Source organism: Corvus hawaiiensis, chromosome 28 (assembly GCF_020740725.1).
Source record: "Corvus hawaiiensis isolate bCorHaw1 chromosome 28, bCorHaw1.pri.cur, whole genome shotgun sequence".
Lineage (NCBI taxonomy): Eukaryota > Metazoa > Chordata > Aves > Passeriformes > Corvidae > Corvus > Corvus hawaiiensis.
Window position 1 is genome coordinate 7,474,758 of NC_063240.1, and position 124,510 is coordinate 7,599,267.

The 124,510-nt window shown below is 45.5% G+C and overlaps 6 protein-coding genes and 2 long non-coding RNA genes across 18 annotated transcripts; 5 read left to right on the plus strand and 3 right to left on the minus strand.

Annotated features, from left to right (window-relative positions):
* Positions 1-12,429: 12,429 nt before the first annotated feature.
* Positions 12,430-37,405, plus strand: LOC125318018. Of its 4 annotated transcripts, XR_007200249.1 has the most exons (8): positions 12,430-12,617; positions 14,685-14,809; positions 19,134-19,263; positions 28,644-28,879; positions 31,203-31,533; positions 31,617-31,815; positions 34,590-34,942; positions 35,287-37,405. It is a non-coding gene; the product is annotated as an uncharacterized LOC125318018 (long non-coding RNA). The 4 variants fall into 4 exon arrangements; XR_007200248.1 differs by having other exon boundaries at positions 34,590-37,405; XR_007200250.1 differs by having other exon boundaries at positions 19,134-19,246; positions 34,590-37,405.
* Positions 37,406-39,164: 1,759 nt separating this feature from the next.
* Positions 39,165-61,437, minus strand: TINCR (TINCR ubiquitin domain containing). 4 transcript variants are annotated; one of them, XM_048287983.1, is made up of 4 exons: positions 60,865-61,430; positions 54,308-55,749; positions 45,184-45,321; positions 39,165-44,133 (listed from the first exon to the last, which is right to left on the minus strand). In XM_048287983.1, the coding sequence occupies exons 2-4, from the start codon at positions 54,565-54,567 to the stop codon at positions 43,839-43,841; spliced, it is 693 nt and encodes a 230-aa protein (XP_048143940.1). In that variant the 5' UTR covers positions 54,568-55,749; positions 60,865-61,430; the 3' UTR covers positions 39,165-43,838. The 4 variants fall into 4 exon arrangements, 3 of the variants coding, with proteins under 3 accessions (XP_048143940.1, XP_048143941.1, XP_048143942.1); XM_048287984.1 differs by lacking the exon at positions 39,165-44,133 and adding an exon at positions 47,475-47,588 and having other exon boundaries at positions 45,235-45,321; positions 60,865-61,433; XR_007200205.1 differs by lacking the exons at positions 39,165-44,133; positions 54,308-55,749; positions 60,865-61,430 and adding an exon at positions 47,475-47,582 and having other exon boundaries at positions 45,233-45,316.
* Positions 61,438-65,156: 3,719 nt separating this feature from the next.
* On the plus strand, positions 65,157-74,103 carry TPM4 (tropomyosin 4). 4 transcript variants are annotated; one of them, XM_048288003.1, is made up of 9 exons: positions 65,157-65,479; positions 67,457-67,582; positions 70,694-70,827; positions 71,099-71,216; positions 71,635-71,705; positions 71,891-71,966; positions 72,261-72,323; positions 72,405-72,474; positions 73,696-74,103. In XM_048288003.1, the coding sequence occupies exons 1-9, from the start codon at positions 65,366-65,368 to the stop codon at positions 73,776-73,778; spliced, it is 855 nt and encodes a 284-aa protein (XP_048143960.1). In that variant the 5' UTR covers positions 65,157-65,365; the 3' UTR covers positions 73,779-74,103. The 4 variants fall into 4 exon arrangements, with proteins under 4 accessions (XP_048143960.1, XP_048143961.1, XP_048143962.1 ...); XM_048288004.1 differs by lacking the exon at positions 73,696-74,103 and adding an exon at positions 72,982-73,213 and having other exon boundaries at positions 65,158-65,479; XM_048288005.1 differs by lacking the exons at positions 65,157-65,479; positions 67,457-67,582 and adding an exon at positions 68,515-68,694.
* On the minus strand, positions 69,853-72,411 carry LOC125317872. The gene is made up of 2 exons (XR_007200216.1): positions 72,068-72,411; positions 69,853-70,847 (listed from the first exon to the last, which is right to left on the minus strand). It is a non-coding gene; the product is annotated as an uncharacterized LOC125317872 (long non-coding RNA).
* Positions 74,104-74,295: 192 nt separating the features above from the next.
* Positions 74,296-82,136, plus strand: RAB8A (RAB8A, member RAS oncogene family). 2 transcript variants are annotated; one of them, XM_048288009.1, is made up of 8 exons: positions 74,296-74,487; positions 74,842-74,902; positions 75,135-75,195; positions 75,555-75,632; positions 76,044-76,133; positions 76,768-76,833; positions 77,189-77,239; positions 81,362-82,136. In XM_048288009.1, exons 1-8 carry the CDS (start codon positions 74,328-74,330, stop codon positions 81,464-81,466), a joined length of 672 nt encoding a protein of 223 aa, XP_048143966.1. In that variant the 5' UTR covers positions 74,296-74,327; the 3' UTR covers positions 81,467-82,136. The 2 variants fall into 2 exon arrangements, with proteins under 2 accessions (XP_048143966.1, XP_048143965.1); XM_048288008.1 differs by having other exon boundaries at positions 74,318-74,487; positions 78,156-82,136.
* On the minus strand, positions 82,029-88,193 carry CIB3 (calcium and integrin binding family member 3). Its single transcript, XM_048288010.1, has 6 exons — positions 86,029-88,193; positions 85,678-85,712; positions 84,710-84,821; positions 84,204-84,351; positions 83,271-83,466; positions 82,029-82,777 (listed from the first exon to the last, which is right to left on the minus strand). Exons 1-6 carry the CDS (start codon positions 86,077-86,079, stop codon positions 82,756-82,758), a joined length of 564 nt encoding a protein of 187 aa, XP_048143967.1. The 5' UTR covers positions 86,080-88,193; the 3' UTR covers positions 82,029-82,755.
* A 28-nt stretch (positions 88,194-88,221) lies between these two features.
* On the plus strand, positions 88,222-89,633 carry FAM32A (family with sequence similarity 32 member A). The gene is made up of 4 exons (XM_048288011.1): positions 88,222-88,345; positions 88,468-88,606; positions 88,700-88,753; positions 88,913-89,633. Exons 1-4 carry the CDS (start codon positions 88,269-88,271, stop codon positions 88,979-88,981), a joined length of 339 nt encoding a protein of 112 aa, XP_048143968.1. The 5' UTR covers positions 88,222-88,268; the 3' UTR covers positions 88,982-89,633.
* Positions 89,634-90,161: 528 nt separating this feature from the next.
* AP1M1 (adaptor related protein complex 1 subunit mu 1) lies at positions 90,162-98,982 on the plus strand. Its single transcript, XM_048288002.1, has 12 exons — positions 90,162-90,265; positions 90,795-90,951; positions 91,329-91,396; positions 91,937-92,067; positions 92,218-92,365; positions 92,700-92,826; positions 93,542-93,684; positions 94,381-94,452; positions 94,733-94,891; positions 95,506-95,631; positions 95,838-95,913; positions 96,871-98,982. Exons 1-12 carry the CDS (start codon positions 90,224-90,226, stop codon positions 96,891-96,893), a joined length of 1,272 nt encoding a protein of 423 aa, XP_048143959.1. The 5' UTR covers positions 90,162-90,223; the 3' UTR covers positions 96,894-98,982.
* Positions 98,983-124,510: the final 25,528 nt, after the last annotated feature.

A 124,510-nucleotide genomic window follows, 5' to 3' on the forward strand; every position in this document is an offset into this window, starting at 1 on the left:
GAGGAACATGCTGTCTGCCTCAATTAATTCAAGCAGTTCTCTGCTGTGCTCAGGCAGGATTGATCTTTATAGGGGGTACCATGGGAAGCAGAAATAGATGCTGGAGTCTCTTGCCATTTGAACCTGAGGAAAGCACAAGCCACACTCAGAAATCAGCGGTGCTACATCAAGCTGACATTGCCATGGCCAGGAACTGCCTCTGTTAAAGACACTTCTGAAGGAGACGCTGCAGTCTTTCAGCAGAGAGAGGAGAGGTTGCAGGGGACTATTCTGTGCAAGGGGGAAAGGGGAAAAGGTCCCCCTAATTACTTACTGGATGCAGGGACAGAAATCTTCATCGTGCCTGAAGAGCTCCTGGAGGAGCAATCCTGTGAATCAAAAACGGTCTTTGTTACCCTTTTTCTAAACTACAGCAGATCTGGATCCCTTCAGCTCTACTATCACTTGCCACTTTCTGCCAGGCTTCAGAAGTGGAAGACAAAAGAGAGTTTATTTTCCCTCCCTCAGTCTTTGGGTGAGAGCCATCAGAAAGCAAACGAGGCAGAGCTGGTGACACAAAAGTTGTCAACATTTGCTTGGTGAGCGCGTGTAAGCTTGGTCAGGTGTGAAGCAGGATTTGGTGGTGAAGGTGTTGCATTCTTAGTCCCTAAAGAGCACCTGAGGTCACAAGCGAGGGAGAGATTGTCCCGCCCTGCTCTGCACTGGGGCGGCCTCACCTCCAGTGCTGGGGGCACTCTGGGCACCACAAGATCAGAAGGGTCCAAAGCTGTTGGAGAGTGTCCAAAGGAGGGACACGGAGCTGGGGAAGGGTCTGAGGAGCGGCTGAGGGCACTTGGCTCGTTCAGCTGCAGCAGAGGAGACTGAGGGGAGGCTCCTGGGGGCTGCAGCTCCTCCCGAGGGGAGGCGGAGGGGCAGGGGCTGAGCTCTGCTCTGGGACAGGGACAGGAGCCCAGGGAACGGCTGGAGCTGGGTCAGGGCTGGGCATGGAGCTCAGGGAAAGGTTCTTCCCCCCGAGGCTGCTGGGCACTGCCCAGGCTCCCCAGGGAATGGGCCCGGCCCCGAGGCTGCCAGAGCTGCAGGAGCGTTTGGACAGCGCTGCCAGGGATGCCCAGGGTGGGGTTGTTGGGGTGTCTGTGCAGGGCTGGGAGCTGGACTCAATGACCCCTGTGTGTCCCTCCCAGCTCAGGACATTCTATGATTCTGTGACCCACACACAGCCCCAAAAATCAGAAGCTGCTTTTAGGAATGTTCATGTGTGAATCAGGGCCTCTGACTGTATGTTGCTTTTGCATCAGCTGGGAAACCATAAGGAGGTTTTCATAACCATCATTAGGAATTTGCTTTAGGAAAAATATACTGAGAGTCAGTGTGGCTTGTTAGATAGCCAGACTGTGAGACAGCTGGGCTGAGGGCAGCATGGAAATTGCTCTTCTGGCTAAGGACCGCAGCTGAGTGAGAAATCTCTAATTTGTTTCATGGCTTTGACTGGAGGAAACTGGAGAGTGATGGGTATGGGGGGAGACCACCTGAAACAAAGTTTTTTTCCATTATCCCTTGCCCAAGTAAAAATAATTGGCCTCCAAAAGTTGTGCTTGTTCCCCATCAAAACAAAAGATTCTGTTGCTTTCTTGGATGCATTTACCCTGTTATTGCAGTTCCACACAAAATGCCCTTTTTTTCAAAGCAAAGTATTGAGAAGATTTTGCTGCTTCAAAAGAGGAATTTTCCCACATTGCCATTTTGACCTAAGTGCATGAGCAGTTCTTGCTGACCTGCAACCCAAAGTACACTTTTTTTTAAGTAAGTGGGGAAAAAACCCTAGCCGGTCTCTGAGGGATTAAAGGTTTGGCCAAGACTGAGCAATTGTTCCATCAAAACAGCGGGTGGGAGATGCTGTCAGAGAACTTCCCATTTCTTTGGCTGAGGGTCTTCCCTTTTGTATTTTGTTTGCTTGTTTGTACCTGGGTGTGGAAGCAGTGTCAGACACAGCAATGTCAGGGCGTTTCATACAGTTAAGGAGCAAACTAACCATGTCCCCACCATCCCTCCCCCTGCCCTGGATGTGATGCTCCCTGGGGCTCCCTGGAGTTCCTGTAAATCCCAGGAGGTTGGATGCCCTTGTCTGAGGCTGGAGGGCTGCCATCAAAGAGATGCTTTTGGGCTGTTTCAGTGAATTTGTCACTTCTGGGGCAGACTTTCCTTGCCATGGCAGGGGGAAATCCATCAGTGCTCATTGCTGTTGATGTCAAAAGCCACTGCGTGACCCCAGGGGTGTCTCCTAGGTGTTGGTGACAGCAGGTCTGGCAGCAGAAGGGTTGGAGCACACGTTGTTTCTGCTTGAGCTGGCAGAGTGGTAGTGAGAGACGAGCCTTTGAAAAGCATAACAGCCTTCCAGGGAAACAGGCAACAGGGATCCCTGCTGTTGCTTGAGGTGCTGCATTCTCCATTGCACACTAGCAGGGAACATGTGGGCAAGCCCAGGGGCCCAGTGGCTGCAATCACCAAGGAGAGCTCGAAGTCAAGGATCATCATCTAATTAGTCCATGAAATACTTAGCAAGGTTATTTTTATCTCAAGCCCTTCAGAACATACATAATCATTCCACCTTAAGTCTTTCAAAACTTGGTCTCTATGGAAACCCTGATATAAACGACTGCTCATTTCATTTCAGAACGTCTGAGCTGTGTTGCAGCCTCCCTATGTGTGTGGCCACACTTACATGTGTACGCACCCACCCCACACTGATCTGCATTCTTTCCTGCTGGTCTTCCTCTCCACCCTTCAGATAACAGCACTTGGGGTTTATTTCTTCCAAGCACTGCATATTTAGATCTGCAAACCTCTAAGGAATTTTTGTTTCCAAACTGGAGGGAGGTGGGAGTGAGAGAGAAGGTAGAAATCTTTGTGACGCTTGAGTTGATGTTCAGCTCGCTCTTGTGGGATTTGGGCAGAAACCTGTAGGATGCTGCTTGTGGCTCCATGAGCCATCTAAACAGAGTTTAATGTGTGAGAAAGCCACTTTCCTGATAATCCTCTCATATTCATGAGAGTGTTACTGATTTCTCTGTATTTCACTTGTGAACACAAGAGGGCCACGTTTGGTGGGAAATAAAAGGCTGCCAGCAGCTTTGGGAAGGGAAGAGAGGGAAACCGACTGGAAGAAACATTGAGCTTAAGTGCATGTGGCTCCGAGATGGTCGGGCTGGGGTAGGATGCAGTGCCTGACTGATGATCAGCTGCATCCCAGGCACAACAGCATCAGCCCCTGCTTCCCTTCTGCTGTTCTGCCCCTCTGTCAGTCCCACCACTGAGGCAGATGAATACATTTTCGATTTAACAAACCTGTCCTCCCTGCACTCAGGGCTGTCATTCCCTTTTTCTACAGTGGGAAACTGAAGCATAGGCAAGTTGCAGTTTCAATCCACCACAGAACAAAAAATTAGCCTTAGCACGCTGCTTTTAAGCAGCTTGTGGATAGCGACCTACAACAGGACTGAGTTGCCTTGGGTCTCATGGGTGTGCCATGGGGAGATTTTCCTCTCTGTTCCAGGAAGATCTCTGCTTTATGTAGGTGCCTGCATTTTCTTCATGCTGGGGACAGCCGTGAGGGATCAGGGATATGGCTGGTACATCCAGGGGTGTTGAGCAGGTTGGGAAGGTGGCAGATGGGCTCTGCAAGCAGGGCCAGCTGCAGCCACAGGCAGCTGGGCAGCCACTGCTCTACCCCGTGAGTAACTCCGCAGCAGTGACACCAGAGAGCACCAGCCCCGGGTGGCCCAGTCGCCCTCTCCTCTCCCCTTGTTAAATCTCTGTCTGCTGCTCCCAGGGGAGGAGGCCACTGCATACAACTGTGACTTCTGTGAACTGTTGGGTTTGTTAAATCTGATTCCATGTGCCTTCTGGAGAGCTCCCTGCTTGCTGTACATGCTAGTAGGAAAGGATATCACAGGAGGTAGTAGAGCTTTACCCTATACCTACTCAACACTTGTGTTAATGTAAGATGTCTCTGCACCATGTGGTGCTGCTGAGAAGGAGTGAGGCTGAGAGCTGGAGAAAACCCTCTGACAATAAACCAGAACAGAATCCCTTTGAGCAATGGCATAGGTCTCCAAGGACAGCTGTCTTTTTCCTAAAAACGCCTCTTCTAAGCCCTCAGCTAATTCCCTGCTTCTCCCCTGTCCTTCCACCCCTCCAGGCCAGCTGAATGGCTGCAGGACATCCAGGGGGATGCTAGCTCCCTCACCACCCTCCCTGTTGCAGTCTCCTCTTTGGGAATGTTTCAGAGCTTCTCCAGCAATTTTAGCTCTGCCCTCATTTCAGTGTCCCATTTGCTGACAAGTCCATAAGGACCTGACTGCCACCACCCCCAGAAGGCTGCCAGGGAGGAGTATGGCCCACTCCTGCAGGCAGAGGAGGTTTGTTCGCATGCTCAGTATAAAAGGCAATTTCATTAGTTTGCAGCCCTGGTTGGGAACCAGAGCTGGCACCAGAGATTGTTTTCATGAATAACACCCTGGCAAAATACAACTGGTAGCAGCTTGGGTGGGATATATATTTAATCTGTCCCCTCTCATTTTTGGATTGGCAAACTGGCAGGTGCAGAGTGGTTGCCTGTCACTCACTGTGGGTGCCATGGGTCACACCAGGGTGCCTGGCACACCACCGGGCTGTGGTCCCATGCTCTGCATGTCCATTGAATCAACAGCTGGCACAGAGACAGGGCTCAGGGTCTTTGTATCACATTTCATGTGGACTGCTGGCAGGACAGACACTCAGAATCATAGAATCATTAAGGTTGGAAAAGACCTCCAAGACCGTCAAGTCCAAGCTTTGACCTTATCTCACTATGCCCAGTAACGGTATCAGAAAGTGCTACAGCAACTCGTTTTTTGAACAAACGTGCCCTGCTGATTAAGGTGTAGTGAGAAAACCTAGAAAATGAGAGGTTTTTAAGAAAGAGGTAAAACTGGATCACCTTCAAATTGCCTTCACTTCATGCACTGGGCTGATATCTGTTTGTTCTCTGCAGAGTCCTACAGAGCTTGTAGCCTTTTGAGAGAAGGCAGTGTTTCGTCTTCTACACAATTAAGAAGAAACTGGAATAGCAATACCAAGGACTTCATAGAGACATTCAACATCTCAGCATAAACTCTCAGCCTGTGAAGAAATCCTGTTTTCTGCCTATCTCAGGAGTATCTAGGCAGCATCCAGAAATCACTGCTTACAGTTTTCTGTTGTGAGCACAAATGCCACTCATCGGTGCTGCACGGAAGCATGGCAGAGGTTACACTTTAGAGCTTGAGCATGAAGTCCCTTCCTTGGCTTCTGCTGCTGCAGCAGGCTCAGTTTCTCAGGCTGCATGAGCTTTTCCAAGCTGCCAGAGTTATTTAGGAGCTCACAGGGAAGTTCATGGAGTGCAGCAAGTTGTGCACCATCTCCTTTGCACAGCTGTGCTGCAAGGCAAGGGGAGTTCGCTGAGGTTTAAACCGGGGGCAGCTTCCAAGCTGCCAGATCAGGGCTAAGACACTCTTCGGGCCTAGGAAAGAGGGGACCCAGCATGACCCTTTGCTCTGGCTACATAAACATGCCCTAATCCCACAAAAGCTCTCACAACACCAGCAGGATTTTCCATACTGGTCTCCAGTGGGATGAATGCTCTCACTGAATCTGGCTGGAAGGTTTTTCTTCCAAGAACCTTATTCTCAGTGAGAAGAATGCCATGTGCTGTTCTCTAAGGCAAGATTTCTTGATTTGATCTTTATTTAGAAGAGGGAGAAATTATGGCAAGAAATGGGGGAAACTCTGGCAAATCAGAAGAGAAATTTCAGTGATAGGCAGCGGGACTAAGCCCCACAACCTTGGGGGTGCTGCTCAGCCCTAGCTGAGAGGCTGTTCTCTCCTGTGGGTTTATGGAGCAGAGCCTTTTACAGAGCTCTGTTTACAGAGACAAAGCACTTTCCAAGGTGACTCATTCACCTTGGATTGGAGGCAGCTCTCCTCATTGCTGTGCTGGAGAAACGTGTAAAGACCAGTGGCCTTCCCTTAACCGTTGAGATGATATCACTCGCCAGAAACAGCATCCAATTTCCTGATCCTGTGTTTGAACAACAAACAAATAAGATATGAGCACTGGAGCTACAGGCACATCTTCTTCATAAATATCAAGAGGCATGAGGCTCTGGCATTAAACACCCAACTCTAAATAATGCCTCGAGCCAGAATTGTTACCCGCTACCTTGAATACAGCCCCACTCCATCAGCAGGTTACAATAATAACAAATAAAACACGGAATTATAGCTGTGCAATACTTGAAAATGAGTCTGTCACTTTGCGTCTGGGCTGGAAATCAATCACCAAGTCTTCGAATCAGGTTCTACTATTAAGGGCTGAAAGCAGGAAAGATTAAAGACACGTCCATGAAAGTCTCTTTCCTCAGGTATGCTGATCTTCCACAATTCTGAATGGATCTTTTTTCTTTCCTTTCCTGTGATTTCTGTCATTGTCGTCTGAGTGGTATCCTTTGGGGCTGTTATTATTAACTAGTACGTGTTAAAAGGATCTGTTTCATAGATGGGCAGGGAAGGGGGAGATTAAATTCATTTGTCTCTATAGGTAGGGTAACAGGCACATGCAAGACTCCAGTTCTCCTTCACAGCAACAAAATGGAGGAGTAGATGGAGCCCCAAAGTTTGCAACACCCTTTCTACTGACTGCAATCCCATTGCCTGCATCTCATCCTGTGGAATCCTCTTGGGCCTCAGAGCCAGTTCTACCAAAAGATTTCTGGAGAGGAGGGAGCATAGCCAGAGCAGTGTTGTGTCGAGGGTACGGCAGTACATCGGCACACTGAAATCCATGCTCCAAACTTTGGCTTTCTGCAGCAATGTCAGTGCATCCCTGTAAACAGCATTTTGCTTCCTGTCATGGGAAACAAGGCCCTGGGAAGGAGTGAAGTATCTTTGTGCAGGAACTAAATTTGCAGGGATCCAACACCTCTTGGCAACTGTTCCTCAAGGTTCCAGTTGGCACTGCCTCCTCTTGCTTTCTTCTGGTTATTTAAAAGAGGTTTCTTCCCTCCACTCCCATCATCCCGTGGTGACTACAGCAGAGGAAGGGGGTGTTCTGAAGTGGGCAGGAGCCCAATGAACTCTAGGGGAAGGGGCTCCCATCTCCTTGAGTGACAGTAATTGCTACTTGCTGTGTCAAGCAGTGCGTGCTGGAAGCACAGGCAGGGCTCTGCATGACTCAACAGGTTTCTCTGTTTAAATATCTTTTAAACTTACAAAACGAAGTGCTTTTTGCCTTTACTCTTCCCTCCCTCTGCTTCCCCATTGAGTGCTTTGAAAGAGCTTTGTTTTAACTAAACAGCATTTTACATTTCATGCAGAACCATCGTGTTCCGCACGTTTGTTTTCCCTCCGCCGTGACAGGCTCTGACATTATTTTGATGAGAAGATTCCTCAGCATTTTGAAACGATGTTCAGTCTTCCCTTGCTTGGGGTTGTTTTTTAACTCTCTGAGCTTCAGCAGCCCCGTAGCAGCTCCTGAGGGAATCTGATTAAATCTGGGGAGCTCCAGTGACCAATTCCCTTTTCTTCTTCACTTCACAGTCTGCAAAGGGCCTACACTATTTTGTCCACCCAGGGAAATTCCCTCATGTGGTTGTACCGGATGGATTATTCTGCTGTAGATATGCTGGATTAGTGGCCTGTAGGGCTGAATTTCGATTGGAATAGTAAATCCTTGACATACAGGCAAATCCTCATGGAGAGACATTTCCTTTACCACAGAAGATAGGAAGAAAGGTGCTTTGCCAAATACAAGGAAAACCTTCATTATCTTGGCAAAAGGACCTAATATAAATGATTCCTTCATTGCAGGGGCAAAGGTGTGTGGAGGCAGACAGGGTGCTGGGGAAGCTGGGGGGGGGGGGGGGGCGTGCAGGGAGGGAAAGACGGTCGTGTTTTCTCAGGTCTGATCAACATGAGGATCCCAGCAAAGCTGACTTGAGAGTGTCTGTTCAGGGACTGGCTTTGGAGCAAGTTTCAGCCTGATTGTAGCCTGATTTCACAGACAGATGCCTGATTCTGTAGCGTTTCCTCTGCAGCAGTTTCCCCCAGTAGCTGAGGTTGTCTGGCCGAAAGGGGGAATGGGGACGACTCCAGGACATATCTTTGAACTACTGCCACCTGAGGCTCGGTGCTTCTGCTCCCTTCTGCCAACACCTGACTTGTGTCACTTGTCCAATACACAAAGATGCCGTTGCCCATCAGGGTCTTGAAACCTATCCCCGTGGACCTCATAATCTATTCAAACACCAGTCATGGGTTTTTCAGCTTCATCAAACTGTTGGCTGTCCTAAAGACCTGTTTGGGAATGCAGGCAGTGTGTCCTGCAACCAGTTGCCCGGCCCTGAGCTTTGGGATGGTGAGTGTCCTCCCATCATTGCCCTGTTGCCATGAATTCCATTCCCTTTGCTTTGATTGAGATCAGGAATTTAATTCTGTCTTCCTGTGGGGTGGGCAAAAAACAAAGGAGGAATAAAGGGAAGACAAGGAAGGTGTTTAAAGACCAGCTGTAGTTTGTGCTTGAAATTGGAAGCTTTTCAAAGCCTTCCAAAGGAGCTTAGAGGAGTCCGCAGGTAGGACATGCTTTCAAATTTCCTGGCATCTCTTAATCATTAGCTGCATCCAAGGGGAATTAAAGAATGTCAATCAACATAAGTTATTCTTCCTGGGAGCATCAGCAGGGTGGGCAGTTTTTATTGTAACTTAAGCAGGAAATTGAAATATCAGCATCAGAGTGTGAAATACGCCATTGCAGAGAACTCTTCTTCGTAATGCAGGAGTAGGAATGGAAAGAAGATTACACACTATTAGTCCCACTAGAGTTTTGCTCTTAATCTGCCTTAAATTGAAAAATTGTTTGGAAGTGTTAACAGTTGTCTTGTGCCATAAAATGGGGGGGTATCACAGGCATGTGGCACCCAAAGTGTTGAGACCAGAGGGGTCTTGGCACAGAACAGCTGAGGTTCACGTTTCCCAGGGGTTCACCTGCTCACCTTCACTGTTGTAGCAGAGCAAGGTGGTCTTCACTGTGTCACTGTGGCCCTTTGTGGAGCAGAAAAGCAAACTCAGCAGCACGGGACAGTGTGCCAGGAGGGCACATGGCAGGAGGCTGCAGGGCTGAGCATCCTCATGTCTCACCTCATCACTTAGTCCCTTTCTGGGACAGACCCTTTCTTCTCAGGCCTCAGAGCTGCATTGTATCTCATAACAAGAAGGTAAATCTTGAGCCACGTTAGGGGTGTTTGATTCAATTTGAGGCACTTGAATACGCAATTTAATTGAATCCCTAATATTTTGAAAGCAGGGAGGGCTGTCCTTCCATCAGAACAAAAGAAAGGCATTTGGTTAACACTCAGGAAAAAAAAACTCCAAGTAAACATTTTCCTGGCGCTAGTGGATTGTTTTGTTTCACTTGTGCATAATCATTTCGCCCAATAACATTGAAAGATTTCATTTGGGCTTTTATTGTATTAAAATATTAACTGTGGAATATAAAATTATAATAAAACATTAGCATTAATATTTTAATACAATCCAAAGGTTGAAACAAAACATTAAAACTGCAGAGGAAGCGTAGGGTGGGGAAGGCAGCATACAGACAAGGGAGGTTTATGCACATCATCAGCTGGGTCTGTCTTCTCTGCATCCCAATTATCCTGACGTGCCCACTGTACCCAGGCGGGCCTGCTGCTTCCTCAGCATCTGGGAAGCTCCTTCTTTCTTTAGATTTAGGAAGAGACTTGGGCAAGAAGAAAAAAGTGTCCTCGCTATTTTTGTAAATGAATGACTCCTGATCTTTAAGTTCACACCAAGGAGACAGATGCACACAGAGGCCCAGTGCTCTGGGGCACTGTGAAGAATGTCACTGAGCTTGGAATGCATGGAAGAAGAAATTTCCTTGCAGGGAGAGAGTTTCTATCTACAGTATGTCAAGAGGAAAAGGAAAGAGGAAGAAAAGTCTCTGAGGGGTAATTTTTATAGCATGCATTGAGAGAAGAAACAAAGTTTGAAGGCTCCCAACAGCTGACGATCTGCACAGTCCTGCTACCTTCCTGCTTGGAAGAATATGAATGGTTCAGAGCAAATGAAGGCATAATGTTATTTACCAGCCCTGGCTTTATTAGGGACATTCATTCTCTTGCTCATAACCTGCCCTTTTATTTTGAAAGGAGCAAGGACATGGACAGATGTGTGGTGAGATTATTTACTCTGCCTCAGGTGTTCTCAGCCCACTCGGGATTTGGGGATCTGCTCTTGGTGCACAGGGCTGGTGGCTGCACACACAGCCAGAATAGCTGTGTGTGACCCCACAGCCAGTGGGAAATCAAAGCTGTGTTTCAGATACTGACAGTCCCCCAGAGAAGTATTGATTTCAGTGGGAACTTTGGCTGCCAGGGAGCCAGGGCAAGGAAGGGCTCATACATGGGGTTCATTTTCTTTAGGTGTGTCCTAAAGACACAGTGAGTAACTGGCCCCATTGGGCAGTAATGAAATATCCACTGAGGTTGGAAACTAGTTGGACTGTTTGAACCAAGAAGCCCTGAATTTCCCCATTAAGGTGTTCACTGCTAACAGAATTAAGCCTTATATTACTGGGCAGAAGACTAATGGGTTGGAGAAGCCTCCAGAAAACTGCCTTGCCTCTTTCTCTCAGACATGAAATTTGTGGTCATGGATTTTCTGATCTTTGTTTTCTGCTGTGCTTAGCCCAGGTTTCCTGGTGTGGGGCAGAACCTGGTACTTTTTCTTAAACCTTCAGTCAAAGCTTGGGGGTTTTGGCCTCTGGTTTGCTCAGAGGTGAGCTCCGGCCATGGAAACAGAGCTTTGGAGAGGCATCATCTTTCCAGTGGAGTTTGATGCTGTATTTAACTCCTGCTGAGGAGAAGACTTTGAACAGAGAACTTCTTCTGACCTTTGGTTGTGCCTCTGAAGCTTTGTTCTCCAGTGACTGATGGGTGAACAAAAGCCCTGGAAAGTGCCCAAAGCCTCAAAGAAAGCAAGGAACTTTAAAGCAGAGCTACAAACTCACAGCGGGCTTTCGGGAAAGTGCTGAGGAGAGCCGGGAGGGAGGGAGGGAGGGAGGGACACCTGAGACGCTGCCTGGAAGCAGGCACCTCTCTGTCTGCCACATCCACTCTGGCCACACTGCTCAGTCCAGACTGGTGCAGTGCCTCTGCTTCTCAGTCAGGCCAGAGTGACTGGGCACTGCATCACCCATCCCTGCAGCCCTCTTCTTCTTCACCCTCACACCTCAGGACTGGTCCAGCGCAGGGTTTGCAGGAGAGCCGTGGTTTGTGGGGGCTTTGGCAGAGGCTTGGAATGTGCCTCAGAGACTTCCCAAACAGCAGTGGATTAGCCAGGGCTGGGTCAGGGCCTCTCAAACCCTCCAAGCTCATCCACTGCCGGTCTGAAAAATCCACTTTTCACTGCTTTCCGTTAGAGACTCTTCACCACCAGCTGCCAGGGCTGTGTTGGAATCAGCTGAGGAAGAGGGAGGAGACACATTATTTCTTCTATTGGAAATGATAAAAGGGAAAGGCACAAGGGATGAAGGAAGTAGTGCTGATTAGAAGAGGCTCTGCCTTTGAACCATTATCACCATTTTGTGCCTTTCCTTGGACATCATCTGTGTCTCACAGCTGGACATATGGCAGTAGATTCCTGGAGCAGCAGCACAGCCGTTTCACACAGCAATTACCCTCACCAAATCCTTAGAGACTGGAATGGCAGTTTGAAGCACACAACCTTTGTGCTTAGGGGGTCACTTTTGGAGTCATGCTGGACCTCACAGAGCTTCCAAGGAGAGGAGCTGAGTCCCCACCTAACTCATCGCATATGGAGTGAGTCAGTTTGGACCCATTTGTCCCTCTCCTCTGGTGCCTCAGGAACTTGGGAGGAGCAGATCACTCACAGATAACTGGGATCTCCAGCACATTTGTGCCAGAAATCTGCCAGCTTATAATTAGCCTCTATGAATAATTCATGGCAGGCACTGCGTCCATCAGACCTGACAGCCGAAATCGTTTTGCCAGCAAAATATGGGGTTTGTCTTATTTGTGAAAATGATTCAAGCAGCTTTTTGGGGTTTTCTGAATAGAAAAGGGAATGGTACATGTGTCCATGCCTGTACATAAATATATATACTATATACAAATATATAAAACCAGATATATCTGCCAGACACACACATGTATATGCTCTGCATGATCACTCTGTAATAGAATCTCTGTTTGGATATCATGAATCAAACCTCTCAGTGATGTAATTGATTAAGCCAATGGCATTGCAGCAGGAATGAAGACATATTTATATCTGCTCTCTTTTACAGTCTAAAAATACACTGCAATTCTGAATGGATGCGTTTTTAGGCAGATGGATGAGTTTTTAGGGAGCTGCATTTAGAAATACCTCCAGTCCCGTATTTTGTTGTTGTTTTTGGAAAGCAGGGAAGGAGATCAGTCTTGGGGTCCTGTCAGGAGCCTTCAGATGTCCTCTCTCTTTAATGCTCCATCACACTCTCTCTCTCTGTGCTTTCATCCTTAAATACGGTATGTGTCCAGGCTTTATTAATTTATAAAATAGCTGATGGTGCTGGGGAATGAATAGGGCTAGGAAATATCTGACATGGCAATTAGGACTGCTATCACAGTGAGGCCTGATTTTTGCTGGAAGGCAATTTGCTGTAAACCACCAAGGTTAATTGATTGCAGGGGGGGCATGGGGGAGGGGGGAAAGGAAAGAAAAGAAAACCCCCTCACAAATTATTTGGGCAAAAATTCTCTTCTTGCCATGGTGTAAATCTGGAGCAGATCCTCTGATGTTTGCATGGTTATCTGTTGTATATGACAAGGCCCTTCCAAGCACGCTGAGGATGGTATTGCAGGCAAAGGTGTGTGTTGCAGACCAGCAGTTTCCTCAAAATACAGCCTCTCTTTATTGCTGCACACTCTAATTCCAGAGGCGCATCACAGGATCAGTGGTGTTTCTCTCCATTGGAAGGGAGATGGCACAGCCCAAGAGGCCCTGGGCTGCCTGAAGGTGCCACATGGTTTTCAGTCCAGTTGTGTCAGGATGATGAAAAATCATCTCCATGTTTTTTCCTCTTGTTTTTTGGCATTTTGCTTTTCTCCCTGCTCCTCTGAGTTGTGCTATTCAGTCCTTTGATGTCGCTGCACTTAAGTGAAGGGTTGGGCCAATGCAAACAGGGCTGAAAAAGCTGAGAGTGATCTCAAGGGTGGAAAGAGGTTTAGTCTGGGGGAGCAAGGACTCTCTTCCTGGGCTGGTAAGGGATAAACTGCTGGTCGGCAGAATCGAGCAGGAGACGTGATGCCCAGGCTCTCTCTCTGCTGTCACATGTGACCGCACACCCTTGGGAAAACCCACCTGCTCTCAAAGAGCACAGACCTCCCACAGACACATTTTGCAGCAATATCAAAGGCATTTGACCATGGACCTCAGAAAGTGCTGGGAAAATGGGCAAGGTCACAGTCCTGGTACAGTATCCCCAGGCTGCTGGACCCCAGGAAGGCAGCAGACACACTGGCCCCAGAGCAGGGTGGTGGATGTTACTCCATCCCATCTCGCCTTTGCCTGCCAGCAGCTTTAAAACATGGCAGTGGAGAGTGACTTCTATAATGCTCCACAGTGACAAACAGCAGCGGGAGAGGCACCGGCAGAGGGTCACAAGTGTTTCCAGCTCCTTTCCCCATCTCTACTCAGTGATCCCAGGCAGAGGTGTGACACCACCTGCTAACACACTGCTCAAGATGACTGATCCAAGTAGAAGTGACAGCTCTTGGCAACAACACATCACAAGCCTTAAAATTCAACCCAGGTCCTCCAAAATGTTCAGCTGAGTGTTAGAAAGGGGAATTCTCGCTGCTGCCCCTCTCTTCTCATCCTCAACGCAATGATGGAGGAGGATGGACCACAAAACCCTCTGAATTCTCTTGCTCTAGTAGGGAACATGGCCATGGCTGTGGAGTTGGGAAGAAGGTCTGTCTAACACAGCAGGCTCCGGAGGCAGCTTTGGGCTGTTCCTCCGAAAGAGCCTATGTCATAGCCTAGATGTGGTGCGTAAACCCATCTCTTCCTCCCCATCTCCAGAGCAATGAGAGACACCCAGGTAATCACAGGCATTGGGTTCATGCTGTGTGCCAGGAGGGACACAGGTACATTTTAGGACCAGGTGTATTTATCTTCCTCCCAGCCCAGCAGCACGAGCTCTGAGTGAGGTTATGGGGATGTGGAGAAGGATGGGATGTGCAAGTGAGGGTGGAAGCATGTCCCTGACCATGCATGAGGAGCCAGAACACGTGTGGGAGGTGGAATGTGGAGAGGAAGCAGGTGAGTGGAGGGCCGGGTGAGTGTGTGAGTGTTGTGTCTGCATAAGGGCTTCCAATGGCCCCATTAGAAAGAACACAGAGCACTGGAACCCCAGTTGCTTTCTTCCTCTCAGACAGCATTTAAATGCCAACACACTAACAAATATGATGCATTATTTAAAAGCCACTGTACTTGACCCTACAAAGAGCTTTTCTACCACCTGAATGTCAAGGAGAAAGAAGTTGCTGTTTCACTGATGACTAATGCATCAACCTCCTTCTCATTTACAGTGTGACCAAGGTGAGAGGCAAAGAGCTGCTGAGAGTGGGTGGGGGTGCATGAGGGGACAGGTACGAGACCATCACAGTCACCCCACTGCAGCAACCCAGGGAGCTGACGCTCAGGACTGGGGAAGGTAGGTGAGGGGAAGATCAGTCCCCAGGAAAGGAGTACAAGTTTAGGAGCAGTAGCTCTTAGAGGAAGATGTTCAGAGCTGTTGAGGCAAGTCTGTTGTTTGGGCTTGGTGGTTCTTAGTGCTGGCACTGACTCACCAGTTAGGCCAATGTGTCTGCCCATCCCTCAGAGCAAGCAGGCCACAATCCGTGGTTGCAGTGCCCAGTGAGGCTGGACACATGCTGGGGCTGGGGCTGGAGCTGGCGTGGGAAGAGGTGTTGGGCCATTTGGTCCTCACTGTCTGGAGCTGCTCCTCAGCAATATTTCACCTGCTGCCTCTCTTCCTTTTCTTGGGGCAAAGCAGGTTTGGCCTTGAGTTTTATACTGCTTGTTTACCAAGCCGCAAACCCTTCTTTCTTGCTGATCGATGCTAGAAAATAAAACGTTTCCAACCTCCTGTCCTGTTCTCTGGCTTCAGAAGAGACTTGTCCATGCTCAGAAACTTTCAGTGAAACTCCTTACAAGGCTGTGAGTCATTATCTGCAAGTCACTGTTGGAACAAGGTTGTGAGCAGTAGCAAAAGTCAGAAACTCAGATCTCTCTGTAAGCAAAAATCCTCGATCACTTTATAAGCAACCAGTGGTATATGTCTGTATCTAGTAAATGTTGTTTCGAAGATGAGAAAAGGTCACCAGTTAAAGCGGTGGCATTTCACCCCTTATGACCTCACTAGAGGTTTTTCCCAAGTTAATCACCAGTTTTATTTATTTGACAATGAGACTGACTTTTTTCCCCCATGGCTGCACAAAACATGAACCAAAGCACTCTTTGCAGGATGAGATGTGTCACATAAAGAGGAGAAGTGTTTAGTGCTGAGATGCTTTTCATATTCAAAACACATGAAAGGTGGCACGTAGTAAAAGTGAGAATTAAGCTGCTGGGTGTGTTGGTGATGTGAGAGCATCGGTAACTGATTGACCCAGACCACATTCTGCTTCAAGACTACTTAAACTCTTTCTTGGGCCCAATTTGTTCTGCTAATTCTGTCTTGCCGTCTTTAATGCTGCCAGATCAAAGGGTCAGTGCAAACAGGGTAGAGAGGAACAGGATCAAGCAGGTCAACTGGGAGATCCAGAATCACTGTGAAAAATAGAGTTTTACTGGGCAGGGCCATTAAGTCAGGTACTGGGAGGTTATGATCACAGCCAGTTTTGGATAGCAGCTATAAAGCTGCATTAAGGAGACCGGCTGTGGTTTGGGAAGCTGTGCTTCCAGCCCTGCTGAAAGCCATGGAGTCCTCTGAGATGGTCAGTGGGTGCTCCTGCCATTCTGGGTGGGACATGAGTCTGGCACTGAGCAGATGGCTTGGGCATCCCCACACCTGTCACACAGCTGGGGGAGACCCCACATCACGTCCAGGCATCTTGGGGCGCTCACAGGAGCAGAACATCACCAGCTCGCTGTCCTGGGTAATGTGAGTGGAATTTTTCAAGACTTGGTTGTTAGAAAGAATCATAGAATCACAGGCTGGTTTGTGTTTGAAGGGATCTTAAAGCTTATCTTTTTCCGAGCCCCCTGCCATAGGCAGGGACACCTTCCACTAGACCAGGTAGCTTACTGCCCCAAATAATTGGAGCTGTCTTGGGTACAGGCTGTGTGTCTTTTTCTTATCCTTCACTCCACGGTGACTCTTGAAAGCCCTGGGTGAGGCACCGACAATAGTCAGCAGCACATGATGAGGAGAAGACTGCGGGTTGTTCTCTTCCACTCGTGGGCAGTTTGGAAATACCTCTTGGGCAGGGTCATGCTTTTAGCACCTGCAAAGAGAGACATATTTGGGCTTCCCTCTTTTATTTATACTGTGGAAGGATGAAAAAGTCACAACTATAGTATTTGCAAGTGCCATAAATACTGTATTTCATCTCTCCTACACTGGTAATGATGCTGTGTCCTGGTTCCCTGCTGCTGCCACTCCAGGCAAGGCTATCAGGTGACACGTGGACGAAAAGTTACCTAAACCTAGCAAGAATGGACTCAGGTTTGGAGTGCAGTAATCAAAAAGTGAAATTTCCCAAGCACTTTTGGAGTAGCTGCAATGTTTTTGGCTTGTATTTAGGCACCTAACCCAGACTGAAACTTATAGCAAAGCTTAGTCTCCTTGCAAGAGTCTTTAAAACTTGTTCTCAGAATCCAACATGGATTATAAATCATTAGAACAGATGAGGAGAGATCCAGAATGGATGAGGCATCAGTAAAATAGATTAGTTAGAATATAGAACGGATCTAAAGGCATGAACAGCTAGGGAGATTATTAGTTGAAAAAGATGAGATTAGATAGAACAGCTCTTCTGCTACTCTGGCTTTCCTGTTCAGTCTCACAGCCAAAAGCAGCTTGTGCAACAATGCCAAAAATCAAAACATGCTTCCTCCAGGATTCAAAATCCACCAGCATTTGAATTTGTCCAGAACCCTGTCTTCACCCCAGCCTGCCTGTCTGTTCTGAGATGGATAAAGAACACAGAGGAAGGAAAGGTGAGTGTAGCAGTCAGCAAGGGGTTTTCTAGAGTTGGGGTGCAATGAGCAACCACCTGTGAGTTCAACTTTAGTTTTCTGGAGCTAAAAAAGAGGGAACGAGTCCAGAGAGACAAGATCACTCAGTGCTTGGGGTTTTATGTATCTTCTACACACCAGCAGTTGTTGGAGTTGACCCTTTGGGTATCTTGCTTACTGTGGCTGGAGATTTTTAACGTTTGTTTTTCTAGAAGCAATAATTCCAGTGGATGGAAATGCACTTAAATCTTCTTAGGCAATTAACTCACTTGCTTTGGTTCCTGCTATTACTGGAAAACACTATCCTTTTCTTTATATTAAAGAGAGATTTGCAGAGAGGAGGTGGCAATGAGACCCTTCAAGTGGGCCAGGAACTGTTCATCTGGCAGGAGTGAGCTGAGCGCTTGCTTGCAGACGCCACACATAAACCATGGAATCACCTTGTTAACACACTTTCCAGCAGTCACTTCCCAGACTCCTGCCTGCTCTGGAATATTCATGTGTTCATGGATCATTTTAATGAACTTACCAACATATTCACAAGCTATCAATTGAACACTTACTAATAATTTTTAATAATTATGCTTTGGGATCATCTCAAATGTGATTTCTCGTAAATGTGTTGTAAACATGACACCTCCCCTCTGTGTTTGACCAGCTCAGTTCACAGGGTAAGATGCCTCTGCAAGGTAGGAGGCTCCTTCCGTCCCATCCCACCTAGCCCTCAGCCATATCTTGCTCAGCTCTTACCAGGCAGCATATTCTTCTTCCCTGCGTACTGGGAAAGGAGCTAGTAGGAGAAAAGTGCAGAATTTACTGGGTGATGGCTCACATTACCAAGGCAAATGAGTGCTGCGGGGCAGCAGCATGAACAGCCATGGCAGATCCTCGCTGCAAATGTTACAGGGATTTCCAGATGAGAATTAATGGACTTTCCTTGGCTAGCGTAGGAGAAAATGTTCTACGTGTGGTTGTTTATTATTTCTGTTACAGTCACTGTTCTTGCTTATTGCTTCCATCTGTTGGCATCAAACTATTGGCTCTTGTCTTATCACTGGGATGTAAACCCTTCACGGGCAGAGAGCATGGTTTGGTGAGAGGCAGAACAAAAGCGACGGAGAAATTTAGGTGTTTAAAGACTGGGGTGCCTTAGAATCAGTTCCAGAGAGGAACTCAGATATTTAATACCCAGAGGTTTCATTTGGGAGGAAATATGTTTGATGGCCTGAAATATTAAATGCATAAATTGTTACCTCTTAAGTCTTGTGAAGTCATCTGCTGCAGACCATCGTCTCTTCAGCTGGTGCCTTGGGACATCATTGCCTTTGCTGCTCGGGGTTCTCGGGGAACCGATCAACCCAGACCAACTCCTGCTTAAAGACCACATAAACTCCTACTTGGGCATAAGTTGTTCTGCTAATTCTGCCTTGCTGTCCTTAATGTTGCTAGATTAGACAGGACAGGATCAAGCAGGTCAACTGGGAGATCCAGGATCACTGTGAAAAATAAAGCCACTCTCCAGGCCGTGTCTGCATCCAGTGAAAGAAAGAGCGGCTGATTTTGAGGGAGCCATGAGACCCACTGGTGGCTATAAGACTCCACAAACAAAACTCTCTACCCATGCAGACAAGCACTGTCCCTCCACTGCCCCAAGGAATCCTCCAGATTATCCCATGCAGGTGGCACGAGCACTGCCATTTATCCACAGTGGTTTGGAAAACTTGGCAGGAATGGGAGATGCTGCACTAGGTTGTGTGCTGTTTTACAAATTTTAATCCTCACTTTGAATTTTCCAGCAGAATGGGTTTGTTCTGCCTCTGGGCTGGAGGGAAACTTCTTTTCGTTACCCTGGAAACATGAAGACGACAGATCCATCGTTCGTTGGCAAGAGGGAGAGGATGAGAGAGAAGTACGTGACAAAAAAGCGTGAGTAAGAAGGCCTTTCAGAGGTGCCATCTTGATCTGCTGCTTCAAGGCTGAGAGCAGGGGGAGTGCTGAAGGTACCACCAGTGCTCAGGATTCCCCAGCACTTGCTTGGCTCTCCTGTAGCAGCCAACTCACTGGAGTAATTTTGCTCAACTTTGACAATAAAGCAACGGGTGATGGATTAACGTTAATAACTGCTTGCTCCCTTCCCAGCTCGGGCAGCCTGGAGTCAGCTCACACTTTACATCCTCAGGCTCTTACCTCATTTAAACCTAGGGTGTTATGTATGCAGAGTACACCCAAAGGTCAAAGAGCTGCTCTGTGAGGAAATGGCTGAGCTGCTGGACAACAGCTCGTGTCCTGATACTGTAGATGGGAACAGGAGGAATCCAGGCATGCCCACTTGGAAGCCACTTCCCCTCCACAGGGAGCCCATGAGGACATCGAGGCAATCCACCTGATTAAAGTCAGGCAGAGTTTACATCTCCTGGTTAACTGGCTTTGTGAGGAAGGCAGTAGGTTGTTCTTGTCCAAGCAGTCACAAAAGAAGCTGTAACATGCAGTGTGGGAAAACTGACCACGGGCACAAGACATGGGATAGGGAAGGGATTGGGCTCTGTATATCTCTGCTGCTCTTGCAGAGAGCCAGCAGTGAAATGTGCCCTTGGCTCCAGGTGAGGCTGGAGCATTTCTGGGTGTTGTGTCCTTGGTGGCAGCTTCATAACAAACTGGAGAAGCTTTCTATTCTGGATTCTGGAGTCCAGCACAAGCAGCTGGGGGAGAGCTGCAGCTTGCTGTGAGCTATATCCCTTGGTATACACATCCCTACACACCTTGAACTTGCTTATTGCTTCCATCTGTTGGCATCAAACTATTGGCTCTTGTCTTATCACTGGGATGTAAACCCTTCATGGGCAGAGAGCATGGTTTGGTGAGAGGCAGAACAAAAGCAACGGAGAAATTTAGGTGTTTAAAGACTGGGGTGCCTTAGAATCAGTTCCAGAGAGGAACTCAGATATTTAATACCCAGAGGTTTCATTTGGGAGGAAATATGTTTGATGGCTTGAACTTAGGGCAGGGATCTGCACTCAGCTCTTGAATTACTTGGTGTCACCACTTGTCCTGGAGGGTATAGGGCAAGGAAACCCACGGTGCCACAGAATCCCTTTTCTTTTGCTGTGAACTAAGAGCTCTGGAGAGGATAAACCACTTCTCAGTGTCTTGGTGAGCTCATAATTAAATTATTCAAATAAAAGAATGTATTTCTGCTCCTCCCACTGAACGTGCAGGAGTTAGATTCAGGAATATTCTTTTTTCGTGATGGAAAGAGCAGGTGGGAAGGATATTGCAATGCAACATTCAGCTGCTTAACACCAGGATATGTAGTTCCTGCCCCACTAAGTTCCCTGTGCTCACCTCCTGGTTCCACACCTTGATGATATAAGTCCCCCTCCTGCACTTTGTCTCCTTTCTGCCCTCCAAAGCACCAGCTCATATTAATCTTCTCTCTCCTTGCTGAGTTGCAAAGTGCTTAAAGGCAAGGTCTCCATTTTCTTGCTCTTATGAAGTCCCCTGTGCTCTCATGGCACTATGCAAATAAATACATGGTAATGAGCAAACACCTCTCATCCACACTGCTCCCGGGGACAGGGAACCTGGGGTTCACCCCAGAGCTTGCAGGAGTGCCAAGGAAAAGGTGTAGAATCACAGAATAGTTTGGCTTGGTGGGATCTTAAAGTGGCCCAAACTTCTGCCACGGCAGGGACACCTTCCACTAAACCAGGGTGCTCCAAGCCCCATTCAACCTGGCCCTGGACACTTCCAGAGATGGAGCAACCACAGCTTCTCTGAGAAACCTGTGCAGCTTCGTTATCCATCTTCCCCCCTCTCTACCTCACACTGCTCCTCCCTGCTGCCACAGTTTTGCCTTTGTGTCTCCAGTTTTCCACTTGTCACTGTCCTGTGTCCCCATCTTCCGTCACCACCCTGCTTCTCCCAGCACTATTCTGAGAACGGCCTCAGCTCCTCTACAGTCCAGGGAGGAAGAGAAAACTGAAAGGAAGCCTTTCCCTTGAAGAAGGATGATAACCAGCATGGGCCAGGTAAAAGTTGTTGGTTTGGTGGGTATGGGAAGAGCTGCATGTGCTGAGATCTGCAGGCTGCAGTCGCAGCGCAGCTCTGAGCTGAGCTGGATTTTAACCTGCCACTGCCATCTGCGGGGCTGTTGGTGCCAGCAGCAGAGCCCGGCAGTCTCGGGAGGATGCTGAGCTGCGTTACGGTTTTTATCCTCTTCCCCAAGGAAGTTTGCAGTCCCTTTTCTCTCCCTTGCCCTGTTGCTGGAGCAGTGTCAGTGGAGCTGCCAGGCAGAGTAGCAGCAGCAAGAGACAAGTGCAGCAAATGCTGTTTGACAGTGTGCTTTGGATGCATTTCAGGTGAAAACACAAAAAACCCCCGAGCGTGTTTGATCCTGGGTGTACCTGCCTTCCATATTCATGTTCGTGCGCCTCCATGTCATTAGGGGATTAAAGCATCGTTAGCACACAACGAAAGCCTTTGATAACACCCTGCCCTGTGCTCCTCCTTGTCTTTCCTTTTTGCATTTCTCCTGCCCCATCCTCTTTCCTTTTTTGCCCTCTTCTCTCTCTCTCTCTTTTTTTTTTTTTTTTTTTTTAATTAATCTACTCTTTTTCAACCTTCCGTATTTTTCTTCCCAGTAATTTAGTGGATGCTGGGGAGTAACACCTCACCAAGATACAATACAGTGGAAAGGACTGATTCTGACTGTTCTTACACCAGTGGGGATATTGCTTTTAGTGTGACAAACTAGAGGCAGCATCACCCAGTGCAAATCCGTGCAGCTGTATCCAAGTCCACAGCAGCTCTGGGAGAGCAGAGGACACTGCAGCTGAGTTGGTGCAAAGAGGGTGGGAAACACAAGCAGGTCCCCGGCGCAGGGTTCTGGTGTAAATCCAGGAGTTATTCCACTGACGTCGGGAAAGCTGCTTCAGATTTACACCAGGAAAGCAGCGATCAGTACGCGGTGTTCAACATCCACTTCGCAACTCGTTACTGAAAGCTGCAGCATTTGGAGCAGCTGCTGTAGAGTGCCAGTAGTATTTTTAATAAGGGTGCTGAGACCAATCTACTCCTGTATGGAAAACGTGACAGCAATTTAGATTGAAAGCCTCTGTTTTCCAGACAGACACTCAGCCAGTTAGTGCAAACAAAAAGGCACTTGTAACTCCAGTCCTTTAATCTTACTCTTTGCTTGGTGATAGATAAGGTGTCTTGACATCAAATTGCACTAATATGGTCCTCTGAAGATTAGCACTGTGGACAATGCTCGTCGTCTGGCTTTCTCTGATATGGTTTCTGAGTGTAGCAAGGTCTAGTGGTCAAAGCAGGGATGCTGGTACAGAAAATGGGCTGTTCTCACACTCCTCCTGCCTCTAACTTCCAGTCTGCCAGTGGCTGACCTTGCCTCTTGGTTTTTGCAGTTGTAAAATGGGCATAAAAGATACTAATTACCAGGGTAGGGAACTCGTTAGGGGATGGCTAATGATTATTGGCTTGAAAATTACAGAGAAGAGTGGAAAAGAAACAGAAGGAAGGTTTTGCAATGAGTGTGGGATGCAGGAACTGCTTCTCTAGAGATCCCAGAGCTCTTTCCTACATATGGTCTCATTCCTCTCGTTTGAACTAAGGGGCAAAAAATATAAGGTCAAGCAATTTGCTCAAGGTCATGTGAGAAGTCTGGAATGAACCCAAGTGTTGCAGGTGCTGCCTGCAGCCCTGGGCTGTGCTGCCTGTTCACAGACAGGCTGTAAAGGCTGTCATCACATGCAAACCCTCCCCATCTGGGATGCATTGGACAGAGCTGGAATCACATCAGCACATCCAGAGCAGCACTGGGAAGGGGAGAAATCACTGCGCAGTTGCTCTGTTTCTGGACATCCCATGTAAGGCCAAGGCATGGAGAGCCTGGGCTAAATTCTGCTCTCAGTTTCCTTCCATGTAAACCCAAAGCAGCCTTGGGAGAAAGGTGCAGACTTGCTGGGGTGGGTGTGGGAAAATGACAGGAGCTTGGAGCTACTGTGTAACTTCTCAGGCTCAGCAGTGTGCTCCCTCCACCTTCCTAAGGACTCTCTCAAAAAACGCAGGCATAAAAATCAGCCTGAAGCCCATCTGGATCTGCCATGAGTGTGCCAAGCCCAAAGCCCGAGCTTTGCTGTTGTTGGTTACTCAGACCACCAGAATGGGGTTGCTGGACTCAGTCCTCGCCCGGAATGAGGCTGCACAGGTCACTCTCAGCTGGGTTCTCCATTCCATGGCACACGTCACCTTTAGAGAAGTTTCCCTGCTTCCATGACTGTGGGCCTGTCCTAGCACCTCACTTTTCATCTCTATGCTTGGCTTTGGGTGGACTAAAAATGAAGGGGACTCACCTGAATTGGTCCCACAACTCGCAGAACTCCCACGCTGCTCAAGGTGCCCTGGAGTCTCCTTTGTGTTCTCTGCCGAGGAGCCATTTCCTGGCCATGCCGCTGAGCCAAAAGGCAGCATCAGGGCAGGGAGGCACAAACACCTCTCTGACACCACACTGTGATTGTCCATGACTCCACTGGCACTGGAGGAGATGGGAGCTGTGGGAGCAGTGTCAGCCCAGCAGGGAAATCACAGCAGCCTCTCCAAGATCAAACTGCAGAAGACTGGGTAAAATGGACAGGGCAAGAGAAAAAAGGAGGAAGACACCTCAAGTCAATTACACTGAGAAAACCCTGCATGAGGTGAAGGAACTTCCCACAGAGCCACGGCAAAAGAAGCAGCTGGAGTGGAGAAGCAGGTGGGCAGCACAAAGGCACGGACCCAGCAAGGGATGCCGAGGAGGGCAGTGGGTTAAACAGGCTTGGGAGAGGATGTGCTGTGGCGTGTTGGATCCTGCGTGCTCCTGATGGAGCTCCCTCTGGAGAGGCCTCGTTCAGCATGGGAACAGCCATGGATACATACTGAGTGGGAGGACAGGTAGAAGAGACAGTGTAAAATGAATGAGTAAAAGAGGTTGTCCATCTGTCTTCCCAGTACTGGGACTGGCAACGTTAGGGAAATGTTAGGGAATGGCTGGAGCTGTGCCAGGGGTGTTTAGATTGGATGTTGGGGAAAGGTTCTTCCCCCAGAGGGTGCTGGGCACTGCCCAGGTTCCCCGGGGAATGGGCACAGCTCCAAGGCTGCCAGAGATCCAGGAGCCTTTGGACAATGCTCTCAGGGATGCACAGGCTGGGATTGTTGGGGTGTCTGTGCAGGGCAGGAGCTGGACTCAATGATCTCTGTGGGTCCTTTCCAACTCAGAAAATTCCATGATTCCATGATTCTGAGACTTACGGTCCTTCCCTTTCAAATACTTCCATGCGAATATAAACAGAGCTCTGCAGCTCCTGGTGCTGCTGTGTGCAGGACCCTCGCGTCAGGCTGCAGAGCAGACAGGCCAGTGACACCAAGCTGTCCCTGAGAAAGCGGGGTTTGCAGCACTTTCCCCTGGCTATGCCAGAGCTCTGTCCCACACCTGGACTGGCCACACCTGACAGAGCCATCCAGAGGATCACGGGGCAGGTAGAGGTGGGAGTCAGAAGGAGCTGAGAGGTGAAGGACCAGGAGTGACTCAACATGTGAAGCCTGACAGCTCTGTGTCGAGCTCTGGCCACAGCATGGGGCCACAGAGGGGAACGAGCCTCATCAAATTGAAACTGGGAAGGTTTCCAAAACCTTGTCTTCATGAAGCAATAGCATGCAGGTTTGCATAAATATCTCTAAAATTCATCAAACAGCTCAAATGAAATACACTAAGGAAGGAACCACTTCTGCATTTAAATTTGTACACAGTTGCTCCAGTGTCTTTGAAATCCAGCGATGCCCGCCCCTCCATCAGCCCAGGAACAAGGTATATTCCAGATGGTTCCCCCATCCTAAAAAACTGCACTGCACAGCCGATTAAATTCTGCTTGTTGTAATTAAGCCCGACACAATTAGCTGTCAAGCAGGGCACTCATCTGTTTTATGTTGCAATCTCTTCAACAGGCAAGGCTGCTAGACAAGATTGTCACTTTTCGAAAAGATTTTCATTAGTTACCCTGGGCTCTGTGTCAGACACTGAAATACAAAAATGTGTTCTGTAGCCAAGTCAGGGAAATTCTCATTTAATGTTCCACACAGTATTATGAAAGTAATGTACTCTGAAAATGAATGCATTTTGGAACATTTTGGAAGAAATGCAATTTGTCTCCTAAGTAATAACTGCATGTTCATGAATTTACTGATTTTTTTTCAATATGCCTTTCATAAAGTTGGGAAGACTTTTTCTGACCTAAAATGAGAGGAAGAGAAATTGTTGATTTTAATGTTAGTCCCCTTCCCTCCCTCTCTCCCTCCCTCTTTCTTTCATTCCTTCTTTATTTTCCATCACTTCTGTGCACTCTCAGTGTAAGGACCAGGCATTGTCCGATGGATGTGGGAGCTTGGCATGGAAGAAATATGTAGCTCAGAAATGGAAAAGACAGGAAATAATTGTGGTTGGTGAGGAACAAGGGAGTTCCATCTTTCCATTACTTTAAGAACAGAGAGCAAGAAATCCCCTATTGCTCCTCACAGTTCCCCAACCAGAAGACGCAATTACAATTTTCCCAAGTTTGGTGGGATGGTGAATTTTCTGCATTGCTAATGGCAGAGGGTGAGTGGGGGTGAAACACCCAGAGTCGTGGGTGCATCTCACCACCCAAATTCAGATTTTCAGTCAGAGAAAGTAAGTAAATATTCCAAGCTTGTGGAGTCTTCTCCTTTCCTTATAAATAGATGCTCGATTCTAGGACAAACTCTTCAGCTCTCTCCAGTTAGTGCATTGCCTCCCTCTGCTCCAGTTTGTGTAAAATTGTACCTTCAGTTCCAGTGCTGAAGCATCCATGACTGCATTCGGATCCAAAGGCCTAAACTGGGGATCTTGCACAGCCAGGATGATGAGAAGCAGAGCTGAACAGCCACTGAAGTAGTGGCTGAGCTTCCGTCAGAAGAGAAATAGATGAGTCAGAGTTACTGGGTTCAATTGGGCAGGAATTTGGTAGAAGGGAAAATGAAAAACCAGATTAATGGCAACAAGTTGGAAAATAAAAAGAAAGTGGATGGGCAATTACAGTAATAATTGAGACAGCAGTCATTAACTGGCATGAGTGAGCTCAGCAAACTTCTGCATGGACTTTAATAGTTGCAGTATGACGTGGTTCAGGGTTGGGTGAGCAGCAGGGCTGAGGCGATGGTGTCGCTGCATCCCTCCAAGGGTAGAAATTAATCTCCTCTGATCTGTGATTGCCCCACACTTGTGTACTCCTGTATGCCCTTGAACGGGAGCAAGTAGAATGGCATATAGTACTGTCTTGATATGCCTGTACAAATTGGGGTTGTCAGTTTATATGTTGAGATGAAATATAGTTCTCAGGTCATAAGAAGTTATGTGCTGAAGTTGGAACCCTGCTGTGACAAGCACTACCCGGCTTTGTTTGCTGCCTGTTACTGGCCATTAACTCCCCAGGCAGACTCTCTGATTCAGAATTCAAGTGGCTTTAATCAGGCTGCACTTACTCTCCTCGGGAAGGAATAAAGTTCATTCAAATTAACACCACTTTATATCCAAATAGGAGCACCCCCACGTGAAGTTCAGTGTGTGTTTTAAAGCCTTGCCTTTCATGGCACCCCTTTTCCTCACTCGATTTCCTTTACAGTGAGGCCTTTCCTTGAAAAAAACCTCACATTTTCCCAGGAGCAGTTCTGGAAGTTGTCTCATTCCTGCCCTGGGTGTCTGCACAGGGCCGGGAGCTCAGGGCTGGAGTGGAGCCCAGTCCACCAAGCAGAAGGAAGAGCAGGAAAAACTCCACAGGAGCATGAGACGTAGCAAATAACAGCAGAGGGGCGAGCAGGAAAACACTCTCTTAATTGAGCTGGGGAGAAGAAGGAGCACTGGTGATTACAGGGCTTGCAGATCTTTGTTTAGGAGAGCTGTGATCCTGCGATCTGTCCTGTCGCACAGAAGCAGCCACGGAGCCCTTGGGCAAGCGCCATGCCGGGAGGAGCTGAGGCAGAGGCGGCTGTTTGCAGAGCATGTGGGCTGCAAGGCTGTCTAGCTGCTGCTCCAGAGCTGCTCTCAAATGCTCCAAGCACTCCTGGTCTAAAGAGCAGAGCGCCAGGGCTTTTCCTCTCTGGCAGGTTCCCCCACTGCTGCAGCCAGGGGCAGGATGACCGTGGGATAGCACAGATCAAAGCAAGGCTCTCTCTTGTGTCCAAAATGCTGGTCAGACAATGGTCCTATACACTGTGCTGTGCAGGGATGGGGCAGAACACTGCAGAGTCACAGCCCGTTTGCCACAATGACAATGAGTAAATCTGAGACGCGGGAGAGCCCAAGGGTCTGTGCTCAGCTGCACGGGCACGGGTGCCATTTGACCAGGTCTCTGGACATCTGCTCTCCACTCTGAGCTACTGCTCCAGCCCAGCTGCTGAAGCTTTAACATTCCAGGCAAATGGCTCATGTCTTTTTTTACATTGGGATGGAGTGCCCGGGCACAAAGAGAGGATCTGTGAGGAGCCACAGATGTATGGCAGCTCTGCTCCAAGTCCTCTGGCCGCCTCCTGTGCAGGCAGGGATGAATCTGGCAGATCCTGCCCTCAACACCCGGCTTCTCCCGCAAGCTGCTCACTCCAGGTGGGCCTGGGACCCCCATGGGTCCCTTCGGCTGGCGCTGGCACCAGAGGGATGCTGGCTTGGCTGCTGCATGTCAGCACATAGTAGGGATGTGGTCAGGCACTCTTGGCTGGCTGTGACTCACTGATTTATTGCAAATAGCTTTGGGCAGAGCTGCTGTGATAACAGCAAAAACCAAATCCCCAAAAATGCCTTCCCACTCCATCCTTTAGCTGGATGTGCTACTGGCAGGGGCTTTGCCAGCACCAAGTGCAAGGAGCTGCTCACGGGGTGCAATGAAACCCAGCTTTGATTTTTTGTGTCTGTTTCACCCTTTACTCCCTCTATTCATATTTGTCAGCAGGATTTCCTCCCTTCCCAGGTAATCAAACTGAGGGGGATTTTCCTTTTTTGTGTTTTAATGATGGGAGACAAGTCAGGAAGAGATCACTGAAGGAAAAAGGCTTCCAGGTACTGGTATAAAGCTGCAGGTGCCTCCCTTCTCCCCACGCTGATGCTGCTTGCTGCAGGGCTGGCAGCTTCCTTTGGCTTCTTGACTGGCTTTGGTTTGGGATGGCACATAAGCAAAGCTGCAGCACTTAGCCCTGTGAGTTCCAGCCTGTGCCTGAGGAGACTCACAGCCCTTTTTCTTCCTCCTCAGCATCTCCCTGATGAGGGCCAGAGAGTCCTGGTTTGGCACAGCAGACCGTCAACCAGAACACACTGCACAACTCCCTGACACATTCAGAGCCATCATTAGGTCTCACTGAAACTCCACACTGGTGAAGGTTTTATCACAGTGACCTCCTACAACATCACAAACCCCAAACTATCATCACCCCCGTTCTCCAAAAAGAACGTGAAGAGATGGATGAGCAGCTCTCTGCTGTCTTTCAGGTGAGCAAATTTAAATATGTAAGTCTGCCTGACAGTTTCAATTATTATTTTTTTAAGTGTGCTACAAGAGAGAAAAAAAAAGATATTTATCACAAAAGATTACTTTGGGGAAGGGAGAGGGAAGGACAGGGGAACACTAGAATGTTTTATTTATGGGAAAACTGCAAATTACCTTAATAAATTCCTTTACTAAGCTGTGTCAGCTACTAAAACATTGTTCTTTGTGGGTGAATAACTTTTAATTTGAGTGTTCTAGTATTCAGCAGAGTGAGGTAATGGATTAGCAATTGCCTGTATTGTAAATGTCATCTTGGCATAATTAGGGTGATTATTGTTAACCAGTGGAGTTTAGTATTTATCTGTCACTGGGTGAGGGAATATAACAAAGCCCCAATTAGTTATAAATGGTGGTGGGTGGTGGGGATGGAACAGCCTTGGAAATGCTATTTTTGTTTTAAATTTATTTCAGTGTTTATTTGGTTTTAACATTGGCATTAATGTGATCTCCCCCGACTAGAGGGGTGGAGAACCATGTGCACATATAGATGTCATGTGTGTCAGGGCAGGAATTACGGCAGAGAAGGTGGCAAAAGTGGGATCAGCTCTTCAATTCACTGCACAGGGCAGAGGTTGCTTGCTTGTGTAAACTGTCCTCCACTGTGCCCAGCTGGGAACACACGTAATCCCTGAATCCATCCGGTATTGCAGGCTCAAGAAAGCATCAAAAGGTGTAAGGAAAGCTTTTTTAACTGACCCCATCTTGATGTCTCCTTTCCTGATCCACTCACCTTTGTCCCTTTGTCCTAATGGCTTTAAACTGCCAGAGAACAGGGTTAGATTAGATATTAGGAAGAAATTCTTGGCTGTGAGGGTGGTGAGGGCCTAGCACAGGTTGCCCAGAGAAGCTGTGGCTGCCCCATCCCTGGAAGCATCCAAGGCTGGGTTGGATGGGGCTTGGAGCAACCTGGTCCAGTGGAAGGTGTCTGCCCATGGCAGGAGGTGGAAAGGGATGAGTTTTAAGGTCCCTTCCAACTCCAACCATTCTGTGATTCTTTGCCTTCGAAGCCATATTTGCTCTTCAAATGGCCAAATGAGCATTTGATCTGTGTAACAATCACTCCCTGGGAAATGGGAACAGAGAAGCAGCAGAAGTTTCCATCCGTAGAAAGGGGTGTTAAGCTACTGGAAGATATCAAACATTGCCCCAGTTTACAGCCATCTGTGGTGCCTCTGCTCCCTCCCGTTCCCAAACACCTGCACCCGCAGGCTGCAGTGCAGTTCAGGTAGCCTTTCCAAACCCAGCCCTCAAAGCTGCCTGTCGGGGCTGCATTGCTGCCTCATCACCTCTGATGGACACCAGCACACCCAGGCTCAGTGCCAGCACCAACTTGAAAGTCTTAATTCCCATTTAGGCTCCTCACTGCCCATTCACTTCTCCCAGGGCCCTGTATCTGATAGTCAAATGGATACTTCGAGAGGAACTGATCTGAGTTCAGCTCTGCAAGGGAAGGGATGCAAAACCTTATTACAGCAGCTGTGAAGCAGTTTTCCCCTTTGGAAACCTCATCTCCTTTCGCCCCAGGGCAGTCAGCAGCTGGCTCAAGGCTCCAGGGTTAATGTCCTTTGCGAATACTTATCTGGCCTAATAGAACTGGGGATATTGCTATCACTCACAGATATTTCAAATCCTTCCTCTTAATCCTGACAAGCTCTTGCCCTTAATAACTTCAGTGGGACTTTTGCCAGAGCAAAGACTGTCAAGTCAGATTCTCAAACTAAATGAAAAGAAAAGCAGGAAGGGAAGTTCAAGGTGAGGGTTTGGTGGTTTTTTTTTTTTTTCCTTTGTGCTTTTTGTGGATGTTCATAGCTGGAAACTGGGGTTTTTTTCCTTGTGATTATCTAAATGATGGATGAGTCAAACATCCTGAGAAATGTTTCCAGATCCAGGCACAAATGACAGAGGATGAACTGAGCAAAGCCATCAGAGGCTGAGAAAAGAGAGAGAAAGAAGACTTACAGAGCTGATAGGGAAATAAAAGACTCAGTGGGAAGAAGGAGGTTTCAGAGGAAAGCAGGGATCATGTGCTTTGTGAAGCTTACACACAGAAAGAGCTGATACATTTTTAATTAATGGTTATTTAAGTACATCGTAATAATCTGTGGGTTTAGGCTATGTCAGACAACAGGTTGCTTGTGGCCACAGTATCTTGGGTGGGAGCTCTTTAAATTCTTTGGAAATCTTTAGCAGTGCTCTGTCTCCTGTGCACAGATTATCTCAGTTTTCTTCAAAAATGACAGGGATATTTCTGTACTCTGTCCACAGCACAAAACCTGGAAAATATGAAGATGAGAGCCAAAAAGCAAATAAAGACTTGGTTCTTGTTTTAAGATGTTCTGTGATTGCTGGAGATGCTCCTGCGCTAGAGAGGGAAGAGGTTTGATCGATGGCCACGGGGTTCGGAGGAAGCACTGCTGATAAGTTCTTGTCAGGATATGAGCCACAGGAGACAAGGAGCAGCAAGAACAGGAGATCTGAGCCACTCTTAGGAAGAATTACCATTTTTCTGCACCTTTTCATAAGTGCATAAGAGGCCATGGGATCCCTCTGGGTACCAGAAACAGGACGGCTCTTTCTCTGCCCAGCCCAGGACCAGGTGAAGTTTGGCCAATGAATATCCCCTGGGGGCTCATACTCCTCTAAATCCAATCTAACCCTGAACTATTTGTTGTCTCCCAGTGTGCAGAAACTCACCTTTTCACCCAAGGAAGGAACTGATGTCACCACAGGAAAATCTGTGACATCTCTGGGAGGATCTGTGAGCCTGTGGCCACAGCAGGGCACAACTGCAGCAACCAGAGTCTTGCCAAGAAAAACAGGAGTTGAGCTGGTTTTGGAGTGGGTGTGACTTGGATTTACTCCCCAAAAGATTGCAAAGGTACTGCTTCCATTGGAAACCACATAAAATCTGTAAATACTCAGTAAGCCTAATTTATATCCCAGTTATACCTGAAGCAAGCCCGTAAGTCCAAAGTTTGGGGGCTTTTTGCAAATGCAGCCAGAGTTCTGCTATTATTTATTTAGATGCATCTGGGAGTTCACCAATTTGCAGTGATTTGCCAGTACAAATATTTTTCAAAGAAAAAGGTTTCCCCCCTTCTCTGTAAATATTCTGCATCTGGCCTTTGTGAAAAAAAGAAAGATGTTTCAGTCAAAGTAGGAAAAATATAAAAATCTATAAGCATTTTATAGAACTCATCAAATACAATTTTAGTTTAGTTTTACAGAGAATCAGGACTTTCTATCCTCTTCAGCATCTATGGGAAGGTCAATATTACTCCTGTAAAATCTTCAGCAAGGTTTTTTACTTGGCCATGTCCACTTTCCATGGAAAGTCAATAGATACACTCAGAGCAATTCCTGAACAGAATAGGAGAGATGGAAAGGGAATTTTTGAGAGGTTGAGCTGTGAACTGAAACAGAATCTAATTCCTTGAAGGCTTGATTCAGCCCTACTGAGAGATGGGAAATTGCTTCACTAGAAGCAGGAGCTGACCTTCACTGAGAGACAAGCCAGGATCTGGAGGAGCCTCAACTGCTTCACACAGGCCCAGACACAGCAGCTGCCACCTCCTCACCCTGCTCCATTTGGATCACGGCGGTCCCCGTGAGAAAACAGAAATTCCTCATAATGAATGGAGTGGGAGGTTTGGCTCAGCAGCACCACTTAACGCTTGATAATCCCTCATCCCAATTTGCTCCAGTTTATTAGGCATCCCTGGAAGCAGGCGTGATGCCATGGAAACATGATGGCAAGTCGAGCTGTCAGCTCGGGGCCTCTCTGTCAAGGGGTTCTCCAGGGACAGCAGAGCTGGCACCACACAGGCACTTCCCTCTCCTCTTCCCGGCTCCATGTCAAGTGTGTGAAAACATCCCCACGTTGCAGCCAAGAGGGACACTTTTTCATCAAGTCTGGAGGGAAAAACAAGCCAGCCATGTCTGCAACTGTCAATGCCAACAATCCTCCTGTAATAACGGCAAAAATCCAATATGGGCAGAAAGGGGCAGACAAAAGTGGCTGAATTAAGCTGCTCACATCTAGAGGGACCAGAGGGAAGTGTTGCTTCCCTCCCCCCAGCCCTTCCTTTTCAGTGTTGCCACTTGGCTCAGATAATTCACTTTTAATAGTCTGGTTACAAATGAGATTGTGAAGGAAGCATGTGGCTGAGAACAGGGATTTCTGAGTCACATTCTCATTTCCCCCTCATGCCTCCTAGGCCTTTAATAAACCTCAAAGAGACATTAAGAAAACACTAAGAACTCTTTATCTGCTGAGATTTGGGAACTGGTACAGCAAGCAGGCAATAATGGATTCCATGTATTTGCAATACATCCCTGAGGCAGTGGCCGAACAAGGGGGACAGGACGTTCAAGTGCTCAGGACAGAGACTGCCCAGATCAGGAGGCTGGAGAAGGATGGAAAGCAATGTCTGAAGTTGGGTGAACATGGTTTCTCAGTCTCTTGGGAAGCTTTCAGTTGTGCTCACGCCTCATTCCCTGGGAAACCCAAGGGGAATTAAGTAGCTGCCATTTGTGCTTTGAGACATCTTCCACATCACCCCCAACACGTGCCTGTGTCACTGGGGCCAGGTTAAGTCACAGCAGGAAAAGGGAAGAGAAAAGGGGCCACATCCTACCTCTGCCTGTAACACCAGTTCAGCAGATAACTGCAGGTAGCAGGAAAATCAGATGCAAGGAATGAAGAGGTAAATGTCCCCCCAAGGCAAAGAAATCAATGCAAAAATCAAGTAGAAGTTAAAAACACGTACACAGAACTAATTACAGAAAAAGAGCTAAGCCTGGAGTGGATAAAAGTCCTTGCTGAAGGAAATGGCTCAACCAGGTAAATGGAACTGTTGGCCTCAATGGCTTGGGTTATTTATTTTTTCTCTTTCTTCATGTAGGTCAGATGTCTTCCTGAGGGGGTTTCTCTTAACCTCCCTCTTAGGTTCTCAATTACACACTCAACACAAATTAACAACAACAACAGATAATAGAACAGTTAGAGCAAAAGAACCTCAGAGGAAAACACAGTGCACTTAGACCAGAGCAAATAGGAAAGGGTTCAGGGGAAGGAAAATCAATGTGGCTGATATTTATTACACTCTTTATGGAGGGAGATGGGACTCAACCAGAGCCCATTTAGAGTTCTGTTCCACTTGGATTTTGCCATAAACAAAAGTAATGAGTCCAGCCCTTCATTGCACTTTTCTGCCCAGCACATTTTAATTAGGGTTAAGAAAATACACAGGGAGTGGGGGAAAAAAGAAAAGAAAAAGTAAAGAGAAAGAAAAGAAGTGATAAAAATCCTCACCTAATTCATAATTTCCTGTCAGTTCTGCTCAGGCTTCAGCTGGATCTTCCAAAAGCAATATTCCCTTTCATTTGGATTGGGTAGTTTCTCTTCAAACAGCCTTTTGATGCCACACATGAAGAGAAAACAACCAACCATGAGCAGGGAGGAGAAAGGGAGATAAAGAAGGCAAACAATGCAGTATGTATGGAATCTAACCCAACATAGCATCCCACACTGGGAGGCAGGGACTGGTCATGATGACTGTAATTCAGCACGAGTGGGAACAGCACAGAAAAAGAAAGGGCAGAGAAAAAGCACATTGTGAGTAATCAAATCCTCTTTGCTTTCACCCACAGGTGTGCCCAGACACACTCCAAGCCATGCAGCAGGACTGCACGAGACCCTCTGTGTGTGCACACACACTTCAGGGGTGTCTCCATGATCCCCACGAGGGATTCGTGTCCTGGGGCGCGGGGCACAGCAGAGGGTGTTGTGCTGGCTGCTGTGGAGCGGGTTCTCACTTACTCTTCCCCATGCTGACTAGCATGTCAAAGTCAAATGTGTTTGCATGCAAGTGTCCGCAGTCACCCACCAAATGTGTTCTCCCTGCTTGATCCATCCAATTACATGACTGACTGTGCCCAGACTCAGTGGAGATTGATAGCGTTGGGATCGGACTGCGGTCAAGGAATTGGAAATCTGCTTTGAGGTGAGTCCTGCTTCAAGTATAGCTCAAATTCAAATTATTTCAGTTGTAACAGAGAGGGGGAAGAGAAACAGAGTAGGTGAAATAATAGCTACTGTCTAGCTAAGATAAGCCAGGCAAGACAAAATATTAATTCTGATTCTGTTAGCACACCAAACAGAGAGACATGTAATTCCATCCACCTGTCCACATCAGAGAACATTACTGTCACTGATGGTGCATAATTCAGGGGTGATAAATCAGTAAAACCAGGTAGAAATGGTAACATTCCACTATTTGATGCATTGATAATAAGCCTGTCTGAGAAATCGAGGTTCTCAGAGTTAGTGGCTCACATTTCTTTGCAGGTGGAGGTGTGGGTTGGCTCTGAAGCTCTCAAGGTTCACAAGCCTCACTGATAGCGGAGAACATTTCCAACCCCCTGAACAAGCCCAGCACCAGGCTGAATGTGACCCATCTCCTCAAGCTCGTGCCCATGTCCATGTCCATCACTTGCTCCAAATGGTGGATGAGATGGCTTCAGACCTGGAGATGGAACCCTGCCCTGCCAGCTCTGCCAGTGACTTGCTGTGTCATCTTGAGCAATCACCATGGCTAGATACAGCCCCTTCCTATCAGATGGCTCATACAGGTGCTCTCATTAACCTCACTAGCTAATGAGCCAAAGCCATCACGCAAATCTGTTGATGAGGCTCACTTGGAGTCTTAGAACACAAGTATTGCTCCACCAGCCCTCAGTATTCCATCCAACACGATCAAAAGTCTCTTCCCTAAGGCTTGCCAGCACAGCAGGGGTAAAAGGAAATTGGACTGGGCTCACTGCTTGCTCGGAAACAGAGGTTTTGCAGGTATAACATGAGGAGTTCAAATCAGCATTGAGACGAAACTGTTCCCTACTCTATGAAATTAGAGCATTTCAGAAGAAGGGCACAACCATTTTATGGAGCATCCTCAGTTTGTCATTTTCCCTGCTGCTCCAATCACTTTGGTCTACCCTGGAGAAGTATAATCACCACCAAACACAAAACAAAGCCAGGAAAAAAAATCTCATGGTTCAGGGAAGTAGGGAAACCTGCGACTCAAGCTGTGTCTCTGCAGGAACTGGAGAAAGCTGCAGCTTTCTGCAGCTACCTGGAGCTTAACTGCCACTTAAAGGAATTATCTTCTGCCTTTATCCCTAAGAAAAACAACTATTTGTAGGGAGCAGACAGACAGACGGGGAAGCACATTGGAAATTGCTTTGTAGACCTGCTTCCTCTCCTTTCCCCTTGATCAAAGTGACAGAAAATAGAAACAATAATTCAGTCAAGAGCAACAGGAAAGAGAAGAATTGCTGGGAAGGGCATGAGCTTCCAGAAGCTGGAATAGGAAAGGCCACTTCCCAGCATCTCCTGATCTCGTGTTCCTTCCTCAAGCACCTGCAGCTGTTTGATGGCCTGGCCCTACATCTTGCCAAGGACACCCTTCCTACGTCACCTCTCAGTGTACCTTGTGTTGCTTTTGGCATTATCACAACTAATGTTTTTAGGGAATTTTCCCAGCATTTGATAGTCCAGTGCCTTCGCTGGGATTCTGCCAGGAAGAGTACTTCTTCTCTCCTTTTAAGAGAAAAAGCAGCTCTGTCCTCTTTCAGATACACCAGGAATAACTCCTTGCTGAAATGAGCTCCTGGCTGTGGGAGAAAGGCACTGCACTGACAGGCCTGAAAACTGACAACCCACTATTAAACTACAAAAGAGTCACCTCCCCAGTGGTGGTGGTGGCTTGGCAGCAGGAGACTCCTCTCTTCCAGCATCCTTTTACTGTACTAAAAGCTTCAGAGGAAGTTGTAAGCAGCCAGAACTGAGCAGATCTAGCCAAATGTATCAGGAGCTTAAACCCTGGCTTAACCCCGAGTTGTGCTTTCTCTGCCCTCTTCATTGTCATACAGCCTCACCTCATGACTTTATGTCCGGAGTCCGAACACCTCTCTGAGCACTTGGTAATGAGCTCACGGCTAGACCAAGGCTTCAGTTAACTCATTTTTGCTTTTTTTCTCCTTTTATTCTCCATGTTAGTGCCTCATTAGTCTATGGGTGGTTCTCCTCACTCCCACATCTACCTTGTGTCCCTGTCTCTTCTTCATCCGAGCACATCTGTACACATCAACCCACAAACACTATCTGTTTCATTCTCAGCATTTGGCTTTTGAGCATTTGCTTTCAGAAGCACTAAAATCATCTAAAATAATCCAGACTCTTCCATGGCACCACATTCTCCACTTCACTATCAGCAAAGACTTTAATTTTTTTTCCTTTTTTCACTGTGGAATATTTTAATTCAAACCACCCAGCATTTCCTGCGCATGCCCTGGGAGGCAGAGCAGGAGTGGGAAAGGCCTCAAATTAACAGCATAAAAAGGGAGTGATGGAAGAACGGCACTGGGCCAGGAAGACTTGATCTAGACATTCATATCCCAAAGAATAAGCTTGTGATTTTAGAAAAGTCAATTTATTTTTTTTTTTTTTTTTTTTTTTTTTTTTTTTTAGGAAATAACGTACTTCCTGCAGTAACTACTCCCCTGGTCAAAAAGCTTCATTCCTCGCAGTTTCTTGCTTTCATTTTCTTGTCTTTGATCCTCAGCTCAGGTATATCAGAATCTTTTTACAGAAGTCAATAGAGATGCATCTGCTTATGCGAGCTAAAGATCTGGCCCAAACCTCAGTCTATATTACAAACAACTTTCAAAGAGATTCTTGGCAAATGAAGAAGGGAAAATAAAAGTCTTTTTGTACTGTGAAATTTCCCAGGAACAAAACAAATGCACAGTCAAAACTATTCAAATGACATTTCAGGAGATCAGTCACAGAATCCGTTAATGCATTTCTTTCTAACAAACGGAGTGTAAGTTTACTCTGGGCTTACAGGCTAACCTGTTCTATTGCCATCACAGGCAAACCTGATTTCTGCCATAAGACCCAGCTCAGTGTTCACAGAGTCTCTGTGAGGAAATGGACAGGATTCTGCCCAATGTAATAGGGTTTAATTAGAAGAATAAATAAGAATCCTATCAAAGTTGTATCAGCTCTTGAAAGCACGTTACATACATACGTAAGTAAGTCAGGCATATACCCACCAAAAATCACTCGATTTTTCAGAATATAAGATCAGAATCAAGTGTAGGGTCTCACATCCATACTGGAATAAAACAGTGCCATTCCCTGGGGTAAGCAGTTCTGAAACCAATGTGACTCAGTAAAACTCTGCACAGCACAGTCAGTCCACAGCATTTATAGCTAAAGCTTGTAGCTACAAGCTTGGGCCTGATCCCCCACTGCATGGTGCCGACAGTAAATTATAATTATTCCCACTTTTAAGGTCCTTGCCTAAAGAGTTTTACTCCTATAAACGCAAATAGCTGCCCCCCATCTTCTTGTATTGCTGGAGCAGAAAATGTCTCTGCAATTGTGATTCTCTCTTGACTCTATTTGGTGGCCCCATTACATCCACTTCAATACCAGCTTTATTCCCATGTGCACGTGGATCATTTACAGGCAGTGAGTAAAGACTAGTGATGCAGCTGAGACTCTTCAAGGAGGCTGGAAAATTGACTTTAGCTGGTTCCCTAGGATTACGGATATTTGCAAGTGTGTGCAAGCCCTCTGGAGCAGAGAAGACTGAAGGGAGACTCCTTGGGGGGCTGCACCTTCCTTCCAGGTGGAGACAGAGGGGCAGATGCTGAGCTCTGCTCTGGGACCAGGAACAGGACTGAGGGAAAGGCTGGAGCTGTGTCAGGGGGTTGGGATGGACCTCCGGGAAAGGCTCTTTCCCCAGAGGGTGCTGGGCACTGCCCAGGCTCCCCAGGGAATGGTCCCGGCCCCGAGGCTGCCAGAGCTGCAGGAGCGTTTGGACAGCGCTGCCAGGGATGCCCAGGGTGGAGTTGTTGGGGTGTCTGTGCAGGGCCAGGGGCTGGACTCAGTGACCCCTGTGTGTCCCTCCCAGCTCAGGACATTCCATGATTCTGTGATTCTATGACTGCATTTGGTGCAGTCCTTCAGAGAGCTGGGACTGGGCTGAGACTCAGCTCCTTCTCATTAATGCTCTCTCTTTGCTTCCAAGTTCGCACATGCCAACTTCACTGGCATGGATGGAATAAGCCTGGGGTACATGGCAAACAGAGTTAGAGAGGCTGTGATAATGAGTAAGCTGGAGCTTCTGTTTGTGTATCAACAACACCACAGTCAGGTGCATCCTAGCTGTGGGCATTTATTTCATTCAGGTGATACTGTGAAGGACAGAAACAAGATAGCAAAAACATTGCATTCAACACAGGGTCTGCAGTAGTGAGAAAGCTCTCACAAATTAGGCAGAGCTCACCTGCAGGAATCATAGAATCACTGAATGGTTTGGGTTTGAAGAGACGTTAAAGATCATTCAGTTCCAACCACCTGCCATGGGCAGGAATGTCACTCACTAGACCAGGCTGCTCAGGGCCCCATCCAGCCTGGCCTTGAGCACAGGCTTAGAAATAAGCCCAAGCAAAAGTAAGCCATAGTAATCACAGGTCTTTCAAAGCCTCTGTTTCATTTAATAGCTTTAATAGCTTTATAAAATCAGGAAAGTATTTATTATATCAATTTACAGATGGGAACATAAGGACTCTGAGAGGTAGTGCCTGGCACATTCAGATCCTGTGGCTGAGATCCACATGTGCTCTGTTGCTAATGGTGCAGCAAAGGGTGATCAGGTACATCTCAGGTTGAACATCTACACATTATAGCAACCACAGACAGGGGCCACTTGTAAAAATCTTGCCCAGTTAATTTTGTGAGGATCACATGGAAAATCAGTGACAGAGAAATAGAAAAACAAAGACTGCTGACCACACAGCTCCCCCAGCTCTTTTCCCCAGGAGACTGATTTCAGGTCAGGCTCTGTGGTACTCAGACATCAGGCTCTAGCCAGTCCCTTTTTTTCCGAAGGGTGTACCGGCAAACAGTTATCCAACTTTCAGAAAAGTCTTTACCTTTGATAACTCCATAACTGTTACTATCATGTTTGCCTCAAGATTTGTATTTGAATACTGGATTTGCCCCTCCCTGAATCCCATTGACTTAGGGCTTTCATTTGTTTATGTGTCTTCTTCTCCTCCTCTTGTTTTAATTAAGATGCATTTTACTAATTATCTGAAGAGAAACATGAGCACAGATTAAAAACTGAATTAAGTAAGAAGCTGGGGTATACAAGATTCAAGGGAAGGGCTGATGTGGCTATGCTCCTGCTCAGACATTGTGTTTTTCCAGTGACTTTCACTCAGAGAGTCAAATTTGTTGCTCAGGCATTAATTAACCCTCTTGCTTTCCCATGAAAAGCACCTACCGGTTCCCATGCTCCCCTGCACAGGAACTTGCCTGTGGAAACAGAGCATGACATGATTCCCTATTAAATGCATCAGATTCCCTATTAGATCCATTAGGGAGGGTTTGGGCTCCATTCTGACCATCTGCCTGAAGACAGCAAGAGTGAAAGAACGACAGTATTTTGCTGATATACTGAAGGGTAAATCCTGTGCATCCTAGGAAACTGCTGGCCCTTCCCAGTGCTGGTGGGCAGGCGATGAATTTGCCTTTGGGATTTCCCTCCTTTGGGGAAATCAGAGTGATTTTGTCAAGATCTGTCCCCTCGTGAGCTCAATCCTGCTGTTCTAAAGTGGGAACACAGAAGAGCAGGGGCAAGTTTAAGTGACTCTAAACCCAAGCTCAGTGCTTCATATTCATCATCAAGATTCTGCAAATGGTAGTGAGAGCAAGGCTTATTTGTTGATGCCTGTTTGTAGGGGTTTATTTGTTTGAAAAGGCTAATCAGCCATCGGAATGCAGAGGCAACTGCTTAAATATAAAGGAAAAGGGAGAAATGTTCAAAGCTATTCAGATGAGGTGGCATGGTTTGAGTTTTGATGTCGGTGTGCAGCCAACTGACAAATGCTGAGCCACAGTCTGGTGTAAATCCAGATGAATTCCACTAGCATCAACAGACTTCCTTCCAATTTATTCTGATGTAACAGAGAGCATGATATTTCCATTCAGATTTACATTAGATTTGTTTCCTGTTTTCCGTAATTCAGTCAGTTCCCGTTGTGTACAAAAGCAGCCTGGGCCAGATCTTGATCTTATTTGCATTGGATGAAAACAGTTGTTTCAAATGAAGCTACACTGAATTTATAATTGCATAAATAAGAGGAGAATCTGATCTATTCCAAGAGAGAATTTCCCAGGGCGTTGCTGTGTGAGAACACTCCTGCTGTGGTGATCAGGTACTTTGCCATTGGTTTCAATGGAGAAATTTCATCTAAATCCTGGACTGAAGCCCTGAGCTTGAGCCACTTTGCACATCGAAGGTCTAGAAGCCCCTCTTTCCTCCAGAAGATTAGCCAGCAAGCCAACACCTCCATGACCTGACACACAAACACCATGGCTGGCCTTAGGAAAGCATCAGGATGGAAAGAGCTCAGCCTTGCCTGGCAGAAATCCTCCTCCAAAGATAGATTGTCCCCGATACATTTGATTTATCACACATTGTTTATAACCAAAGTGCTCCATGTTGACTTTGCTTCCTACTGAGTTTCCTTCCTTGAGGCCCTTCTGACTCCCCTTGTTCCATTGTAATTGGAAATTTAGGAGCAGTACAGTTATCCCCTGGCAGATAAGGCTGCCTGTTTCAGCAGCCGCGCTACCAGTAATAAATTGGGTTATTAGTAATAACCAATAAGAGTGTTACTCCCAGCAACATGTGTAATCAAGTGGATTTACTCCTCCCCATTGAAGCTGCTTATTTCACTGCTAGCAGGAAAATAAGGCCATTTAAAGTCATTTATGGTAGTTGCAAAGGCTTTTCTGAGTAGATATACAAGTTACGTTGCCATAGCTTCTAGGAGGACTTTGAACTGAGCTCATCCATCTGGCTTCACCACCTCTCACACTTGTTCCTTGCTGTCCTCTGGAAGCCACGATTTCCATGAGATATGGATAGGCATTGTTCTCACTCTGGATCTCACAAGTAGTACACAAGTTCAGGTATCCCTTACAACACTGACCTCCTGATTGCCAGCTCTAACACTTTATGAACACGGATATTCCTAACACTCAGTCCTCAAAGATGAGAAGACATTCAGTCTCATTCTTTGTTACCCATGGCCTGGGGAAATGCAAAGCAGATCTGCAGTAAAAGCAGCTGTATCAACAAAATATAGCTTTACATCACTATGACTTGCCATTTGAAATGAAGACATACCTCTTCCATTTGACTTTTCAGGCTCCTGTGTGTTTAATTCCACAGTAAATTTAGATTCCTTTACAAATTTAAATATTTCTCTTCATTTACAACATTTAGCACTAAACATGGGAAAACAGTGACAAGAACAACCGCAATGACACCAGTGACAGCATCACAATTACGAGGCCATCAGGATTAGGGGCACATTATGTGGTAGATTGAAATTTCAGCATCTCTATGCTTCTCTCTCACCACGTGATCTCAGCCCTGCGCAGAGACGGCAATTACCCCATGGGTTTGGCCTGTGGTATATAAAACAGAGCCTTGAAAAAACAAGACAATCATCAAATTTCCAGCGTAGGCGGAATCTGTCTGTTAGGTTTGCACACACACATTATCAGGGCCGCCAGTGCCTAAAGGCAGCCTTACATCGAGCTTGTGCCTATAAAACACAAAGGCACAACAGGCTCTCTCCTCCTGATCCTTCACAGAGCAGGAGCAGAGTTGAAGCTATCATGCCATAACAAAGGCTGACATACCTATTTGGGATTTTGTTCCCCACTGTTTTTATTCCACCGTGTGATTTGCATTACAACTGGATCCTAATTGTCCATTTTAGCAGGCAAAGAGCAATCTGGTACAGATCATAATAAGTGAGGTAAAGCAGCAGTGTCACAAAATAGGTACTACCAGGCAAAGGCAGCCTTCCTGTCTCCCAGGGCTTTGACACCGGCTGATTAAGCAACAGAGCAGCACTGCCTGGAATTAACAGGAGTCCAAAAAAACCCAGGACAGTGGAATTCTGCTTAAACAAAGCAAAAGTGCCAGAAACCCTTTCACTGGTGCTTCCTGACAGCCCTGAATGTCTGAGGCAGTGCCTGACAGCACCATTGAGCTGAGATGGTGCTACTGTCCTTGAAGAAGGGACACTTGGAAGTGACACGCTCAGGGCCCTGTGAGGGAGAAAGGAGCCCCTGCCAGGCTCTGCTGGTCCCACTGGAAGCCCCGGGAGGTGACAAGACCCAAATGGCCCCAGCAGCGTGTCTGACATAGCATGGCAGATGGGCACAGAGCCCCAGAAAGAAGCGTGTGGCCCTGAAAAGCAAGGCCTGGAGCTGAAAATCTTCAAGGAGAGCACTTCCAGGAGGAAATGCCACATAGGCTAAGAGGGGATAATATGACACAGCTGCCCTGTGCCAGCAGGCCCTGCAAGGAAATGAGGTGCAGCTGCCATGGGCTGGAGAGTGTTTGCAAGTGCTTCTGGAGGAGGGAAATCCATAATGAAACAGCCTCAAAGGAGATGTGACATGGCCTGCTTGAGACCTCAGGAGCTCAGCCACTGTGTTGAATTCTCCCGGATATGGAAAAACCTTGGTATTCCCAGAGCTGCTAGTGCAGACTCATTGATTAGTAGGCAGGGCAGGAAATTAAACGAGGCAGGTGAATTAAAGCCAGACTTCACAAGCTGCATCTGTTCCTCCATTCCCTCTGGATACAACACTGGTGTAACTTTAAAAAGTAAATTTAGTGCTGAGGAAAGCTGCCAGGCTGATGACCCTGTAAACTGAAACATTTGATGCATGTGTGTCTCAGGTACAGGAGAAGCACAGAAGAGCCACTGGAACGTACCCCAGCCTGAGCTGCCTGACTAGAACACAGCAGCTGGTGGAGATGACCTGCCCAGGCTTGTCTTCTGCTCGTGAAGCTCAAGAGAAGGAGCTACTGGAAAGGCCTGGCTGCAGCTCCAAGGTGGAGGTAAACAGCAGTGCTTTGGATAATCCCGTCTGCGATGCTCCGTCAATAGCAGGATCCCAAAGGTAACAGTCCCAACAAGAAGCAGCCCCATCCACAGAGCAGCATTGTGGAGTTGCAAACTTCTCCATCTTGCAATACACTCAGGACCTAATACACCTTCCAATGCTGGTCCTTGCTCTTGTCCACACCTGTGTTTACAGAGAACAAGGGAAACATCCATTTCACAGTAGTTCTTACTGTCAGCATCTTTTCTGGCATCCAGGCAACTCCCCACACCACCATAGTTAATTTAGTCTTTCCAGATATCCCCCTGGGCCACAAAAAGCCTGCCAGAGCTGACCAGAGCTGCCAGCTACAGGCAGGAGGTGTTAGAGTAGATACTGGACCTAATCCAGCTCAGGTCAGTTTGCCTTTTGCAGAAAGGCAAAACCCTGAAGAGCCTGGATGGTTTTGAAGGACCTAGAAAAGCAAGGAGAGACAGGACATCTCAAATAAGACTTATTTTTCCACCAAGGCATGTCCAGAAGGGGATTCGGAGCATCCCTCTGCCCATTTGGTGATCTGACCTTCTTGGCCAGACTCAGGTAAACCCCAAATGTCTAAATTACACTATAAAAAGTGGCTTCCACCTGTTCTGAGAGCAGCTGAGTGGTGTGATCCCACCATTTAGCAAGCACTAAGGATACCTGTAACTAGGAGTAATAGGCAGCGCGGGGAGGACGAGTAGAAGAGGCAGTGTAAAACAAGTGAGTAAAAGAGGTTATCCCTCTTCTGGACTGGAAATGGTAGGGAACAGCTGGAGCTGTGTCAGGGGGGTTTAGATTGGATGTTGGGGAAAGGTTCTTCCCCCAGAGGATGGCGGGGCACTGAACAGGCTCTCCGGGGAATGGTCATGGCCCCAAGGCTGCCAGAGATCCGGGAGCATTTGGACAATGCTCTCAGGGATGCACAGGCTGGGATTGTTGGGGTGTCTGTGCAGGGCCAGGAGCTGAACTGAAGGAGTCCCTTCCAACTCAGGGTATTCCATGATTCTCTCATCACTAGAGAGTTGCACAGTTCTATTAGCAAAGCATTAAACAAATCTCTTGCAGGAAACAACAATATAATAAGCAAACAAAGAAAAAAACCAGACAGCTCTTGTTCCTCAGAGCACAGCCCCTGTTCTCAAGTGTCTTGCATTGGATTGTGGCATAGAGGAAAAAAGCAGAAATATCTCAAATAGATCCAGTTAGTTTTACCTCTTTAATGCTGGTCCTGTGGCTCTTTCTAGGTGGTTTGTGGGTTTTATCCTACTTTTTCCCATGTGATAAGATGCATCATTTGAAGGACAGCAACCAAACCAGCTCTTCCTGCTCTGAAGAGAGGCAGCAACTGCGCTTAGAATAAAAGATTGTCAGCCAGATTTGACATGTCAATCAAAGCCTATCTCTGAAAAAAACATTAGTCCAGGCAGCTCCCCGCACCATCACGGTTAATTTAGTCTTTCCAGATATCCCCCTGAGCCACAAAAAGCCTTCCAGAGTTGACCAGAGCTCCAAGCTACAGGCAGGAGGTGTTAGAGTAGATACTGGACCTAATTCAGCTCAGGTCAGTTTGCCTTTTGCAGAGCAAAAGACTGTGATTATCAAGTCCAGGGAAGCAAATCCTGTCTCCCAGGCTCTGTGAAGCAAACCGTACCTTTTACTAGACAAGGGCCATAGATTTAGGACTCTGTTGCTCAGTGTGTCCCATCTCCAGTGGCACACATCCACTTTAATATTATTATTATCATTTTAATTATTATTTATGACTACACCCAAGGCTGTGTGAGGCACTTTCCAAGCACTCAGGAAAGTACTGGCTCTGGTCCAAGATATTCATTATTTCAGGATAGACAGACACGCAGAGGCGCCGCACGGTCAAGTGGCAGAACTGCTGACCCAACAGCACCAGCTCTCCACAAGCACCTGCCTTGTTGGTTGACCTTGGAAAAGTCACATTCCTTCTTCCCACACTTAGTCCCATCCCACTCTTTGTCCATCCCAGTTGCTTGGACTGAAAGATGTTCAGCTGTGACTATGTTCACATTTTTGTCTTGGAATCTCTTTCTGTGCAAAGTCCAAGTATGTACTTGGGGGAATATTTTTGTTCTTTGGGAAAAAGAAAATGAAAAATTCTATTTTCCATGACATTTTGTCAAATGCTTCTGTTGGAAAAAAAGAATCAACTGTTTTCTCATGGCCAAAAAACCAGAAAATGCAGACTTGGGGTGTTTGGTAAGACAGTTGCCAGTCATTGGAATTTTCTGGGGAAAGTACCGTAGAGATTAGTGAAACATCCATTTTTTCTCTTGAAAAGAAGTTTGAACCTAAAAATCAAGTTGTTCTGTGAGTAAGGAACTGGTGAAACCCGTTCCTTCTCTGATTTGTGTATTACAACTGCTTTTTATTTCTTCCTTTCTTGGTGCTCCCAGCTTACTGCAATATCCTCAGGGCACCTGATGCCCTCCAGACCTTCCCAGCAAAATCCTTGGCTGTTACAGCAGCTTCTTGCGTCACAGGGAAGGGGTAGCAAGTGCAGGGCCTGGCTTGAAGCTGGGCAGGAACTGATTGACCAGTCATATCTAAATGCCAGCTGGTCACCTGGCTGCTGCATTCCAAAAGAGACAGGGACAAAGAGGTGTAATTACCTTTCCTTCAGTAGGATATTAACTTAAACGTCTCTCTTCTATCGAGCTGCTGTTTGTTCATGAAACTTGCAGGGATATTGGGTCTGTGACACCTCTCTCTTTCCATCAAATTGGGTTGAATCAGGTCAGCTGGTTCAGAAGTTATTGGAGCAGGGCAAAGTGGGGGACCAGCCCAGATGGAAGAAGAACACAAGGAGGCTCATTGCCTTATAAACCCTGGCTCAAAAATGAGGCAGTTTTGGTGTAACTATGGGTCCCTGAGATCAGGTGAGGTGGTTGCTGTCACAGAGACCAACCAGTCCCTGTCTTTCGGATATACAGAAGCTGCCAAGCTCCAGGACTGTCTCTAGTGCACTTATCACTTATTTGCTGTACAGAGCCTGTAACCTGGAAATGGGGCTCCACTGTATAGAAAGTGTTCTGGAGCCCAGACAGTCCCTAACCTGAGTCATTTACAGCTGGATGGACAGGGTGAAAGGGAAAAATAACTGTCTTGCACTTATGTGTAGGAAAACAAAAGCCAAGACCAGCAACATACTGCAGAATCCTGAAAACGAGTCAGAAGGAGGCTCAGATGTCCCATGTCCCCATCTAGGGCCCTAAGCAAAGTCCACCTCAGCTCCTTCTCGCTCTATCGCCCAGGCAGAAATCCCCTGTCCTGGTGTTTCACTGGTTCATTACTCCCAGGAGCTGAGTCAGTCTTACCACGCTCCTCCATTGGCAGCTGGGACCACATGGCATGCTGAAGAGGAAACACTATTCGTTGTTTTGTTTGGCTTAATTATTCATGGGCACCATGCTGAAAACACTTGGAGTTGCTTTCTGAACAGTCCTTGAGCTGGCGTGCAGGGAGGGACTTACCAACACCGGTGGCCAGGCTGCCTTTCCATGGGCAAGCTCTCTTCCATCTGCTTCCCTTCAGCCCTTGTCACACTCCACATCTCTCATGGCTTTGGCTGTGCTCTTTGACATTATCTGAATAAGAAAGAGGCAAATACTTGGAGCACTATAGAGATGCAATCAAAAATGGCATTTGACCAAGCAGGCACTGACCCTGACATGTGGAGAATGCAAACCTCATCCTCTGACTGGTTTTGTTCTTTGGTCACACTACACAACTCAGGATAAGCCACTTGCAGGGTTTCAAACCTGTTTATCCTTCCACAGAAGATGCCTTCATCCTCCTTCAGATAATCCACAACTGTCTGGAAGCCTTTTTCTCATAAGCAAGGCTCTTCCTCTTTAGTGCCTGCTCCTGGAAATCCATTTTTCATCTTAGAACAAGGGCAGTCTGTAGCTTTAGGAGCACTTTGAGACTGTTTGCAGTAAGACAGAGCTTGAATTGCTCTCAACACATTCACCCACGGGCATCAGCACTACATGGTGGCTTTCTGGGGTTGTGGGTCCATCAACATTTTCTGACAGGGGTACAGACCCTCCATAGAAGGCCTAAACTTAGCAAAAGTAGAATTATTTTCTAAGTTACTCTTCTGAAAACCCTTAGGAATCACCCAGGGCTACCCCCTGGGGTCTCCAGAACAGTGCCTAAAGCTCTGCCAAGTTTGTAGGGGTACCTCTTCAGGGCTGGAATTTGCTTGGAGAGCTCATCATCCCACCTTGGACTGCAACTAAGGTTCTCATGGCCCACAGCAGCTCTACCAGGCAGCCACCCTATCCAGGTGAGCCAGTAAGAGCAGGGCTGAGTCTTTTGAGTCCTGTGAATTGCTGTTTGCAATTATGTTTGCAATTTATGACAAGAAACTGAGCTTGTGCTGCAAATATTTCACCGGGTCTTAGAGAATTTCAAAGTCTGTGGGGTGGGAGGTTTTGTTGTGTTCTACAAAAGGATCAGTCTAGTGAGGCTGATATCAGTCACGGATTGGGTTTTCTGTAAAACCCAGGACAGGATTCATATTTCAGCACTTCCGTCTTCACTTGAAATTTCAGTGGACTTTGATAGCCAAGGGTTTGCTGTGAGCCCCCCCTGCAGCACATCTGTCCCACAAAACACCATGACACAGGAGAGGGGATTTATCCCTCTCTGGGATAACTGGGCAAAATCTTCACCTGATATAAATCAGCACAACTACAGAGAAGTCCAAGAAGCTGGGCCATATCACACCAGAAAGAAACCTAGTTTAGGATGTACTTCCCATTCATTAATTCTTGCCTAGAGCCAAGACAGACCCCCGGGAGACATATTAGCTCCATTTCATCTACTGCAATCCCATGCAACTGCACAGGGAGGAATTCAGATCATATGGACCACGTTCTCTATTGATGCAACCCTGTGTTTTTGTTAAATGAGCTTCTTGGGCTGAGCAGTAAGTAAATGAGCTAAATACAGGTGTCACTGTTTGGCCTGTACGCTGTGAGGTGTCAGCAGAGGTAACTGCACCAGTGCTTTCGGAACTTAAAAATCACTTAACTGAGTACACCAGCAGAGAGCTTGGCCCATGAGTAATACACATAAATACTACCTTCAGCCACTGAGATGTAGTCAGCCCCCCACCTGGCTGTTGCCTCAGTAACACATCTCTAGGAGGATATTTTTAAGCCAGTATTATTTATCCGGTAGGTGGAAGCGGGCCTGTTAAGGCCATACCAGGTCAGCATATGTCTAAGCATGTACTGAAGAACTTAATTAGTTCTCCCTGAGAAGAGAGACTCCCAGTGCTATTTAAAGGATCGTTATTCTACTGCGAGATGCCTTGGAGCCTGCTGCTAGGCCTCAGCTTAACAGGGCAAGGCTGTAGAAATTGGATGGGGGTGAAAAGTCTCCCCTCCATGCTGAGGAGTAATTGCTGAGCAACCCCAGGAGCAGGAGGGTCAGTGCAAAGAGCAGGCCTCACAAAACCACACTGAAACTCAGAGTAAAGAACTTATTTCAGGTCTGAGCTTTCAGGGTCAAAATGTGTAGATCCCATTACTTTTTTCTGGTTTCTAGAGGTCCAACATCACCTTCTGTGCTTCCCAGGCAGCTCTGGGGACAGTGAGCAGGGGTGATAGAATAGTGATGTAAGTGTAGAGAGAGCCACTGCTGAGTGTCTGTCATTGGTCCTTATGCCATCATGGAGTCAAACGTAGGCAGGAGTTTAGCATCAGCTAAACTGGACCTTGTGCAAGTGGCTCAGTCATAGTTTTCATTTACGATTCCAAAAAATCAGACTGTAAACTGAATGTCAGTAAGGGAATGCAACAGGCTCCCTGAGGATGGATGGGTTTGTTATTATGGCAGGAGGTAAAATAACCATTCTTGAGTGGATGGACCTTTGGAAAACTACGCTGAACAGCCTCTGAAGAATAAAACAGGTTCCCAAGAAAGTCAAAGCTTCTATAAGGACTGGCACTCACAAGGGACATTGAGGCTGCATTGCAGGAGAGGGAGAAACCTGGACATGCTTATTTTGACCTAAGAGTGGCTACGATACCACGTGGGACCTTGGTCTGCTCCTGGAGTTGTTCCTAGATGAGTTGTTATGGTAACTGAGCTAATGTCCTGAGATAGATGCTTTCAGGTGGCTCCAGGCCAGAAAATCAACACCAATAGATTCCAGATAATAGACTTCTGCTGAACTCAATGCTGGCATCTACTTTATTTAACCTATTCACCAATGACTTCCTGAACTCCATTCTCCAGGCAAGGCATATATGATGGCAAAAGCTGCCTGGCCTCAATGAACCTCAGCTTCCAAAAGGCTGAGGGGACCCATGCCCTGTGGCCAAGTCTGTGCCAGTAAATCAAATGTGCCTGGGACTTTCTCCTACATGTAGAGGACAGGTGGCACAGAATGGCCAACGTTTTCCTATTAAATCCTTACTCTCCAAACCTGCGTGGGCACATCCAGGCATCCCATAAGGAGCAGTCCCTGGCCCATGCTGGCTCCTGAAATGTGCCTGGACTGAGACAAAAATTACAGGGCAATACTCCAGCACTGTAACACAGAGAAGTCCAGGCACTGCTTGATTTATTAGCACAGACCTTGCCTGGGTGACTGCTGGAGGAGACTGTGCAGGAGAGGAACCAAGAGCAAAGGCTCTGTCAATGTGCTTGTACTTTTACCACACACAGATCCAGCTGGAACTGCACATCCCTAGGAACGGGCAGTGACAGGCAAACTGGGCATGTCTGGGTATCGCTCTGGATCACCCAGTGACATCCTCTGTTTGAAATAGCCCATGGGTTAAGTAGTGGATTCACCAGTTCAAGGCAATATTCCTCCATCTCCCACTGAACATCAAAACGCAGCCAAGAAACGTCAGCGAGGAGCAGCTAACTCCATATGCCCACGATCCAGCACTGCTGCTCACTGCCCCACGGGTGGCCTTGTTGATCAGTGCTCCACAGCACGCAGCCAGCAAAGAGCTTCCGGGCAGCTCGCTGTGGCAGTCAAAATACGGCAAGAGTGGTGCCAGTTTCAGGAACTCCCATATCCCCGCCAGACCAGCTGAGCAGCTCCCTGGCTCTGGGGCCCTGCGCCGCCTCCAGAGCGAGCCAAACGGGTTCTGCCGTGGCGTGGCCCACAGTGCCAGGACTGATCACGCCTTGGGCGTTTGGGACAGCCTATTGCATGCCCGTGGATGCTTTTGCATCTGTGCTGGGTGGCTGTTCTGCTCATGCCAAGACCCACTGGTGGGTGGTCTCCTGCTGGGCAGTAGTGGCCTGAACACCACATGCTGGCCCACGGCCGCTGAGCTGGGGCATTTCTCTGTTTCATTTCCATTTCAACTCTTGCTTTGCTTGTTTTACCCACTGGTAAACAATGTTATTGTAATATGTCACTCTCTAGGGCAGAAACTGTTTTTCAGCGAGTTCTTTGCTCAGCCTCTACTGCAACAGGATTGCAATTTCAGTCAGCACAGCACTAATGTGATTAACAGGCTCTGCACAAAGGGGAATTGCATCCTAGGTGGGTGTGATATTCACAGTTCTGGCCAGCCCATGTGCTTTCCCAGGGAGAGAGGTCATGTTGACTGATTTCCAAAATGGCTTGCTCGAACTTTTAAACATTAACATCTAAATAAATTTTCAGCATTAGCTGGTATGCTGATCCCTTTCCTGCCAAGCTGCCGCCTTAAGTGAATTTTTATGACTAAGTTACAAACCCCAGAAAATACCAGCAAGAAGTGGAAATGCTGACTTGGCCTTTGCTAAATGCCAATTATCTACAAAGGCATTAAGCAGGGAGGGGAGGATGAAAAATAGGGTCATTTTCATGTTTTCTCTGGTTCAAAGCAAACCGTACCGTGAGCCCATTGTAGGAACACACAGCATGCAGAGTAACCATTAATATTTATAGGCACGACACCGAGCTGCAGACCTTGGCAATCACAGCAACTCCACTTCTGGAGCTAATATTGCTCTCTTTGGCTGGTACCTCAGTACAAAAGAGTAAGTAGGAGACACCAAGATTTTCAGGGAGAACTGAAGAAGTAGATGCTTGCCTTTGATCGGGAGGGTCCATACTTCACTGAGTTGGTGAAACATTAAAACCAACTCTTAAATCCTCAGGACTGCTGTCCAAATGCAGCACTGTTTTCTCTACCCCCTCTGCTCCTGTGGCCCCTAGACAGTCCCAACACTGCATGGGCTACTATTGTTATAGTCCCCGTGGTTATTCACTGTTGCCCAGCTGATACAAACCAGTGTATTTCCAAAGACACTGTTGGTGCAATATGGATTTGTAATACCTAAAGATCTACTTGAGTAATCTCAATACTCAAATTGGTACTGTAATCTCAGTTACAATACAGCCTTCTCCCACTCTGTATTTCCCAAGTCCCAGTGGCAGTGAGAGACAGGCATCTAAAATCCTCTAAAACCTCTCTGTGCTGAAGACCAGGCAAGGTGCTGAGTCACAACCTGCCCTCAGCCCAGGACTGTCCCACGCAGGGCGGTGACTGCCTAGCCACACACGAGCACATCTCAGAAATATCTAAGGGAACTCTCCTACCATAGCTCAGTCACCCCATGAGCCGTTAGAGAAATGTGTTGCCAATATCTGGGCATTTACATGCCACAGAAAACCCTCTGGGAGTGGCTGAGGTTGGCACAATAATCCTTTCTGTCAAAAAAATCAAGGAGATGTGACTTCAGGTAGAGACAGGACACTCCCCACACTGCACCCAGCCCTGGCAAAAGCAATAGGAGATTGGCCAAAGATGCTTGTTTAGGAACCAGAAAGGTTTCCAGGAAATCCAAGGAAAAATGTATTAGAAATCCCATTCCCTTTTGGATGTACTCACAAAAATTGAACTGTGACTTTGAGCAAGAGGCTCTAGATTTTCAAAAATGGCCAGTGACTTCAGCTGGGCCCTCTGAACTCACCCGCCCACCAGGGCAGGATCTCCTGGTGAGTTTTGCATTGCTGCAGTTACACCTTGCTTTTGCAGCATGTGGGAAGGTGCACAGCACACTATGGAAACCAGGCATCTACCAAACAAGCATCAGTATGTGCACTCCATCAACTCAGACCCTCCAAATCCTTTTTTACTCTCAAAAACTCAGACTGTAAAAATTAGGAAAATAAACACTGGAAACAACAACAAATAGAAGTGCTTCTGCCATTAAAAACAAGGTGAAAAGGAGGAGCTGAGCCAAGTTAATCAGAGAACTGAAATGAGATGTTGGAGAAAGGGGACGTGGGTGACTTGGGGTTTGCAGTTAGTTGAGTGATGTGAAATCTCTTGTGTCTGGCTGAGCTCTGAAAGGAAATGCCTTATTAAATCTTCTTTGTGTGAGATTTCAAGCTGCCTCTGGACTGGAAAATAGGACCATTCCAGTATGTGGGATATAATCAGGAACTGAAGTCTTTAGTGCAGGTTTTTCTGCAGAGGAAACGCTGATCAGCATAGCCACAAACTCAGAGGGCTCAGGATTTAGGAAGATGAATTAGACACAACGTACCCGCGACATACCTCCTCTACCCAGTATCCCCAAAATGCTTCACAGAATGAATCATGCTGGCAGTAACAACCAGGCATTAGGAAAGACAGTGCAGGTGGGCATAAATTCACCACACTGAATCGAAACTGTTCTGTGGGCCAGTGAGTCCCAGGTCCATTATCTCAGTTTTCATCCCCACTGGAACATAGTGCTTGCCGTGATTGATCTCCCATGCACTGGCTGTCCCGGGAGTCTCTAGTGTCACTGCACTTTCTGCTGTGATTCAGACACATTTTGGGCAGCTGCAACCTCTTGCCATCCCTGTCCAGCACTCCTCGTGCTTTGCAGTAAGCTGGCGGCTCACAGCTCTTCTTTGTCACAGTAAGACTGTGCCACCCCCAAAAACCTGCAGGAAGTATTTCCTACAAAGGAGTGGGGAGACACAGGCATGACAGAATAGGACAAGTGAGAGGTTCCCAGAACACTCTCCTATGTCGCACAATCTTCCCTGCCCTTTTTCTTGTCATGTCCTGCCTCTGTGTGTGGCCACATATCCAGGAAAACGAGACCTGACCAGAGACAGGACAGGCAGCAGCAACCAGATTTCCTCCTCTGACCTGCTTATTTCACAGCACAGCATGTCTGGATATGAAGAGCCTGGAATCTCAATCCTGCTGGAAATGGCAGGATTTGAGTTCCCGGTCTGCATTCTTCAAACCCCAACAAGAAAGTGTCCCAAGGGGCTGAGACACACAGAGCGCTCCCCTTCCTTTGCACTGCCTCCATGGCAGATGAGCTCCTTGCCTACCTTTTATTGCTGACAAGAAGGAGGACAGAACCGTTCTGGATATTGGCTTCTTTGAGAGTCTCGTGCTCCTCGAGCTGCCTGGAGTTGTAATAAAATGTCTTCTTCCAGGAAGTGATGCCCTCCCGTACCAAGAGAGCCCGTAGGTCCATCACTGTGTCCCTGGGCCTGACCGTCAGGGGCATCATCAGGTCCTCGTCAGCCAGGTGCACCTTAATGTGGTACCTCTTCCATCGAGAAAGGCTCCTGCGCAGCGTGTCCATCCTCTCCAGCTCAGCAGGGCCAGTGTGGCAGAGCGGAGCATCCAGCTGGGAGATCAGCAAAGCAGGGATGTGGCTCTGAAGAGGCTGTCTGCTGCGAACAACTTAAAATGTCCGGCCAAACCTGTTTCTCCCAGTTGCCACGCTGCATGCTTCACATTCCAGGGAAGAGCTCACCTGGCTCCATGAGCCTGCTGGCTGGGAAACATCTCTATGAGTCATTTCCACACACCCCTGAATCCCATAATAATTACAATGTCTTCATGAAGTGCTCTTCATTCCAATAGCTCGCAGAGGACTTTTAAAGCCGGATCTCCACAGACATTAGAAACATGAGTGCATGTGAGAAATGAATGGGTTTAGCAACCTCATGTCTCCTGCTCTAAAAAGCTGCCAGCTGGGGAGAAGATCAGTTAGCAAAGTAGGCATTTAGCAACCTCACAGCTACTTAACGTGGCTACTTTAATGAAGAAAAGTACAGCTGCATAGTGACAAATTCCTCACAGAGGAGAGCCAGAGCACCCTGAAGAGATAGAGCCTGGCTGTGTGAACACCCCTCATCATTGCAATGCAGATTCCCCCAGGAGATCTGCACAGTTACTGTTCACAAATGATGTGGGACCCTCTAGAAGGGGTAGGACTCACTCACTCCTCATCATACCCTCAGATACCTGATATTGACTCACACGTGCTCCTCGCTGGTGCATCGTCTTGATTTCCTCTTCCTTTCAGATTGCTGTCTAATTGCAGGGCCGATCGTATCCTGCTCAACACGTGAGTGGGATCAGCACCACGGGGCTGCAGGCACAGCAGGCAAAGAGGTGGCACAGAGGCCTCGAAGTGCCAAGAGGAACCAGCCATACTTTGGGAAATACAATGCCACCTGTGAAAGGAAGGAACTGATACCAGCCACAGGCTGGAACTGACCAATCCTGCAAGGCAGACTGGCAGTCACAAGATGATACTTCAGAGCAAACACCATGAAGATAAGGAAGCCTTTTTTTCTCTTTTTCTCAAAGAGATCAAGTCACCCTCTTACCTTATAGGTAACTTCTCTGCAGCCCATATTACAGGCATTAATTCCCTCGTCCATTCTTCTCAACATAGACCAGTATTTTCAGACCAAAGTACTGCAAGACAGTTGAGTTCAGGGTCTGCTCTTCACTGAAAAGGAGCTGCTCTTGCCTAGAAGATAACAAAACAGTCTGATTTTCAGATATGGCAGCAGTCGGCTCCCATTGAGAGTAAGAGAAGTGTCCACTCTCCCATGGGGAACAAGGAGGTTTCCACCTTTCTTCCACACCTCCCTTTTCCCTCCCCAGCACATTATGTCTCTGCCAAGAACAGCAGCAAATATCTGCAGTTACACCACAGGCAGTGGAGATTTCCCTGTGCAATTGAGAAGAACCGAGGCTTCCACTTGTAACATTTTCTTTTCAGCTTGGGTATGATTGTTTTGGTGGGGTCTGGGATTCTTGGGTCCTTGCTCTGCCACTGAGTTGAGATGAGTCATGTCATGCCTTCGTGTTTCTGTTTACTCACCTTATGACTGCAGTATGGTGTAACACATGGTCATTAAGCACCTTGTGGGAAACAGGAACTGCTTTTAGCACAGTCATGGTTTTAAGAATGCCTGGATCTACAAATATGCCAATAGTCTTGAAGACAGAAAAACACCACCCCTATTAGAGATGGAGAAACTGAGGGATAAAGCCGTTATAACCAAGAAAAGGAAAAAGGTCAGGCTCTGGTCCCCATATCCAGGTACCTCAGCGAAGGGTCTCATTTTCAGAGACCTGCAAAAACCCTCAAGCCCAGGGCCTGGTGACTCCTTCTCCATTGGGGTGACATTCACTTAGGGAGTCAAACTTCATCCCGGGTGTAAAGCCAGAATCTCAGGGGTAAAGCAAGGGTCTGATCCAGTTCCCAGAGCCATCCAAGGGCAGACTCTCATTGACGGCAGCCAGACCTGGAACAGGCCCCAGACACACCGTGGTCTGATGGCTCTGGCCAACAGAATTTACCCAGTGAGTGCCAAGGGGAGCATAAGGCATTCTCATTTCAGCAGAGCCTGTCTGGTGTCAGTGAGTCCATCAGCTCCATCCTTCAAGCATACGTGACAGCCTGACAGTTGCCAAATACCTCCCTCAGACACCTTTCAGACAGATCCTGTTTATTTTTAGGACAGCTCTTTCCCATCAAGGCTCAGATGCAAATCATTATACAGAATGGGGGGATGGTGGCAGGAAGAAAACAGCTATTATTTTTATTTCTTTGCCTATGTGGTTGCAAACTTTCCTCGTGTACTCCCACCTTCCCACATTGGGACCCTTCATTTTATGAAAAGGGATGATATCCTAGCCTATGAAAGCAGGATAAGGAGAAGCATAGCAGTGAAGTCAGCTTATGAAATATTGAAGCAATGAAATCCTCACTGGAACACGTGAATGTCTAATGCCAGTTTCAATTAATTCTGAATTTTTCATTAAACCACTATTAAAAGCAAGAGGACAGCAGAAATAAGGGAAATTGACTTGAGCAGTATATTAAATACCTTAGTTTTGCTGGAGGATGTTTTATTATCTGTCCAGAGCAATTATTTCACCAGCTCCTGACGCTTTGTGGGCTAAACAGAGGTACAGGGTAAAGTTCTAGATGGTCTTTCCTCAAAATTATTTTAATTTCTGTCCCCTACCCTGCACCTGACAGCTTGTCTCTGGTGATGTCGCTGGCACATCATATCTGGAGGATAAGACATGGAGTGGGAGTTCTGGGAATCTGTAATAAAGTGTCACTCTGGCATTATTTACAAATCAAATAAAAATTTGTTGACTTAAGCTTTTCCCCATATAGAGGGCAAACAAAAGACATGCAAATATTCAGAGACATTCATTAGGAAAGCTGAAAAGCAATTTAAAACCCAGGTGGGCTGTGATTTTTTTATGGACAGAAGAAATAAAGCAACAGCATTTATAAAATGTCTCCTCTTCTGCTCTCAGAGCTTCCTTACTCCATTGACTACAGCAAAAGAGAAACACCTGCCTAAATTAGGTGCTTTGTTAAGATGTCTCAAGCTGGTTGAGATGATCTTGGACCTTGTCATTTCTTCTCATAATGACAGAATAGAGACATTCATTTCTTAGGTGGGTGGGTTTTTGGTGCAGTTGTTTGTTTGACAGTGGCTGTTTTGCTGTTTGCTGTGCTGCTCTCCTTGAAAAGGGCAACAGAGAAGTGGGATGCTGCTCAATTAGAAAATAAAGGTTTCGATATGGAAATACAGGTTTCTTGCTACCAGGAAATAGAGGTTTCTTTATCTGCTGGCGTCAACCATAGGGAAACTGAAACATCTGGGAGAAATCTGACCCTGATTCCCCTGGCAGAGCCTGTAAGTCTTTGAGGAAACCACTCAGCCAGTGCTGTCATTCTACCAAGGCAGACCCTTTGCTGTTCCCTGAAGCTCTCTGATCCCAGGACTTGTGGTCAGTAGTACTGAACATTAAGGACTTCCCTCTGATGTTTCTTTGGGGTGACTTTTTGTTTGGGAGCAGAGAGAGAGCAAGGGATGAAGCATGAGAGGTGACTACCCTGGTCAGGTTGACCAGACTTTACACTTGCAGTTCTATAACACTGGGTACTAAAGAGGGGCTTTTTGTCAGACTCCCCTAAATACTCAATTCAGCTGGTGGGCACATTCTCAACCCAAACACTGTTCTCCTGCTCCATTAACTGAAGGTGCAGAGGAAAGGCTGCAGCATTGTGAACTCTGACACCCACACTAGGTGCTGGGGAGCAGGAGGCTGGGAAAGGTTCATTCATAGAGAGTGAACAGCTGTGCAGGCTGCACAGTGACAAAACAAGGTTATAAATCTCCAGTCCAATATGCAGCTGTCACCTAATTCATCAGTGCCCCAGATATCTCAGGTGATGGGGCAGCCTAAGTCACTGGTATTTATATTTCTAAAGTACCAGAGGCCCCAACTAGAGCTGTACCACCACATGCCAAGATGAGTAAGGCTTTTCCTATCACTCAGTGCTTTACTCCTCCTGAGATGTGCTTGGTTATGAAATGACTGGGCTCACTTTATATGTAAGTTACATCTACAGCAAATGAACAAAGAGCTAATAAATGATTAATAAATGCTTTGAGAAATGAGTAATTAAATGCAACAGCTTTTTAGAGTGCAACAGATAAGCACAAAATATGTAAGCCCAAGTGATACCGCCTTCTCCTGATATAACTTATCTACAGCACACTGCTCACATCTGCAAGAGGGCTTAGGAACACTATTAACTTCTTATGCACCAGGAAAAAAGAGCCTTTCTGTGATAGAGGAGCACTTCTCCTGGGGATTAAGACAAAATCCTCCTTGTTTAGACATTTTAAATCCAGAAAAGCTGGAAGGTGCTTACTTTAATGTATATGGGAGGTACGAGTGTCAAGGTGTGACCCAACCTCCCATCCTTGCCTGGCATGGGGGAAGGTGTCAACATCTTCCTGCCCTGTTCTAAGCCACAGGCAGGAGCTCTCCATCTGCTCCAGCAGTATAATAGATTTTTTTTAAAAAGACAGTACTTTCATTCTTTCTGCTACAAATGAGGATTTCTGCCACTAACACAGCTGAAGTCACCAAGTAAAGCAGATCCTGCTGCAAGTATCCAAATCAGATTCCAAAAAGCCTTACAACTGCCCTGGCCAGCTGCCCAGCAAAAATATTGCACTACTGTGAGTTGGTGGACTGTTTGGCATGGAATTGAACTTCAAAAGGGCTCCAGGGGAAAAAAAAAAAAAAAAAAGGCATTTATATTCAGTTTTGAAGGAGCAAACCTGCCTGGTTTTGGAACACAAATGAACCTGCAAGTTTTCTGAGCAAAAGTTGGATGTGAGTTGGTGACATTTTCTGGTGGAAAAGGCAATGTGAAGGAAAAAAACCCTGGTAATGCACATGTTAAATGAACCAGTCAAGTGCAGACAATGGAAAAGCTGAAAAATGGATATGGAGGAAAGCATTTTGTGGTGGTAGCTATTTCTCACTGCAGTTCTTTATAACTTCCCACATGGGAGATTCATGACCCTTGGAAGAAGTCTGTATCCTCGGGGTTTGGCCTGAGGCAGCCCATGACTCACTTGCCTGAGAGGGTTGGCTATAAGCTGAGAAATAAGCAAGACAACAAAATGGTGGTGGAAACAGCAATACAAAAGACAAATGAATTAAGTGATGGAAGAAATAACCTCAAACCTCTGCGCACAAAGGAGGGCTTGGATGGAGAGAGAGCAAATGCTTGTGCTACTGAGGACTCAGAGGAGCTGCCATCCCAGGCAGAGAGCTCCATTTCGTTCAGGTGAAACAAATTCAGGTGCCTCAGTCTTCAAAAGTGAGATGGGTGGAAATAGAAGACTTGAGGCTCTATGAGTCATTCCAGCTGCAGCACCATCATTTCCCAGGGGCTCAAGGAAGAGAGAGAATCTATGGACCTGCATTGCCATCTAATGGCAAGGGAGAGGTTGAAGCATTGGCTGTGGCCCAGCAATGGGCTGGAAGAGTAAAAAAAAGGAGGAGATGGCCCGCAGGGATAGTCCTTTGCTCTAAATGCAAATCCCGCCTCTGCAGCTGAAAGGTCTCACCGATGAAGTCCAGAGAAAAGAAGGGCAGTCAAAATCTTCCAGTAGGGGCTGCCGATTCCTTCTTTTCTAGGATCCTCTCCATTCTGTATTAGCCAGAAACATTAACATGCATTCAGGATGGGATTTGCTTTCTTCTGCTGTACCCGATGCTGGCAGTGAGACAGGCTTCCCAAGCAGGTGTGTATTTCAGGCATCGAGTGAATTCTGCCATCCTATTCAAAAGAGTGTAAAATTCATTATCTCAGGTGTCCAAAGATCCTGCTGGGAAATGCAGGTAACTGGGATTATTAAAGAAAAGAGGTAAATTTCCCTTGGATCTAGGCACAGGAAAAGCAGATCTACCGCTTTCATCACACTTAGCCCAGTATCTTGTGATCATCCGTGGTCAGTAATGGACAGTTAATGAGAACGTATCGGAGAGAGAGTACTACAAGTTGGTACTGGCGTACCCTTCACACTGAGAAGGGTAAGAAGGAGAGCGCCCTGCAGGGAGAGCCCACAAAGCAAAAAAAATCACTGAGGTGTGAGGGTTTGCAGATCTTGTCATTTGAAAGGAAATGCCAGGAAGAGACAAGTTTCCTCTTCAGTCTAGTGCCACCTTTTCTACTGATACACCATATCATATAGTTTCTACAACAGAAAATTTACAAGAGAGTGGATTGTTAGGAGATACTTACGTTAGTAAAATGAAGGACTTTGGTAAAGGATTGTCAACAGCTTCTTTCTTCTGCTTTGAACTGCTTCTAGCCTTGACACATGCAGCTTTGTATATGAGGAGTAGGAGCTCAGTCAGTGTGAAAGAGGAAGGAGATCTTTTATGACTGAAGTTTAGAGCAGAGCAGGAGCTGCAGGAGAAACTGGGGGATAGAAAGTGTCTGTTTTTCCCAGCTAGTGAAATGGGCCATGTTGTGGGTCTCAGTGGACTGCTGGGCCACAAAAAAGGAGCAGGGATTGACGGCATAGAAAATGTTGAGACCTGCCAGACTTCAGGCCACAGGTCCGACCACTCCCAGTCTGTTCAGATGCCTGCTGTGACAAGCTTCCCATGCAGCCTGCTGCCAAAGGAATGAGCACACTCTCCAACAATCCAACTTCATTTCCTGCTGGTATCCTCTCATATTTACACACCAACCTTGCCAAGCTTTGCTCAGCCCAAACAATCCCTCAGAGAGAAAAGGAAAAATAAAGGAACCCTTACAGCCTGTAAAGCACCTTCTTGCCTGCCTGAAACAAATGAAAAAAGAGAAATGGTTTAGAGTGCTCTTCTTTCTCTCTTGGTTGTTCACTGTTTCCCAAGCTAATGAAAACCAGAGGCTGTGGGACTGACGGGATTATCATCACTGAGTGAATTCTTCAGGTCTTTCTCTCCAGTTCCTGAAGCAGTGAAGGGAAGAAGGGAATGCACTTCGTTGAAGGGCTATGGAGGGTGACATGTTCCTTGATGTTCCTTTCTAAATGTGGCTCTGAGTCATGCAACGGAGTTGATTAGAAAAATTATCTTCCCGCAGTTGAAATAGAAAGGAAAAAGAATCTTGTTCGGTATTTGCTTCCCCAGCCCTGATTCCAAGCCTCCCCGAGCCTGTGACAGGAAGGGGGCTGGTGAGCTGACTGGAAAACCACTTGTGCTTCTCTCAATCATAGAAATTATAAAGCGGCTGTGAGAGCAGCCACAGGAACAGCTCAAAATGCACACCTAAGGGAACAAGCAGCTGTAGTCCCCAGGAGCAGCGTGCACAGCCTCGCATCAGCCTCCAGCCCACAAGTTCCTACATGTGTTGGGTCAAACAGGGCTAACACAGTCCCCCCTCTGTTGCCTCCCCTTGTGTCTTCAAACTACACCCCAAAACGTGCTCCTCTTGAGACAGAGAGCCTGTGGCACATCCAGCCTTGCAGCATGCAGGACCACGAGGTGAAACAGGTCTGAAGGCAGGATGGCATGATTGAGGGAAGGAAGCCCCGAAGGAGCCACAAAACACAGCCAGCTGGTTTGAACAGACAGGACCAGTGTGAGCTGGACCACTGGGCTGCAGCCAGCTGAGGAAATTTATTAAAGGTGTATCTTTAATAATCTGTCCCAAAGAAAGCTGGTGGGGATCACCACGGCTGTGCTGAAGAGGCAGCTGCAGCACGGTCGTGGCTGCCATGACCCCACGTGTGTCCTGGGATCACCCTGTGGTCCTTGGGGTTTCACCCCCAAACCCCTGCAGTACCTACTTGCCCTCGACCAGCAAACTCCCAGGGCAGGAGGACGAGAGGTGCAAGTGATCGTGATTAACATGGTTTATTGGGCTTTAATGACATCTCTGAAGGTTTGGAAACGCTGATAACACAGTGCTTCACCCCTATGCCCTAAACACCTTCCAAGCTGAGGACTTATGTGATTTTACCTTCCACTGTTCAAATCACAGAACAGCTTAAAAATCATTGGAATTGGACTAAAAAAGTGCCCGGGGGCCACCTTGCCGCGGAGGTACCCAGAAAAAGCACATTTAATTACGTGAGGCGTGCAGAGGGGCACAGACGCACACGAAGTGGCAAGAGCCAGCGCTGTTTTCCAAGCAAACACTGAACTTACAACGGATAAAAATTCCGACTATTGTCTTTATATGAAAACAAACAAACAAAAAGGTAAAACACCACTCCCCCCCCCCAAAAAAAAAAAAAAAAAAAAAAAAAAAAGCATAAAAGCAGACACGAGCTGCGGCTCCAGCGGGCACCAGCCGCCGCTGGCGAAGGCGGGTGGTGCGGGCCGTGCCCGGGGCCGGGCCTGGGCGGGACGATCGCCCACAGCCCGCCGGGAGCCGCAGTCCCCGGGCGCCGCCATCTTGGCGCCGCCATCTTGGCGCCGCCTCAGCACAGCCCGGGGGGGGGCTCGCGGCAGCCATCTTGGGTGGGGGGCGGTGGGCAGGCATCAGGCGGTGGGAAGAAGGCTGGGTTTTAGTAAGAGTGATTAGTTTTGATTTAAACAACAGTAAATCATTGTCGTGTTTAAACCCCAGCACCATGTAGCCACACACTTGCTCACCCACAAGTGGGATCAGGGAGAATGAGAAGGGTAGAAGCTGGAGAATTCGTGGGATGGAAGAAAGACGGTTTAATCGGGAAAGCAAAAGCTGTGCACACAAGCAAAGGAAAACAGGGGATTAATTCACTGCTTCCTGTGGGCAGGTGTTCTGCACCTCCAGGAGAACAGGGCCCTATCCCATGGAGTGGTGACATGGGAAGACAAATGCCATCACTCCCAAAAGTCCCCCATTTCCTTCTCCTCCTCCCCATTTATATCCTGAGTGTGATGTCAAATGGTCTGGAATATCCTGGCTCTGTCCCTTCCCAGCCTCTCAGGGACCCCCAGCCCCCTCCCCAGCACGGCAAATAAGTGGCAGGAAAGGCCTTGGCTCTGTGCAAGCTCAGCAATAACAAAAACACCACCGTATTCTCAACTCTGTGTTCAGAACAAATCCAAAACACAGCCCTGTACCCGCCACTGGGAAGGAAATTAACTCTACCCCAGCCACAGGCATTGGGCTGGTGTTGGCTTTGTATCTGCTTTACCATCACGTTTAGCTCAAAAAAGGGCAGATTTTTCCTTAAAAGTCTCTCCCAGAGGCCCTTCAGTGCCGTTCCAGCTCAACCCCAGAGGATGGGGAAGTTCTGGGTCTTGTGCCGAGCATCCTGGTGCCCTCATGGCTGGGAATGCTATAAGGAGTTGCGAGGGAGGGACTGAAGGGTTGTGCAGGGAGTTCAGACTGTGAGTGACCCAGGAAGGAGCACAGGGCTGCAGAGAGCAGAGCACGGCAGAGCTGAGGAGGGAAGGGGCATCGTGTGGTCAACAGCACCTGGACTGGGGAAAGAACTGGGGAAATGTGAAGGCTGGATATCAAGAAAAGGTTCTTCCCCCAGAGAGTGGTTGGGCACCAGATATATTCCCCAGGGAACAGTCACGCCTCAAGGCTGCAGAGCTCCAGGAGTGTTTGGGCAACACTCTCAGGCAACTCCCACAGGGTGGGATTGCTGGGGTGTCTGTGCAGGGCCAGGGGTTGGACACGATGATTCCTGCGGGACCCATCTCAGGATATTCCATGGCTCTATGCAGGTCCCAGGATAGCAAAGTCAGAAAGTGCTGTCAGGCTGCCCTGGAAGGTGCTGTACATCAGAGCAGTCAGGACAAGGCAGTGTTGGGCTGTGAGGCTCAGCAAGAGCATGTGAAGGGGTGGAATGATTTTGGGGATGTGTTTAATAGAGCTGCAAAAGGAAGCAGAGCTTGTTCTGGGGCTGTTGGATGCTCTGCTTGGTGTCCTCTGTCAGTGGAGCTACTCCTGAGCCTGCTTTTCCCTGACAGAGTGAAGGTGACTCCCTCACATAGCAGAAAGAATAATTTACAGTGCTCATCAGACAGCAACTTCAGGTGTTGTTCAGTTCCCCAAGTATTTAGTGAGGGAAATTTCAAGGACAGGCATTCAAACTCACTGAGTTTGCCTTGAGCCTGAACTTAGCATCTAAATTTGAGCTCTGTTATGTGTTATACTATCACACATTATAGCTAGTTCCTTAACACCAGTGCTTATTTTTACAGCAAAAACCTCTGCTGTCTCATATCCTGCATCTTTTTATAACTTAAATTTAGCTACCTCTTAAGCATAGATTTTTTTTATAATTATTTATTTATTTTATGTATGGATTTATTTTGGAATGATCTAAAGAGATCCTTCCCTTCATTAGCCTTATGCCATTATTCCAGGAAGGCAGGCCATCCCCACAGATCTGCTGGGTTTGTTAACTGCTCTGCACACACAAAGGGGAGCTAATCAGCTTTTCTTCAAGCATGTGTTCATATGTCAACACTTTTGCTTCTGTCAGAAGCTTAAAAATGGAAACAGTTTTCTCTTTAAGAAAACAGGACCCAAATAAGGAGATGGAGTGGTGAAGATTCCTCCAGTGAATCTGTTCCAGCTCATTCCTTAGAAAGGCTGTGCATGGAACACCGGAGAAGAGGCCAGTAGATCTGGGTTTTGTCCAGGGGGCTCTGGGTTTAAAGCTCTCTACAACCACTTGTAGCTCATTTTCCCTGTGACTTGCTTGAGTACAACTTCTTTCTTTGTCCAAGCTGTTAAAAATCTAAAATTTTACTCATCAGATTCTTTTAGTTGCGTGACAGATCAAGCCTATCCTTGAGCAAGAATGGAAGCTATCAAGAAAAAGATGCAGATGTTGAAGTTAGACAAGGAGAATGCCATTGACAGAGCAGAACAGGCTGAGACGGATAAGAAGGCAGCTGAGGACAAATGCAAGCAGGTAAGTGGAAATAAAATCAGTGGTGGTGTGTGTGTTGTGGAAATAAATGTAACAAAATACTGTGTGGCAATGTTCTGATTCAGAAAGCAAAATAATTTGAAGTCAGTTTTCTGTTAATCTTCTTTTGAAGTTTTTTGCCTTTTTGTTATGCTTGTACAGCCAGGACTAGGCTGTAACTTCTCAGCCATCTCACTCTTTCCAAAATTAATACCATCCACAGATTATTAACAGTACTTTGTCTAAGTTTTCTTGAATCTTACATAATTGTCCTAATTTTCTCATGCTTTGATTCCATGTAAAAAGGCCTTCACATACTTAAAATCAAAGCTGTAAACCTTGACACCTGTAGGACTAGTCCTAATAGAGTCGGCTGTGTCTAAACATTAATTAAGCCTCTCCTTGAAGCGAATTAATAAAGTTCACTTCAAGTTCTTGGTGCATAGAGTGCCCCTTAGAGGTGTCAGCCCAGACTCAACAGAAGATATGTTCTCTTATTTTTTTTTTTTTTGCCAAGAATAATGAAAAATACCTTAATTTGAATGCTTTTCTTTTAACTGAATTCTAGTGATAACATTTTCATATTCTTTTGCTTTCCACTGTTTTTATTCTGGGTGTCTGTCTCCTATTTGGGCTTTAGTATTTCCAGAATGATCTTGAAATGTTAGCTGACTACACTCAAGTTTTTACAGAACTTCTTGTAAAAGTACCACATCTTTCCTTTTTATGTTCTCTAAATTTGGCTGCTTCTACATCTTCCACACTGCTCTAATATGTTACAAGCATTCATCTGGCCTAATATTTCTTCTTCTTTAGAAAAATAAATCTTTGATCTTACTCCTCTTTTCTGAATTGTCTCAAAATTTTCAGCTTTTTTTTTTAATGTGGGCACAGCAATCAAATAGTTATTTTAATATTCATACACAAAGCCAGCATCAGCTTCATGCTGCTCACTGTCCCTCTGTTAGAACATCCAAGCAAGGTTTGCAGTTCTCTCACACTGTCTGGTTACTCTCTGCAATGTAACAACATTCCAGAATAGCACTACCAAAAATGTCTTTAAAACTATCAGTGAAACTAAAATTAAGGAAGTACACCAAAACACAAACTATTTTGATAGAGTAAATTTCTGTGAAGCTGGAGCTAAATGGATAAATCAGTGTCTCAACAGACTGAGCTGTTTTGTGTTGCAAATGGAAGAATGGAGCAGATGGGTTTGCAGGCCCACCCTTATCAGCAGCAAGCCTTTGATAACGTGAATTCTTCAGGGAGCATGAGACAGTTTGTGATTAAACAGTCTCCCAGCAGGTTATAAATAGCACCATTCTAGTGAACAATATGGATTTATATGGTATGGAGGAGTCTGAGCCTCATGGCGTAATGAAGCATATCGTGTTGGGCCACAGTTAGAGAATAGTCCAGGCTGGGAGGGACCTCCCGAGGTCCCCGAGTCCCACCTATAGCAAGGCCAGCCCTGTTCCCTCCCACATCCAGAGTATCTCATTTGGGTTGAAGTGTCCTGAACCACGCACAAAGATCCTTAAGGAAGGACCACTAATTTTTTTCCCAGCTGTACAGGAGTTGAATAGTTTCCTGAAAAATCACCAGGTAATAGAGTTAGAAGAAACACAAGGACATAATTTAAAAACATCTATAATTACACTGCAAAACTGCTGCAGGCAGTCCAAAATAAGAATGAGGTGAAAAAGGGCTTATACCAAGTTCTGTATTAAACCAGATCCTGTGTGTGTGCTGGCAGGGAATGTTGTTCAAGGATGACACGTTTTTAATGATCTTTCCCTGGCAACTGCTACCAGTCATTCTCAGACTACTCTCACCAGCAGAACTTTGATCCGGTCTTTTGTGACTTTTTGTGTGCTATATTGGGTTAAAACTAATAGTAAAGAGTGGTTTTATCATATTAAACTGTAACTGATACTACAACAGTATGCTCACTTTGGGATTTCTTTCTCTTGAAAGGTAGAGGATGAGCTGGTAGCTCTGCAGAAGAAGTTGAAAGGAACTGAAGATGAGCTGGATAAGTACTCAGAGGCTCTCAAAGATGCCCAAGAGAAACTGGAGCAGGCTGAGAAGAAGGCCACTGATGTACGTATCCATGGCTAACACTTGCCTGTAACTCTGCCCTGTGTATTTTGTATGCACTTCACTGATCACATGCATTTTGCCGGGGATAGAAAGGCAGGGTTACGGTGCAGGGTTTTAATCTCCTCTCCCCTCTGCTAAAGGGAGCGGGGCTATTCTGCACCGAGACCATGGCACATGCAGCTGCCCCCGGGAGCCGGCACCACTTGAGGCTCGATGGGTACCTGGTGGGACCCCCTGAAGGGACCCTGGGGGGCCTTCCCCCTCCCCCAAAACGGATGGAAATTCTTTAGGAAAGGAGAAACCTCCTTTAATAGAAGTAAACAAAATGGTGACTTTTGAAGGAAAATGGGACGGCAGCAGAACTATGCCGAGGCATAAGGATGCCCTTTCCTTTCATCCCCACGGCAGGGTTAAAGACCAGTCCAGGCTCCCCACCACACCCCGCTCCGTTGTGGCAGTGACGAAGCGCGGGCAGGGCCCAGTAGCAGAGTGAAAACCTCGCCTTTTGACGGCCGGGGGGCCCGCGGAGCGCGGCTGCCGGGGGCTGCATCCCTCGGGGCGGACGGGGGCCGGGCGGGACGGCCCCGGGGCGCGGCTGCCGGGGGCTGCATCCCTCGGGGCGGACGGGGGCCGGGCGGGACGGCCCCGGGGCGCGGCTGCCGGGGGCTGCATCCCTCGGGGCGGACGGGGGCCGGGCGGGACGGCCCCAGGGCGCGGCTGCCGGGGGCTGCATCCCTCGGGGCGGACGGGGGACGGGCGGGACGGCCCCGGGGCGCGGCTGCCGGGGGCTGCATCCCTCGGGGCGGACGCGGGCCGGGCGGACGCGGGCCGGCCCCGGGCGCGCCTGTCCCGCCCTGCCCGCGCCGCCTCCTCAGCGCTGCGTCACCACCTCCAGCCGCGTGACGTCATCGGGCCATTGAAAGGCGCGGGCCCGCCACGTGCAGCAGCGCCGCGCGCAGCCCGCCGTCCGCGCCGCGCCCATGGCCGCGCCGAGCTCCCTGGAAGCCGTGAAGAGGAAGATCCAGTGCCTGCAGCAACAGGCGGATGAGGCGGAGGATCGCGCCCAGGTCCTCCAGCGGGAGCTGGACCTGGAACGGGACCTGCGGGAGAAAGTGAGACCGCCCGGGCTGCCTGCTCGCCTCTCTCGGTCGCTCTCTCCCGGGCTGCTCCTTCCTTCCTGTCTCTGGCTCTCTCTCGCTGGGGCGTGCCCGGCTTTCCCTGCTGCGGGATGATGGCTTGGCCGCCGGCTGCCTCCATCCCTCGGCTGTCCCCGCGCTGCTCCGCTGCGCTCCGCGGGAGCCGCCGGCGTTGCCGCAGCGCCCGCTCCGTCCCGTCCGTCCCGTCCCGCGGGGGAACCGGGCGCGGCGGCGGCTCGGCCCCGGCGCCCTCTGCTTATCGCGCTTTGGGGCCCATCCCTGCGGAAAAGGCGCTCGAGCACCGACCGGCACTGGGGAGCGGGTTTAGTAGGAAATGGCTGTTTAATTAGGGAAAAGCGCCGCATGACACGGAGCGGGGAGTTCCCGCCTCTCGGCGCCGCACCGCTGGTTTCGGCACAGCTGGGAAATGTCCGAACTGCTGAAAAATAACTTTAACCTCCTGGTTTTCACAGAGAAATGCGAATTCTCCGCTAGCGTGCGGCTCTCCCGGGGTTGGACAGCTGGTTTCACTTAGATTTGTGTGCGATCAGCCTTCCCGGCATCTTCCTGCTATTTTATCACATGTCAGCGAGTTAGTTTTACCGTATAAGGACTGCGGGCTGCTGCTGGGAGAGGTGGAGCCAGGCTCACCCCAGATTCCCAGTGGCCCCGGCTTCATAGCTTTGGAATCCTGCTGAATTAAAATGTGACTTAAAAGTACCCTGTCTAGTGGAAGGAGTTGCTGCCACAGAACAGATGCCAGTTTTTTACATGATCGATGCCTTGTGTATAAATCGGGAAGTTAAACACAGCACTGGGTAAAAACAGATGAAATGTTGGATAATTTATGACTAGAGGAATCCTGGGTCAGCTTCCATTTGGAGTAGCCACTGAACTCCTTTCCAAGATGGCTCAGATGCAAATGGAAACCACTTTGTCTAGCTTAGGAGTGGTCAGTGACCAAATTTGCTAAACTGCAGCAAAACACTTATTTTCTTCCAAGTGTTCTAACATAAAGCATAAATCAGTTGCCCTTCCAGGGTCTATATCCCGTAAAAGCGTTTGGAAAGAAAAAAAGTTAATCTTGTATATGGCAATCCTCCTCGGATGTGGGGACAATAAAGTGCACAAACCTGGCAGTTAATTAAGTGGGGCTTTATTTTCCTTCAAAAACAAGCAATTAAATAATATAATAAATATAATAAACACATATTTATGGACACCAATTTGTCCATGTTGTCTGTATGGAGCATTTCTCCTAGCAGTCTCTTCCATTTATTAGCTAGTCTGGTTTTTTATATGTCAATAGTGTTCCAATTACTGTGCAGTTTATTCAATAATACACACACAGATCTTATTATTAATAAATGCATCCTGCCTAATTCCTTAAGTACCGCAGGAAGCAAAGTGAACTTATTTTAAGAACATACCTAATTTTGTCCCAAAAAAGGCCTGACTCTGCCATGCCAAGGCCACTGTCTGTGCCCAGCTGACCACGTAGATTCTACAGTGTTTGCAGGCTCGGGAGCCAGGATGGATCAGGAACTGGCTCAGACTTCACAGTGAGCTGTGACAGGGTGTCACTGGATGAAACCAAGGGCAGAGAAATCAATGGTGAAGGTTTTGGAACTAAGCCATCGTGGAAACAGTTCATTTTTTAACTTTGGATAGATGCAGCCCTGTGAAGTGCTCCAAAAATACCCCGATCCATTCGCAATCCTGTAGTCCTTTTTTGTGTGGCAGGAATGATAAGTACCATTAAAAAAGGAAAGGACAAGCACACACTCCATACCTTGACATTCCTGAGATGCCACAGTTTAAGCAAACAAAAAAATCAGAGGCAGAAGGGCCCCTGAGCTCCCCTGCATGTCCCAGGGAGATGCTGTTGCAGTTTTAAGGAAACTGATTAGCTGGGAACATTTGCCAGCAGCAAGTGGCCTGTGTAACCCCGGTTCTGGGCGGTTGTTTCACACAGGCTGAAGGTGAGGTGGCAGCTCTGAACAGACGCATCCAGCTTGTGGAAGAGGAATTGGATCGTGCCCAGGAACGACTGGCCACAGCCCTGCAGAAACTGGAGGAGGCTGAGAAAGCAGCAGATGAGAGTGAGAGGTATGTTCCTTTTTTATTTTCTGTTGGTTAAAAAATGAATGTATATGAATAAAATATTCCTGTGTAATTTAGTATCTGCATATACTAATGTGGACGGCAGGTCAGAGACTTGGAACTTTTTTAGAAGCTTGATTGGGTAATTCCGTTAGCCTTGATGAACATGGTGGTCATAATGGGCCACTTTTCAGTTACAAATACTGAATTCCACTTTGTGAAGTTGAGCTACAAGTGCTAAAATGCTTCTACATTAAACATACTTTGACTTCTGCAGAGGAATGAAGGTTATTGAGAACAGAGCAATGAAAGATGAAGAGAAAATGGAAATTCAGGAAATGCAGTTGAAGGAGGCCAAGCACATTGCTGAAGAAGCCGACCGCAAATATGAGGAGGTAAAAGGGAGAAGGGTTAAACCTACAGGAGAGCCATGAACAATAACGTTACTCTTCAGTTTAGTCCCTCTTTGTTCAATTGGCAGTGGGTGATGCTTCAACCTTGGAACAGTCCCAACAAGGAGGAATTTTAATAGTGATTTGCAGCATCTTAGGTACCTAATGCTAAAAATACTGCAAAATCTAACTAAGTGGGGAGGGCTGTTACATCTGTGGGTGTATGCTTTAACCTAATTTCCTTATTCAAAGGAAGCAGGAACGTAGTACTTCCGAGTGCTTTATGAAAATTTCTAAGGAAGGTGTCCCTGCCTGTGGCAGGGGATGGAACGAGATGATTTTTGAGGTCCTTCCCAGCCCAAGCCATGGTGTGATTCTGTGAACTACAGACTGGCCTGATGCAGCTGTTGTCTTTTTACAGGTTGCCCGTAAACTGGTTATTTTGGAGGGTGAACTGGAAAGAGCTGAGGAGCGTGCAGAGGTGTCTGAAGTGTGAGTAACTTTTTAGAATACAGTAAAGGTCAACACTACATTTCATTAGAAAAATCTCCTGGTAGGCAGGCATGTAGTTAGTACTTGTAAAAAAGCTTGTTTGTACACTTGTCCCTTGTATTTCTTAGACTCCTCCAAATCATAACAGGCACACTAGTAATTCATACTTTATTTTCCCCTTACAGTAAATGTAGTGACCTTGAAGAGGAGTTAAAGAACGTCACAAACAACCTGAAATCTTTGGAAGCTCAGTCTGAAAAGGTTGGTTCTTTCAGTAAACTAAAGGATACAGGCAAAGCCAAACCTTGTAAATAGAATTCATAGACATAAACCAGAAATACAAAGCAAATGAGAGGTTTTACCTGCCTGCTTGTGGGGTACCACTCCATCAGTTCTGCCCAAACAAGCCTGAAGGTCTGGGGGAGAGGAGAAAAGCACGGAAATGGTGTTTACATCTGTTGTAAAAGGAAAAGTGGTTATAAATAGGTCACAGTTTCATAAACTTTTATTATTGTTGCTACAACTTCCCTTGGAGAGTGTTCATTGTTTTCACAGTACTCGGAAAAAGAAGATAAATATGAAGAAGAAATCAAGATTCTCTCTGACAAGCTGAAAGAAGTAAGTTTGGCCATCCCCCAAACTGTCTTTGGGCATAATTTTTTTAGGAGCATCCAGTGATGCTATTTCAACTTTTTTTAGGCTGAAACTCGTGCAGAATTTGCAGAGAGAACTGTTGCCAAACTGGAAAAGTCTATTGATGACCTGGAAGGTATGGAATGACTCAAGTTTCTTTAAAAGTGGTCAGTTTCAAATCAGAGAACAAATTCTAGGAGTGGGTGGTGGATTTTATTGGGAAAGAACAGCAGCACTTGTCAGGCATATTGGTAGATGGGTGTGATGTGTCCACGGGGCACCTGCCATGTGTGGTGGAAGTTCTCCTAAAAAACGTTTTCTTTCATAAAGTTGGTAACAATGACCTGATTCTGGCCAACTTACAGATAGAGGGACTCAAGGGCTCAAGATCCCAACCCTACTTAATCTGCTTACTGGAAAATAATTGTGAGATTACAAAAAGTTCACACAGGTGAAACTTCTCACCAAGCAGCTTTGTGGGTGTTTTGCTTTCCTTCTGATACTCAAGTACGCCTCTGTTTTCTTCTGTTTTCTTCCCCAATTCCTTTGGCTGCTGTTGCCTTTTGCCTGTCTCCGTTCTCTTCCTGTGGCCTCTTCCCTGCATTTCTTGCTGGCCTGTTCCTGCTGCCCTCGTGACTGACAGACGAGCTCTACGCTCAGAAGCTGAAGTACAAAGCCATCAGTGAGGAGCTTGATCATGCCCTCAACGACATGACCTCTTTGTGACCTGCCCCTGTGTGGAGACACAGCGGGCTCCCACTCACTGTGTTTTCTCAAGCTTTTCTTGCCTGTAATCCCTGTCACTCCTGTGCCACTTCCACAAGCAACCCTTCCACCTCTGTGGGAACTGAGCTCAATAAAACACGATACCTCTACCCTTCATCTTTCAGGGATTACTTGTGTAAAAATCACCTCAAATACACTGGGGATGATGCTGAAAACACATTCAGCTCCTCATGTAGGGTTGGGCAAGACACGGTCAGGATGGGCCAGGACCTGGCTCTGGCAAACACTTGAATTTTAGTGTTCCCAGGGATGCGGGTGTCGGCAAAAAGCTTTAAGCGCACTCAGCGTCTTCTTGTGCTCCACCAGCCTGGTTAAAAACCTCTCAGTCCAAGGAAAACCCAGCAGGACGTGTCCTGTAAATGACACATTAGAACACAGCTCTTTCGCATTACATGAGACGTGTCCAAAAAACCTCTCTAAAGGACAGCAATTAAAAAAATTGGCCCCATTTTGATGATACAGATATAAAGGTGTCTTAAATATGATGGTAAGTTACCCCAGATTTTATTTAAAGAGAAAAGGCTATAAAATAATGTGATTTAAATCTTGTGGTTTTCTTCTTTCTCACTAGAAAAACTTGCTCAAGCCAAAGAGGAGAACTTGGGCTTGCACCAGACACTGGACCAGACGCTAAATGAACTGAACTGTATATGAGAAGCGCAGAGCTGACAGCAACCAACAGGAACCAGCCCTGTGCCTGCATCGCTGCATCGCTCTCTCCTTTCTCTCTCTGTATCCTGGAACAGCCAATTAAGTTATGACCAGCACAGCCTCACGACAGGCTCTGGGCGTCCCTCGGGGCCATCTCATCCCGGGGAGCCCCAGCCGCGCCGGGGCCGTGCGTGTCCCATCCCGTGGCTGCTCCTCACGGTTCGTTAGTCTTTTTATATAAACCCCGGTAGAAGCTGCGCCCGAGCGGTGGTGCCACCCCCGCGGGCCCCTGTCCCTGCCGTTTCATATTAAACACTTTCTCACAGTACTGAGGCCTCCTCGCGGCTTTTTGTTCGGCTCCTGCTCGGGGGACGTGGCGTCACGGCGCGGGCGGTTACAGGAGTGACGTCACTACGCCGCCGCCCGGCCCCGTCTGTCCGCGGCAGGAAGTGACGATGCCGGCCAGCAGCCAATCGCAGCGCCGCGTACACCCGAGTCCCGGCCGCCCGCCAATGGCGTGCGGGCTCCCTGCGCCTTCCGCCGGGCTCGCCAATGGGCGTGCGGTGGGCGGGGCCGCTGCCCACAAACATGGCGAAGACCTACGACTACCTGTTCAAGCTGCTGCTGATCGGCGACTCGGGCGTAGGCAAGACCTGCGCCCTGTTCCGCTTCTCCGAGGACGCCTTCAACGCCACGTTCATTTCCACCATCGGTGAGCATCTGCCGGGGCCGCGCCTCGCTGCGCTACGCACCGGCCCGCCCGGGGGTCCCGCCGGGGCGGCGGCCGCGGCTCGTCCCGTTTGAGGGTTTGGCTGCGGCCGCCGCGGCTCCGGGCTCGGGCCGCGGGACCGGCGGGGCGGGTTCGCTGGCATCGCGGGGGGCTCCGTCCGGGGGCCGTGAGGGGCTGCTCCGTCCGGCTCCTCAGCCCCTGGGGACCAGCCTGCGCTGGGGAGCAGCGGCGAAGAAGCACTGAGGACGTGAAAGTGAGCACCGTAATGGAAGGGAATGCCGTTAGATTTGGCCTCTCGGCAGGCCCTCTGAGTAAAGTAATTGCTTCTTCTTTCAGGTATTGACTTTAAAATTAGAACGATAGAGCTCGATGGCAAGAGAATCAAACTGCAGATCTGGTAAGGCTTCTCTGCTGAAGTGGGTGTTTGATACTGGGGCTGTGTGGTGTGCGTGGGGATGCGTCAAGTTTCTATGCAGTTGTGCTGTTCAGTAGTTTATGGTATCTTAGAACCTGAAAGGTAGTTCTAGTGCTCTGAAGACTGGTTCAAATTTATTTAAAGCTTTTGGTAGTACTAACTTGAGCTAATGGTGGTGGTGGTTTGCGTGAGCCCCGTGTTCTGTCTGTTCCAGGGACACGGCTGGGCAGGAGCGATTCCGGACCATCACAACCGCCTACTACAGGGGAGCCATGGTAGGAGCAAATGGGTGATTCTGTGATATGGGTTGTGATAAACCCAACTGGATGGGTCAGGTCAGCTGGGTCTGACGTGGGACACTCACAACTGGCCCTCTCCCAGTGTGGTGCTCTGCCGGGCTGGGCACTCACAGCTGTGCTGCTGCTCCAGGGGGTGCTGGAGCTGTGCTGCGGTGATACGGGACTTTGGAAAGGCACCTTCCTCCGTGTTCTGCTCTATAAATACATGTCCTGCACACCTTATCTCACTGCCATTAACTGTGAACCAGTTGTTAAAAATAGCCACCGTTGAGTTGCTCCTCTCTGCTGTGGATAAACCTTTAACTCCTGCTGAAACAATCTTTCTTTACTTTTAGGGCATTATGTTAGTGTATGACATCACCAATGAAAAGTCTTTTGAAAATATTCGGAACTGGGTGAGGAATATTGAAGAGGTAATTTCTCTCTTTACTTATTGCTGACTGTTAAAGGTGCCCTTTCTTTCTCTAAAAGCAATTGAAGCTTAATTGCTTGAGAAGCATTACATTTTGTCACGTGCTGCAGGGTACTTGGAAGATAAGTGGGATGGAAATCAGTAATAGCTTCTGGTCTGATAATGATTTGTTGTGAGGGCTGTAGCCCCTGTACTTTTGAGAGTACCTAATGTGACAGTTTCCTTCCCCAACAACTGATCCAAGAGCTGCCATGGTGCAGGTCGCATGCTGGGATGAGGGGTTGGGGGACCCTGGAAATCTGTGAAGATTCTCGGGGCTGGCATCTCTGTGTTGGGTACTGGGTGGGTGCCTCATCTGTCTGATAATGTTTATCCACGAAAGCCAAGCCTGAGTCTCTGGTCTGTGTCTCAGCATGCCTCTCCAGATGTTGAAAAAATGATCCTGGGGAACAAATGTGATGCAAATGACAAAAGACAAGTCTCTAGAGAGCAAGGGGAGAAGGTAAGTGCCGTGGCTTTGATGTATTTTGACTTAGGCTTTTCAGAGTCTAAAAACTGCCCTGATCATTGTCTGCACGCTGCCATGGTACCCCAGTGGTGTTCCTGAGTGGAATGACTGAACATTCCCCAAGCTGTCATGGCAATGCTCTTCCCCACCGGGATCAAAAGCTGAACCCATGTTAAGGATTCCTGTCAATCATCTAACAGATGCAAGGCAGCAAGCGGGATTTTTCTGAAAGGATGCTAGAGTTGGACACGGAGAAGATGTCTCTTTTGGCTGAAAGCCACTGACACAAGATGGATGGGATTATCTTTTCTGGTGTCAGATGTTACTTAGTCAAGGCAGAGGTTTTTTCTGCACTGTGGTTGTTACAAGACTGATGAGGTATCTATGCAAGAAACAAAGGAAAAAAAAAAGAGCAAGTTAAAATGTGTGCAGAGTGTAAAAGAGCAGAGCAAAGCCAGTGAGATGCCAATTGCAGAGAGATTTAGTTCCTAATTTTTGCAAATTGTTCTGCCTGAACAAATCCCCAACTCCAGTGACTGGTGGCAGGAGGGACAGAGGCTGTGCCCAGGGGTGTGTTTGGAGCTGTTCCCACAATTGTTCAACTAATGCGCAGTCTGCTTTTGTTCAGCTTGCTGCAAGTTTTGGGATTAAATTCATGGAGACCAGTGCGAAAGCAAATATAAACATAGAGAATGTAAGTACGGATGCCTTTCTCTTGTATTTATTGTCCTATTTGTGCAAACCAGCAGTGTGGACAGTTGCCCATTCTGGTGGGATGCAGAATTCTATTGTTGGGTACCACAGATGGGTTGTTAAGCACTTTCCTGCTGCACAGACCCTGGCTGGGGGTGCCGTTGTGGCTTTGAGCTCAGAAAGAAGGTTGTGGAGCTAGAGAAGGAGCATTAAAACCTGGAGCAGAGGAAAAAATACTGAAAGCTTAATGTTCTTGTATAGTATGTAGAAACTTAGGAAGGCAGCTTATTGCTAAACAAAACTGCTAGAAAACATCTTATTTACCCTGTAACACTGAACTGTTTGACTTGTCACAGGCATTTTTCACTCTTGCAAGAGATATCAAAGCAAAAATGGACAAGAAGTTGGTGAGTAACTTTGATTTCATCCATGCTGAATTTAAATAGGAGAAAGAAAAAGAAAAAAGCAAACCAAAAGCCACATTGCAAGAAGTGTTTCACAGTATATAAAAAATATATCGTGGTCTCTTGCATGAAGGATCACTGAAAGTTCTAGAAATGTATTTTTAGTTCGTCAAGCTGTGCTCTGACGTTGGCTGTCTCTGCATTTCAGGAATTAGCTGCAATGGTTGAAGTTTTCTAAATCAAATTACCTATTATTTGTTTTACCAAAAGTCACGTGGGGGGTAGAGCAGTTTAATGATACTTCTCACTCTTGCAGTCTGAAAATCATATAAATTAGAGAGGAGGCACACATCATACTTCAGGGTAGAAACTTCAAACTGTTTAAGAATAGGTAAAGAATTAATGGTTTTGGATAACCTTTGCATGAATATCCTGAGCAACAATTGGGTTGTCTTCTTACAACAAATAAATGCATAGTGATGTTGGATTGTTCCTTAAGGAATGTGAAATGAAGCTAATGAAGGTTCCTTCTACTTTTCCTGATCTTTCCACTTTCATGTGACCAGACACGAGCTGATACAGTGGAATATTTTGGGTCTTGCTGACAATTCTTAGGCCTTTCAGCAAGAGCCAGACGTGCCCTGTAATTTATTATTTTTTAATCTTGGCTGTCTTTGAGTTGCTGGAAGCTGAGGCATAGGCACAGTGTAAGCTGGTTGAAGCCAGAAGCTGCAGATGCACTTCTCCACTCTTTTGTTGTGGCTGATGTAAGACTCGGGTAAATGAGTGAAGCTTCTTGCTGATTTTAAGAAAGGGTTTTGTGTATGTCAGGCTTGGTTCAACAGAACGACCAGATGAAGTATGGGTGGAAGAATCTGTTAAGTATAAGCAAGTAACTGGATATTCTTTACATCTTCAGGAAGGCAATAGCCCACAAGGCAGCAACCAGGGAGTCAAAATCACACAAGACCAGCAAAAGAAAAGCAGCTTTTTCCGATGTGTTCTTCTGTGAGGGACATGGCCTTAATCTGAGCTGGATTGTGCCTGTGCTAAGTGAGGTTTCCTCTGTCTGTGGACTTAGTGCTCCCGACATACCTTGTCACTTTGTGACCATCTGAATAAGAAATGGTTTATTTTGGTAGTTGTGTGACTCTTCAATTTTGGAGATGAAACAAGTTTATTTTTGTCAGATTGCCACTGGGCATGTGTATTGTCTAGCAGAGGGAGAACAGATCACATGTGACCTGGGATGCAGCACCTTTGCTGACAGACTTCAGTCTTCATTCGTATCTGTCACGTATCCAGTTTAGAAAGATGAAGTTATGATCAAAATAAGAAACTTAAATGCCACTGTTAATGAAGTACAGGTGTGCATCCATGGTACACGTGCATACCCAGTGTGTAGCTGCACACAGAACAGTGGCATGAGACCATCCCAGAAATGCACCGAGGTGAGCAGTGCAGGCTGATGCCTTCCCGGGAGGTACGAGGGAGCTTTCTGCAGCTCCACCTCTTTGCTACTACAGAGAAACTCCTTTATCTGCCTGTCTTTTACTCAGTTGTGTTACTCTAGACAATCCACAAGTACAATTGAAGTTTTAAAAAAAATCTCCTCAAAGGAATCTCTATTTTTTTTTTTTTAATAATGTGTGCTGTAAATAGAATGGGTCCTTACCATTGGGAATTTATCCATGTTAGACTTGACTGTGCTTAATTAAGTACTCCAGACATTTAGATGTGTTTAACAAGAGCTGATGGCTACAGTGAGTCTTGTACAGATGATCTGTCATCTGTTCTTGGAGAACCAGGGTCAGGCAGGGACACTTACACAAAATCTGTCGCCTTGCAATGGGTGGCTTTACGACTCTCCAGCTGGGAATGACTCCAGATCTATCAAGACATGGTATGTTGTTTTAAATCGTGACAAGGAAATGTATTGCACTGCTCCCGGTCGTGTGTTCCCAAGCACACTTGCTCACATATGCAAATAAATATTGCACATCAGAACACTTTCTGAAAAGAGACTCTTTTAGACTGAGACTGGCCTTGCTGCTGGATATTGATCCCCACAGCTGTCAGGCAGCAACAGCCTGTTCACAGCATGTGCCAGTGCACATCCAGTCCTCACGAGAACAGTCTGTGTTACTCATTCCCACAAACCCAGTCCAGTACATTCCGATGTGTGAAATGCAAGAGCCAAGTACAGCTCCTCAGTGGGTGGTTGCTCACAGGTCAGGGGCTGCAAGCCTGAGTCTGGATTAGACTGACAAAAGGAGCCACTAAGAGCATCATCTTCCGAGGCTGCTGTCAGGGGATTGCAGTGATGCTGTATCTGACTCCAGTGAAGACACCAGCTGTGTCCTGCAGCTTGCTGGAACTGAAACATGCTTTGTTTACATTGACAACTGCACTTAAGGGTAAAATTAAAGTTGATTTTGAAGTTGTTGAATTTACTCACTGGTTTGTTTTCTTCAAGTTTGTGGTATTGAACTGTGGGCCTCAGAGTTGTGCTAATAAGTGTTGCTGTAGTTAAGAGATCTGTTGGATTCACAATTAAACTTCGTAAATCTGCAGCACACAGTTGGGCCCAACAGGAATACTGCCTGTTCTAAAATGGAAAAAGATTTCACTGTGTAAGTTACTGGTTTATAAAAATGCATTTTAGATGCATTCAGATGATCTGTGTCCTGATTAAAGCTTTCCTGTAAACAGAACCTTATGATGGTTTGTTTTTTTGTTTACTTGTGGCTTTTTAGCATGAGGACTTGATGAACATGCACTGTAGTGGATTTACACGCAGATGTATTTGTAGGATAAAACCATGTTAAGTTACTGAGGAGGCTTCTAGACAGCATGTGCTTCAGAGTATAGTTAACACAGACCTGTAGATTGGACAAGCAGCACCTCTGTCTTGAGCTAAGGATGTTTTTAAAGTGTTTGTGTGTGCTTCAAGAAATTATTGAGGCACAGCTGGGGAGGTGGTAAGACAGACTGAATTTCTTACATAACTAATCTGTGTAACAGTTTGCTTCTGGCTTAGTAATAACTGTGGATTGTCTTGCATCTGTCTTGTGCTTTATACAGCCAGATGTTGAGCCAGATTTATTTTTCAGAGTGACTGGAAAAATTGGTGGTTTATCTAACATGATAACCATGGGTCTGCCATGATGCTGGTTCTTGCCTGTGGACTGTATCAATAACTCATCTCAAGACAGGAAAGCAAACAATATTCATTTACAAGTGGGTAAAACTTGAGGGATGGTATTGTGATTTTTCACTCATTTTCTAAATCTGAAGTTCCTCTTGCATTCAGAATTCTTTGTATGTGAATACCTTCTGTTTAAACTTACGCTGGTTGTTTCATATGTTTATGTACCTAATTATAACATTATTTCCTTTGAAATGGTTGGGTTTACGAACAACATTATTGCTTGATTTCAGGAAGTCTCGTACAGTTACTGTGACTACAGTTATCACTGTACTTCTGGGTGTGAAGGCTCTACACAGACATTAAATCTGTGTAAGCAACATGAAACCTAAAATGCAAGTGTAAGAGAGGAAAAGGTTAAAGACACTGCATTGCACACGGGCTTTAGCTATGTGTCACTAAACACAGGCACCAAATCTAGGAGAAGTACAGTATGTTTCCATCACATCATTCAATTATTGTGTTTATTAAGTATGAATGTAGCGGAAAATGCAATTATCAGAGAGGTACTGCGTAAATACATACAGCAATCTACTTGTGTCTGAGCTTCCTTTAACTAAGGAGGAAAAAATCTGAAATCGGGTCCAAAATCTGTAAAACTGAGGAATTTAAGTAGGTCTGCAAAACTGACTGTGCCTACTACATATTCTCAGTGTCTAAATACCACTAAAATGTCAGGTAATTGATTACCATTTGTTTTGTAGAGAAACAAACCCATTTTTGAGCGTGTCCTCAAATTTCCTTATTTTAGTGAGTATCATGGAATTCTGTGGTTGACCTTATTTTTGAGGCTGGTTGCAGTACTTTGCATAGTCGTCACCCCTTGGGGTGGAGATCTGTCAATCTGTCAGTAAATGGTGGAACTGCTGTTCTAACACTTGCTTAAGACTCGTGTTGTCTGTGTCCTGTGCTGACAGGCACAGCTCATGTTTCCTGACATCAGAACCTTATGCCAACATCAGACTTCCAGACTCAGATTTATAAATCCTATGGATTATTGTAAGTCTCTTTACTGCTGCTGAAAATTATTTGGTCTCTCCTTTCATGTGAGATGCTGATCATCTCCCTGATGGTTGCCAAGGGGTTATTGTGGTGGTGTGTTTGGCCGACGATTATGCTCAAAACTGCCATGATTTCTTGTTCTCTTGGACTTGCTGGGAGAATGCACAAACAGCTGTGTGAGGATGGACTCCTTTGTACTTGTAGAAGTTGTAGGGCTTGGGGAAGAATGATGGTTGACTTGTGTCTTCGTATCTAGCTTAACTAAAGATCTGTTCAAAGGAATGTGATTGGTAACTGCAGTCTGAGTGTTCAAGGCTGCCTTATCCCCTGACCCATCCTTCACTGATCCCAGGAGTTTCTGTGGTTAATAAAGGTAACTGGCTGGTTAACTAGTCTCTCCAGCCTTTCTGCAGGAATCGTCTGCTCTACACAGTGTGAGTTGGGACTTACAACTTCGTTTTGAAGGGAATTTAATGCATCCCAAAATTTGTAAAAATAACTGTAAATTGTATTTTTTGAATGGTCACTTTTGGCTGCCACCCTTCCCACACTACAACTGCTTTCTTAAACACTTCTCATTGATTTTCTTGTTTGTATTAAAACAAAACTGTTGTTTATTACAGTGTCTGTTTTTACTCTCTTGTACAGGACCCTGAGCACTGCATAAATAAACTTCTTTTGAAAAGAGAATTTTACAAACTTAAAAGTTTGTCAGTCCTATTCATCATTTGTGTATAGGGAGCCTGGTGGGTGTGGAAAATAAGGGATTTCCAAAAATGGAGGAGAGGGACAGGACCTGGGCTGGACTCTTTTGTCTCTAAACTATGCTGACTTTTTAATTGTAAATCTGCATTGTGGGAGAACACTTCAGGAATTGATTCACTGGACCATTTATTAAGACCATAAATAATCAGAGGAGTTACTTACGGTTTTGAAACTAAAGGGATGTTTTTACTTGTTCAGGCATTTTTGGGGTGAATTTTTAGAGGTTGTAGCTTGGTACAAGTTCCTTCACTACCTGGTGGTATCTGAACTTTAAAACAAAATACTTCTCTCTTGACTGTCCAGGCCAGGTTTGCTCTAGCTGAGGGTGGGGAGTAGACATTTTTCTAAATTACAATCCTGATGAAGAGCTTAATGAATTGTTCCTTTTAAAGAGAGAAACGAAAGACAGTTCTCTGACTGGTTCAGTTACCAGAAGCTGTCCTCTTTGCCCCTCTCATCTTGTGCTCTCATGGTTGGTAATCTCAGGTGAAGTAATAGTTGTTGAAAGTCCCAGAAGTGCTCCCGTCCCCATGTTTGACTAGATTCAGATTCGAATATGAAAGGTGCTGTTAAAAAAAGGTCATGATCACTTATGTATCATTCTCTTCAAAGGGTTTACTACAGTTAATTCTAGGACTATTATAAATTGGAAACTTTATTTTTCAAAGCATTTGCAAAGACTGGGTACATTAAGTAAATGCAAGATTCAAATGCAGTTTTGTGTCAGATGTGCATCAGAAACCACCTTGACACTATGTTAAGCACTGAGTGAGCAAATCTCATGCACTTATCAACGCAGCCTAAGTGCTAATACTAACTCTTTAAGTTACAAGGACCTTCTGTCATCTAAAAAGTACTTTGGAGGTTCAAAAGCAAGTCAAGAAGCCTCCAGGCTTTTTCAAGCAACAATTTTTGCAGTGTTTGCAGTGGGCAACTACTAGAAGCTGCCAGGGAAGAGTGGTGATCTGCAAAGGCTGAAGAGATGTAAACACAGATTTCAGAGGCTTCTGACAAAGAAACTAAGAGAATTTTGTGTTAGAAATTAAAAGCAAATATTACCTGAGGAAATCTGGAGCTCGTACGATCATATGCTGAAAGTCTTCCAAGGACAGTTTGCCATCATTATCCACATCGGCCTCGTAAATCACCTTTTCACACACAAGGCTGACTTCTTCCGGGGTCAGTTCATTTCGGGTTAATTTGTTAACAGTTTTCTCTAGATCTGATTTGCATATGTAATCATCATTGTTGAAATCTGACGAAGGTGACAATTTAAAGTGACAAAGGTCAGCATTTTACATGGTTGTTTGCCAAGACCCAATAGAAGGGTTTGGTTCCAAGGCTGTGATGGATTTTTATCAGTAGAACTCTCAAATCGGAAATGAAGTTACTTCTATCTACTTGTAAAAGAAATCAGTTCCAAAATAAAAATATCTTAATTTCTCCTTTTCATACAGAAGGGTAACAATTGTAAGTAGTTTAATGGCTAAACATAGCCTAGCCATCATTAAATCATTCCAGCAATATTATGTTGGTTTGATATATTGTTTTTCTTTAGCTGATCATAAAGAAAGTAACTGTAAATGGTACTTAAAAAAAAAATCTTTACATTTGTCCTTGGAGAAAAAAGCCTGCAGTGTGCTTCCCTCCCTCCCCCCTCCCAAATCCACCCTACAGATTCATGGGCAGCCAAATCCCCTGTGCTGTACTTTTCCAAGCAGCCCCTCAGACAGAAATACTTCTTAAATGTTATCAGCTCTTGAAAACTGCCGATAATTTCAAGTTGTAAATTTTGTAGTAAATCTTAATCCCAAATAAATCAGAGACAAAAGGATAAAGAAAACAAGAAGTTTTTAGAAGAGGGAGAACAAACATTCAAATGCAATTAAAATAAATGGTAACTAGATATCATTATGGTGACAGTGAGGATTTTGCAGCTCTACATGAAGCTGCAGGATTTCCCCATTTACTTCTTACGCATGTCTCACTCACCATAAATTTTAAAAGCATAATAAGCTTTCAAGTCTCTGGGAGCCATTTCACTTAGCACAGAAAACATGTCCAAAAAGTCATCTAAAGTCATGTTGCCATCTCCGTGCTCTGAGAACACTTCTGCTATCCGCTGGCGAAATGGGTTGTCCTGGGAAACAGAGCACAGGAGCAAGGGAAGGTCATTCTTACTAGCACTGATTTCAGTGCAGGTAAGGCAAGTGGAGGAAGATTATTTTTGTTGAATCACCTTTTTGGCAAATTCTCCCCTTTCTGCCTTTTAAGTTCTTGTCTAATGCTGTGTCAGAGGCAGACCCAACCACACCCTGTTTAGCCTTTGTGCTGTTTCAGGGTGTTTTCTGGGAATTACTAGAAGCTTCCAGAAAGAGTTTTGACTTCGATAGCCCAAATTTATTTCTATGTCAGCCTCCCAGCAATTAGTCCTGGATGAATTATTTAAAAAGGGTAGATGAAACTGAAATGTGTCACTGGAGTCGTGTGCTCAGTACCTTGAGCTCTGGCATGCTGCCAATGAGCTCGTAGGGAAGTGTCACGGCTGGTTTGTCAGTGTAGTCAAGGGGAACGAGCTGCGGGGCCAGATCTCGGTACCTGTAAAACAGCCTGAGACAGAAAGAAAGGCTTGTTGGCTGAACGAGCTCTTTAGACTTCTGAGAACAATGTGTTTTGCTTTTCCATCTCATTTTTCACACTTTGCATCCATTACTAGATGGAGATCAGTCACTAAGTAACAGTTAGTATGTTTTTGTTGGAAGAACCATTATTAAAACAAGCAACATAACTGTAACTGGTGAAAAATACAAAGTTTCACTACAGAACTGTCAGGTGAAAAGGCTTACACGGGACATGCAGCCAAGCCCTTATGAGAGGAGAACAAGTTCATGTTTTCAGTGAGGACTCTCAGTCCCACCTGAGCAGAATCTGATCCTGCCTTTATCAGACCCTCTGGCCAGAGATTAAACAGGGAGTTCAATGAGGCGTATGAAAGCTTCAGGAAAAATGCTTCTTGGAGCAGCAGTGTAATCATTCACAAAAACACATGAAGAAAACGTGACAAAATCATTAATGTTTTCATAAACCAGTGAAGTGTTCCAGAGAATATATATACTTTGAATATATATATATTCAAATATATACTCCAGTATACTTTGAAGCATCTGTCTGAAAACAATGTGAGAGAAACGTGGATGTTGCTGCCACTAAGATGTAATTTGTTACATTTATTTCTAATAAATAAAGAGGACTAGTACATTAATACAAAATTTAGAATTCTGACTAAGTTTAGGACAGGGTTTGGGAATGAAAAAAGCCAACAAAAATGCTCAGATTGCCCCAAGGTATCACTCTAAATTGGAGTAAATCCATTTGAAAATTATTTTTTAAATACCTTACCCCGTATGTAATCTGACTTTACAGTGATCTCTGCCCTTTACTCACAACATGCATACAGAAGACTCACCTCAAAATTTCTTTCCTTGTGAAGAATGTGCAGTCCTATGAAGTAAGAAAAGGTATAACATGTAATGACAGTTTTTAGCACGCATTGGCCCAAACTTTTCCCATGCAGTGACTTAAATGGAGTTATACTGTAGTGTATCTGTAAGTATTAAAGATTTCTTTTTGGCATACAATTAGGAGTATTTTATAACCCTTCCTCTTGATGTAGAAATCAAGCTATGTTACTAAAATCTTTGCTGCAATTCAGTACTTCTACTTATTAATTTTTAAAAGATGTTGTTTTAAAAAACCCAACAACACCTTTGCCATTATTCAATGTTATGTCCAAACAGCCCTTTAGTTTGCTTTATACCTGATATGCATCCAGTTGCTCTTGAGTGAAAATGGTTTGCTTGTTGCCCATGTTGAGCTGGGAATACTGACTCCTGTCAGTTCTTTCTTCAAAGGCACCTTTATAGGTCGTCTGGATATTCAGTTATTAAAAGCTGCAACAATGAGGTTCAGGTACAGCAGAGGATCAGGTAACCAATTGCTACAGGCTGCAAAGTATCATAATAGGAGCATTTCATCAAATCTTTAGTCTGGCTGCTTGAGGCTCTTATCCAGCAGCATTCACCCGTCTCCTGTGTGCACCACGAAGACTCAGGTTACAAGATTTAGCCAAATAAGTAATAGCTGCTCATTAGTGCCCTTCAGCTGCAGGTAGATTCAGTGGATCCTGGTTTTTCATGCCTTCAGATACAGTGAATTAACTGAAAAGTGTTAGTAGCATTTTCCATCTTTAAAATTTAACAGCAAATGATGGAAATTTGGTAACCCCTCCTCCTTCTCACTTTTTATAGAGTCATAGAATTGTAAAGGTTGGAAGAGCACTTTTAGATCATGGAGTACAACCATTAATGCAGCACTACCGAGGTCACCATTATACCATGTCCCCAAGTGCCACATCCACACATTTTTTGAACACTCACAGGGATGGTGACCACCACTGTCCTGGGCAGCCTGTGCCAGTATTTTCCCTTAATGCACATTGTTGTAATACACTAATGCTAATGGTAGTTTGTACTGGAGGTAGTACCCATAAAGTCCGCTCACTCCTTTTCTTCTGCATCATCTGCTGATGTATGTTACTTCTAATTAATGGTTGTTAGCATGCCATCCATCCATACTGATACAGATATGGTCTTTACACTGAAAAGATGAGTGTATAGTTCATACATGTAAACAGAAATGTGATGCTACAGGCTGTATGAAAGATGAAATAACAGGCAAAAAAAGGAGGATCTGGCTGCACAGCATGTGGCAGGCTGCTTTTTCATGGATCTATAAAGTCTCTGTTTCTGGGTCACTGGTTCCCTCTGGCTGGTGGAAGATCTGTTCCCAGGGCAGGCTTGCTCATCAGGGCACCTTCACATAGAAAAAACTATTTGGAATGGTTCTGTTCGGGGTGGAACAAGAAGTGTGGGGAAGGATAGGGCTGGTTTCTCTGGGTGTAGCCTGGATCTCCAGGTGTTCTCCCCAGGGTGACTCTGTCCTGTTGTCCACAAAATCAGATTTATTGGTGCAACACACCAATAATTACACCCTTGAGAGAGACACTGATTATTTGCACAAGTCTGGATGCTTGGTGGGTTTGCACAAATCCAACACACCCCACTGGACTTTCCATGCCATTATTTACAGAAGTTCAGAGTTAGTCTTTTTCCAAGGTCAGCCCCTCGATTATTTAGTAATTTCCATACAAGTTAGCCAATGCCTAGCTAACTTCTCCACATGCTCAGGGAAGGGTCTGCATCTGGTCAGGGTCTTTTTGACCCATAGACATGATTTTAAGTATTATAATGAAGATAGTTCAGCTGTTGGATATAAAGATCTTGAATCTTTTGCCAAATTATCAATGTATACATACACATTTTTATTTACTGCACCCCTAAATCTTGTTAGTTACCATATGTCTTTGACTAAGGGCTGCTAGCTGCTGTCTTTCCACTCATTAGGTCTCCTTTCTTGCTGACTAGGTTTGAAAGTGTACAAAGCGTTTACATCAAAAAACATTCTCATTTAAGATGATCTTGACGTAGTCCACATTTTGCAAGTCCCACTTCGGTTCCCCTCACGGAGATAGCCCCGGACTGGGCTCAGTGTCGCTTCCCCTCACGGAGCGGGCGGACGGGGCTCGTTCCCGGTCCTGCTCACGGCGGTGCAAGGCGGCTCATTCTCAGCTCGGTTCCCCTCACGGCGGTGCAAGGCGGCTCATTCTCAGCTCGGTTCCCCTCACGGCGGTGCAAGGCCGCTCATTCTCAGCTCGGTTCCCCTGACGGCGCGGGCGGACGGGGCTCATTCTCAGCTCGGTTCCCCTCACGGAGCGGGCAGACGGGGCTCATTCTCAGCTCGGTTCCCCTGACGGCGCGGGCGGACGGGGCTCATTCTCAGCTCGGTTCCCCTCACGGAGCGGGCAGACGGGGCTCATTCTCAGCTCGGTTCCCCTGACGGCGCGGGCGGACGGGGCTCGAGTGCGGTTCCCGGCCCGGGGGCGGCGCGGCCGCGCCGTTGCAGCGCTGCCGGCAGGGGGCGCGGCGCGGCCGTTCCGCCATGGCGGAGTACGAGGCGGTGCAGCGCGGTGCCCTGCGGCTGAAGGGCAGCGGGGGGGCCCTGGGGGCCGGCAAGAGGTGGGGCGGGGGGCGAGGGGCAGCGGGGGAGAAGGGGGGATGGTGAGGAGGGACCGGGAGAACGGTGAGCGAGGAGGAGACACACAGCCCGGGGCTGGGCGCTGACCGGGCCCTCCCCGCAGGAAGAAGAAGAAGGCGAAAGACAAGGCCCAGATCCTGGATCAGATCGTGAGCAGCAAGAAGCAGGAGGAGGAGAAGAAGCGCGGGCTGGACAAGCGGACCCCGGCGCAGGTGGCCTACGAGAAGATGCAGGAGAAGCGGGTAAGGCTTTAAAAACCCCCGCCAGCCCTCGGGTGCGGCCGCTGAGGGGGCTGCGAGGGCCGGCAGTAAGCGGCCCTTGTGTGTCTCCTGCAGCAAATGGAGCGGATCCTAAAGAAAGCGTCGAAAACCCACAAGCAGCGAGTGGAGGTGAGCAAAACCATCCTGAGTTCCTCAGGCCAGCGTGTTTATTATTGTTGGGTTGAAGGAACCTGTTTCACCTTGTGAAACACAAGCAGGGACGCGGAGGGTCTTGTGGTTCAACTTGGTCATGTCAGCAGCCGTTTTCTTTCTCTTTCCCTCCCCCAGGACTTCAACAGGCACTTGGATACTCTGACTGAGCATTACGACATTCCCAAAGTCAGCTGGACCAAATGACCGGGCTGCTTTTCACGGCTCTGGAGCTGGAGTTGTGTTTTGTTTGTATCAAGCAGGGTTGCCGTGTAAATCTGTCTTTTCTCCATATTGTCTAATAGATCTTCTAAGTTTTTATGACTTTATACTGTTTTATTTTATAGTCTTGTTTTTTAAAACCAAACATCCAACAGTGACTCCTCTGGGCTGAGGAGCTCTGGTTTATGTCGATGGAGAGGGCTGGTTTTTTTAGTGTTTATAGTGAGATTAAGGCCAAAACTAATTTTCTGCTTTCCAGATGGAAAATACTTCTTTATTTGTTTGGTTCTAACAGTTCTCCCTTTTTGAAGTGAAGAGTCTGACAGTCTCACATTCAAGTTTCTCTTCTAAGTTATGCGAATTGTATGATTGCTTTCTATCAAGATCTGTCAGAGGCCACGTTGCAAAATGTGAAATATGTAAAATTGTCTTAAGAAAGGATGTTCTTTGATATTTGATCTTTGTATTACTTTCAAGCCTAATCAGCAAGAAGGGAGGCTTAATGCATGAAATAGAGAGCAGCCAACAAGCTCTAAGTGATGTCCAAGTTTTGATAGCTGGTGTGCTGGATTTCTGGCATCCCACCGAGCACCCAGGCTTGTGCAACTCTGAAATAAATAATCAGTGTGTCTCTCGAGTGTGTAATTACTGGCTTGCTGCACATCGGTTACTGAATCCGATTTTTGTGGAAAAGAGTATCATTTCTATCCTGAGCTCTTTCAGAGATGAGGGGTCTCCTGCAACTCGTAACTTCGATGTAACTTATTAAAACGCTTCTTTGATCCCTTTTTTGGTGCTGCTTTACGTATAAAATCGGGGCAGTGCGCTGAGCAAAGTCTGTGTGTGGAGTTTTGGTAGCGCCGAACCTGCCTTTACGATTCTTACCCCCTCTGAGGGACGACGTGTATGTTGATGTTCGAAACCCTAACGCGGCGCTTAAATCGCAATCTTGTTCTTAACCCGAATTAGGTCCCGCTGCGGGCCTCGGTTGAGTCCTGGGTGCTCGGTATGTGTCCGGGGCTCCCACCTCAAGCAGGGCGGGCTTGGGACTCTCGCCCCGCCCCGCCCCGGGGGCTGTGCCAGCGCTACGGGGACTATTTAACATCTCGGTGCCTGCTCGATGTGTCCTTCCGCTGCACCGCGCGCGTCGCTGCGCGCAGCCGCCGGTTCCGGCTCGTGGCGTCACTTCCCGCGGAAGCGGAAGGCGCGCGGGCCGCGGCCGGGGCGATGTCGGCCAGCGCCGTCTATGTGCTGGACCTGAAGGGGAAGGTGAGGCCCGACCGCGGCGGCTCAGCGGGGCCGGCGCCGAGCTGGGGCTTCCCCCGCCGCTGTTAGGGCTGCGGGGGCCGCGTTTCCTTTGCCGGCACCGCCTCGCTGCCAGCCCGGGATCAGCCGAACGGGGACAGGGCAGTTGTGGCCCGGATCCCCTCGCAGGCGGAGGTGTTGAATGCGGCGGCAGGGCCCGCGGCATCCCCCGGGGAATAATCTCTGCCGTTATTGCAGCTGCTTTGCCTCAGAGGAGTTGCGTCTTTTCCTGTCCTAAAATCATTGTTAGGCCGTGAGCAGTAATAGGGGAAGGATAGGTCTGGAAAATACTAATACGTGACTTTGCAGTTAAATCTTGGTATTTGTGTTCTAATCGGCAAAGTGTTTTGGCATTGTGATTTGCACTTATAAATGCAGAGAGGCTTGAGGGAAGCTGGGTGATTTTAAAAGGGCCTTTCAAGCATTTGTGTGTCTTGCACGATAACGTCCTTATGAAAGAGAAAAAACAAGGATTTGGTTGCTTTCTCTATAGGTTCTGATCTGTCGGAATTACCGTGGAGATGTGGACATGTCAGAGGTGGAACATTTTATGCCGATCCTTATGGAAAAGGAAGAAGAGGGGACGCTTTCTCCTATCCTAGCACATGGAGGAGTTCGTTTCATGTGGATTAAACATAACAACCTGTATCGTATCCTTTGTACTACACACGTGTTGACGTGCCAAGGGCTGCTGTTATTTTTTTTTTAATGTCAAAATGCAAGTTGGAGAATGGGGGAAGTGATGTAAGGAGGCTGTATTCAGTAAAGTTGGTTATATTAAATAAGCTTTTTTTATGCTTTATGTAGTGTAATATGCACCAGCAGCATAAGGTTCAGAAAAGTGTTTTTATTGATTTTGCTCTAATGGATGATTTAATCAATGCTTATCTTCATATTTCCTTAGATCAGAGGTGCTGTTAAGTCGTTAATGCTTAATTTTTCTAGCCAACTCTTAATTGCCTAAAAGTTTTTTTAAATGCACTTAGTAAACTTTTTAAAATGCACATTCCTGAACATCCTTTATCAGTTGTTGCAACTTCTAAGAAAAATGCTTGTGTATCACTGGTGTTTTCATTTTTATATAAAGTAGTTCAGGTGAGTATATTTCAGAACCTTTGCGTCCTTTTCAGTTTAAATAGAAGTGCGTAGATCTTTCATATTTTCTAAGAACTTTGATAGTAGCATTTTTACTTTATATTTGGTTATTTTGTAGAACTATCTTCTTAAACCACTAATAAGGGCACTGGTATTTTGTAGCTGAGTAGGCAGAGGATGAGGCACAGTGCTGTAAGGAGTTACACAAGACCTGAGCACCTGGAGGAGAACCGTGAATTGGTGCATGTGTCGTGGCACCTCACACAGATCCTGTGTTTGGTTCTTCTGTACCTGGTGTGAAAAATATTTTCTCCAGAATAAATATTTTTCATAATAGTTTCTTCTAGGATTCTCTATGTCTGTTTTAATTGTGGTGGGTTTCCTGGGGCTGATCCGAGCAGAATGCTGTTTGTGAAGTATGGGGTTTGGGTTGGAACTTTAGAAGATTATTATTTTAGATGCAGGCATACCTTCTGCATGTGCTGTGCTTCCTCAGTTAATGTCCTTCTTCTCCCCCTCCCTCCTGTCATTTCATTTCAGGTTTTTTCTGAATATTTCAAGGAGTTGGAAGAAGAGAGCATTAGAGATAATTTTGTTATTATTTATGAGTTGTTAGATGAGCTTATGGATTTTGGTTATCCACAAACAACTGATAGTAAAATTTTACAAGAGTAAGTATCACTCTGCATCACTTAACAGCGACAAAGCCCTTGGAATGTCTTGAGCCTTTTTCCATAGGCAGACAAATGTTTTGGTGTGTTCCAATTATCAAAAATATTAATTTTCTTTTTTTTTTTAATGCCAATTCTGTGGTTGTGAAGGTACATCACTCAGGAAGGTCACAAACTTGAAACTGGAGCCCCACGCCCACCTGCCACTGTTACAAATGCTGTTTCATGGAGATCAGAGGGGATAAAATACAGGAAAAATGAGGTTTTCCTGGATGTCATAGAGTCTGTTAACCTTCTGGTGGGTACCTTGTACTCTAACTTTTTATATGAAAACCTGCAATAAAAAGTCTGACTGTGGATAGTGTGCTGTGACTCCCAAAGCAGTGTAAATCATTAAGTACCCCCAAGGAAATCCAGTACAAGTAATGCTTTAATTGTGTGTGTTGCTGATTTTTGGATATGTCCTTTGCTCCTCTGTCTGTGCCCCTTCATGTCCCTGATGTAATTCACTCTACTGGATTAATTTCTCATAAGAAACACATCCAAGAAAACCCAGGGCATGGGCACAGGGTGGGAGTGTTGCTTGATGTCACAACATACCACATCAGACCTTTCCCTTCATCTTTGTTCAGGTCAGTGCCAACGGAAACGTGTTACGGAGTGAGATAGTTGGATCCATTAAAATGAGAGTCTTCCTCTCGGGAATGCCAGAGCTGCGCCTTGGATTGAATGACAAAGTTCTCTTTGATAATACAGGCCGTGAGTGTTGCAGTAGCACAATAATCATGACAGGTGCTATCTAGAATCGTGAATTTTGGGGTGCTTGGGTAGCACTGTAATGACAGAATCATTAAGGTTGGAAAAGCCCTCTAAAACGATCAAGTCCAAACCAACACTGCTGTGTTCCCCACTAAGCCATGTCCCCAAGTGCCACATCCACAGGCCTTTTGAACACTCCCAGGGGTGGTGACCCCACCAGTGCCCTGGGCAGCCTGTGCCAATGCTTGACCATCCTTTCAGTGAAAAAATTTTGCCAAAATCTAACCTAAATCTCCACTGGCACATCTTTTGGTTGTTTCCTCTTGTCCTTTCCCTTGTTCCCTGGGAGCAAAGCCTGACCCACATCTTGCTTCACCCTCCTGTCAGGGAGTTGTGGCGAGCAAGAAGGCTCCCCCTGAACCTCCTTTTCCCCAGGTGTGTCCCCCCAGCTCCCTCAGCTGCTCCTGGTGCTCCAGTCCTTTCCCCAGCTCCATTTCCTTTTCTGGGCACACTCCAGCCCCTCAGTGTTTCCCTTGTTGTGAGAGGCCGAAAACTGATCCCAGGATTTGAGGCACCTCAGCAGTGCCCAGCACAGGGGGACGGTCGCTGTCCTGATCCTAGAAAGTCGGCTAAAAGGAAGGAATGTTAGCAGGCAGCAGCTGTGCTGTGGTGAGACTTGGGCCACAGTTTGTATGACCTGTGTGTTTTCTGCTAGGTGGGAAAAGTAAATCAGTAGAACTGGAAGATGTGAAGTTTCACCAGTGTGTTCGTCTCTCTCGCTTTGAAAACGACAGGACAATCTCCTTCATTCCACCTGACGGAGAGTTTGAGCTCATGTCATATCGCCTTAATACCCACGTGAGTCTGGATGTCTGCCTTTTTTAAATAGGAGTGGTTTAGATTGTAGCCACAATGGCTTTCCCTTCATTTTTTTTTTTCTTAAAACATAGGCAGCACATGGGTTTTCAAGTCAACTGTTAATAGCAAAACTTGGTGCTTGCTCCTTTTGCAGAAAGAATAAAGTTTAGACGTAACTTGGCAATAAGTCTCTGTATTTTCAACTACTATTGAAAATGTTTTTGAAATACTGTGGCTATGTTTTTAACTGCATAATGTCAGTGTAACAATTCATTGTGCTTATTAGCAACAGTATTTATGTCACTTAGTTTTATTGGAGTATGGTGATAAAGATGGCCTTCGTTTCAGAAAAGTAAAAAAAATCAATCTGGAGAAGGTCTATAGGAAGGAGGACATAGTTCAGTCCCTAGTATGTTAAAACATCAAATATTTTCCGGTGCAAGTGTTTGTTATTAGGGATTAATCTGAGATGTACGTTTTTAAGCCTATAATTCTTGTAACATTTGCTCATTGGTATATCAGTGCTTGCTCATTTGTATAATTATTTCTTCTAAAACCACAATTCTGTCATTTTGAACACCACAGGCTGCATTTTCTGTGTGGTTCACATACTGAGTGTAGTTTTATGGGAAAGCAACATTTTGGTGACTCTGTCAGAGTAAAACCCAGAACTGTGATGTGGTTTTTCACCACCAGGTAAAACCCCTGATCTGGATCGAGTCTGTGATTGAGAAACATTCCCACAGCCGCATCGAGTACATGATCAAGGTCAGACATCCTTAAACAATCATGGCTATTTTTAGTCTTCTTTCGTTTGTTTTCAAAGCTTGATGAGCAGTATATGCATTTTTGTACAAGTATTCAGTATTTCTGTGGGATTTAGATACCTTTGAAGACTTCATTTGTAAGTTATGATCTCAGTGTCAGTTCTGGTTCTCAGGATACAAGTTGGGGTGGAGGGGAGCTGTGTCTCACAGCTCTCTGAGCTCGCCAGCATCGTGGAAATACTTAGACCCTGCTTTTCTGCTCTGTTTTTTTTCTTCTTTAGGCGAAGAGTCAATTTAAGCGTAGATCAACTGCCAACAATGTGGAGATTCACATCCCAGTTCCAAACGATGCAGACTCGCCAAAGTTTAAAACCACTGTTGGAAGTGTCAAATGGGTTCCAGAGAACAGTGAAATTGTCTGGTCCATTAAATCTTTTCCAGTAAGTGTTATTTTTTACTCTTACTACCCAAGAGTGTAATAATTAGTTAACACTAACATTTCAGTGACATTTAGGCTCTGCCTAAAGCAAACTCTCTCAGTATCAGACAGGTAGTAGTGGACGTTTCCTCTTTTTCCATGGATGAAAGATTGGAACTTGCTAATAAGATGTTGTTTATATTTGTTTCATTTGAATATTTTTTCAGAACGCAGGAAGAGAGCAGATTTTTAAGTGATGGCTCTGGATGGTGTAATCCTTGGCCTGGCTTTAGCAGCAGCCATTTAAGTTTTGTCAGGCTCTACTTCTTGGGTGGTTCCATGAGCATGAGCTCTGTCCACTGCTAATAGTGTGGTAGTGTAGCTGTGTGTCACTATTTTATCTGAATTTTTGAGTATGAGGCTGGAAGAAAATGAATTATGCCTCAGACTGAACCTGCATCTTTTAAAAAAAAAAGTATTTTTAAAATAAAAACACACGTCACTTTGAAGCCCTGGAGAAGAGCTGGAATAAATAGTGGATTTCAGCAGTCTGACATTAAGAAAACTACTTGTATCATTGCAAGTTTTTTATAATTTTTTTGTTTCAAGAAAAAAAAAATTGTTCCTTTTGGGTAGGGTGGAAAAGAATACCTGATGAGAGCTCACTTTGGACTTCCAAGTGTTGAAGCTGAAGACAAGGAAGGAAAACCTCCCATTAGTGTCAAGTTTGAGATTCCATATTTCACCACTTCAGGAATCCAGGTTAGTGACTGAAAACAGAAATACTGATAAATTCACATGCTGGGCTCTAACACACGAGGTGTTTCTCATCTCGATGATTCCTGTTTAGTTTTATCCATAAAACAGATTTTTACACATAAAAGGGTTGGGTTTTTTGCTTTCCTTTTTTGCTAAATGCTGCTTAGCCAACGTGGGAGACTTTATATTTTACAGACCTTTCTTTCCAGGTTCGTTACTTAAAGATAATTGAGAAGAGTGGCTACCAGGCTTTGCCCTGGGTCCGGTACATCACCCAGAATGGAGGTGAGAGGAGGGGAATATTTTGTTTCTCCAGAATACACCTACAAATTGAAACTCCTGTTTTTGAGATGGAACTATCTGGTTTAGATACACAGTAGATTAAGCTATGCTGCTTGTTTTCTAGTCCCCTTTTTTGGTCTCTTAATTAAAGACCCAGTGGGGTAGAGTGCTAATGCTGTTTAAGTATTTCCTAATTGATCTGGAATTTGGTAAATTTAAAAACAAACACATCATTAACAGTATGCTCACACATATTGTTCTGCCAGCTTTAAAATGTGTAAGACACTGTCTAGTAAAAGATACTAGATTTTAGCAAGCAAAAATGGGGTGTTTGATTTTGTTGGGTGTTTTTGTTGTGGTGGTGGTATTGTTGTTGTCATTTGGGGTTTTTTGTTTAGTTAGTTTTTCACTTTTTTTTTTTGTTTATGTTTTTCTAATTAGTTTTTTTTCTGGCATTTAAGCATGACTGCCCACAATTGCCTTTATCTCTTTAGAGCTCATTCTCATGGCCACTCTAAGCAAATATAGGAGTTTATTTTATAGAATTGTTGAATCCCAGATTGGTTTGGGTGGGAAGGGACCTCAAAGCTCATCCAGTTCCACCCCCTGCTGTGGGCAGTGACATGTTCCACTGTCCCAGGCTGCTCCCAGCCCCATCCAGCCTGGCCTGGGACACTTCCAGGGATGGGGCAGCCACAGCTTCCCTGGGCAACTGTGCCAGGGCTTCACCACCCACACAGGAAAGAATCTCTTCCTAATATCTAGTCTAACCCTTCCTTCCTTCAGTTTAAGGCTATTCCCCCTCTCAGTGTTTTATTGATATTTGCATATTCTTGTATTAATATATATTAATACAAGAATGCATTTTATCACTTTATCCCAACTTGCTGCTCTGCTTTACTCCTTTTAATGAGACAAATTACTAAAATTGGGTTTTTGTTGTTTTTTTCCCCTTTACAGACTACCAGCTCCGAACACAGTAAAACACCTCACAGGCACCACAGACAACAAAACTTCAGGCCTAGAATTCATTTGCAGAAGCTTCTGTGGTCCTGAGAGCTGTGAATGTTGTTGCCAAGGTTCTCGTTTCTGCAATCTTGTATTGACAGGAGAAAGATTGGAAACGTATTGATTTCAATAATGTGTTTGAGCTTTTAAACCATTAGTATTGATTGTGTCAATATTTATTTCGTTCTTAGAACATGCTGATCTTGCTGCTAAATGCTAATTACATTAGGAGTAGCAGTTACATTGAGGAGCCAGGAATCCAGAATGAACCTTGGGAATGTCTTGTTGATGCCTTGTCCGTCACAGTTGCAGAGTTTCTAATATTTGTATTTTAGGATCCCTAGAGACATTGGCAGCATTGTTCTACAAATTAGGGAGATGATTGTGCAATTAAATGACTGCTGAACACTTCATTGTATTTAGCCCAAGGTATTTATTTTTTTTTTGATGGGCATTTGGGTGCCTTAATTCATTCATAGCTCTGTTAACTTATAAAAAATTGCAGAATATGAGTTGAAATTATCTGAAGTCAGAAAATACTGTTAGCTTTTTTTGCATGGTTTTAGAGGAATTAATCTGAGAGAACAGCTTCAAGTGAAAGGTTTGGAAACAAAAATAGGGGTTTGTTAAATACTAAGTTAACTGAGAACGAGAGATGATAGGAGTAAATGTCTGTGGGAGAGTCTCTGGAAGAAGGATTGCTGGCTCCAGTCAGTCAAAATACAGATGGAAGAGTTTCAACCTTGTGACACCCCAGGGCCTGGAAACCCTCTGCCAACTGACCAGTATTTGCTTTTTTAAATTTATGTTCATCAAACAAGTTCCCAACTGTAATATGTAGGCATAAAGCCTTAGATTAGGTATTAAAAGACCAAAACACTTCTAGAGGTGATGTAATTTGGTAGGAAGACTGGGAGTTTATTAATATTTTTCCAGATAACAGTAATATACTGCAGCCTCTTCCTGGAAGTTACTGTATAGGAAGAGGCCGACAAAAATAACAGTTGCCATCTTTCTTCCAGCTTGCCTTTTGTGTTAATTTAGGGCAAATACTTCCCCTTTCTGCTGTAGTGTGCTAGAATTGTTTAACTTCATTTGCCCTAAGGAGAGATGTTTTCTTTCTCAGTGTTTTCTGTTTGTAAACAGCTATTACTGTACCTTCCTGGTAGAATGAATAACAGTTCACAATGTTATTCTTAAAGGTATTATTTTTCTTACATGCCATTTCCTTTTTTTTCTGAGAAGCTATGATTGGCATGGATGTATATAGGTATTTTGGGGTTTGGTGATGTTTTTTTTCAGGAAAATTGTGACGGTTATCAGTATTTTCTTTATACAACTTTTAGGGTGTTTTGGTTTGAATTTCGTACTCCTGACAGGCGCTAAACTTAAACCATCAAAATCTAAATATCTGTGTCCGCAGATGTGATGTGATAATACACTGAGTGCAAGATTCTCCACTGGTGGGAGAGTCCAGGAGTGTCCACAAAGAGTGAGAAGGTATTTCAGTCACTGTCCTCACTGAATCCTTGTAGACTGTATGTAGATACACCTGTGTGTACAATTAGCCAAAAATCAGCTGAACTCCCCCAGGCTGCAGCTGCTGTGGCATCGCAGAAGGTATGCCTCAGGAAGTCTAATGTCTGGTGGTGTTTGAAACAACCAGGCACCCAGTTTTAGGCAACCACAGGTGTGGACAGGTGTATTCTGACTGTATTTGTCACCCAACAAGCTTGATGTTGAAACAAAATCATCTTGTTCAAGATTTCAGTTCCACTACTCATTTTCATTTGAACAATTAAGCTTATGACTGGACTAAAACTTTTTATATTAAAACTGTAACTGGTTGATGAATCACTTTCCGCTGACTTTATTTTTCCAAGTGTTTGCTTTAATTATGCCTGTAAAATGTGACTCTCCATAGCTTTGTTTTCCTCTTGAAGTTTGGATCTTGCGAACCAGAACCATGTTTTCTCATATTTTATTGCCGTTTGACTGTTTGGATGATGGGGCATCCACCGTGCTTGTCCAGAAGGTAATAAAGGGTAGAAAGTCCTCTTTGAATCAGTTGTACTTTGCCTGCTCCTTTTTCAGTTTGATCTACACCAGGTAGTAGCCTCTAATCTCAGAGTGTGCTCAGCTCTTCTAATGTGAGGCCTGGATAAGTGGAACAGAACTTTGTAAATGCTGGTAGTATTGATATGCCTGATTTGTTTACCAAATTCTGAAAAAATTTTTGCTTTTCTATTCTCTGCAAAAGCCACCCAGACACCACAAAATTGGTGCTCAGAAGGCAAAGTGACCCCCCTCATTTTCATCCATTCATTGTTACAGTGTGGGTGCCTGTGCACCTGCACGGGCAGAAAGGCAGAAACAAGGGATGTTATTCCAGCACTTGATCTTATACAAGGAGGGCACGTTTGGGTGGGATGCTGAGAAGAAACTCTTCCCTGTGAGAGTGCTGAGGCCCTGGCACAGGCTGCCCTGAGGAGCTGTGGCTGCCCCATCCCTGGAAGGGTCCAAGGCCAGGTCAGACAGGGCTTGAAGCAGTCTGGGACAGTGGAAGGTCTCTTGTTTAGAATGAGATGGGCTGTCATATCTCTTCCAACACAAACTAGTCTGTGATCCTATGAGTAATTTTTTTCCCACAAGTTTTGTTCTTAGACCAACTGCTAAATCTTCATCTCATTGAACTTCATTCTCTGCTTAATGTGGTAAAATGTAAATGTCTTGGTTTGCCACCATGTTATAGGTAAGTGCCTAATACAAAAGACTTTTAAGAGACAATTTGCATGTTTCAAGTCAAGTGTCTAATCTGTGCTTTCACCTAGCTGTGGTTTCATAGTTGTGTTGGCAGACTCCTGGCTTGAGATCCTCGCAGCAGGAAACATTCCCTCTCCCTCCCCAGGCACGCAGACCTGTCACTTCGTTACGCACGACTTAATTGCTCCCTGATTGATAACTGTCTCTCCAGGTGCGTCAGCGGCGCTCCCGTCCGAGTAGTTTTACTTCCTGGAGTAGTCCTGTGCGTAACTGCTCTCGGCTTAGAACGAGAGAGAGCCACAAAGCGCCGCGTGTGTGCCCCGGCCGTCCCTGGGCGGCTCTGCCAGCAGATGGCACTGGGAGCACGCGGCTCCCCAGCAGGGACCAGTAAGAGTCGCGTGAACGGTGTGTACCGAGTGCATTAAAAACCACCCAAAACATGTAATTAAAAATTTTTTTTAGCCTTATGCAGTGTGATTTTTGGAGTTGAACCACTTCTTAATTTAGCTTGATAGTTTTAACGTTATTATTTCTTTCTTTTTCTCTCATGTGGCTGATACTGCTACTCCTGCAAAGTGCAGTGGAGGGATCAGCGCCAAGGGAAGCTGCATCACCACAGGAGCAGCTGCTCGGGGTTGGACATTGGTGCTGGACCATTGCCAGGTCACAAATTAAACATCAGCTGGTGGTCGGAAAGCTCCTGTGTGATATAATGTAGAAGAAGGAGGACCTTTTCACTCACACACACTTGATTACCTCTAGAGAAAATTGGTTTTGTCTCGCTAAATCAAGCCAGAACCTACTTCCCAATCAAGTAAAATGGGTACCTTAGAAAAGCTTCATTCCACCTTGGTCTTCCAGCTGAAGAGAGTCTTTCATTGTGTGTCTTTTAGGGTTTTCCTACTCTTTCTTCTTTTTTGGCATCTTTTTGTGCTTGAATACTGTTTGGACTGCTTCTATTTGCTTCCAAATTCTAGTCTGAGCTGGTTTTGTCTATAAAACATCCTTACACATAAAGAGAGATTATGAGACTTTATCTGGAGTGGATTTGCCTCTGGTTAGGAGATTGCACCTGTTCATTTCTGACTTTATTCTGTGAAAATAAAAAGGCTAAACCTTGGCACCTTTGTCCTTATCTTGTGCCAATTCCAGTGTTGCAATATGCTCAGTATTTTTTTTTTTCCCACTCTGTGGTTGACACCCACTGCTGTTTGTAATTTCAGCAGCCCTGGCATGGCGAGGGTTGATGGCCTTGCAGAAAACAGCATGAGAGAGCAAAGTTAAGGGACAATATGAATAATCTTATTTGCCATGGTAACTATGCAACAATGCTATTTATGCTACAGGAGAAGTCAAAATGTAAACAAACACTTGTAAACCTTTTTTCCATGGAATTTTGTGCAATTCAAAGTGTTCTCTAAGTCATGCCCTCCCCACGCACAGATAAAACTTGTTTCTCCTGTAGTTCCAGCACTCTGTCTTGACTCAGCGTTTCTGAAAGCACAGTTACTCACAGCTCGCTGCAGGCAGATGCAGGAGGTTCTCTTTTGGCGCTGTTGTACATCAGGGAATTGGTGAAAAACGTTGGGTCTTTGGGGGCTGCAGCACAGGAAGGACAGGGACCTGTTCAGGCAAGGCCAGAGGAGGCCATGAAGATGAGCAGAGGGCTGGAGCAGCTTTTCTATGAGGGAAGGCTGAGAGAATTGGGATTGTTCAGGCTGGGAAATAAAATCTTCGGGGTGACCTAACTGTGACCTTCCAGTACCTAAGGCGAGCACTCAAGAAAGATGTTAAAGAGACTGGAGTGAGAGGACAGGAAGGAATGGCATCACACTGACAGAGAGAAGGTTTAGATTGGATATTAGGAAAAAAAATTTGGCTTTGAGGGTGGTGAGGCCCTGGGCACAGGTTACCCAGAGAATCTGTGGCTGCCCCATCCCTGGGAATATTCAAGACCAGGTTTGATGGGGCTTGGAGCAACCTGGTCTAGTAGGTCCTTGTACATGTCCTGGGTTGTAACTGTGACCTCCTGGGCTTTGTCAGTGCAGGGGTGGCATGGGGATCATGGTGTGGGCTCTTCACAGTCGTCGCTGCTCTGGGCAGCAGCACATCTGGTCCTGTTCCTTCACACCAGGTCTTAAAGAGGAAAATGTAATTTTTTTTTTTTTTTTTAAGAGATAGGAGTTATAGCTGAACTCAGATCTGTATTTTTTCTCCTGAAAATGAAGGATACTTGTTTTATCAGGATCTGTTCTGGGCTAAGTTCCCAAGAACTAGGTGCAAACAGCCACCTGAAACTGAGACCTTCCATAGCCCTCCAAAATTCATGGCATTACACTGGACGATTAAAGCCACTTTTCCCACTTCAGCTGTTCTGCTGCTCTGTGGTTGTTGACAAACTCATTGAACCAGAGGATTTGGATAATTTGGAGTTTAACATCAGAAATTATGCCCAGTTTATAACCTCCCTTCTCATCTCCATCTGATCTTATGTCCCGCCCTGGCAGTTGCAGCATTGCATCAATGAAACTTCATTTTGCTGTAGGTGGAATTACTCTGGGTTATTCTCAAAAAGTTGTGGACTAGATCGTGGAGCCTCCAAGTTCATTTGCAGGCTAATGGTCAAATAAATAAGCAGAAGCAGGCCTGAATCAAATGACCAGCAACGTGAAGAACAGGAGGCTCTCAGAGTCAGCATGCTGGGCTACAGCCTGTTCTGGAGAAAGTTTTGTAGGCTTAGTTCAAATCTTGGCCGTGGATTTGTACCTTGGATCAAAGTTTTGTTGCAGGCCCTTGTCCAATATAAAGCAAAGAAACATAGAACAACAAATATCTAGTGAAATCCAAACACAATCTGTTCTATGTTATGCTACAAAAATGAATGAACTCTGCCTCCCACCCACTCCCACTGTGACTTGCTGTGAATAAGCACCACTCAAAGGCAACCAGTGCAAGAAGTTGTGCCTCTTTCCAGCAGGAATAACAATGGAGCAAGGAAGAATGCTGACTAGGTTTACCTCTGCTATTCCAGTTGGGCAGGTGTAGGTGAAGAGCGATGGGGTGTTCAAAAGACCATTGAAAGGACTCACTCTTAGCACTGAACTGAAGCCCAAACATTCAATTATAAGGCTTTATTTTTTTTTTTTTTTCCAGTAAGTTAGGAAAAGCACTTTTCTGTCCTTCTCAAGGAATGTCCTATACCTCATCTGAGAATTTCTTAGACCATCTGAGGCAGCATGGTGGTTGCACCACAGATTTTGAGGGATAGAAGAATATTGAGGGAAATCAGGCACATAGGGTAAATCCATCCCTGTGTTATTTATGGATCTTCAAGCTGCTGGGTTACAGGTCACTGATGTACCTGTTGGATTTCAGGGAAAGCTTTGCAGAGTGATTCTTTATGGACAGACTCTGGATTGCACTGCTGTTACTCCAAATATGAAAGAGGGCAAATCTTGCTCTGGGTTTTTCCGCTTTAAGTAGTTAAAGAGGTCATAGAAGCTGCTGGTTCCTCCTCAGCAGAGAATGAAGAATTCAAGTATCCCACAAAGTCCAGGAGTGAGCAGCGGCGCTGGGTTTCCTGTAGTAGGGGGGTTTTACATAAGGGCTTTGTGAGCTGGCAGATATCCATTGGGTGGTGGGTGTGGGAGATCTCAAAGGTGTGTTAGAAACAGCCAGTTATTGAGAGGTAATATAACACCCAAATTCAGCTGCAGTTTTATATTTCCAAGAAGTCCTTTCTTACAACTCCTGGAATGCTGCTCCAAGCTGTACCTGTCACTGCTGCTGTCTGGCCAAGGAAAAGGGGCAAAACTGCACAGACAGGAAGGGTTTGAAGAAATTTCTGTATAAAAATTGAGGGAAAAGCTTGGGGGAAAGGATAATGAACGAGGACTGTTCAGAAATGCTGACATTATAAACAAATGAAATCTGCTTTTTCATCTTCAAACACAAAAAGGCAGTCTATAAAGTTGAAAAGGAGTATGTTTAAAATGGACAAAAAATATTCCAGTGTAGAATTCCACCTTTGCACTGTATTTGTTTAGAAAAGGACTTATCAGTCAAGCACTGCCCTGCATCAGAGGTAGGAACCTGTTGCTTCTTGAGCTGAGCTCTCCTCTATGTTTCAGCCACCTCTAATTACTCCCCAAGCAATAATGAGCACATGGCTGCAGAACGAGTGTTTATTTTCTTTCTTGCTTATTTATTCAAACAAAAGCACAAGAAGAGAGGCTTCTACGTGTTGTGGACTCTACAATTGTTAAAGTTTCCGAGAGGTCACAAGGGTCCCAGATAACATTAGCAGCTAAGTGCTATGTTGTCCTGTTGTGTTATCAACAGGAAACATCTTTACCAGCACAGGAACTACAGCTTTGTAATTGGCCTGGTGCAAGAACATGACGGTATTTTCTCATCCTATCAGGACTCGGATATTTTGGGAACTGGTATATAAAGCTCGCAGCACACAGTGTCTCTTGGACATTAGGAACAGGTTCATGTCAGAAATCAGTGTGCTTTGCTATTTTAGTAGTTGCTATAGTTGCAGCATGAATTTTCTTGCCCTGCATGGTTCAGGATGGTATTTCATTACAGTCCATATGTGTGTTTTTATTATTTGAGTGCAGATGGACATGCTTAAAGGAATTAACATGGTGATATAAGCCTTGTAAAGAAGCCTTTAGCATATAAACAACAAATCCATGAATCATATGGAACAGGCCATGTTTAGATTTCATTAAATACCCATAGACTTCTATGGTGCAAGATTGAGCTCTATCCAAGCAAATTTCAGATTCACTCGATGATAAAATGTTATATTTGGGCTCTGAAATGAGCAGCATTCTGCATGATCCATGTGTTGAATGGAGCAGCCCTTCTGCCTCACACAGTCAATGGCAAAAAAAGTGCAGGAACATCTATAACTAGTGTTAGACCAGAGCAAATAGTGTTTCAATGGATCTGTAAAGAGCTCTGTTGGAAGGGGGCCAATATTGCAATTAATATTCTGTATAGGATTACACCACTCGCTGATTATAGCAAGCCTCACTCGGCCCATTTGATAAAGCTGGAGTGGATTTTTCCACAGCTGTCATCACTGTTTACATCCAAACCCCCAGCGTGAGGATTGCCCAAATTTTTCCTAAAAAGTGCATAATGAAAAATTCTAATAGCTCAAGGGTCATTTTGATCCTTCAGAATAATCAGTGCTACACAACCCTTACTGCACTATTGTGTGAGCTCTTGGAGAGCTCACACAGCCAGATTTTCTAACTTCCACTCTTATTACAATTTTTCTCAAATGTATCTTGACATCAGAGATCAAGGATATTTTTTATATAGCAATTCTTTTGGTAAATATGGACAAAAGGATCATTTTGTTACCAATAAAACTGGCTTCTACACTGAGAAAAGTCAGGGGTTTTCTTTCAATTTTATTTTATATAGTACATACTAAAAAAAAAAAACCAAAAAACCCCACCAAACTAGAAGTTTGCAGGCTCATTTGAGCACTTAGTTGGTCACAGAAGCTTCATTTGGTCCTCACTGATCCCTGTCTCAAAACATCCTTATACCTCCAAGCAAGGCCAGAGCCAGGAGCTGCAGCGCTTGAATGGCTCAGGATTGTTGTGCAAAATTATGTCCCCAAACTTATCTCCCTTGTATTGTGTCAAACATCCAAAATATCAGGGACTGATGATGACAGGTTATTCTGGAGGGGTGACACAGTCACAGATGGGGCACTGAGAGCTCTTTTCCTCCCTCTTGCTCACTCTTGCAACATGCTGGGAAAGAGGGAACATTTTGGTCTTCCTCACTGAAGTTTTGGAGTGACCAAGCTGTCTGAGGCAGCAGCACTGAAGCAGCTTTCTCTTTTCCAAGCAGTATTTTGTGACAGTAAAGCCAGAGGCGTTCAGATTAATGAAGTGAATTTTTTTTGTAGCAAACACAAGATTACTTTTTTATTGAGGTGAGAATGTGAATTCAGCATAGAAAAGGAACAGCAGCTGCAATGCCTGGAAGTTGAAGCAAAGTCAAGTTAGAAAAGAAGAGTTTGCTTCCAGCAGAGCATGTGTTTGTGTGCCAGCATTTGCTGATAGAATTGATGCAGGGGAGAGCTCAGTGTCCTGTGTGAAGACGGGAGGGAACCTCCACCAAAAAATGCACCTCTTCCAAAAATTGTAGCCCCAGAGATGCTGGCGTGGGCTCTGCAGGTGATGCTCTCAAGGACTGTAGAAGCCCCTCACCTCCAAAACATCAGCATAATGATGCTGATGCCTTCAACATCAGCCTTCCTAGAGGCTTTTCCCCCTGCTGAGCTCATCAAAGCTCTTGCCCTCACAGTAACACCACCTCCACACTCACTTCAAGTTTCCTGCAGGTGCCGTGGGACGTCCCCAGCTGCAACTCCCCACACGCTGAGTCAAGGCACAGCACAGAGGGAGGCTGGGCCGGGTGCAGGATTATTTCTGCTCTCGGAGAACCTCTCACCCACGTTTCCTGCATGAATCCTGGGTGAGAGTGCTGGCTGTGTGAGGGCATGGGGAAAGCCAGTGGTGTGGGAAGGTGCAGTGGCACATGGTGTGTCCCATCCTGCCTTGTTGGGCAGTTGGTACCAAAAGTGTTCTGCTCCTTGCCCTCCATCCACATCCACAGCTGCAAATGCTGCCTCATTTTTTGGACTGAGCACCAGGTATTTTTCCCTTTCCCCTCCAGGCCATTGGTTCTCCTGTCCTTTGCCATATGGGTTAGAAGCTGCTGGCTTGGTGCTTGTGTGGGGGATGTTGGCCCTATATCTCCTGGCTTCTGACCATCTCCTCTCCCCATACCCACAGAGTGAGAGAGAAAATAAATGTTACAGGTGCTTTTCCCTGCATGCATAGCACAGTTCTGAAGGGAGGCTCTCAGCCCACTGTGTTGTGGCCCAGCATTTAATGGTGCCCCATGCCAGACCCCATCATCAGTAACCCTTGGTTCAGAGCCGTTAAACAGCTCCATCAGCAGAGGAAAGGTTTCAATACCACATTGTGGGTTCAGGACCATCTCAGGGCACAGAAGGAATTAGCAGGTCAGTCATGATGAATCACAAATGTCAGTCAGAATGAATCTCCTCTAAGATCCTATTCCTGGCAGTGTCTATGTACTCAAGAAGGGTATTTGGACAGCAGGACACTGTCCTGAGCCCATGTCCTATAAAGCAGAGCTTAAAGGACTTGGGATAAACCTGCTGGAGCTTGGGGAATGGGCCACAACTGAGCTCTGCCAAGCAAAGATTCATGCCTTTGTGGAGCCTGGCAAAAGAGGCTGCTGGTAACTGGAGGTACCAGTGAGGTGTCAGAGCTGGTGGTGAAGGAGGCGTGAGTACAGCTGCACTTGGCTCTTGAGGAGGGTGAGGCATCCTCCCCAGAGTGAGCAAACCAAGCCTTCTGCAGGGCTTCGAGAGGCTGCAAAGCACAGCGTGTGTAGCACCCTCAGGGTGCTGAGGTGTCTAGGGCTGCGATTCTTTGCCTCTCTGGGTTTTTTGGGTGGCTCCGCCACTGCTTTTATCTTGGTCTGTAACAGGGGAAGGAGAGTTGTAGCTAATTCCCACGGGCCTGAAAGAGCAACAGTGAAATACATTGGAAAATCTCCTCAGAGAAAGGCACAGAACTATTGCTACCAGTGTGGCTGAAAGTGAAAGGGCTGAAGGAGCCTTTGGCCCACATAGGGAGGGAACCGACTTCTTGTTTTTCTGATACTCTTGAAAAGAAAGAAACAGCTGCTTTTCATTTTCTGTGTAAACCAGCACCTGTCAGTGCCAGGGATGCTGTCCCAGCCCCACAATACTGCATGAAGCTGGGCTGAGCCCGTCTCAGGGGTATTAGGGGCACCACTCAGCAAGAGCAGGCACAGGGGTTAGGGCACATTGGTGGGGAAATGGCCTGAATTTTAGATTTTATTAAAAAAAAAACCAAACATAAATTCAGCTTGTTTTGAGGCTATTGCCTTTTTAGCCATTGTTAGAATGAAAGCAATTGGGCACATAATAGCTCCCATCCCACACTGTAGCACTGAACCTCTGCACTAACAAAGACCCATCACTGATCATGATGCAAAGGATAAATTAACTTTTTGTATTATTCTGTTGAAAAAGATACTCTTGCAGTCTTCTGTAAAAATACCTTTGGGCAAAACAGATTATTTTGACTTTGGCTACATCATTCACGAAACGCTACACCGCAAGTTTGGTCTGAAGGAAACCACACTCGATTTGACTCTTTTTATCTCGTATCGGCGGCGGAGAGCTCAGTGCGGTTACAGTTCTTCTCACTTCTCAGAAGAGACATCATATTTAATCATTGTGTCAGTTGGCACAAACACCATGTTTGTAGTGAAATGCTAAAAAACAGCACATTTATCTTTCCCTCGATCAAGATTCATACGATAGAAGCTCTTAACGTTAAAACTCATCAGTAATGAAACATTTGAAGGGCTCAGCTACCTAACTTGTTTACTGTAGCTTATTTTAAAGAATGGTCTGATCTCTCCTGCCTAATATAATAAATACAATATCAGTAATCTCCACCCAAGGGCATTCATTCCTTGGCAGGTTTCACTTTGGCTCTAAGATATTATTTCTGGACTTTTTTGCGGGAATGACAACTACTAACTTGCTTCACTGAGCAGCACATTTCAGAATCCAGAGCGCCTATAGGGGTTGCCTCACAGCATGTCCTTACCAGCTGCACCAGTGCAGGAGCCAAGAGTAACTCGGAGGGGGAGAGAGAATTGGAAGAGGACTGTGATTCCCCATCTGACCCACACCAGAGGGGCCAGAGAATTTCTCCAGCGTTTCCTGCGGTGAATCCATCATATCTGCTGGGAGTGCTGCAACTCTCAGTGACGCACGGCTGCTTTCAGCAATGTTGCATCACCTGCTGGTCCTAGCACTGACCTGCCCTGATTCATGTTATTTTATTGGCACCGACTTGTGCTGTGGTATCGAGAAGTCCCAAGCCCACAAAAACCTCCCCTGCACCACAGAGTGAACAAGCACCAAAGAGAAAATCAAAGAGCTCGCTTGTCTCTCACATTTAAATCTAGTTAGGTTTGTCTCTGTCCTGTAGGGCCAGGTGTCCACTCGCCACCTTGCACAGCACTGTCAGTGGTAGCATAGGCTGAGAGCTCAAGGAGACAGGCAGTGCCACTGATGAGATGCAATGAGTTTTGTTCAGGCTCAAGCTGCAGTTTCAAAGATGACAGTAAGTTTGAAAAATTGCTTTTCTGCCAAAAAGGCTGTTTGAGCTCTCAGAAAACCAACAGGAGGAGGGAACAACTACAAGTCTCACTGCCTGGCACGCAGAGCTGTCCTGTCCTTCTCCAGGAGCATCTTCCCTGGCCATAGCAGCATGCTCCAAACCAGTTCCAAAGGAAAAAAGGAGCATTGCTAATAGTCTCTGTAATTTATACCATGTCAGTTCAAACCCTACATCAGGTGCTTCTCAGCAGCTCAGGGTTGTGGAACCATTGCTTTCGTAGAGGGTTGAGTTTCGGTGGTTTCCAACGACTTATTCAGTTGATATGAAATTGTGGAGGAGTTAAAAACTCAGCTGTGCCCTAGGCCAAACAGATGAATGAAAAGCCAGTACAAGGCCTGCACTTTGCCCCTGAAGCAACTCATCACACGCCCAAAGCCGCCAGTTTCCCTCCTGCCACCAGTGAAACCCCAGTGCCGGTGACTTCTGGAAGGTGTGCACTCATGTCCTGCAGGATCACCCCTTTGCAGAATTTTCTGGGATGAAAAATTGAGCTGGTCCTCTGCTGCCACAAGCCCATTTACTCAGGAGGTGCTGCCACACAGCCAGAGGCAGTGACAAGATGGAAAAAGCACAACATTGGCATCACATCCCATCACAACACAGCTGAGCTAACGCATCATTGGAGGGGTGATGCTTGCAAGCAAAATCCCCAGTCAAACACAACCACCCAGATGAGCTCATGACAGGAGAGTTTACAAGATTTATATGCGTGGGGTAACTCCATGAATCTTGCACTCTTTTCTTCCACCTTTTTAAGGCCGGAGCTTTGGGCAGGCTCTCTGGGGAGGTTTAACTGGGGCATGCTTGTTTTGTGCCATTTGATGCTGAGCTAGTGATGGTTTCTGATGTATTTGTACACACACGACATGGATTTATTATACAATAAGGGTGTTTGTTTTTCCTAAAAATATATGGAAACAATTTCAAAAACCTGCATTATGGCTAAATAGCTCCTTTTTGCACAGATGACACTGGCCCTTCTCCTCTTGTAGCTGTCCTTCAGTGTCCCTTTCAGAAAAAATCCTTGGAATTATATACATATATATGTGTGTGCGTGTGTGTGTGTGTGTGTGTGTGTACATGTAAATATAGCTTATACAGAGATGGTTTATATCTTACAAATATATAAAAAATATAGATAATTTAATCAGAATGCAATGACTTCACTATGCTTACTCTGAAATGCAGCAAAAAAATGACTTATGATGCTATAAATTTCTATCAGGCAGAAAACTGGATCTTTGCTAATATTAATGAATTCAGCACCTCATACTTACTATCCATGACACTACAGAAAAACAGACACATGCACATTTCACCATGGCACTTGCTGGATGTCATTTTATTGTAACTGGGAAGATTTTTTCTCTCTGGAGGCTTTCCTCTCTCCTCTCAGTGTGTCTCAGAAGGGAATTGAGTGTCCTATCAGAGTAAGCGGAGAGCTAATGCTCATATGGTTGATTTACTACTCTGCTACTGCATTGATTGAACCCAGATACAAATCCTAAAGACAAAGTCGTACATCCTGAAGCATTAAAAATCCTTTATTTCAGTTGTCATCCTGTATTGAACTATTCTGGGTGCCTCAGGAAGTCTAAAGTTCTTTGGACATGCTCATTTGGGCTGGATTGGGAAAGAAGCATCTACAAAGATAAATCTACCCAACCAAAAACCATTGTTGTGCTATAGCCCCCAGTCTGGGAATACAGAGAAAGGGCAGCTCAAGCAAATGTTGGATTAAAAAAAAAAAAAAAAAAAAAGGAGAAAGGAAAAATAAAAGGGAAAAGAAAAGCAAACTCAGGGGAAGGGAGGGAGTTGATCCTACACTTATCTTGAAGTTTTTCTGCAGCTGGCTTCAGTTTCAAAGCTACTCATGTCCTTTACTACAGAGCATGTGGCTGTCCACAGCCCCTTGAGGTTTTCTGATCAACTCAGGCTGCTGGACGTAAGAGCAGGGATTTCTATTGAGAAGCCACGGGGAGAACTGGTAGTACAGAGACCTGCAAACCAGCCTGGGTGAATTCAATTACAGCCTTGAGATGCAAGTAAAGCAACAGCAAAGGGAAGTCACTCCAGCCTTTGAAATGCCAGTTTACAGTGTGAGCAGGGAAAAATAATACTTTGTTAACTTCTTGTTTAGGAAAAAAAGAAGCAGAACGCTTCCTTTAATGACACATTAGCTGACAGTGGTGCTTTTATGACTCTTTCCTAGTCACCGATGAATCACTGGATGGAAGCGCAGGGACAGACTGTTCTTCTTGAAGGGTTGCAATCCGGTGGTTCAGTGTCACCCAAAACAAGGTGCTTCTCTTGCTTCTGCTCTCTCTCGTGTCATTGTCATCAGCAATTCATCCTGCCCCAGCTCTTGGTCAGCCCAAGATCACATCTGATAACCCTGGAGTTCTGTGTGTCACAAGCAGATCCATCCCCAGACCAGACTTGGGGCTCTCAACGCCCTCACTGCCACCGCAGCTCCTGCTTCCCACCGCGACAAACCAAGAAGCCTCTGGCCTTTACCAGGCATTTTTTCCCCTTGTGTTCCCTTCTAATGCAGTGCATATGTTTAGACATTTCCCTTCACAGACATCTGTTCTTTCCATGCGCCTTACATTTTAGATTATATATGCTTGGTTTTGATCCTTTGCATCAGAAAATAGGGTTTCTTGAAGCTTAATAGTGAGGGCTCAGTGCATCTGCCAGAGTTCCTGGCACAGCCAGCGTCCTGCAGGAGCAATTACTTTCCAGTGAGTCTCTAAAATTGCTTATTTACTTCCACTTGTAGGCCAAAAATACTTTAAAATCAGGACAGTTTTTTCCAGTTACACAATCACCCGAAATATCTTGAATACATAGACTTCCACTGTGGTTCAATAGTCAACCTGAAAATAGCCAAAACAGTTTGTAAAGCATGCTAAAAGTGTTCTCTCCCAGAATTCAGGCTTTAGAAGTGCAACTCCATCGTCCAAGTCCACCAACGGCACAAAGCAAAATCAATTCCCCTGATTTTAAAACAACACAGGGGGAAAAGAGACAACAAAGGAGAGGGCAGCCAGTCTGTGCTGCTCTTCATCAGCTTCCTGAGCGGAATTATCGCAAGCAACCACTTCTAGAATGTCCTTTCATGTCTATTCATGTTGGGTTTATTTACTGCTCTCGGTAAAACAAAACCAGAGTTGATTTCTGACCAGCCATGAGATTTAGGATATTTTTCCATTAGAGCTTTTTAATTAATTATAGTGAGTTTAGAACATTAGTGTGGGGCATCTGCTGCTCCTACCATTTTCATTTGTCAAAAGCATTGATAAAACCTGTTTTGGACAACAGCAGTTTAAGTATCAGATCCCCTTCCTGTCTTGAAAGCACAGGTAACAAAGTCTACAGTGATCTTTGAATGATCTCCAGAAAATCTTCTAAAGATCTCAAGGCACTTTGCAAAGTGAGACTCCATTTGTTTTCCTTACTCATGCATATTTTAAATTCCCTTTTAAGTTTCAATGGTTTGCATGGGTGTAATTCGGAGCAGACTGGGGCCTTACATATTTTGCATACCAACGAGTTATGTGAGTCCAATTTCTGAAAAAAAGATTATATGGGCATTATGATGCAGTTGTGGAGTAACTCACTGGAAAGAAATAATAATACAACAAACCCAGAAGGATTTACTTTGTAATTTTAAGCGGACGTTCACAAATGAAAGCAAGCTTTGTGTCCATCAACAATGTCCAGAAGGGAATCAGCCTTTCTCCAAACCTACTGAAGAACCATGGTCTTGATTTGTAGGTTTAAGTTACTGGCACCCTTTTACATATATATGTGTATCATCTAGACTTTAAATGATATTGAAAAAGTAGAAATAGCATGATAAACCTTCAAAGCTGAAGTAAAAAAGAACCTGTGTTTTAACTTAGCGTTGAGTATTTATACAGCCGGCACCGTTTAGTCCGGCATGTTTGAATGAGTGCGAGTCTGTGGTTGCAGTTGTGTATAAAAATACTATACCCTGCTCCTGCCTTAGGAACTAAACTTCAGTTCCCAATAGCTCTCTCTGTAATTCTCTTTCCAAATAAAAGGACAAACTATTCCTGGCTCGTAACGGTGTATTTCTGTGGCTTCTTGAACTATAATGAAGGCAGTCTGGAATGTTAAAAATTGCATACTCAATGCCAGTTCTGAAGCCACGGTAATTTAGGCTTTAAATGTTTTGAAGTTTACATTTTGAGTCTGTTATTGTACAACTTTTTAATTAAAATGTTGCTGTAGTCCAGATCACTAATGCTTCTTGCTCAAAGATCCATTAACATCTATCTTAAAACCACTACCTAGAGAACTTGATAATTATGGTGTCGAGAGCTAAGGCCATCTGCTTGGAAAATTATTTGGTTTTTATTTGGCTCCTTCTAATTGTAGAAATTCAAAGACATCTTTGATACCCACTGGATTCCAACAACGGAAACATTGGTTCTCTTTCTGTAAATGCTTCAGATAGTCTCTGCTGCAGACTAAATCTTGATGCAGGTTCAAGGAATAATCTGCCAAGCTTGTCACCGAGGAATCAGGTTTGGATTTTCTTGCAGAGACGGTATGTACCATTGATGCACGTTATCATCTCTATGTTTTCCCATCAGAATGCTACTAAATAAATCAGAAAAACACGACACGCTCACTTCTAGATGTCCTCGTCATCCAGTAACAGCTGTTCTTAGGACAAATAGCTCCGTGGACTCTTCTTGTTATCATCTGTAGTAGAGAGTTTGTAGACACTTATGCTTGAAATATCCCTTCACATTAATATCCTGTGTACAATGAAGTGAGACTTAAACCTGACCTTCACTCTCAAGTTAAAATTCCTCTCATACCCTGTGTAAACAGTGGGAATTAATTCCAGTGTCAGTGAGAGATACAAAATCTGGAAGTTAACACCACAAGGCTGGAGTTTTAGTGGGGCTTGGGGCGGGTTTTCTTTTGGGCAGGTAGGGAGGTCCCTCCTAAAGCCAGTGTAGGAGCTGGCCCAGTTTTTGAAGGAAAGTCCCTCAAGGATTTTTTAGCAAGGCCTCCAAAACATTGACTGGCTATAGGAATAACTCAGCAGGACAGCAATGGCTTTGTGATAATTCTGCATATTGAGGGGGAAATCAGAGCTTTCCAGATGTTTCTTGTGCCAAATAACTCAGAAATCTATTTACATTTAGTCCAGGTTTAGATAATTTTGGTATTGAGAGCTAAGGCCATCTGCTGTCTGGTTTTTATTTGTCTCCTTCTAATTGTAATACCTGTACAATGTAAAATCATAGGGCTATTATTGTGTTTGTATTTACTAATCATTGTACAATAATAACGATTTCCAGTGCAGCATCCATGGGATTCTTGCACAACTGCAAATGTTGCCTAAATGCCTAGAGAGAGACCTCTGGGCAGCTCTAAGGTAGTAAGGAAACAAAATCCTTTCCTATCTGGAACAACCACTCGGGCAAAAGATACATTGAAAAATAGAGTGGACCTTGCTAGTCTCTGTCTGTGTTGCCTGTGGAGGCTTCAGACCTTGACTTTTATCACCCCACACCTCAGTATTACGTACTAAGAGAAGCAAACCCCCTCTAACATGACAATCAGCATGAGCTGTCTTCATAGCAGCTACATGCTTTCACACCCAGTGCATCTCTCGCTGTGACATGGAATTCTGCATTGTATCTGATTTTTGGCTACGAATTTTGGTTTTCAGGTGTAAGCAAAATGAGGTGTTATTATTTCCACCTAATCAAGGCAAAACCAGTTTCACTTTCTTTGAAGCTTTTTATCTCCCTACAGCTGGATTTGAATCTCTGACTTCACCACCACAACCCCAGAGCCATAACCACAAGGCCACATGGTCCCAGAGCTGTTTTTGGAGGTGGCAGTGATGTTATTTTAGAAGCTGCTAGCTATAAATTTCAGTTATATGTGAAGGAGGGTAAGTGAGCTTTGAAAGTCCTTGGTGAGTCTGTCCTTCAGTGACTAGTAGGCAATTACTGAGGCCGCTGGCAAGAGTGGGAATGGAAGGGTCGTCCTGCAGCTTCTACCAGAAACCACTGAGTACAAACAAACAGCAACGGTGAATGACAGTTAAACTAATTGTCCTTGTTGGTATTACTGTCCCAAGACGGGTTGTGACGCAGAAAGTCAAACTGCACAAAGTCAGTTTTTCATTACAGTGAGCTCCAAATAGCATCAAAACAAGTAATTTTTAGACCTCTGGGCTGCGTGTGATAAATGCAGCCCAACCACCTTGATTCTTTTTTAAAAAGACTTCACCCTGACCCTTCAATTCATGAGGCATTTTTGCACTACTGGTTTCCTGCCTGAAAATAAACGTGAATCTGCTATTCCATACCACTTGTCCCATAAACTACAAGGGCAAACACTGGGAGCTATGACTGGAACCATTTTACATTTGCAAAATAAGGATCACTTGCCAAAATTATATGCTGGATTTAAAAGCCTCACTTGCCAAGATCCTTTCAAAGGAGAGCAGCCTTGGCACAGTCAAAACCCCATTGTTGGGTACGATATGAGATAAAAGCCCCAAATAACAACAACTGAACTGCAGAACGAGTTACTAAAAGCTAAAAAATGTGGAATTCAGTTCTTTCACGTGCAGGAACTGTTTACACTTTTCCATTCTCATAAGAGTTATTTTCAACTGCACAAGTTAACCACATCTGTGTGAAATGTAGATAAATCGGGGAGTAAAGTGATTTCAATCAGAATAAGGGTCATCATAGAGATGGTGGCTGAGAGATGGTGGTAGTTACTTATTCAAGATCGTGCTCGACACACTCAGCTCCCAGTTCAGTATTTCCTTGTCTCTGGAATAGCAAAGCACAGCTGTATGAACAGTGTTATTGAGACCAGTAAAAGGCATTAATTTTACACTCTTCCTCATGATATAGATGAGCTTTCCCATTGGAGATGCTCTCACACAATGGCCAAGCTCCAAAGGAAAGGCAGAGGGCAAAAATGCTACTGTCATACAAACCCCACAGAGATGGTCAACCTCAAAACCAGAATAATCTAGTGGTTCAGGGCACAACTAAGGGAGTGAAGGTAATCCTTTAAGGAGAGAATAGAAGAGAATTCATCGGATTTGTAGAGCTGCAATTGCCTTTAGCTGGGTAAGAACCGGCCTTATCATCCTAGGGAGGGATGAATTCTCCATCACTTTCTCCTTCCAGTACAGAGCCTTACCATTCCTGAGCCTACACACTCAAGCTGGGGATGATTAAAATTAGGAGGAGAGAATAAAATCACCTTACTGCCCAGAAAATGGGCAAGTCAGGGAAATCCTCCTGCTCCAGTGAACCTGCTACCACCAACCACTCCAAGACAAAAACTGGGACTGGAAAGGACATGGAGAAGTTACTGATGGTTCCTGTTCATGCCCAGGGCAATAAATAACCTTTAAGATGATGCTGGATGCAGACAAGGATGTGAAATACTGGAAATACTCCAAGAAAATCAGAAAATCCCATCAGTCTAATAATCTGGATTTATCATCTATGATTCCAGGTCATTTTTACTGACAGATATAAGTCACTTCACATTAAGATTTCTTAGGATGCTCTACAATGGCAACGCAGGAATAAAATAGCATTCTCAGCAATGAAGGTCACATCTATTTTGATACTTGAAAGCAATTTTGGAAGTAGGAGTCCCTTTGGAATTGAAGTGGAAACCCTGCAAGAAAAAATTCAATACAATTTACGTTACATGTAAAATGCGTGTGTGAAGTCAGCGATAAAGTGCAGCTGACCTCTCCTGTTGTCTCTCGGGAAATCAGAACTCAGTCGTGCCTGTTATAACTATTATTTAATAGTTGGGGAATGGCAGCATTTAGAGACTTGTGCTCAGTGTTGGACAGAGGTCTTTCAGTGAAGAACTCACAACAGCCATTTTGTCCTGGTTTCCAGGAAGAAAAGATTGCTCCTGGAGCCTAAGAAAACTGTCACAAAAATCTCGAAAGAAAAAAAAAACATAAAAATCCAAACAAGCAAAGAAAACATTTCACTAGAACCCATCTTTGGAAAAATATAAAAATATTTTTCCACCCAGAGAAATACCTATAAATAATTTTTGAACTATTAAAAGAGTGAACGCAGAAAAAGGCTATTTACATAGAGGTGTTTTGTGCTGTTTCAGTCTAATTTGTCACTGATGTAGGAGCCTCATATGTTAGCTGGAGGAAATCCAGAGTTTTCAAAGGTTTTCTGTCAGGGCTTGAAAAGTTGCCAGTTTTTTTAATGGAGCCGAGCAGTCTCAGGCCTGTTGTTCTCAAAGATTTTGTGAGCCAGGGCTGAATGTTAGCAGGAAACAGAGCCAAGTGGGCTTCCTGAGCGTCTGAGAGAGGAAACACTGTAATAAGCATGGAGGCTGTGGTTAAAAATAACTCTGGTATATAAAGGCTGCAAAGGATCCCCTCTCGCTCACACTCGCCGCTGCTTCTTGGCTGCTGCTTCCCGCTGACTGCATGTGAATGAGATGCTTTGCCATCCCCTCGGAGCAGGTGGTTTTCAAGCAGAAGAAGACAGAAAACAGCTCGCAGAGAAGCTGAGCACAAGGCAGCTCTTACTGAGTTTCCAGCAAGCAGGATCCAGGCTTTATTTCAAGAGCGTTGTCAGGCTGAGCTGAGCTGCAGCCACGGACGTGGAACATTTCAGTGTCTAACTTCAGGCTGAAGTAAAAGTTATGTTGAAAAAAATAACTTGGTTTTCTGTGATATGAAACCTGAAAAGGGGAACAGGGCAAATCATGCAAGGTCTTGAGCAATAGGTGAAAGGGCCCCCTAAATTGTTACCATCAGGCCCAGTGCGGCTTGTAGCACTTCTGCTACAGAAGGTTTAGTCCCACCCTGTGCCCCCCTTGTCCAACTGGAAGAGATGGATGTGGCAACCACAAGCTGGAGGATTGGCCACCCATCATCAATCAGAGCTCTGCAGTCCATGTGCATTGGTTTCTCACCCTGCTTCTACTCACCAAATTCATTTTGCTTGGGATTAGGCCCATCTCTTTTCTCTCAAAGCAGTGATTTTCCTTGCAAATGTGGGATAAAACCCACGCTGGTTATTTGGCAAATTAAAGCACCTTTTTCCCTGCTGTAACCTGACACTAACAGCCCCATGCACTCCATGCTGAACACTTCTTTGTAGCTCACATTATGCCGTAATTGGCAAAACACATTCTTCCCAGGCTTGTGTTTTTATTACAAACATTTATTTGGCGCTTGATGTGGCAAATGAAAAGAAAATTTCACAACTCATTCTACAAAGTTGCATTGTATCAGGCTGTCCCTTGAAAAAGCATTTTATTGCTCAAGAATAGCTGTAACCGTTCGAGGGATTTCAACAGTGTCGTTCTCTTCAGCTACAATTGCTATATATACTACAGCACCAAATAGTAATAATTTTGATCAGTATTAACCCTGACAACTGGCACTTGATTCCACCCTCAGCAGTAAGTGTGACATTCCTTGCAGGCATCAGCTGAGCAATCTGGAGTAATAGTTCAGGTGCATGGAAAAAAATGAGCTGAAGTTTTGTTTCTGAATAGAAAGCATTTTCTACGAAACACAAAGCAGTGTTCCTAGGCTCAGACATAGCCAGGAATTTAAATATATAAATACCCTAAAATGTAGGCATTAATAGCTCAAGAAAAAAAAAATTATCACAACAATGGACATATGTGTCTGGAAAAAAGTCTATCCCAAAATATCCCACTGAAGTTTCAAAGCTTAATCATAATTATATAACTAATTGTGATCATGGAAAAAAATTATATACCATAATGAATATTTCAGTGATCTAAGTCTGCAGGGACTTGAGAGGCCAGGAAGACAAATGAAATCAGCTGCTCTATACATGCAGCCTGTCCTGCAGAGGTGCCTGTCTTCCTCTCACTGGCCAATTCATACCTCTGATTCACACTTCCATGTATTCAAACAGGGAAAGTAATTCCAGGCAGCCAGCAATACCAATTAACAGCGTCATGGTTAATGAAATGCTTGCTCCAATATTTCCCATTACTTAACTGCAGGACATATGACTAATAAATCATACAGGTGCAGTACAAAGAAGGTATTTTATAAAGGAGAACTAAAACCCACATGTTCATCACGTTAAACAAGGCTTTGCAACCTACACCCTACATGAACTCCTACTTTGTATATTTGGTGAATAAAGCTCCACTTATCAGATCCAACCATAACCTATAACCATGTTCTACATGCCAGCAAGGGAAAAAAACCCAAAGCCTTCCTCACTTCTAAGTAATTCCCTTCTTGTGATTGGTTTTAAGCTTTGTCCAGTCTTCTCTCCCCCTCCCCCAGTTGAAACGTGAACTTCAAAGTGACAAAAAAGTCTGCTAGGAAGGGTATCTGCATCTGTGCTGACTCAGACTGCTACAGATCTCACAAAATAAAAAGAGAAAAAAAAGCAGCTGATTAGGGCTTTGAAGTTCCCTCAAATAGAATTTTCCCCTTGCATTTATTAAACCCCAAACACAGTTCTTACTTCTAAACCCAGTCAGCTTTGCACGTCTGACAACACTTACTGTCCCAAGTGGACGTGACAGATCAGACATCATTTCCTTTTTTCTCCTGTCGTCTCCAACCAATTACACAAATTGTCTATTAAAAATGCAGGCCAGGAACGATGCGAGCAGTATGAACACTCGAAGTGTAACACTCCTGTATTCCAGAACTGAGTTTCATCTTCTTGGGTTTCTGATGTTGTAGAGCCCATTAAATATTTGTTAATAATTTGTTAAGAGTAATTTTTCTGAATGGAATCACATAGGTACTTCTGCCCTGTGCTCCTGTTATTCCATGCCCTTATTGCCCATTTCTTCACTAAATATTTGGTTCTGTAATCTAAAGTGTATGGCAGCAACTGAAAACTACTTGTCATGATCCGTGACTGACATTTCAAGCAGTTTTGCTGATATGATTTAACATGCTTGCCAAGTTTTGGAAACTGTGGTATCATTTCACAGTTCTGAAAAAAAAAAAAAAAAAATATATATTTTTCAAGCGTGTTTTTAATTGACAGTTGAAAGGGACATCTGCAATACAACATTTGGGCATTCAGCACACACGTCAGTAAAAGCTGGCAGAAACACAGTTACATCCCTGATCAAAGCTGATCATTAAAAAAGTGGCATACGTTGTTTAGGTTTGAAGAGCCCCCAAATCAAAAATTATAAAAAATCCTTTACAGCTGAATGCTATCATTCTTCACACAGCAAATTCAAGCAACAATACATAATTACCTCAATTATATTCACTAAATAGCTGATTTTTTTGCACGATTTATTCAGCCATGAACATATTTTCTTGCATATTTCTGAGGAAAGTTTTCTTTATACAGTTTGACTTACTTATTTAAATGGATTTTAAGCTGCTTTCCCTCTGCATTGATGGGAGTCTGCCTTGCTAAAGCAGGTTGGAAGCATCAGAGCTTGACTTTTGCTCATCTTTGGGAGTTAATAAGGCCTTCACTAAAACCAGTTAAGATTGCCATCACAAGGAATGGAAGGGATAGAACTGTCAATAACTGTGTCAAAAAAGCAGAAGTGCTAAAAAATACTTCTGTTCTGTCTTTGGGAAAAAGCCAGATGCTGTATTGAGATCAGACAATAATGATGTTGAAATACTTTCCATTACAGTAACTAAGGAGGATGTTAAAACAACTGCTACTCATCTCAAACAGTATTAAGTTGCCAGGTCTGGGTAATTTAGAAGTGAATGTTTCAAAAGAACCAACTAAGGACATATCCAGATGGTTAATGTTTATCATCAATTCATTTCGGAGCAGTGGGGAAGCCCCAGGTGACTTGGAGAATGTTAATATTATGTCAATATTGCAACAGGGTAAACAGAATGACCCAGATATGCCTGTCAGTGTTACATAAACCTGGGCAGAGACAGGGAGGACTAGAGACATAAAAAGAATTCTAAATAAAGATGGTTTGGTTAATGACGTTTGTGATGGTGTTTTAAATAAGGATGTGCCTCAGTGCAGTGTGATTTTCACAGTAAGAAATAAGCACATGACAAATTAACACGATGTGCACATGCAAATTGGTCCAACCACAGGCCAATACATCTGGAAATGGAATTTAGATTTTAATCAAGCAGGTTTATTGGCTCTTGATCTTTTTTATCATTACTTACCATTCAATGTTGTTAACAATGACCTGGAAGAAAACAGAAATTGTTTCTGATAAAGTCCTAGATGACAAGGATCATGGAAGTGCAACATAATTTGAAGAACGTGTCATTGTTAAAGAATTATTTTAACTATCCAGGCAGACACAAACCCCACTCACGGCAATACAGAGAAGCTAAAGGCCACACTTCTAGGAATGGAAAATGCAAGCAGCCCTGCTTTTTGGCATGGACAAAAATAGGTTCCTACATAGGCCAACAGGGAATTCATCAGAAAAACTGGGACACCAAAATTGCTCTGCTCTCAGACAATTCATTTCATGGTGTCTTTTTGCAGCCTCCACCTTCCATCTGTGCAACCCTAAATAAGCCGGATTTCTCCCAGTGGTTCCAATTCTCTCTTGATGCTTCCTAGCCCTGCCACCATCATTTCCATCAGGTCTCCCAGGGTCCTGTTCTACCTTCCAGTCTTCCCCCATATCCCATGTGCCCTGCTTTCAACATTGTCATAAATTCAATCTTCTCAAAAAGCCTGGGAGCCAACACTGAGTGCAGAGGGTGTACATGGTGGTGCTGCCCTGGACTGGGGAGCTGAGACAGTACCATGGGATCACAGGATGGTTTGGATTGGGAGGGACCTTAAAGCTCATCCAGTCACAGCCCCTGCCACAGGCAGGGACACCTTCCACCACCCCAGGGTGCTCCAAGCCCTGTCCAACCTGGCCTTGGACACTTCCAGGGAGGGGGCAGCCTCTGGGCAACCTGTGCCATGTCCTCCCCAACCTCATAGCGAAAAATTTCTTCCCAATATCCCACCTAACCCTGCTCTCTGGCAGTGGGAAGCCATTCCCCCTTGTCCTGGCACTCCATGATGTGAAAGAGCTGGGGGAGAGGATGCCTTTGCCAAGCAGCTACTCAGCACAAGACCATGACAAAGGGCACAAGTCAAATCATTAAAGAGAAGTGACTCATATTTGTCTGCTACTCCACTTTTCCAGTGCTCAGACCTCAAGAAAGACTTTGGAAATATGCAGATAGCTCAAAGGAGACTCACTAAGAAAAAAAGTATTAAGGAAAATATGTTTTCCTAAAAACTTAATGAGCCCCTTCAGGTCATCAAAGAGATGGTTCACCTTTGTGTGTCAGTCCCTGAGTGGGAATCAGCTCCAGTCATGAAAGGTCTGGTCAAAAAGGCTCCTTTCTCCAATTAATTTATGATGTTACTTTAGTCAGACAGAAGACCTACAGGATTAAATCACTCTCCCCAAATTAAGATGTGTGTCTCCAATACATTTCATATATTTCATTTTATGTGGTTGTTTACATCATTTTATCAACTTCCTTGACAGCAGATTCTAAAAAGTGTTAACTCAGAACCTGCAGTTTAAAATAGAAAAAAAAAAAAAAATTATATAGTCAACAGAACTGTGACAATTTGAGATGCAGGCAACGAAATCCTCTGTCTCGTTTCAATATGAAGGGGTTGGTCACGGTGTTACTTGTACTGTGTACTCTAGGTGCTAAGAGGTGTCGTGTTCGGCTCGTTTACCCTGCTATTACTATTATTACTCTAGGTGTAATCAGGACTTTCTGAGAACAATCCCCGAGAAAGGAGCTTTTTGTTAGTTTGCTTGAGTTCTGCAATGACTCAGAACTGGGGCAGCCAGGTGATGTGGGTATTGCACTAATCCATTCAGCTGCGAGCTTCAGTGGGCACAGCCTAGCACAGCCCTAGCTCGGATTCTTCTATTAACATGCAAAATCTTGATTGCAATCCCTTTAAAAGTTTCTCCTTGATCTAAAAGCAACAAGAGAGAGCAGCAGCAACACCTAGAAAAATCAACTTTGCCATATAAAAATGGCTGAGTCCGTGTTTACTTTGGCTGGAAGACAAATCACACATCATTTAGTTCTCCTCTACCCACAGCAGATTAACAAATACTTTCTAATCTCACATTCTTCACATTTGTACACCAGTGGCATCACTCCTGATCTATGCTAAGTGAGATCACTGCCAGGATCTTGCATTTAGGTATTTAAAATAAGAGTTGTGAGCAGCACAAAGCCAGAAAATGTCAGCACAACTGTCCGCAACCGAGTGGAAGGTCACGGCAAAGTTGTTCTCAATTTGCGCAGAAGCAGTGACTCATAAGGTAAATAAATTCTCACATTTGTCTCCCCAGGTTTAGTGCAGCTCTCAATTTTTAGCCTCTCCACTTTGCTTGAAAACAAAGAGAAACTAAAGGCAGTGAATTTATTATTTAGTGTGCCTGGTTTCATCCTCTCTGCCTGCTAAACGCTTCCTTTACACGAAGAAAATGCAGAGTTTGGTGACAGCCATTGCAGGGCTATAAACAAAGTCCTTCCAGTGCCTACTGGAAGGCAGCATCCGATTGGAGCTTCTCAGCGAAACCTACACGTCCAGTTGCATATCCTAGAAACAAAATATTTTGTTATAGCTGTTGCTGAAATCACAAGCACATAAACTGACACAGACATTTGGGGTGTGTTATCAAGGGAACATTCACATTCATTCTGAATTCATCAGAGTATATTTTCTTGGCTGACTCACAGCCCCATATATATGTATCATTCACTTACAGACGTTTTATTAGAGGAAAAGAGTTTACATTGAAAGATTACACAAGTGTGACATTACAGAGCCATGAGTCACACATCTTTGTGTACAGCGTTACCATGCATTCAGTGTATTGATTCTGCTCCAGTCACAGAAGTTTGGCTGCTCCTTCTGGCCAACCTGTGAACTTTTAGAATGAAAACTATAGAAAGTTAAACAAAAGAGATATTCCTGATTTTAAAACATGTGTAGCTATTGAAAAGATCATTTACTCACCCTAGCAACTGAGCTTTCCCGAGGCAGCTAAACACAGCCACAAGCCTGGGATGGGCTTTGGTGAACAGGCTCAAAATGCTTCAGAGAACCAGAGCCCATCGAGGGCATTGCTCCTTCCCCTCCTGGGGCACACCGTGCATAAAAGTGAGAGATGTTCTCTCTTGCACTCTCCTGATTTCCAGCTCACTTAGAAACCCTTTTAGAAGTGATTGCAAAGGAAATATGGACGAGGAAAGGAGAAAACATAGCTCTTTCTTTGAACAGGCTCTCAAAGAATCAGTCTGTCCCTTGATACATCACAGTTTTTCCCCCTTTTAGAACCACCAGTTTTGCTCCTGGATGATGGCCAAGCAGCCACGATCCTCAAAAACAGGAGTCTGGGGCATGTTATCAGCAATTATTGGAGAATTGCTCCTTCAGACTTGGCATCTGAGCTAGAGGCCAAGGTAAGGGAGAAGAACAATCTTCCCTTCTGAAAAATCAAGC

Bases quoted from the DNA above. Each gene is read 5' to 3' on its own strand.
- TINCR (XM_048287983.1), bottom strand. From the start codon at position 54,567: ATGGACACGCTGCGCAGGAGCCTTTCTCGATGGAAGAGGTACCACATT. The intron at 45,322-54,307 runs GTAGGCAAGGAG...TTTTATTCTAAG, and splicing joins CTTCTTGTCAGCAATAAAAG to CGCAGTTGCTGCCTCTCTTC. The intron at 44,134-45,183 runs GTAAAACTAACT...CTGTAAACACAG, and splicing joins ACAGGACCAGCATTAAAGAG to GTGTGGACAAGAGCAAGGAC.
- FAM32A (XM_048288011.1), top strand. From the start codon at position 88,269: ATGGCGGAGTACGAGGCGGTGCAGCGCGGTGCCCTGCGGCTGAAGGGC. The intron at 88,607-88,699 runs GTAAGGCTTTAA...TGTCTCCTGCAG, and splicing joins AGAAGATGCAGGAGAAGCGG to CAAATGGAGCGGATCCTAAA. The intron at 88,754-88,912 runs GTGAGCAAAACC...TCCCTCCCCCAG, and splicing joins CCCACAAGCAGCGAGTGGAG to GACTTCAACAGGCACTTGGA.
- AP1M1 (XM_048288002.1), top strand. From the start codon at position 90,224: ATGTCGGCCAGCGCCGTCTATGTGCTGGACCTGAAGGGGAAG. The intron at 90,266-90,794 runs GTGAGGCCCGAC...CTTTCTCTATAG, and splicing joins TGCTGGACCTGAAGGGGAAG to GTTCTGATCTGTCGGAATTA. The intron at 92,827-93,541 runs GTGAGTGTTGCA...GTTTTCTGCTAG, and splicing joins TCTCTTTGATAATACAGGCC to GTGGGAAAAGTAAATCAGTA.
- RAB8A (XM_048288009.1), top strand. From the start codon at position 74,328: ATGGGCGTGCGGTGGGCGGGGCCGCTGCCCACAAACATGGCGAAGACC. The intron at 74,488-74,841 runs GTGAGCATCTGC...TTCTTCTTTCAG, and splicing joins CACGTTCATTTCCACCATCG to GTATTGACTTTAAAATTAGA. The intron at 75,196-75,554 runs GTAGGAGCAAAT...CTTTACTTTTAG, and splicing joins CCTACTACAGGGGAGCCATG to GGCATTATGTTAGTGTATGA.
- CIB3 (XM_048288010.1), bottom strand. From the start codon at position 86,079: ATGGGCAACAAGCAAACCATTTTCACTCAAGAGCAACTGGATGCATAT. The intron at 85,713-86,028 runs GTATAAAGCAAA...CTTACTTCATAG, and splicing joins AGCAACTGGATGCATATCAG to GACTGCACATTCTTCACAAG. The intron at 84,352-84,709 runs GTACTGAGCACA...TCTGTTTCCCAG, and splicing joins GCAGCATGCCAGAGCTCAAG to GACAACCCATTTCGCCAGCG.
- TPM4 (XM_048288003.1), top strand. From the start codon at position 65,366: ATGGAAGCTATCAAGAAAAAGATGCAGATGTTGAAGTTAGACAAGGAG. The intron at 70,828-71,098 runs GTATGTTCCTTT...TGACTTCTGCAG, and splicing joins GCAGCAGATGAGAGTGAGAG to AGGAATGAAGGTTATTGAGA. The intron at 72,475-73,695 runs GTATGGAATGAC...CTTTCTCACTAG, and splicing joins GTCTATTGATGACCTGGAAG to AAAAACTTGCTCAAGCCAAA.